General features: G+C 51.5%; 5 protein-coding genes and 1 long non-coding RNA gene across 11 annotated transcripts in view; 3 read left to right on the top strand and 3 right to left on the bottom strand.

The window, feature by feature from the left end:
- The window catches only part of NCF4 (neutrophil cytosolic factor 4), a 19,239-nt gene extending 7,654 nt beyond the window's left edge, over window positions 1-11,585 (top strand). Inside the window, exons 4-10 of one of the 2 annotated variants that reach the window (XM_036252893.1) lie at window positions 822-892; window positions 3,754-3,881; window positions 4,566-4,623; window positions 5,185-5,283; window positions 8,871-9,001; window positions 9,263-9,328; window positions 10,707-11,585. In XM_036252893.1, coding sequence (XP_036108786.1) covers window positions 822-892; window positions 3,754-3,881; window positions 4,566-4,623; window positions 5,185-5,283; window positions 8,871-9,001; window positions 9,263-9,328; window positions 10,707-10,902 — 749 coding nt within the window. In that variant the 3' untranslated portion in view covers window positions 10,903-11,585. Of the gene's footprint in view, window positions 1-821; window positions 893-3,750; window positions 3,882-4,565; window positions 4,624-5,184; window positions 5,284-8,870; window positions 9,002-9,262; window positions 9,329-10,706 lie in introns of both variants that reach the window. The other variant, XM_036252892.1, reaches the window with a different exon arrangement.
- Window positions 11,586-53,322: 41,737 nt separating this feature from the next.
- Window positions 53,323-79,064, top strand: CSF2RB (colony stimulating factor 2 receptor subunit beta). 3 transcript variants are annotated; one of them, XM_036251374.1, is made up of 14 exons: window positions 53,323-53,393; window positions 61,145-61,355; window positions 62,334-62,457; window positions 63,621-63,808; window positions 67,353-67,504; window positions 67,588-67,756; window positions 68,296-68,431; window positions 68,548-68,705; window positions 70,277-70,416; window positions 71,296-71,455; window positions 75,000-75,090; window positions 75,303-75,360; window positions 76,095-76,168; window positions 76,826-79,064. In XM_036251374.1, exons 2-14 carry the CDS (start codon window positions 61,280-61,282, stop codon window positions 77,949-77,951), a joined length of 2,652 nt encoding a protein of 883 aa, XP_036107267.1. In that variant the 5' UTR covers window positions 53,323-53,393; window positions 61,145-61,279; the 3' UTR covers window positions 77,952-79,064. The 3 variants fall into 3 exon arrangements, with proteins under 3 accessions (XP_036107267.1, XP_036107269.1, XP_036107268.1); XM_036251376.1 differs by having other exon boundaries at window positions 53,336-53,371; XM_036251375.1 differs by having other exon boundaries at window positions 53,354-53,425.
- Window positions 79,065-84,075: 5,011 nt separating this feature from the next.
- LOC118623612 lies at window positions 84,076-88,237 on the bottom strand. Its single transcript, XR_004958298.1, has 3 exons — window positions 88,137-88,237; window positions 86,813-87,148; window positions 84,076-84,228 (listed from the first exon to the last, which is right to left on the bottom strand). It is a non-coding gene; the product is annotated as an uncharacterized LOC118623612 (long non-coding RNA).
- A 17,894-nt stretch (window positions 88,238-106,131) lies between these two features.
- Window positions 106,132-115,472, bottom strand: TEX33 (testis expressed 33). The gene is made up of 5 exons (XM_036253029.1): window positions 115,451-115,472; window positions 112,149-112,582; window positions 110,439-110,580; window positions 106,392-106,502; window positions 106,132-106,229 (listed from the first exon to the last, which is right to left on the bottom strand). Exons 1-5 carry the CDS (start codon window positions 115,470-115,472, stop codon window positions 106,132-106,134), a joined length of 807 nt encoding a protein of 268 aa, XP_036108922.1.
- A 6,159-nt stretch (window positions 115,473-121,631) lies between these two features.
- TST (thiosulfate sulfurtransferase) lies at window positions 121,632-128,477 on the bottom strand. 2 transcript variants are annotated; one of them, XM_036253027.1, is made up of 3 exons: window positions 128,458-128,477; window positions 127,204-127,823; window positions 121,632-122,088 (listed from the first exon to the last, which is right to left on the bottom strand). In XM_036253027.1, exons 2-3 carry the CDS (start codon window positions 127,796-127,798, stop codon window positions 121,790-121,792), a joined length of 894 nt encoding a protein of 297 aa, XP_036108920.1. In that variant the 5' UTR covers window positions 127,799-127,823; window positions 128,458-128,477; the 3' UTR covers window positions 121,632-121,789. The 2 variants fall into 2 exon arrangements, with proteins under 2 accessions (XP_036108920.1, XP_036108921.1); XM_036253028.1 differs by lacking the exons at window positions 121,632-122,088; window positions 128,458-128,477 and adding an exon at window positions 125,317-125,968 and having other exon boundaries at window positions 127,204-128,393.
- Window positions 128,478-128,772: 295 nt separating this feature from the next.
- MPST (mercaptopyruvate sulfurtransferase) lies at window positions 128,773-137,487 on the top strand. Of its 2 annotated transcripts, none has more exons than XM_036253061.1 (3): window positions 128,773-128,830; window positions 132,374-133,010; window positions 136,904-137,487. In XM_036253061.1, exons 2-3 carry the CDS (start codon window positions 132,401-132,403, stop codon window positions 137,200-137,202), a joined length of 909 nt encoding a protein of 302 aa, XP_036108954.1. In that variant the 5' UTR covers window positions 128,773-128,830; window positions 132,374-132,400; the 3' UTR covers window positions 137,203-137,487. The 2 variants fall into 2 exon arrangements, with proteins under 2 accessions (XP_036108954.1, XP_036108953.1); XM_036253060.1 differs by lacking the exon at window positions 128,773-128,830 and adding an exon at window positions 128,878-128,928.
- The last annotated feature ends 2,311 nt before the right edge of the window (window positions 137,488-139,798 follow it).

Below are 139,798 nucleotides of genomic sequence, written 5' to 3'. Positions count from 1 at the left end.
TACAAGGGCGATGGCCTGTGGCCTGTTAACTCTGACTTTGGTGGACACGGACACATCTCAGGTCGCATTTTTATTGTTTTGCCTCCTCTTCCAGGAAGCTCTCCAAACTGCTGTGGCACCAGCATCTTCCAGTTCCCTTTCTACTTCACCAGCTGCTCCTCCAATGTCTCCTGATAGGTCCCTGGCTGCCTTCTGGGGTGGGGGTGGGAGTCTCTGGGTAGACAGTCCTACTGTGGCCCTGCCTGAGGCTCCTGGAGAGGATGTTTGTCTCTGGTCAGCCAGTGTCACCCACCCCTAAGCCCCCAGTTTTGCTTTTGAAGAGTAATTTATTCATCCACTCAACACATATTTGTTAATTTGGGTAATATTCTAGACCCATGATTCTTAATCCTGGTGGCCTATTGGAAGTCACTCAAGATTTAAAATATCCTAATGCCCAGGTCCCAGCCCCAGGGATTCTGACTCAGTTGCTTTGGGGTGAGTCAACACAAGGAGATTACTGATGCTCCTTGGGTGACTTGAATGTGCAGCCAAGGATGAGAACCACTCTCCTAGGGGATGGGAGCACAGCCCTGAGCAAAGCAAAGATCCTGTTCTCTTGGAACTAAGAATCCCGGGTGCACGCGTGTGTGGTGGGGCAGTTAGGCAACACATACACAAAACAAAGAAAGCATTCGCTGGTGACACTACAACTCAGAGAACGGAAATTGGATGGTGGGACGGTAGAGTGGCCACTTCAGCGCCGCGGGGAGATGAGGGGAGGAGCCCAGAGACCACATCCTTGGGCTGGGCTCTCAGAACAGCTCTGTGCTTTTCCTCAGCCAAAGTCTACATGGGTGTGAAGCAAGAGATTGCTGAGATGCGGATACCTGCCCTCAACGCGTACATGAAGGTACCAGTGGGGCCACGCCACCGGGCACCCGGGAGGCCAAGGGGTGGAGCCCAGGTGCCATCTCTGAACATGGCCTTGGGAACTGGGGCTGGTTCTCTGGCTGTGACGGACCACATCATTAATCCTTAAAGGCCTGGCCTTCAGGGTCCCAGGGGTGGGGCTGTAGCAAGAGCCATGGAGAAGGTGCCTGGAGCCACACTTTGAATTGACAAATGCAGTGTCCGTGCCAGGCGTTCCGATACACAGGTGAATAGGCCGGTACCTGCCTCCAAGGTCTCGCTGCCCAGTGGAATATGGTCGGGTGGGTCATGAAATCCCAAAGAAGCTTGGCCTCTGTAACAGGGGCGTAACGGACCAGGGCCCCAGCATCTCTCACACGGCGCCTTTGTGCAAACTGGAGAAAGGGCCCCTTGCCTGGGCACAGGCTGGCTATTAGTTGCGTTCACCGGCCTTGGCTGGGTGCCCTTGTTTATTCTTCAACCTGTAAATTATCTGCATCCCTGGAAGATGGGAGAGACAGAAGGAGGAGCATTTTAAAGGCAGAGACCAGGCTGGCCAGGAAAGGCCTTTCATCAAACAGAGTGAGGCTCATGTGGTAGTGAGCACCCTGTCACTAGAGGCATACAAGCCATGGCTTGATGGCAACTTTAGGAAACTGGAGAAGGAAGCCCTCCTCATAGCCCAGAGGCATGCTCACAGACAGGAGGGCTCACCCTTCTACTCTCACGGCTGAAAAGCACTGAGCCAGGAGTCTCTTCAGTCCTTGCTCTGCCGGTGACTGTCTTGGTGACTTGGGGCAAGTTGCCCATCCTCTCTGGGCCTTGGTTTACCCTTATGAAATGGGCAATACCTCCAGTTCTCTGGTCTCACAGGAGTGGTGTTGGGATCCACTGAGAAAGGACACGAAAGTGCTTTGGAAACTGTGAACCTGTTTCCAGAAGGCAAGAGATCAGGACTCCTAGTGGAACGAGGGGGTAGGAGACGTGCAGAGGAGCTGGGAGGGGGGAGTAGGTGGCCTGCCTGCCCTCTCTGGTGACTGCAGGAACCAGCAGTGGCGGCATCTACCCTCAAGGGGGCGCTGTGACAGCTGCTCCTTCAGGGTGGCTGGAAGGCCCGCCCTCCTCTGAGAGTGGGAGGGAGGGTGTGCTCTGGAGAGAGGAGAAGAGACCTCAGAGCCGGGGCTCCTCATCCCACACCTGGTCTTAACAACCAGCAGCCTGGAGGATCCCTGCTCTGCCTGCCTGTGCCCACTTTGATTCCTCGAAGCCCAGAGCTCAATCAGTGCAGGGACCTCTGCTATGGTAACCCTGTTGTGCTTGCACACCTACAGAGACAGGAAGCTCACCACCACGCTCCCCTGACCCAGGCTGCTCGTCCCATTGTTGGGTAGCTATTGGAAAAGCCTGATTCCCTCCACACACTGGCCTCACCTTTGTCCTGATGAAGGGCATGGGTCATGTGATAATGCCAACGGCCTGGAGCTTTGTGGACCACTTTGACTAGCAACAGAGAAGCATTTGGAACACATTTGGAGGAAAAATGAACAGGCTTATCTAATTCCCTCAGTAACTTGTGAGTTAGGTACTATTATCCTTATTTTAAAATGAGGCACAGAAAGGCACAGTCACTCCCTCAGTGTCACAGAGCAGTGTAGGTAGGAAGGATAGGATGGGAACTCCCATCTCTGAGATTCTAGGGTGTGCTCTTACCCACTGTGCTATGTAGTAATAAAAATAACAGTAACAATGGTGAGGTCTCATTTGGACCGGTCACTCGCTAGATGCCTGATGCAGTTCTAAGTGTCGTACACATACTCATTTATTTAATCCTTACACAATCTCACGACAGAGGTACTGTTATCATCCCCATTTTATTAATGAACCTGTGGAGGCCCAGGGTCACCAAGCCGAGTGGCAGAGCTGGGATTGGATCCCAGGGGCGGCCTGGCTCAGCGTCTGTGCGCCTAGACCTAACTCTGGGCTGCCCCCCAGCCCTCCCCTAGGACAGCTGTCTTTCTTGGGCTCTGCATTCCCAGCTCCTGGCCCCTCCCATCCTGCTGCCTCCGTGGGATTCTCTGGGGAGGTCTGGGTTCTGGGTGCCTGTGGGGCTTCAGCACGCAGAGCTGGGCACAGTGCCCCTGGGGGCCTGTGTGGTGTACGGCTGAGGGAGGGACCCATGCAGTGTGCATCTTGGAGGTGACCCTGCCACGTCTGGGTCCTCACGCCACGTGGTCTTCACCCTGCGGTGGTAGAAGCAGCCTCAGATCTAGTGAGAGTCCTGACCCCACTGTTTCCCAGCTCCCCCAACTGGGCCAGGCACTTTCCTTCTCGGAGCCTCAGTTTCCCCAATTGTGATAAGCGATAAAGTATAAGAAGTGTTGTTAACTTGGGTTATTTGGGGATTCATCCCCCACTATTGTCTCATTTTGAGCTAAGGAATGTGCTCTGGTGGCAGATGGCCCTGGATGCGCCAGCTTTGTCACTTGCTAGGCTGTGTGGCCTTGGGTAGGTCCTGTCACCTTCTGGCCCTAACTCTCGGCTTCTGGTGAGATGGAGTGAGGTCACACGGGGTGGCCCTCAGTGCACTGCCTGGACAGTCACCACCATGTCATGTTACCTGACATCACCTTTTTGGTCTTTTCCAAATGAACTTTCCTCAAGCCCGTTGGCTCGCTTCGGACCTCGAACCCGGGAGCAGAGCTGGCAAAATACCACCTTAGCCTATTGAAACTGTCAAAATACGTCTTGTTGCTGTTTCCAGCAGGGAGGAGAGGGGTCCCGCGTGGGGCTGAGGGATGGAGCGCTGGGCGAGACCTTTCTGATGACCACCCTCCCGTCCCGCCCCGTCCTCTCGCCCAGCAGAGCCTGCTCAGCCTGCCCATCTGGGTGCTGATGGACGAGGACGTCCGGATCTTCTTCTATCAGTCGCCCTACGACTCCGAGCAGGTGCCCCAGGCGCTCCGCCGGCTGCGCCCACGCACCCGGAAGGTGTAAGTGAGGGATCCCCGTCCTCCCACCCACTGAAGCCAAAGGCCACTTCCTTCCAACCGGGTGCTCTATGCCCCGTTCCCTGGAGGCAGGGAAGAAACAGAGACCAGTTTCATCCGCAGAACATCGTCACTGGAAATCCGAGCCGCTGAAACAGTTCTGGGTTCCAAAGGCGAGGTTGCTGCTGCTGCGGTTCCAGGGGTAGTGCTCCTCCCTCCGCCCTCCAGCCAGACCTCTGGTGTCCTCCGGTGCCTGCCATCTCCCTGTCACCCAGACAGGCACAGGCCGAACGCAGCCCTGCCGCATGGCCGCCCTGGGCCCCGAGCAGGGCGCGTCCCCTCGCCAAGCCTGTGTCCTCAGTTGACACATTAGAACAATGACATGACTTCAGAGGTCGGGTGTGGGGAGTAGAAGAAAGAACCAAGGTGACATGTCTGGAAAGCTAGGGCACTAAGTGGCTGTGTCCCCCTCCCCACCTCCTTTCTCAGCCTCTGTTTCCTGGTCCACAGAGGGAGCTCCGTCTCTCCTCCAGTGGCCTCCAGAATGGGGGTGCGTGTGGTGACCACAGGAGCAAGTGCACCTGCTTTTGAACATCCCCTCTCTCCCGCCCTCCCACCTCTGGCCCGGAAGCAGAGGGCTGGGCGGAGATAACCGGAGGGCTGACAGCCCCTCTTCTCTCTCCACAGCAAGAGCGAGTCCCCACAAGGTGCGGGCTTAGACCGCTTGGCAGCTCCCAGAGCAGAGGTACCCGGCGCCTGCCCTTCCCACCGCGCTGCTGGGCCGGGCTTGTGTCTAGGATGGGGCTGGGGGCTGCTGGGAGGAAGGGCCACAGCCTCAGCCATGGACACTGAGGACCTCAGCTCAGCCGAGAGGGGGACATGAGAAGTACACAGAGGCAGAAGAGAATGTGCCCACCCATCACTCATGACTCCCTGAGGACACACACATAAAAATGTGCATTGCAGAACCAGTGCGGTGAGGGCCTGGGCGGGAGGGCTAAGGGGGCAGGAGCCCATACAGGCCTGGGGGGGGGGGGTTGTGCAGGGAAGGTGCTAGATCCAAGGAGACTGGCTTCTTCCTTCCCATGCTCATCACACCTGTGTAAGGAACAACCACTCTGGAGCCAGGGAGACCTGGGTTCTAATCCGGGCTCCTTCCATAACTAGCGGAGTGGCCTTAAGCAAGTCACTCATTCTCCATGAGCCTCAGTTTCCTCTCCTGTTAAGTGGGACATCAAAGTAAGCGCTTTAGTAGGAACTCGGTGAATGTCGCCGTCCTCCTGCCTCACTCCACTCTTCGCCCCAGGCCCTGTTTGACTTCACTGGGAACAGCAAACTAGAGCTGAATTTCAAAGCTGGAGACGTGATCTTCCTTCTCAGTCGGATCAACAAAGACTGGCTGGAGGTGAGGATGGAAGTGAGGGTGGAGGTGAGATTAGAAGTGAAGATGGAGGTGAGGATGGGGGTGAGGATGGAGGTGAGGGTGGAGGTGAGGATGGAGGTGAGGATGGGGGTGAGGATGGAAGTGAGGGTGGAGGTGAGATTAGAAGTGAAGATGGAGGTGAGGATGGGGGTGAGGGTGGAGGTGAGGGTGGAGGTGAGGGTGGAGGTGAGGAGATGGAGGTGAGGATGGGGGTGAGGGTGGAGGTGAGGGTGGAGGTGAGGGTGGAGGTGAGGAGATGGAGGTGAGGATGGGGGTGAGGGTGGAGGTGAGGGTGGAGGTGAGGGTGGAGATGAGGAGATGGAGGTGAGGATGGGGGTGAGGGTGGAGGTGAGGGTGGAGGTGAGGATGGGGGTGAGGATGGGGGTGAGGGTGGAGGTGAGGGTGGAGGTGAGGATGGGGGTGAGGATGGGGGTGAGGATGGAGGTGAGGGTGGAGGTGAGGGTGGAGGTGAGGAGATGGAGGTGAGGATGGGGGTGAGGGTGGAGGTGAGGGTGGAGGTGAGGATGGGGGTGAGGATGGGGATGAGGATGGAGGTGAGGGTGGAGGTGAGGGTGGAGGTGAGGATGGAGGTGAGGGTGGAGGTGAGGGTGGAGGTGAGGATGGAGGTGAGGATGGGGGTGAGGGTGGGGGTGAGGGTGGAGGTGAGGGTGGAGGTGAGGGTGGAGGTGAGGATGGGGGTGAGGGTGGGGGTGAGGGTGGAGGTGAGGGTGGAGGTGAGGGTGGGGGTGAGGGTGGAGGTGAGGGTGGAGGTGAGGATGGGGGTGAGGGTGGAGGTGAGGGTGGAGGTGAGGATGGGGGTGAGGGTGGGGGTGAGGGTGGAGGTGAGGATGGGGGTGAGGATGGAGGTGAGGGTGGAGGTGAGGGTGGAGGTGAGGGTGGAGGTGAGGGTGGAGGTGAGGAGATGGAGGTGAGGATGGGGGTGAGGGTGGAGGTGAGGGTGGAGGTGAGGGTGGGGGTGAGGGTGGGGGTGAGGGTGGAGGTGAGGATGGAGGTGAGGGTGGAGGTGAGGGTGGAAATGAGGGTGGAGGTGATGATGGGGGTGAGGGTGGAGGTGAGGGTGGGGGTGAGGGTGGAGGTGAGGGTGGAGGTGAGAATGGAGGTGGAGGTGAAGGTGAGATGGTTTGGGGGCTGGTGAGAGGATCAGAGAAGAGGAGTCGAGGAAACCCCAGAGAAGAGACGCAATCTGAGGATAGTTCTGGAGATCTGGGCAGGGGCGTGGGGAGAGGCCAAGGGATTATAACCACCAGGGAGACAGGTGATCATGGAGCCGACACTTGCCTTAGTTCTGTCTGACTCCCAGAAATGGTTGCTCTAGGCAAGTCAGTTAACCCGCCGAGTTTAATTTTTTGGTTTATCACAGGGTTTCTTAGCTACAGCTCTATTGATGTTGAGGCCAGATAGTTCTTTGCTGCAGGCTGTCCTGTGCATTGTAGGCGCTTTAGCAACATCCTTGGTTTCTACGCACTGGATGCCAGTCGCACCCCTCCAGTTGCAACAATCAAATACGTCTGCAGATCTCTGGGAGGCAAACCCCTCCCTGAGCCACGCTGGTCTGTCACCTGGAATAACACTATGGACGCGGCAGGCAGCAAGAAAAGATAACAGCGAAGGGCTGGAGCTCTGGAGTCCGCCTGGCCGGCGTCACGTCCTTGTTGTTTTTAAGTAGCTCTGTGACCTTGCCAAACTTGCTCAACCCCGTGGTTTCCTTTTCTGTAACTTGAAGCAATGCCATAGTTTCTTCAGAGGTTCCTGGAAGAGCTCAGCGGGGCGTAGCTGCCAGGGCTTGGTCCGCGGAGAGCCTGGTGCGTGGCTCCGGCTGGTGCCATGGCTGATGAGAGCGTCAAAGGGGACTCTGGAGCCAGGGCCTGTCTCGGTCATGGCTTTGTCTCCGCACGCAGCAAGTGTGGCCCATACATGGGCTCACAGTGACTCTGCGTGGAAACAGGAGGTCACCGAGAGGGAGGCACTGACCCAGTGCCAGCCTTTTGTATTAGGTTCTGTTGTTCTTTTTCTTAAATCCTCACCCGAGGATATACTTTTCTACTTATCTTCAGACAGAGCAGGAGGGAGAGAGAGAAACATTGATGTGAGAAAGACACATCGATTGTCTGCCTCCCACACGACCCCGACCAGGGCTGGGGATCGAAATGCAACCCAGATACGTGCCCTTGTCTGGAATCGAACCCGAGACTCTTTGGTCCGCCGCTCCAACCGCTGAGCCAAAGCGGCCAGGGTGGCTCTGTTGTTCTTAAATAAGATTTCTTTCTCTCCGGCTCTGGGTGGCCGTGTCGGAAGGAGGTTGTGGACTAGGTCCCAAGGGGAACACCGAGGACAGGGGAGGGTCCCCAGCATGGAAGGCTGGAGATGAGCAAGAACCATCAGTCTCGCCGACTCGGCACTTTTGATTTTACCCCGTCCTGGAACCGTTAGGTCTTCATCAGCTCTGAGAGCTGGGTGCTGTGGGCCGTTCTCCAGAAACAGGAAATGTTGGCCGACTTCTTGTCTTCTGGAAAGTCCTTTCTGTCAGCGTGCGGGCCAACTTCTGGCCTTGGGTTGCGGGGAGAACCAGGGAGAAGCGAGGAGACTACTTTGAGCGTCAGTTCGCACATCTGTGAAACGGGACATAAACGCGATGTCTTCCGTAGGCTGGGGAAGGCTAAGGCCACGTGTGCAAACCCAGGCGTGGCAGGGTCTGGCCTGCAGTGTAGGCGAGAGGCCTGGCCGGAGAGGGGGATTTCTGGCCGGAGAGTCTAAACCAGGTGTTTGGCGGTATCTGTGGAATGAGTGAATGAATGAGTGGGAACCACCCTGCTTCTCCCTCCCCTCTTCTGTTTTCCACCTTCACACCCACCGCCCTCTGACTCATCACAAAGTGCACCCCTTTACCTGCACTTCGGCACGTCCCATTATAGCGGCAGGTCCATCAGGAGGGCGAGGACGTTCATTTGGTCTGAGTGCCCAGGGTCCGCCACATACCTGGTGCTCGAGAAATCTTTGAATAAATGAATGAATGAGTGAATGAATGAATGAGTGAATGAATGAATGAGTGAACGATTGAATGAGTGAATGAAAGATGATAGCTAAGCCCTGGCCAGTTTGGCTCAGCGGTTAGAGCGTCGGCTCACAGACCGGAGAGTCCTAGGTTCGGTTCCCACTAAGGGCACGTACCCCTTAGTGCAGTTTGTCCCCAGCCCCAGGTGGGGTTGTGTGGGTGGCAACCACTTGATGCGTCTCTCTCATGTCGATGTTTCTCTCTCTCTCTCTCCCTATCTGAAGATAAATGAAAAAAAAAAAAAAATCTTCTGGTGAGGATAAAAAAAAAAAAAAGATGATAGCTGACTTTCAGATAAATTCAGATCTCGACTGATTCTAAAATGAAACTCTTCTTGGGTGTATAGCTTGGTGACCTTGGTCACTTCTCCTCCCTCCACATAAGGGAACTCAAGCCTCGTCTACCTTTCCCGGTCATGATAAAAGAACCGGAGGTCCCGAGACGGTGGCCCTGCGGCCTTTCTTCGCGCTGACAGCAGCCCTCTTCCCCTCCCCAGGGCACCGTCCGGGGCACCACAGGCATCTTCCCACGGTCCTTCGTGAAGATCCTCAAGGACTTCCCCGAGGAAGATGACCCCACCAACTGGCTGCGCTGCTACTACTATGAGGACACCATCAGCACCATCAAGTTCGTGGCCTGTGGGAGGGCCCTGTCCACCCTCCCTGCCCATGCCCTCTCCCATCTCCATATCACATTGTGGAACACGAGGCCCACGTCAGTACTTATGCTGCCCCCCCACACACACTGAAAGCCTGCAGTGGCCCCCGCTGCCCTCCAGATAAGCCAGAGGCCCTAACAAGAGGTCAGGGTCCATCACGGCCTGGCCAGCCTCGTTCCCATGCCCCTCTTCCGGCTAATGCCCCTCACTGGTGCCTGTTGTGCCCGCAGGGACATCGCAGTGGAGGAAGACCTCAGCAGCACTCCACTGTACAAGGACCTGCTGGAGCTCATGAGGTGAGGGTTGGGTGGGAGGACGGGGGGCACGTGCCCTGGAGGCGCGATCGGAAGGAGGGGCACAGTGCATTACGACGCCACCTGCATCTGTTTTGCCTTCTCGTTTTATGCACAGCCCAGTCCTGCAGGGTGGGTGTCAGCCCCGGGTTAGAATGAGTGGGAGGCTGCAGAATGGTTAAGGGGCTTGGCTGAGGCCAGTTTGTGAGTGTGAATTTGCAGCTGGAGCTAAAGTCTCTTTAGGTAACAACCTTGGATTTGAATCCTTCACCATCAGGGAACCACCACTTCCCAAGATCCAAATTAGTTAGGGGCAATTATTTTACAGAATGTGAACAGCGTTGTTACCTTCCCGACTATAAAAGCAACACCTGTCATTGTTTTTAAAATTGTCAGAAATCACAGAAAGTTATACACAAGTGACATCGCTTCCTATTTTTACTCCTTTCATTATCTGCTGCGCTGTCAGATTTCGTCAGCGCGCACTCCACCCCACCCCTGCATGATTGTCACTTTAACTGGCTGCACCGTATCACGCTATGGGTGTTCCTGAACTAACGTGGCCGTTCCCTTTGATTGACCTTTTAAGTTGTCCTCCAGTCTTTTTATTACCATAATAATATTGTGATCACACATTGAGTGACTTGCCCAGTTATTTCCTTAGGATGATTTTCCAGAAGTGGAATTTGGGGATCAAAGTATTTGCAAGTCAGTTAGGTTTTTGACCCATTTTGTCGAATTACCCGCAGAAAGGTTAGATGGCTCTTTCCTTGGACCAGCAGTCAGACTGCCCGCCCACCTGTGCCCCACGTGGGTAGTCCCGGCCCTCCACAGCTTCACTCGGGGGCCTCTCGGGCCTGTATCCTGCACCTGGCCAAACCCACGCCTCTTCCCCAGGACAGTTCTTAAGTGTTCAACTCGTTTATACCCAAGACACATCAGGCTGTGCCACTAATTTAATGTGAAAGTCCCTTCCCCCGTGGCTCTCAGTTTCTCCATCTGAGCAGGTAATAAGTCCTATGTCAAGCTCTGACTTCTTTTTTTCTTTAAAAAATTTTTTTTATTATTCTTAGAGAGAGGAAGAGAGAGGGAGGGAGAGAGAGAACTATCGATGAGAGAGAACATTGATTGGCTGCCTCCTGCATGCCGCCCACTGGGGATCAGGCCCACAACCTGGACATGTGCCCTGACCGGGAATCAAACCGGCGACCAACTGGTGCATGGGTTGACACCCAACCACTGAGCCACACCGGCTGGGCGAGCTCTAACTTCTTTTGATTTGTAGGTCCCGGCCCTGAAACTCCCCCTGCCCCACCCTCTGCCCCTAGGCTTGGACTTAAGGCTGCTGGACCGTTCATTCACCCTGATCTTTCCCACCCAGGCGGGAGTTCCAGAGGGAGGACATCACCTTAAATTACCGGGATGCGGATGGGGACCTGGTTCGGCTGCTCTCGGATGAGGATGTGAGGCTCATGGTGAAGCAGGCCCGAACTCTGCCGTCCCGGAATCATCTCTTCCCCTGGAAGCTACACATCACCCAGAAAGATAACTACATGGTCTACAACACCGTCCCCTGAGCTGATGTGTCCCTGGGGCACTGAGGGGACACCTGAAACAACTTCCATTTAAGAAAAATTAAACAGACTTTGCCACGTCTGTTCACACAAATCCAGTTGTTTGGCTTCTAACATGTTGCCTGACCAGATTCACGGAGGGATCCAGCTGCTGCAAAGCTACTAGAGCCCAGATAGGACACTCTCTTCAAAGAGGGGTGAGCCTCACAAGAGGCACTGGGTTCTCCAATGACCTCCCTCTCTAGCCTCCCACCCATGGCCAGAGCTGGAGCTAGAATTCATTTGGCCCCATTTTGCGATTGTTCTGGAATGCAGAGGCAATGCTGTTAGAATACTGAGCCTTGGAGAGGCCGTGAGGTGGGAGGCTGGGGCTCCTGTGCAAAGTCATGACCTTGGGGCTGAGGGGTGAGGTGATTCTGAGACAGTAGCATCTCTGGGTCCAAGCAGAAGCAGAAAAGAGTCCCCCCTGGAGTAAAGTGTCCCCAGTTTAGGATGACAAGAGTCATTCAGATTAAGATCAAGCAAAAGGTTTATTGTTAAAAATCAACAAATCTCTGTGAGTGAGAATAGACAGTGACAACAAACGATGGCTTTGGAGTCCCAGGGACTATGGATTATTGAACTACATGACTAAATTGTTTAAAGAAATAAAGAATAACATCATAACAATGAACAAGCTAAAGAGAATGGTTAGGCAAATTTACAAAAGAAAGATAGAATATATATACACATATGTGTGTGTGTGTGTGAATACTTATACATATGTATAGATATATGTATGTGTGTGTAAACCTGTTGAAACAGAAAACTCAGTAGATGAGTTAGATAGTATATTACACACATGTGGAGAAAAAAACTGGTGAATTTGAAGATAAAACAAAAAAACTTACCCAAAATATAGCACAAAGAGACAAGTAGTTGGAGAATATGAAAATGAAGTTAAGAGATATGAACAACAGAATGAAAGTTCTTTTAAAATTAGAATCTTGGAATGAGAAAATATAGAGAATGAAGAAAAAGCAATATTTAAACAGATGGCAGATGCAATATTCCAAAAGAAATGAAAAACTTAAATCTATGGATACAAGAAGCACGCCCGGGTAAGCAGGACAAATAAGAAGTGACGCACAACTGGCTGCAACATTTTGAAACTACAAAACACCAAAATAGAAGAGAAGATCTTAAAAAACAGTCAGAAAAAGTTGAGATCACTACAAAATAACAATTAGAATAATAGTAAGCAGCTTTTTCAACAGCATCCATGGAAACCAATGTCAATATAATCATAGCTTCAAATGTTTTAGCCAAAATAACTTTTAATCAAGAATTATATACTTAGTAAAATCATCTTTCATTAGTGAGGGTGAGACAAAGATACCTGAACTAAAAGAATCTTTAAAGCACAATTTTCAAGAAGGAATGTGGGTATTCCTTGAAGAACAGTCTGAGATGCTAAAACAAATGATAAGTAAAGACAATGGTAAGCATTGTGGTGGATTTGTATTGTGTTCACTTAGCCTGACTGGAACTAGATTTCCAAGAATTTCCTTTCCTGTATGGATCCAGATTAGTCTGGGTGATCAGAGACATTTTGTAACAGATTTAAAAGGCAAATGTCAAGCAGCAGCCAACTTCTTTTTAGTTCAGGTAAGAGATGCCGTTTCAGCTCATGCCCATTGTTACTTGTCTGCTGGTTCACATTCTAAAACTTCAGAACACATGAGTCAAAGGGAAGATCTTCAGAGCACTCCGATGAAGTTGACATCACCACAGAAGAACAACACTTACATTGACCTCTCAGTAAAACCCTGGATGTCAGGTTCCAGCTCCTTTGGATTCTCCTTTTCCTGTTAAGCTTCAGGACAAAGGGCACCGATTTCTTCTGCAGGTCACCCTCACTGGAGCATTGGAGGTGGTGAGAGGCTGACGTGGTTCCAGCTCATACCTGCAGGTTCTAGTTTGTCTTTGCTTCTCTCACTTCATGTATGTCTTCTATTTTTGACTGCCTGCCTGGCAGACCCAACACAGATGCAACAGCATCACATAAATGTTTTAACTGGCTCCCACGATTGAGAAAGACAGAATTCCAAAGCAAATCTCTTGGTGCATCTTTCCTAGTGATTCTGCTTCTCTCGTAGAGCCCTGACTATTACCCACGCATATGAATTCAAACAGACATTCTCAATATACAGTAATAATAGTGTCTAGTTTTTCAGGTTAAAAAAAAAACAGAACTAAAATACTGGATAATAAGAAGAGTATGGGCATTGGGAGAGGCAGGTGTTTATGTTATTCATAAGCAGAGTTAAAAATTGTTAGCATTTTGTCAAATTAAATGTGTCTGCTAATATTTCAATCAAAATCATTAAAAGAATAGAAATAGATCATATGTATCTCCTAATATTTAGATCAAAATTGATAAGAAAAAATAAATAAATCTAAAAGAGGCAAGAGAACCTGGCTGGTTTGATTTCCAGTCAGGATGCATGCCCGGGTTGTGGGCTCGATCCCCAGTAGGGGGCGTGCAGGAGGCAGCTGATCGATGTTTCCCTCTCACATCGATGTTTTTATCTCTTTCCCTCTTCCTTCTTCTCTTTCTAATAAATCAATAAACACATATTTAAAAAATAAATAAATAAAACAGGCAAGAGAGAAGAAAAAAGTAGGATTCAAAAGACTATTTGGTAAAAATAAGTCCAAATATATCAGTAATTTCTATACTGTAAACATGCATGGACTCAATACATTATTTAAAAGATTGTCAGATTGCCCTGCCTGGTTTAGCTCAGTGGTTAGAGCGTTGACCCATGGACCAAAGAGTTGTGGGTTTGATTCCCAATCAAGGGCACACACCTCGGTTGCAGGTTCGATCCCAAGCCTTGGTCAGTCATGTGGAAGGCAACCAACAGATGTGTCTCTCTCACATTGATGTTTCTCTCTCTCCCCCCCCCCCCCCTCCACTCTATCTGAAATTAATGGAGAAATATCCTCAGGTGAAGATTAAAACAATAAAAGAAAAGATTGTCAGATTGGATTAAAAACCAAGTCTGTGTCATACATCTGAGAGACCCATAACCTCTAAAGACGTGGAGACATTGAAAGTAAAGGCTTAGAAAAAGATATTTCTGCCAACTACTAAGCAAAAGGCAGCATGGTAAGGGGCGGGGGAGCTTATGTTTTTGTGTAAACTTGGCACCAAAAGTCATTTAGAGGCAATTCTTGACCCTGAACTGAATAGTTATGCTTCCCAGCCACTCTGCATGCACTGTGCATCTTTTGCTGTTGTTACTTTTTGACTTTATGTATAACTGAAGTAAGACAATGTCCGCATCAGAGGTGAAAAAGATTTTGCTGATATTGAGGCTGCTGAAAATTGCATCAGTGGGTTTGCTATGATATTATCTGATGAAAACTTTGACACAATCAATCAATAGTAGGAATAAATCTGCTCCGCAGAATGGCTGATGCGGGTCCACCAATCGGTTTCACCCTGTTAACTGTTCTTGGTGTGCCAAGTGCTAGGGGTACACACAGGATACATTTGAAAGTACCTGGAACGAGTTCGCTATCTTTGAAGGGTGTTTGCAATTTCCTTTCCATTGTTACACAAACAAGACCGCATGAGTCACCAGAGAAATGCTCTCTGACCAGTTAATAGCCACTTTGTATCACTGGTGCAAACTCATTGCAGGCATTCTGCACTGGGAAAAAACACACACACACACACACACACACACACACACACACACACACACAAACAAAAAATAAGAAACCTGTTGTAAGATGTTATCATCATTCCTGGAAAATTGCTATGCGAACCTCCTTCCTGAGCTTCTAGTGAAAGGCAGGGTTTCAGCTTTCATTTCTCCCCAACAGGATATGTGTATAACAACCTGAGTACAAAGAATTGAGGGCAAGGATAAACACTTATTTTCAGATAGTATGCCTGCTACAATCACAGGGCATAGGATTCCATGACTTCCCAAAAGAGTTCAGTCTTAATAATGTCATTCACACAGTTGCCGATGTTTGAAATGATGCTGATAAATCAACCTTCTCAAAGGGTTGGCACAGATTCTGTCTACACTGATGTTTTAAAAATAAACCTGCTGCCCTGGCCGGTTTGGCTCAGCGGTTAGAGCGTCGGCCTGCGGTCCGGAGAGATCCGGGTTCGGTTCCCGCTAAGGGCATATACCTCGGTTGCAATTTGTCCCCGGCCCTGGTTGGTTGTGCGGGTGGTGACCACTCGGTGTGTCCCTTTCACATCGATGTTTCTCTCTCTCTCTCTGTTCCTCTCTCTCCCTCCCACTCTACCTGAACAAAAAAAATAAATAAATAAAAATAAAAATAAACCTGCTGTACCCGGCTGGTATGGCTCAATGGTTGACCATCAACCCATGCACCAAGAGGTCGCCGGTTCGATTCTCACAGGGCACATGCCCAGGTTGTGGGCCCGATCCCTAGTGGGGGGAATGTAGGAAGTAGCCAATCGATGCTCTCTCTCATCGATGTATCTATCTCTCCATCTCCCTTCCTCTGTCCCACTCTGTAACATCAATAAAGAAAAAAGAAAGAAAGAAAAACGAACCTGCCCATATGGGCTTTGAAATCTTATTTTGTGACTAATGACAAGATGATGATATAAAAACTTCATTCTTGCACAAAATGTTTATCAGCCAAAAGCATAAATAAGTTAGAGGAACTGATATCAGAAAAACGTTGACTTCTGTGATTCATCTATCATTCATTCTTTGCGTGATGGGGAAATTGCTAAAGTGGTGTGACGTGCAGATAAGAGCTGACTGGTAATCATGATAATAGTGATCATGTGACACAGATGAAAACATTCTCACTGATAACGTGGTGACTGTGATCAGTTTATTAGTAGCCTTGAACAATTTGCAATTAATGGTGAGTAGAAGATAATGGCAAATTAACTAATTAGAAATAGACTTCTTGGGTAGAAATCTAAGTTAATGGGATATACCCCTGGAAGAAATCATTAAAAAAAGAATCATTTGTGCCCGGCTGGTGTGGCTCAGTGGTTGAGCGTCGACCCATGCACCAAAAGATCGACGGCTTGATTCGCAGTCAGGGCACATGCCCAGGTTTTGGGCCTGATCCCCAGTGTGGGGCATGCAGGAGGCGGCCAATCGATGTTTCTCTTTCACATCGATGTTTTTATCTCTCCTCCCTTCCTCTCTCTCTCTCAAATCGATAAAGAAAAATAATTTTTAAAATCAGCCACAATGCTGCTCCTTCATTTGAGAACACTGTTGCTGACCCATAATCAAACATCCAATAGGAAAACTGGCATCCTCAAATTAGGATAATTCAAGGAGAGTTTAATAAAGGAGTTACTTACAAAATAGAAGCAGTGTTTAGGGAAAAAAAACAAAGTATAGTTCAATATTCCAGAAATCAGATTATGGACTTGTTACCTTCCTGAGTCCAAAGGAATAAAGGGAAGAAGTGTTTACAAAACCCGAGAGGAGAGGGCCACCTGGAGAGGACCAGTGGCCTTTGCTTGGTGGTCGTAGTGGACCCAAAGTAACCCTGCAGGGAGAGAACCAGAGGAATAAATATCCACCCTTCTTCCCCTTTCTGCCTCCAGTCTCTGGAGGAGGGTTTCCCCGTTGCCAGACCTAACCGGAAGCCAGAGGACTAGGCTATTATAATCTACACAGGTTGGCTTCCTAGGGCAGAGGCAATAGAGTGCAGACGAGGTAGGCATGGGCAGATGAAGCCATCCGGCACAGTCCACCCATTTTGTCCCTCACCATCCACTCTTGTCCTTCATCCATGTTCCCTGGGCAGCAAACATGGGAAGTCGCGTTAGCTACAATAACATTGCAGGACAATATCAATCCATACTCCTGACTGAAACCGAAAGGTTAGCTGTCACAGGTATTTTTTATATAAAATAGTGGGAGGGGCGATGGTTTAAATAATATACACAAGCTCTCATAGTCTCTGCATCCCAGCTGGTCACAGGTCTTCAAATGGTGGTTCAGGCTCCTTCCTCTCACCCCTCACGTCATGCTCACTTAATTTCAGCCAGTGTGTTAGACAAATGGGGTTCTTGATTTGGTGGGATGACCTAAGACTTCATTCTTATGGGATCTGAGTTTCTAGAAGTCTTGTCTTCATTGCGTTGCCTCATTGTACCATTGACCAGGACGAGTGAGTAAAGAAACACTAAGAGGCACACACACAAACCACTGCAGTTCCAGAGATTGTCTTCTTTGTGTAGCAACAACTTCATCTACCCCCATCACCCCCCAGTCAGTACAGTGACTCCTTTCTCTGCCTGCTGGCTAGTGTCCCAAGGAGCCCCAAATGGCTCTAATTTTTTAAAATGTGACTTTGCCTTAGCTCACAAGTTTTGATATGTCCCATTATCATTCTATCGTAAGTGTTCTTTAAATTTAGTTATGATCACCATAGACCTATCAAAATTTCTAAATTGGTGAGGATTAAAAACACATTTTTTTAATCTTTATTGTTGACTGTATTACAGATGTTCCCCATTTTTCCCCCATTGACACGTTCCTCCCCACTCCCACCCCCCTCCCATCTTTCCCACACTGTTGTCTGTGTCCACTGGTTATGCATATAAGTTCTTTGGTTTATTTCTTCCCACCCCCAACCCCTTTCCCTTTGAGGTTTGTCAGTCTAGCAATGAATCTGTACTTCTTAATCCCTTCACCTTTTTCACCCATTCCCCCAACCCCTTCCCATCTGGCAACCAACAACATGTTCTCTGTATCTATGAGAATGTTTCTGTTCTGCCTGTTCATTTTGTTTGTAGATTCAATTGTCGATAGATATGTATTCATTGCCATTTTGTTTGTTCATATATTTATCTTCTTCTTCAAAAAGACCCTTCATCATTTTATATAATAATGGTTTGGTAGTGATAAACTCCTTTAACTTTTTCTTGTCTGGGAAACTCTTTATATGGCCATCGATTCTAAATAACAGCTTTGCAGGATTGAGTAATCTTGGTTGTAGGTTCCTGCTTTTCGTCACTCTGAATATTTCTTGCCACTCCCTTCTGGCCTGCAAAGTTTCTTTTAACAAATCAGCTGACAGTCTGATGGGAACTCCCTTGTAGGTAACTAACTGCTTTTCTCTTGCTGCTTTTAAGATTCTTTCTTTGTCTTGAACCTTTTGCATTTTGATGATGATGGTGTGTCTTGGTGTGGGCCTCTTGGGGTTCATCTTGTTTGGGACTTTCTGTGCTTCCTGGACTTGTATGTCTGTTTCCTTGCATTTTGATGATGATGGTATGTCTTGGTGTGGGCCTCTTGGGGTTCATCTTGTTTGGGACTTTCTGTGCTTCCTGGACTTGTATGTCTGTTTCCTTCACCAAGTTAGGGAAGTCTTCTGCCATTATTGTTTCAAATAATTTTTCCATTTTTTGTTCTCTCTCTTCTCCTTCTGGCACCCCCAAGATGTGAATGTTGGCATGCCTGAAGTTGTCCCAGAGGCTCCTTACACTATCCTCATTTTTTTGGATTCTTTTTTCTTTTTGCTGTTCGGATTGGGCGTTTTTTGCTTCCTTATATTCCAAATCGATAGTTTGCTTCCTGGCTTTACCTACTCTACTATTGAATCTGTGTAAATTATTCTTTATTTCAGTTAATGCCTCCTTCATTTCTGACTGCATCCTTCATTTCTGACTGGTCCTTTTTTATGCTCTTGAGGCCCTCACTAAGTTCACTGAGGTTCTCACTAAGTTCATTGAGCATCCTTATAAGCAGTATTTTGAACTCAGCATCTGTTAGGTTGCTTATTTCGCTTAGTTCTTTTCCTGGGGTTTTGTTCTATTCTTTCATTTGGGACCTGTTTCTTTGTCTCCTCATTTTGGCTGCCTCCCTGTGTTTGTTTCTGTGTATTACTTAATGAGAGGTATGGGGCTAGCTGAGACCAGATGATGCTTGTTTGAAAGAATTTAGGAAAAACCTGAAGCAGGATCCAAGACAAGGCAATCCTATGGTTAAGCAACTGGCAACAGCTTGGGTGGGCCTGAAAGTTGGGTGGGGCGGGGCCTCGGGGAATCATCAGGGCGGGGCAACCAGTATGAGCCAGGTTGTTGGAGTCCCAGATACAGTGGCTGTCTGCCGCCCCAGGGAAGGGCTCACCCAAGGAACAAAGGCCTCTGATAGCACGTTTGTCTTGGAGAAAGCCCCCTCTCCAGCCCTTGCTACACTGCTAAACAGCTCAGTTCTTCCCTGTATGTCTCTGGCGCCCCTGTAGCTGCCTCCCCTCCAAGCTTAGAGGGAGGGAGTCGGATAAGTCCATGTGCGGGCCCTTTAAGAGGAGCTGCCTGGGGCTCCAGACGCCTCAGCTTCCCTGAGCCTCAGTTCCCGCTGGTTTTCCAGCCAGAAGTTATGGGGATTCTCTTCCTGGCACTGGAACCCTGAGCGGGGCACCTGATGTGGGACGGGGACCCCTCAGTCCTCAGGGAAGACCTTCCCAGCCGAGGTGTCCTCCTGACTTTTATCCGCCACACGTGGGTGTGAGACCAGCCTGTCCCCTCCGCCCCTCCTACCAGTCTCCATGCGGCTGCGTCTTTAATTCCGTAGTTGTAGGACTTCCGTTCAGCTCGATGTCAGGGGGCTTTGAATGACGGTTGTTCTGTAGTTTAGTTGTACCTTTGATGTGGTTGTGGGAGGATGCGATACCGCGTTTACCTACCCGCCATGTTGGCCGGAGTCTGAAAAAACAATTTTAATTGTAACATATAACAATACAAAAATTGCATAAGAGGAAAGATAGCTGGAAATGAACAAGACAAGTTTCCAAAAGCAGAAGTTAAAAAAAGAAACAATAGAATTACCTCAAAGGGAGTAAGAGTAAGTAATAATAAAGATAAGCACAGAACTCAAAGTCAACAACAAATGCAATAGAAAAAAATGAATAAAACCCAAAATGGGTTCTTTGGAAAAACTCTGGTAAGACCAATGAAGATAAAAGAGAAGGGGGAAAACCAGTATTAGGAATGAAAAGAAGCATAAATACAAATAAAACGGAGATTTAAAAGAAACTAATAGAAGTCTATCAAAAGCTGTATATCTTAAATTTTAGACAAAACAAATACTTAGAATAATGTAACTTGGTAAAAGCAAATCAAGAGAACTAGAGCCTGAATTTTCCTTCAACAGTTAAATAAATTGAAGTAGAAGTATTGGGCCTCATCAGGCAGATAGAGTTTTATTGTCAAATTCTACCAAACATTCAAGAAACAGAGCATGCTAATATGACCAAAACAAAACAAAAAACCCACACACAGCAAAACAAAACAAAAATCCTTTCCAGAAAATAAAAGACAAACTCTTCCATGTAGCCAGAATAATCATGATACCCAAAGATAGTACAAGTAGTAAAAAGTATGAGCCAATCACATATCTGTAGATATAACAGTTTAGCAAATTAAGTCCAGCAGGGTAAAAAACAAACAAACAAACAAACAAACAAAAACAAAAACCAGAAACCCAAATACCTATATTGGGTTTAAACCTGGCATACAAGGGATAATTAGCATTTCAAGATCTACAGATATTCACCATCAAGACATTAAAGGAGAAAAGCTATGTGGTCATCCCAACAGATGTAGGAAAAGAAAATTGAAAAAAAGTAGAGATCTAGAGATCTAGTTATAATTAAATTACACAGATATGCACACACACACACACACACACACACACACACACAAAACTCAGTATACTGAGAATAAAGACATTTCCTCAAACTGATATTGTCCTCAAGAAAACCTACAATAAATATTATTCTTAATAGGAAAATATTAGAACATTAATAGCAGTTCCTTTAAAATGCAGGAAGAAAGCAAGAATGTCCATTATTACCCATCTCTTCAACACTGGAGGTCCTAACAAGGTCAATGGGGCAATAAAAATAAATTAAACTATAAGAACTGGAAAGCAAAATTTTATCTGTCATTATTCATATTTGATATAATTATCTACATAGACAACCCAATAGAATGTATAGGCAAATTATTCAATGTGAGTTTAGCTAGTTAATAGAGTTTAACTATGTGACATTAATACTAGAAGCTGATTGCCTTTCCATACATCAGATATAAACAATTCAAAAAGGATTTCATAACATCAATGAAATCTTTAAGGTATTTGGGAATAAATCTAACTAAAGGTGTGCAAGACCTGTATGTATACAATTATAATATTCAACTGAAAGATTAAAGAAGACCAAAATAAATGGTAAGACAAACCATGTTCATGGATAGGAAGCTAATATATAAAGATGCCAGTTTCCCCCTATTGAACCACAGATATCTATGGGTTTAATGCAATTTTGAAAACACTCCAATGTTTTTTGTTTTGTTTTGTTTAGAGTTTTATATGCTAATTCTAAAATTTATATAGAAAAGGAAAGGACTCAGAATAGCCAACATAGTCCTGAAAAAAAAAAAGTTATGGGGCATGTCCTCCAAGTAGTAAGACTTACTATAAAGCCATGGAAGTAGTGTAAAGGGGGTCAAACATATGGTGACAGAAGAAGATTTGACTTTGGGAGGTGGGCACACAATACGATATACAGATGATGTATCATAGAATTGTTCACTTAAAATCTATATAATCTTAGTAACCAATGTCACCCCAGTATATTTAATTAAAAATAAAACTATTGTAAAGGTTTTTAAATAAAAAAACATGACTCTCTAAAAAGTACAAAAACGTAAAGCAATGGAAGTGAGAATAGTTTGCTATTGGCACAGGGACTGACAATTTTGCAAAAGAGTAGAAGAAAGAACCCAGCAATACAACATATATTTGATATTCATGATATTTGACATATGCTAGAGGTAGTTTTGCAGATCAGTGCCAAAAACTAGAAGATATTTGCAAGACATGTAACTGACAAAAGACTAGTATCCAGAATATATAAAGGGTTCTCACATATCAATAAGAAAAACACAGATAGGAAGAGATAAACCACAGAACTTATATGCATGTATGCATGAACAATGGACATGGACAACAAAGCTGGGGACAGGGCAGAAAAGGAGGGGAAGGGGGGTATCAGTGGGGGAAAAAAGAGAAACATCTGTAACAAAAATAAATAAATTAATTAAGGAAAGAAAGAAAGAAAAATACAGACAATTATATTAAAAATGGGCAAAAGACATGGGTAATTATTCCACTGAAGAAAAAAAAAATGGCCAAAATATATGAAACGATGTTTAGCAATAGTAAGAGAAATGTAAATGAATTCAATCTCTGGGAAAAAATTTGCCATTATTTTGTGAAGTTGAACATCCATGCATTTTATGACCCAACAATGAACTCTTGAGACATAAAAAGAAATATTCATAGCGGCTCTCTTTTAAATGACAGCCCACAAATACCAACAGTCAAAACATTTGTCCAGAGAACAGTAGGTTCATTCATTGATTGAAACACACATGAAAACATGAATGATTTTTAGAAACATAGTTGAACGAAAAAAATCAAGTTTTGGAAGATACGATTCTATTTTTATAAAGTTCAGAAACGATTGTCAACCAATGGTCATTGGTGCCAATTCGATGCCAATAGGAATCCCCAATTTGGAGTACAGTGAAGGAACTTTGTTTAGTGCAAAACAGCTCAATTGTGATACAGCAGGGCTGTGAGGCAGCCCTGGGGCCAGGCCCGGAAGGCGCTCTGTTCCCCGCCGTCTGCTCTGTGCTGCCCTGGTCTGCCTCCCTCTGCCGAGGCAGCGTCCGTGTTTCAGCTCAGCCAGGGAGACACAGTCTTCGCTGGAAAGAGAGAGCATGCTCTGAGCCAGAGGGGAGCTTATATGGATAGAAGTCTCCGCCTGTGGTCCCTGATTGGTCTGTCCTCATACAAATGAGGACTCCAAATTCTCTCCATTTGATTGGTCCAAAAGACACTGTTCTGATTGGTCAGAATAGAGCTGCTCTGGTTGGTCAGAGTTGTGCAGCTCTGACTGAATGGAGAAAGCATCAGTTCTATTGCTTGACATAAGATCCCCAAAACTCACCTGGCCGGTGTGGTTCAGCGGTTGAGCGTCGACCCATGCACCAAGAGGTTATCAGTTCAATTCCTGGTCAGGGCACATGCCCAGGTTATGGGCCAGTGTGGGTCATGCAGAAGACAGCCAACTGATGTTCTCTCTCATCAGTGTTTCTATCTCTTTCTCCCTCTCCCTCTGAAATCAATAAAGAAAAAAATGTTATATATAAAAAAAAAAAGATCCCAAAAACTCCTTTACAAGGGCTAGCTCAGATGGCAGGGACACAGGGCCAGCGGGAGCTCAGGGCAGGCTTCTCCCTGAACTGCAGTTTGCATGACAGGCCCCTGTGTAGACGTGGCTGCTGAGCTCTGTTTTGTGTATTTTGTTGTTGTTTTTTCTCAGCCCAGTTAGCCACCCTTCTTAGTAGGTGTCTTCTTTCTCAGGGTTTACATTATGAACAAAAAAAAGCAAACACACAATTCAAGATAGTGATTACTTCTGGGAGGGAGGGAGGAAATGCACCAGGAGGAAGACACAGCTAGATATAAATGATCGGTAATGTGTTCTAGAAGGATTTCATGGTGGGCTCACAGCTGTTTGCTATATTACACTTGGTTGCTTGCATATCTGTTACACATATGCTTTTCTATGTCTCAAATATGACATTAAAGGCCCTGGCCAGTTTGGCTCAGCGGTAGAGCGTCGACCTGCAGACCAATGAGTAGCGGGTTCCATTCAGGTCAAGGGCGCGTACCTCAGTTGCAGTTTGTCCTAGCCCTGGTCGGGGTCGTCCAGGAGGCAAGCAGTCGATGTGTCCCTCTCACATCGATGTTTCTCTCTCTCTCTCCCTTTCTCTTTCTCTCTCTCTCTTCCTCCCACTCTATCTGAAGATAAATAGAAAAATATCCTCAGGTGAGGATTAAAAAATGTTCTAAAAATCAAATATGACATTAAAGATATAATAGAGATTAAAAGTTTAAAAGTTGGATTCCACGGGAGAGCCATAGTCTCCTGTTTTCAGAACCTTGGCTTCATTTTGTGTGAATGAATTGTTTTGATTTATTCTAAGAGAGTATCTGCTCCCTCCCTGCCTTGGGTCACTTCACCTATTTCTGGACATTAGGTGACAATGGTTAGTTCTTTCTCTCCTGGCTCCGGAAGGGGCACAGCAGGAGTGAGGGGTGGCCTTTCTCGTCTTTGCAGACTGGATGATGCCCGCATTCCTGGGAGGGAGGGACTTCTGTTCTTTGCTGTGCCCGAGACTGCGACCGGCGGTCGGTGGGAGGGACCTCAGCGTGTGTCCTGCTCGAGGGGAGGTTTCCTGGAACAGGGCAGGACGAGGCTGTGGGTGGACGAGCCTGGCCTTGGGACAGGAGGCAGGGCACCACTCCAGTCTGTCGCCTGGAGGGACTTAGAGCTCTCTTCCCGGGCTGAAAACTTTGGGACTTTCCACCTTTGACATTCTGGTTAATGTTCTGTTTCCCCACGAGTAAGTATAGTAAATCCTTAAATAGACTTGTTTTGGAAGGTCGTCTGTCTTTAGGGCCAAGGAGGAATGGCACTAAAGGAAGGAAGGGCTGATGTGACTGGGCATGGGTGGGGGCGGGGGAGGTCATGCTGGAAAGGAAAGGGAGGGAGGCAGCCGCCCACAGGAGGATGCTGTGGGGAGAGGGAAGGCAGGGAGGCTGCCGGCCCCATGGGTGAGACATGGGGCCTGTCCCGTCAGCTCCTGGCTGGGTGACCTGCATACTGGGTAACCCAGTACCCTCATATGTAAAATGAGCTAATAATAGTATCACCTTCCTTTGTCATGGGGTTTTGTGAAAATAAAGAGATATATGTTGCACATTGCCCGGCACACGAAGCTGGCCCAGTAAATGCAGACGTAGGTCATTAGGCAGGGAGCAGGGGCCCGGTGAAGGCTGGGGGAGTCTGGAGGGAATCACAGACACCTCCATCATCCTGCCCCCAGCCCCCTGCCCAGCCCGTCTTGTAACAATTCCTTCGAGGAGAAAGCTGCCCCCATACACGTGGACTCTTCCAGGAACTGTGCCACGGCGGTTACCACTGTTCAGTGGACATTTACAAACTGCATGTTTTCCTCTCGTGCCTCACGAGACGTCATCGGCAGGTTTCCTGTAAGGCAGGTTGGCTTGTTCCCCCGTTTGACATTCAAACAATGTGCGCTGGACCCGAATAACGCCAGGCAGGATGTTTGGTGATTTTGGCCTGGGGTTTATGTCTTTCCTGCTTGGAAGGTGGGGCCTTTGAGTAGCAACATGAGCTGTAGAGATCCTTAAGTCTGGTACCCTCCTAAACCTGGGCAACTGGAAGCCTAGAATCCCCATGACTGAATCACAGAACCTCTGAAGTGTGTGTGCATATGTGTGCACGTGTGTGCGTATGTGTGCATGTGTGTGCACCTGTGTGCGCCCATGTGTGTATGTGTAGGAGTGTGTGTGCGTATGTGTGCGTGTGTGCATATGTGTGCGTGTGTGCACACACGTGCGTGTGCGTGTGAGTGTTGGGAGAGGGGTGTGGAGCAGAGAATGCCAAAACAACAAAACCAACATGGGATGGATGAAAGCAAAGACATCAGGTGATGGCTCGTCTGTGCTGCTACCCGTTCCTGGCCCCGGGGAAGCCAGAGGCCATGTGGTAGGTGCTATGGCTGCCAGACATCTGCCTTTCAGAGTAGGGGTGGCCCAAGGATGAAGGCCCAGGAGGCCAGATGCCCCTGCCACCTTCCTAGTCAAAGCCGTTGGGACCCAACACTTGGTCTCAGAGAGTTAATAGAAGTCATCAGGGAAGTCGATGGAACTCGGGAACTCGGAAAACATCTGCAGCTGAAAGTGTTAAACTGTGTTGCCAAAGGGGAAAAATAAAGATTGGGGGGGGGGGAATATTGTTTTTTGCTAAAGTATAAATAAAAATAAGTAAGATATTTCTAAAAGCACCCATGTCTATCGGGGGAAGGGTGCCAAGGCGAAAACGTGCTGCAGTAGCAGATGATTTGCTCGGTCTCATGGGCCGACCCTGTGGAAGAGACAACACTGCCGAGTCCCGCGGCCCAGGGTGACCACAGGGGCACGTGCTGAGCACACTGCTGCCAGGCCGGCCCCCGGCACTTCTGTGGACCACTCCCAACCTGCGTGGGAGAACCCACAGCCTCCCCAGTTTAAGTGGACCATTTATTGGCATTCATGACGGAATTCATCTTGTTATTGGATAACCCAGACCCAACCCACCGCTGGCCCACTTCCTTCTTTTCCTCCCATATGGATAACCTACCTGTGCCAGTTACCACGCTATTGTCCCTCGGTCCAAACCCAGCCTTCTGTCCTCTGCTTTGTCGTGATGCTGGGCCTGGGAACCCCCAACCCCATCTCCATGCTGTCAGCTGGCTCCCTGTGCATCTGCTAGTGGGGCGCCAGAGGGACGCTGGGGGCGGAAGGAGGGGGACAGGACTGGCTCCAGAAACGCTACTTCCTTCTGGTGGGGGCAGTTCTTTCCCGAGGCAGAATCAGCTTCACTGAGCGACACCCCCTCAGACACCAGCATCAGCTAAGCATCCCCTCCCCAGAGGTCTGATTTCCACCGCTGTGGGGGTCCCTCCTCTGAATCTCTAAATTGTTATAATTCCAAACTCTTCCCTCCCCTTGCGCCGCCGGCCTTGGGGCTGGGAGCTGCTTCCCATAGTGCTACCTTCATGACACCTTAAAGCTCTCTCTCTTTCAACTTGTAGTTACCTAGTTAACTTTATACTTAATTAGTAATTCCTTTTTTTGGTTACTCCTCACCTGAGGATATTTTTCCATTGATTTTCAGATAGAAGGGAGGAAAAGAGAGAGAGAGAGAGAGAAACATCCATGTGAGAGAGACATATTGATTGGTTGACTGGGCCCAGGGATTGAACCTGTAGCCCAGGTATGTGTCCTTGACCAGGAATAGAACCCATTACGCTTCGGTCCAAGGACCAGTGTTCTAACTACTGAGCCAAACCGGCCAGGGCTAATTAACAAGTCTTTATGTTAAGTTCTCTCTGATCAGTCCGTGGTGGGATTTCTGTCTTTGGATTAGACCCTAACTTGTACAATAAATACAACTTAATTATATATATATATCTTTGTCATTTTCTGGGACTTTCATGTTCCAGACCTGATTCGACCACTAGTTTATAAAGTAATCAAGTCGAAGATCGCTTGGCTGCTCCTCTCTCTCTGCTTCTGTCTCTTGGGATACAAAGTTCTGCCTGCTAGATTACTCTTAATTATGAGTATAATTCATATTATACTAATGTTAATACTGATACTATCATTCGTTATGAAATTATGTTCCTCATAGTTCCTTATTTGTATTTTCCCATTTAGCCTTCAAAACAACCCCATAAAGTAGATACTAGTATAATCCTGACTTCACACCCAAGGATGCTGACCCAGAGAGCTTAAAGCCTTGCCCAGGGACTCAGAGCTCTGGGTGGCAGGGCCGGGGATCAGCCCAGGTAGGCTGACTCCAGGACCCTGGGCTTTTCCTGTTGACTATGGTGCTGTGGAGAGAAACAGGCTGAGAGCCACAGCTCTGCATCGTGATATTGGAAGAGGAACCCATTTTGACCTCATTTGAACCCCAGTGACCTCATTTTATTTTATTTTTCCCTTCATTGATTTCAGAGAGAGGAAGGGAGAGGGAGAGAAAGATAGAAACCTTGATGAGAGAGGACATTGATTGGCCGCCTCCTGCACGCCCCACACTGGGGATCGGGCCCACAACCCGGGCATGTGTCTTGACCGGGAATCAAACCGGTGACCTCTTGGTGCATGGATCCATGCTCATCCCCTGAGCCACACAGTGCTGGGGGGCCAGGCCCTGGGGCAGCAGCCATGTGGGAGAGGCCCTGATGGCCTTGGCCCCCAGGACTGATGACCCCACGCGTTCAGAGTCTGCTCAGTCTCCTCCTCTGCCTCCTCGCCGAAGCCCAACCTTCCCCGTCCACAACCTGAGGTGGTCTGATGTGAGGCCCCATCCAGCCAGCTCCCCACTCCCCTCCTCATCTCCCCAAGACACATGCTCACCACTTCCTCTGTTGTACTCAAGGGAACATTATGCAACCCAGAGAGAGCAGTCTGAGATAGAGATCTGACGAAAAGAACAGCCCAGAGAGAAGCAGGGCCTGATGCGGGGGCTCAGGGAAGATACGCTTGAAACTAGGAGCAGAGACTAAGAACGTCCTAAGTCCTGGACAGGTCCTGCCCATGGTGGGGTGAGATGGCGTGGGGAGTCCCAGAATGGGGAGCAGAACCCTGTGGGCCTCAAGCTCCCTCCTATCTCTCTGTCAGCTTCTTCAAGCAGGGCCAGTGCTCCAGGTCCCCAAGACTGTGCAGGGTCCCAGCCAGCCTGCCTCTCTGAGCACTGCACCCCACATCCACATTTTCTGATTGCTCTGTCGGCACCTCTGCCTGCAGAACACCTCTGGTCAGAGGCGGCTCCATGCCTTGTTGCCTGCTCACAGAATCTGCCCAGGCCTCTCCCCAAGACGCCTCCCAGGACAGTGTTCTCAGTGACGCCCCCAGGTTCTCCTTTCCCTGTGGCTGAGCCGCTGTCCCCTCACTTCCCTGCTGGAGTCTCAGATTCGTCCTCAGCCCTGGCTCCAGCCCTGGCCCAAGACAGTAGGTATGCAGTCACAGCTGTGCCTCGGCTTTCCTTGACACTGTTCTGGGTCCAGCCTTCTTTCTGAGAGCCAGGGTCCGCTGATGCCTGACAACTGAATTCCCACATTTCTTGCCATTACAGAGTCCCTATCCTGAAAAGCTCCAGATGATCCTCAACTTGATAATGACTATCTACAAAAATGACTGTCTGTCATCATTATATTAATGATGAGGAACTTGAAGCTTTCCTGCTAAGATCGGGTGCAAGGCAAGGATGTCCCCTTTCACCACTGTTTCTCAATGTTGCACTGGATATTTTAGCTAGTGCAATAAGATAAGAAAATAAAATAATAGGTATACATATTGGGAAGGAATAAATTAAACTGCTTTTTTTTTTGTAGATGACATAATCACCTATGTAGAAAATCTGAAAGAATTGACCAAATATCTCCTGGAAATAATAAGTGATTACAGCAAGGTTGCAGGATACAAGGTTACTATACAAAAGTCAGTTCTTTCCTCTATACCAGCAATGAACAAGTAGAATTTTAAATTAAAAACACAATAACATTGCCCTGGCTGGTTTGGCTTAGCGGTAGAGCGTCGGCCTGAGGACCAGTGAGTCATGGGTTCAATTCCAGTCAAGGGCACGTATTTCAGTTGTGGTTCATCCCCAGCCCTGGTTAGGGTCATGTGGGAGGCACCAGTCAGTATATCTTTCTCACATCTATGTTTCTCTCCCTCTCCCTGTCCTTCTCCCTCCCACCCACCCACTCTATCTGAAGATAAATAGGAAAATATCCTAGGGTGAGGATTTAAAGCAAATAAACAAATACAATAACGTTTACATTAGCCCCCCCCCCAAAAAAAATGAAATATATATAAATCTAACAAAATATATGTAAGATCTATGAGAGCCCAGCCGGTGTGGCTCAGCCGTTGAGCGTTGACCCATGCACCAAGAGGTCGCCAGTTTGATTCCCGGTCAGGACACATGCCAAGGTTGTGGGCTCGGTCCCCAGTGGGGGGCATGCAGGAGGCGGCCAATTGATGTTCCTATCTCTCTTTTCCTCTCCCTTCCTCTCTCTCTAAAATCAATAAAGAAAAAAAACTTTTTTTAAATCCCAGGAAGTTATTTTGTGGATATCACCAAAATGATACTAAAGTTAATACGAAGAGACAAAGGACCAGAATAGCCAGCACAGTATTAAAGGAGAAGAACAAAGTTGGAGGGCTGATGCTACATGACTTGCACTTCCTGTAAAGCTACAGCAATTAAGACAGTGTGACATCGGTGAAAGACTAGATGGCTAGATCAATGGACCGAATCCCAGAAACAGACCTCCACAAATACAGTCAACTGAGCTTTGACAAGGGAACAAAGGCAGCCAATCCGTCTTTACGACAATGGTGCTGGAACAACTGGACATCCACATGGAGAAAAAATGAATTGAGACACTTCACAAAAATCAACTCAAAGTGAATCATAGATCTAAATATAAAATGCAAAGCTAGACCACTCCTGGAAGGTAACATAGGAGAAAACCTAGATGACTTTGGGTACGGTGATGACTTTTTGCACACAACCCCAAAGGCATGATCCATGAAAGCAAAAAGAAAATGATCATCTGACTTCATTAAATGAAAAGCCTATGCTCTGGGAAAGACAGTATCATGAAAACAAGAAGGAAGACAAGAAACAGAGTGCAGAAACATATTTGCAAAAGACATATCTGATAAAGCTCTATCATCCAAAATATTCAAAGAACTCTTAAAACATGAACAACCTGATGAAAAATTTGGCCAAAGACCTTGACACATCACCAAAGAAGACATATACAGATGGCAAATAAACATATGAAAAGATTCTCCACATCATATGTCATCAGGGAAATGCAAATCACAACAACGATGAGACACCACTACACAGTTATTAGAATGGCCAAAATCTGGGCCACTGACAACACCAAATGCTAGTGAAGATGCCAGGTGGCAGGAAATCTCACTCATTGCTGATGGGGGGCAACATGGTGCAGCCACTCAGGAAGACTGTCTGGTGGTTTCTTCCAAAGGAGCTGAAAACTTATGTCCACAAAAACACCTGCACACAGATGTGTATAGCTGCTTCATTTATAATTGCCAACAGTGGAAACAACCAAGATGTCCTTCGGTAGGTGAATGGATAAATAAACAGTAGGACATTAAGACAATAGAATATTACTTAGTGCTAAAAAGAAATGAACTATCAATCCATGAAATGACACGGAGAAACTTTACATGCATATTACTAAGAGAACAAAACCAGTCTGAAAAGGCTACTGCTGTATGATTCCAACTCCATGACATTCTGGAAAAGGCAAAACGATGCAGACAGTAAAAAGATCAGTGGTTGCAGGGGTTGTGGGGGAGGGAGGGATGAATAGGCAGAGCCCAGAGGATGTTCAGGAAAGTGAAACTATTCTCTAAGATACCATAATGGTAGATACACGTCATACATTTGTCCAAACCCATAGAATGGACACACCAAGAGTGAACCCTAATGTGATCTGTGGACCCTTGGTGGTGACAATCTGCCGGTGTGGTTTCATGAGTTGTAACAAATGTACACTCCGGTCCAGGCTGCTGACAGTGCATGTGTGGGAGTGGGGATATAGGGAAAATCTCTGTGCCTTCCTCTCAACATTGCTGTGAAGCTAAAACTGCTCTAAAAACATAAAGTCCTAAAAAAATTTTTTTTGAAGCTCAAGATGAAGGCCTGCCCTGTTTCCTGTCCCTCCCTGGCTGGCTTCTTAACCCGGCACCTGGTGCTTCTGGGCCCCAGCCCTCAGGTGTGCTGACAGCCTGCCCCTCAGAACAAACCTGTTTTCCCTGCCACTCTCATCAGCCTGGGGTGGCGACACCCCTGTCCTTGGGTGACTGCCTCCTGCCACCAGTAATTGCCTGAAGTCTCCTACGCTGACACCCCGGGAATCAGCCCCACCTCTCCACGAGGAGCAGCTTGTAGGGCGGGGTTTTCCTGTGGCTCCTCACACCAGACCACTTGTGCATCTGTCTCTGCATCGACAAAATGCTGACCACCTCTTATCTTCCTCATGACTCCGGACCACACAGTTCAGTTCCTGGTATATCTCCTTCACCACCTTGGCCCGCCCTTGAGAAACAGCAGGTGGTTTGGGGTGCCTCCTTTACAGTTCCCCATTTGGGGCTCAGAACGCCCCTACTGGTCGGAGACATGTGCTGGGTATGTTTCTGGTCTTGGAAGAGCTAGAGGCCCAAGGCGAAGTCGCTGAGCAGGTCCAGCGACGGGGCGTGGAATCCCCAGGGCTCAACACACACATTCTCCAACTGCAGGATGTCCGAGCTGCGCCCCCACCAGGGGACCCAGTTCCTTCCACAAATCCTGAAAGAACACTTCCTACGTGCAGGGCTCAGCAGCGGGCCCATAGCCGCTGTCCTTGGAGGCCTTGTCTCCCCACACCTGCCCCTGTCCTGCCTCCAACCACCCAGCTGCACACCCGGTGGCCACCCCTCCCGGCTCTGTAGGGCTACATGATAATGTCATCGCCAGATCCTGTAACCACAGGACACTTTACATATGTTTAGAATCTATTCATTCTTCTCTCTTCCTACTGTCACCACCGAAATCCCAACATCATCTTTCTTCTGGTAACTGTCCCCTGTCTTCATCTATTCGCAGAACGGCAGCCTGAAATGTGTCCCAAAAGTAAACCTGATCGCAGCACTCCTCTGCCTGAAATCCTCCCAGCTTCTCAGTGCCCGTAGGATAAAGTCCCAAATTCTTACTGTGGCCCCAAAGCCCCCCGGGGCCTGGGCGATCCCCATATCTCCCCCTCCTCACCTCCTTCACTTTCCCTCCATCTCTGGGCTCCATCCCCAGTTCCTCCCGGTTCCTCAAGGGCCTCATATTCTCTCTTCTCAGAAACACTTATCAACACTCTTCCCTCCCCACCAGTTCCTGCCCACCCTTCCAGTCTCGCCTTAAATGACCCGTCCTCTGGAATGCCTTCCTTAAACCTAGGCTAGCTGGCAGCCCTACCATTTACTTCTCATAGCAACTATGCTTTTCCTTTTACAGAGCTGTGAACGGTTCATCACCTCTTGGCTTCTTATCTCTTTCCTGATCAAACTTGGAGCTTCACGAAGGCTGGACCATAGCTGTTTGGTTCACAGCTCTGTTCTCAATGCCAGGCACGGTGCCCAGAACATAGTGGGAGCTTAATGCATTGTTCAGTGAGGGTTGCGTTTGTTTGCAATGGCTTGATTCTTTCTCACAGACTGAATCTGGAAGTGAGGGACACCGGGGCTGGTTCAGTGCCTTGGCAATGCCAGGGCCAGTGTGAGGATGGTTCCCTTGGCTGCTCCTCACTGCTGTTACCCCTGGAGCTCTGCTCCTGCCTTCAGCCCATATTCAGGAGGAGGGGGAAGAAGCGAAGGGCAAAAGGCCACAAACCTGTGTCTTTTTTAATTAGTGAAGAAGAGGTCCTTCCAGCAGACCACCATTTTTGTTTTGGTCAAAACAGGTCGGATGTTCATCCTATGCCGATCTCTGCCCAAGCAGAAGGAGGCTTCCAAAACTGCTTTAGTAAATCGTGGTCCTTCTGTTGGACTGCAGGAAAGAGCCACTGCCCTGAGCACCAGGGATCTCCCCAGACACCTGAAGAATAACGGTTCCACCCGAAGAGAAGGTGGGGGGAGAGGAATACAGAAATTGTCTATTACTTTGAATTACCGTCCAAGCTTAGCAATTTCAAACAATAAACAGTATCTCACACAGTGTTTGAGGATCAGAAATCTGGGAGCAGCTTAACTAGATGCTGCCGGTTTGAGATCTCTCGTGAGCTTTCATTCAGCCTGTTGGTTGGGGCATCCGTCATCTGAAGGCCAGAGTGGGGCTGAAGAACCCAAGGGCAAAATCATTCACGTGTTCGTTCACAAAATGCTTCAGGTCCTTGCCACAGGGCTGTTCCTGGCATGAAAGCTGGCTTTCCCAGAGGGGGGATCTGGTGGAGGGTTTGGAGGGGAGAGGCAGAGAGAGAGCCAAGATGGAAGCCACAGTGTCTTTCTATAACCGAATAGCAGAAATAACATGCTATTTTCTGCCCCGTTCGGCCGGTCACACGGACCAACCCTGGCACAGTGTGGGACGGGACTGCATCAATGTGAATTCGGGAGATGGGAATTATTGGGGGTGATTTTGGAGACAGCTCCTGAAACCTGTCGAGTGCGTGTTTGTTGACTTGACCTGAATAGAAATGAGATGAGATTACAGGTTCCTGTTTTCAGGGTGAAGAGAAGGAACAAGATAAGAAAGCTGACACTAATTTCATGCCAACGACATAGGTGATTTCACTGATCTTCCCCAACAGCACCAGAGCGAGTAGGTGGTGATGTGCCCATCATCTGAGTAAGAGCACCATGCCTTCCCTGCGGCCACCCCGCGTCCTCACGCACAGCTGGCTCTCTGTGTGTGTGCTGCTTGGGGGCTGAGTCTGTTTAATTCTCTTCTGTGAACCTGCACACAGGAGACCTGGCGAGAGAGTGAGGGTTTGTTCTGGGAACAGCAGCTGAGAGCCGCATCATGTGGACGCTGATACACCCCTGGGTGCCCCACTATTGAAGGACTGGTTACCCCAGCGGCTGGGAGCGCTGCGGGCTCAGGGAGACCCCTCCGGAGGCAGCCTCGGCTGCAGAATCCCACCTTGCCCGAGGCCACGCTCTCTCCCGGGGCAGGGAGAGAGATAAACAGAGACTAATGGGTGCAGTATAAAGGCCTGGCCGTGTTGGCCCAACTCACCACAACTCTGAAAGGACCTTCTGGCTCCCGTGGGGTCGCCCGAGCAGCTGTGGGTCTGAATCCCAGTTCAGCTTCTCCCTCTGCTCCACCCTGCTTCATCCCTTCCAAGGGCTCTCCTTAGTGAACACCCTGTGCACGAAACACTCCCAGAGTCTTCTTGGGAAACCCGGCCTGTGGTTACAGAAGCAGGTCAAGAAAGCAGGTGCGCAGACGAGGTCTGGGATCTGCCCGCTGGCAGGGGTGCCCAGCGCCGCCGTAGGCAGAGCACGACAGCGTCCAGCACAAAGTGGCATTCAATTGTTAACGCTTTCACCAGTGACAAATTGTGACAGCAGATACTGGTGTCCCTCTTAAAGATGTAAGGGTGCAGGGGTGGTGGTCTCCATCATGACTCCATTTACTTTGCCAGTGAATGGCCCCTGGAAACGACCTGCAGACCCTGGAGAATGGCAGTGGTCTACGACAAAGTCACCCAAGTGGCTGCGGCTCTTATTGCCGCTCACGTGACAGGTGTCGGCTCTCCTGTCCTCGGCAGTGACATCTGGATCGTCTGCACAGCCTGCGGAACATACACTGACCCACTGCGTCAGTGACGTCATGCTCATCATACACAGGTGAGCTAGACATGGCTAGTGCACTAACAATCTTGACATGATACCTGTTCCAGTGGGTTGGAAATAAACCCATGAAAATTCAGGGGTTTTCACTTCAATAAAATTGTAAGGGTCCAGTGGTCAAGGGAGTACTGAGCTATTCTGTCCAAAGTAAAGGACAAAGTGTCGCACGGTCACGTTCCACCCGGGAGAGAGCACCGTGCTGGGTACGCTTCTGAAGGGTGTATCCCAAACCTGGGCTCCTTCTATGACCCACATGTGGGGCCACGTAGAAGCTGCCGGATTTGAGAGGGACCGAGAGAAGGAAAGGGTCCTGCAGTAGGTTGAGCTACCCTGCCCCTTGGGCCACATGGCTCAGCAGACTGTATGCTGGAGGTGTCCCTGGAGGGCAAAGATGCCACGTGGCCAGCCCCAGCGGGAGAGTCCTAATGGGGACCCCTGGGATTCTGGGGCCAGGCTACGCGCCATCTGCAGGGCAGAACCACACCGTTTGGAAGACAATCCTTTGCATGCTATGGGGCCCTCGCGGAGCCCCAGCGTACCCCAGGAGCCCATGTCCACAGCGGGCTAGTGATTTGGAATCTATCAAACACACCAAGTCAGGACGTGGAACAGGCCCCGGCATTACGTCACCAGATGGAATCGCACGCCCGGGCTCAGGCAGGCACGGGACCAACGGCAGAAACCAAACAGCGGCAGGAACAGGCTGTCTGTCTGCACCAGTGCTTCTGGCTCGCTCACCCGCGAAGGGTGGGGCCCCCAAGGACGAGCCGACGGAGGGGGAACAGCCCAGCTTGAGTCACGTGTGGGGCGGCTGGGGATGTGGGTGCCAGCAGACGGGGACGAGCCCACGAGGAGGGGTCTTGAGAGACGGTGACAGAGAAAAGTCCTCCCGTGGGCAGAGCCGTGGGCAGGGCCTGTGGACCAAGGTTGGACTAAATCTAGAGTCGTGGGCCGAGGCTGTGGCTGGGCCTGTGTCTCAGCTCAGCTTCTGCTGCCTGTCCTGCTTCCTGTCCTCCCGTTATAGGTGTGCACCCCAACGGCACCTCTTTTTGTATTCTTATTAATATTTTATTAATAATGTAACAGCCTCACCCACCACCTCCCACCAAGCAGCAGGGGCGCAGAGAGTCATGTGCTTGAAGTACGAACAGAACTTCCGGAAGCTGGAAGTTTATCTTCAGGCTCTAAATTGAAATCCGTTCTGGGGGGCGAGTCCCGGCGTTGAGAGAAAAAGCAGACAGACCGTGGAACTGCTCCCGGGCTGGAGCCAACAGACCCTCAGGACACAGAGCTCGAGGACGTTAGAGAGTAGCCGCATTTTATAGATGAGGGACCTGAGGACCACAGCCCAGGACCGGCCATCACAGGAGCAGAAGTTAAACCCCAAAGCCCCCAAATCGGTCACTGGTTCCCTCTCCCCCGCCTTCAGCCTCCAGTACATCACTGTGTCTTCCTTGGTGACGTCTCCGTTTCCCCACATCCTCCCTTCATTCCTCCACCACCCGGCAGCCAGGGCGACTTCCGAAGCCTGTGATGCCTGGGAGAACAAAGCATCGCGGAGAGGAGAGGTTGCCTAGTCTCCAAGATGCTCTGTGAGCGGGATCCGAATGTCCCCCTCCGCTGCTCTCTTACGCAGAGTGAAGCCGGCTGATTGACTGTCATTGGTGGTTACAAGTGGCCGGGTCCTTCAAACACTCACCCCAAGGGCGCATCTTGGTAAACACCTACAACACACTAAACCCCATCTCCGTCTGCCCAACGGAAATCCCAGCCTCCGAGCTGGAGAGAAGGCAGGTGACAGACCCTGAGACAGAAGAGCCTGCGGGAGCATGAGCAGGGCAGGAAGTCGGGCTGAGGTTGCCGATGGGCAGGGAGGGAGGGATGGGGCAGAAATAGAGCAGGGCGGGCACAGTGGTAGCAGGTGCCACTGTTAAGTGGCGGACAACACAACCGTCCCTGGAGCTGTCTCAGTTCTCAGCCACCTGCAGCTCCCCAACGACGTTCTCGGTTCTGCAAAGCTTGGCTCTGTGGGCTCCCCAGGATGTCCATGATCCTACATGGGGGCAGACTGCCATTGTCAGCCAGTGATTCCTAATAAAAATATGTATACTGGACACATCATGTATTAGGTTAAACAGTGTCCTCCCCGCAAAGATATGTTCACACTTTCACCTCCAAAACATGTGGGTGTGACGTTATTTGGAAAAGGGGTCTTTGCAGGTATAATTAAGGTAAAGATCTTTTGATGAGATAATCCTAGATTATCCAAGTGGGCCCTAAATCCAGTGACAAGTATCCGTGTAGGAAAAAAGCCAAGGAGAGACGCAGGGAGGAGGAGGGCAGACCATTTGAAGACAGAGGCAGAGATGGGAGCATGCAGCCACCGCCATGGGACATGGGACGCCAGGAGCCGCCGGTACTGGGGCAGGCCCCCTGGTCCTCCAGCACCTCCAGAGGGAGCACAGCCCTACTGACTCAACTGTTTTGGACTTTGGCCTCTGAAACTGGGAAAGAGTAAATTTCTGATGTCTTAAGCCGCCATGTTTGCTCCCATCTGCTGTAGAGACAGGAGGAGCGTCCATGCCTCCATAAGGCCATGCTGACGTCCCAGGGGGGCCGTGTGGGGAAGGCCGTGTGCAACCCAGGGCGCTGTCCTTGGAGGGGGACAGCCTTTCCCTGCATATCTGGGATGACATCCAAGTAAATGGGAGGCTTTTGATGCTGGCCGTCTTGCGAAGCTCTATCCAGGTTCTCAGTCGGACATGTTAATTGATCAACAAGAAGATGCCCAGTTCCTTTCTGAGGCAGCTACTTCCCGATGACATCTTAGCTGTCTGCGCAGAACAGAAATGTCCCTTTGCTTTTCAATCGTGAGCTGCCATGTCATTGCAGCCCTTGTTACTGATCAACTCAGACGTCACACAAAATAGCTGCCGGCAGGCAAGCTTCCGACATCCCTTCGGAATTACAGAACGAACACGCGACATTGCAGGGGAAAAGTTCAAAACATCGGCGTTTTAGAGAATGGTGTCATTTGGGTGCACACTGGGCGCTTCCCACGGAGCTGTGCTGGGGCAGAGCAGACCAGGGCTGAGCTTCACATGGTGGGTGGTTTCTGAGTCTCCAACCATTTAGGTGGAAACCCCAAAATGTGGGTATGGGCACTGAGCAAAGAGAGCAATCTGTGATATGAAAAGAAGGGACCTGCTGTCATTTCACAATGCAGAAGCAAGGACAGTCATGGAAGAGGCTGGCAGCCCAGCACAGGGTGTCCCTCTGCCCCTTCGGTCAGAGCAGCACTTACAAAGAGGGTGAGTCAACAAACGCTGACAGAAGTAACCAGCAGGGTAGAGAAGGGCAGGTCTGCTGAAATCTGGGCAAAGGCCCTCACGCCCCCTGCACACCAGCTGCATGAAACCAAAAGACGTTGGGCTGAAGCAGAGAGTCCCATGCTTCATGGTGGCTTTCTGCAGTGGGTCAGGTGCTCGAGGACAGTGGGAAACCTATTATGCAGTCGGTGTGATGACCTGAACCCACGAGGGGCCCCTATGACCACCCCTAGACACTGGATAACCTTAGGCTTTAAATGCTTTGCTGGACTCTGGGAAGGGAAGACACTCTAAGGCACCCTCACTTCCCAAACATAAACCAAAAACAAAACTAAAATCAACAAAAATCATGAGCTGAAACCCGACTATTAACAAACAGGAAATGTGGTCTCAAATTTGCTCGGTGCCAATGCTGGATCAGCAGTTGTGACCTGCTGAAATGCAAACCCTGGGTTCCCAACAACATGGGCAGATTCTCACCTTGACTCTAGAAATGACGAGTATCCCCTCTGCCCGAGGAGATGTCCCTGGACCATCCCATTTCATGCTGCAACCTGCTCTCTGCTCCCCGGTCCAATTCCCTTCAAAAGCTCTACTTTTATCCAGAGCAGGTATTCCCTTCCCAATACTATATGCATTCCATTCCTTACGAAATTATTAGGTTTCTTGTAGATTGTGTATCTCCCTTGTGAGACTGTAAGTCCCAAAGGCAGAGAACCTTGTCGGTTTTGTTCACTGATACATCCTCAGTGCCTAGGACAAGGGGTTGGCACTCAGCAGGTGTTCAAACATATTGACTGGATGGATGGATGGATGGATGGATGGATAGATGGATGGATGAATGAATAGGGAGGAGAAGAATGGAGCTTGAGAAGAATGTAGGGGGAAAAGAGAGTTCTGTTTTTAAAGATGGCAGCAACCTGATATTCTTTATGGCCAAGGGAAACTCTTGGTTTAAAAACAAAGTAGAAGAAGTGGGACTTGAGGACTCAAGGTCTTAGAGAGGAGCAGCGTCGCAGCACACGGGAGAGAGCAGTCTGGCTCGGCAGTCGGGGGAGGAGACACAAAGGCGGGGAGGGTAGTTCATGGAGGGTCTTAAATAACTCTGACAGGCTCACAGTGAGTGCCCTGGGTTATGGAAATCCCAGGGCTGATAGTCTTTTTTTTTTTTTATCTTTACCCAAGGATATATTTTTATTGATTTAGAGAGAGAGAGAGAGAGAGAGGAGCCCTGGCCAGTTTGGCTCAGCAGTTCCAAAGAGTCTTGGTTTCGATTCCCGGTCAAAGGCATGTACCTCAGTTGTGGTTTTGATCCCCGGCCCCAGTCAGGGTTGTGTGGGAGGCAATCAGTCAATGTGTCTCTCTCACATCAGTGTTTCTCTCTCTTTCTCTCTTCTCCTCTCTCCCTTACACTTTCTCTAAAATAAATAAAGAAAGAGAGAGAAGAAAGGAGGGAGAGAGAAAGAGAGAGAGAAAAATCTATTGGTTTCCCCCAATATGTGCCCCAACCAGGGATCAAACCCACAACCTGCATATGTGCCCTGACCAGCAATTAAACCCGAAAGCTCCAACCAACTGCTAATAGTCTTTTTGAGCAAGGTAGCAAAGACAGACCATTTTGCTGACCACTCGTGGTCACTGTGTTGCACAGCTCAGGAGACACCATTCAGAATCCCATAGAGCACAAGGTGAACGACGCCCCCCGAGCTGTGCAACATGGCAGCCCAGTGAGGAAGGGTTGGTGCTGAGGGCGCTGCAGGGCAGCACCGTCGATGAGAAGCTCTTGGAGACATAACAAGGCCTGATGAGGGGGTGGCAGAAGGGACAGGTGGAAAGTTGCAGAAGCCTGAGTTCTTGCCAGATGAGAGTTAACACGAATTCAGGTGTGAGAGCAGGTGCGAGGGTAAGAGGGTCAGATGCACTACGTGTAAATTGTTTGTGGAAAGACCTTCAGGGCAGGGCTGGCTGTGTGGGGGAGATAATGAACTGAGGTTTTGGTAGTTGCTGTTGCTCAAGAAAGAAGAAGGAAATCCACTTAGATACTATAACATTAAAAAAATATATGATTGTAGATAAATTCTCAGACATGACCCTTAAAAGGGATTCATTACTTTTATGTGAAAAGGGACTGTTGGAAGAGTCTGTGACTTTGGAGATGATGTAGGGAGGCCACCAATATCCTACTGAGATCATCTGTGGTGCTTTACATTCCTATATGATCCAATCCCATTCTGTCCACTCCATTCAATTCAGTGACACCCTAGTCCATTCAACGGATGTTAATTGATCATCTGCAAGGCCTCAGCATCAGAGATCAAACATAAATGGTATGGTCCCTGCTCCTGACTGGTTGTTGGGCTAATAAGGGAGACAGAATGCAAGCAACTGCAACAGAACATGAAAGATGCTAAAAGGGAGGTTCTGCAGGTCGTCGAGGGAGGGCAGAGGCAGAAGAAGGCTCCTTCTCTTGCTGGGTTTGCTACGGAGATGAGGCAACGTTGAGTTTTCCTTGGCCATCTTTCTACCCAAAGTCCCAGGGACCGGACTGTGCAGGGGGAGGCAAGAAAGCTCAGGATTTTGCATTTACTCCTGGGATTGCTTACTGTGCTCAAAGTCCTAAGAGGCAGCATTGGCCTCCGCTCAGCCACTAACTGGCCATGACCTTGGGGTGCTGCTCACTGCCTGTGAGACTGGCAGTGGGAGAGTGGGCTGAGTCCTGTGCGGAGGTCCTGGCTGCCTGGTGCCTTCCTTAGCTAGCCACGCAGACACGTGACCGCCTTATCCTCAGAGATTCCAAGATCAAGCTCCGGGGGTGCCTCCTCAGGGGAGCCTCCTCTGACCTCCCAGGAGGTGAGTCTCCAGTTGGCTCACCCCTCCATCATGAGTGGGGAGTACATAGGAGGGAGAGGTTTGCACATCACCCTCCCTAGAATGTGAACTCCATGTTGTCAGGCACCGGTTTTACTCATCTTTGTGTTTCATTACGTAGCACAGAGCAGGTGCTCAAAGTTTAATGAACAGATGAGCGAATGTTACGTCGCCTTTCACTACCCAGAACTGGCAAGCTGTCCCTTGCCACCCTAGGTAGATGTCACCTCTCATCAGATGCTCTTTGAATATCTACTAGAGAAGAGGGGCTGGCAAATGTGTTCTGGAAAGGACCAGCTAGTAAACACGACTTTGCAGGCTGTACGGTTTCTGTTTCAATGACTCAAGTTTGCTGTTATAGTGCAAAAACGTAGTGTGGCCACAGACACGCCATGAGTAAATGGCATGTCTGTGAGCCAATAGAACTGTTTATGGACACTGAGATTTCAACTTCGTGTAATTTCCACATGTCACAAAATATTTGTCTTCTTTTGATTTTTTCCCCAAGAATGTAAAAAGTTTAAAACCAGTTTTAGCTCACGGACTGAACAAAAACAGGTATATTTGGCCTGCAGGCCACTGTGGACTAGCACCTGCTACAGAATTGATTAAGACCTAATTACTAATAGGCTTATTTTTGTCTCTTCTACTATGGTATAAAAAGAGTGAAATGATTAAGGACACAGCTTTTGGAGACAGATGGGCTTCTATTCAAATTCTGATTCCAGACGCCCTCCCTCCTTCCCTTCCCAAGGGGAGCGGTGCAGAGACAGGGCAGGAAGGCAACCAGGACTTGGGCCAGGACGGCGTGTTCCTGTCCTGGGCTGCCACAACACAGTACCAAAAATGGGTTGGCTCAAAACAACAGCTTATTGACTCCTGGTTCTGGAGGCTGGCAGTCCTAAATCAAGCTGTCAGCAAGCTGTGCTCGCTCTGCAAGTGAGGTCATTAGGGTAGGCCCTCACCCAATATGACAGTGGGACACAGAGACAACCACAGAGGGAGGAAGATGTGACGACACACAGAGAGAAGATGGCCCTGTGATGGAGTGATGCATCTATAAGCCAAGGAGCAGCATGGATTGCCAGCAAACACTGGGCACTGGAAGAGGTGAGGAAGGAGAGGTTAACTAGTCTCTAAGATGCTCTTGTTTCTCACAGCCAAGAAGAGAGATGCAGAGACAGTTGGGAGGAAGCTGGCATGATTCCTGGGGTGATGGAATGGAATTGGGAGTATTATGGTTTTCAAATGATGTAGAAATAAATATAACTGTACCTACATGTGTTCATCCATTCATCCATTCATGCATTTCCTGGCCCTGTCCACGGAGAGGGTCTGAGGGCAGTGGCTCCCCAGCAGTGAGCCCTAAATGCCGTTCTCCACTAAAAGGAAGCAGAGCTCCTTGGAGAAATGCCCAAGCCCAAGTCTGGGGCAGGAGAAGTCCAAGATAAGATGGGAGTATTCTATGATATCTGAACATCAGGAAGGCCTTTGGGGATGATGGGAATATGTCAAAAGGACTCAGGAGCCAACTTGAAGGAGCGCCCACTGGCCAAATCGAGGATGATTAAAACATCCAAACAACTAATGATAACCATTGATTACAACCCATTTACTAAAACAGGATTCCATGAGTTCACATCGATTAAATAAGTGAGTAAAAATATGGGGAGGGAAAAAAAGCTCTTATAGTAGAACGCCAACTCACAAATGTAGGAGGAATGATGCAATTAAAAAATTGGCAGCCATCATGACAATATTTAATTCAGTTAAGGGACATCGTTGAATACTAAACCAGTGGGTAATAGTGAGACGACAGATGGCATCTCACTATCTGTCCATAAAATATTGATTACAAAAAGGGAGGCGTAATTTTACAGCGAGGAGCTTGACCAACACCATCTTATTGAGTGATCAGAGTGACCGTCACCATTATGGGACAAATCGAAGTTGAAACCTGATAAGATGCACTGAGAAGAGTCCAGGATCAGTTTTTCTGGCCAAAAATGCATAACCTGGGTCTAATCATGAGGAAACATCAGACAAACCCAAACTGAGAGACATTCTACAAAATACTGGCCTGCAGACTGTAAGATGTCAAAGTAAACTGAGGCAACTGTTTCAGATTGAACGAGACTGGAGTTGATGTGAGAACTCCATGCAACATGTGGTCCCGGATTGGACCCTGTGCTATAAAAGACATTCCTGGGCCCTGGCTGGTTTGGCTCAGCGGTTGGAGAGTTGGCCCAAGGACCAAGGGGTCTCATGTTTGATTCTGGTCAAGGGTATGTACCTTGGTTGCGGTTCTATCCCTGGCCCTGGTTTGGGTTGTGCCGGAGGCAACCGATTGGTGTGTCTCTCTGACATCGATGTTTCTCTTTCCTTCCCTCCCACTCCGTCTGAAAATCAATGGAAAAAATGTCCTAGAGTGAGGATTAAGAAAGAAAAACAAAAGACATTACTGAGACAATTAGTGAAGCTTGAACGGGGTTTTCACTCAAAGGTGAAAGGGTATATTGGAGTTCTTTGTACTGCCCTTAACACTGTGAGTATTTTGAAATAGTTTGAATATAAAAGGGGGAAAAAATGCAGTGTTACCACAGACTGGCTATGTTGCTTTTGACAAGTTATTTCATTTTATATGCCTCAGTTTCTTCATCTGTAACTTGAAAGTAATAACAGACACCTAAAGGCTAGTGTGATGAACAGGAAAAAAAAATGTGCATAAAGGGCATGGAGTCCAGTGTCCATAATGTAAATGCTCAATCGTGGTCAATTATTACTGTTTTGTTTTTGTCAATATTTTACTGTATTTCATTGAAGCTAAGATGCCATCTATTTTAAGACACGTTGCTATTTTATATGCCTCTGGGAAGATAAAACACAGCCACCTGAACTGACAGCGTGATTCTTCTCATTCAGAATGTTTAATGTTTATCAAGGGAAATCTGAGACTTATTTAAATGTAGACTTTTAAAATCCTACGTCACTGTATTGGACATATGAAAAAGAAAGTATAAGCAAAATGACTTGGATGGAGGGTGCCTAAGACATCGTTACATTTGGATAGAGCCTGGAGCTCTGGACTCGTTTGATTCAGTCTCCATGTCTTTTCCATCCATCAGCATCCCCTGTGCCATCAAGGGCACCGGCAAGGTAGTGCCTCTTACAAGAGTGCTCCCTTGTTGTCTGTGGAATTTTCTTTCCAGCACTGCCACCCACCACCCTGCATGTATTCAGACTTGTCATATGAGAAAAACGAAGGAAGAAAGAAAAGAGAGAGGGAGGGAGTTTAGGAGAGAGAGTGACCACAAATTTTCTCTTTCTTAAACATTTATTTTATCTCCAGCATCTGATTATTCCAATATCTTTATTTCTTGAGGTCTATATCTATTGTTTGTTGTTTCTGCTTACTCTCGCTATGGCAGCTTGGTTTTCTTGTGGGTTTGGTGACTGGTGATTGTGAGCTTATAGATGAGAAATTGAGAATTCTTTCCTCCAGAGAGATTTACATCTGTTTCTTCTGGGAGGCAGGAGTACCACTTGGGATCAGTTTCAGTCCTTCCAGGGCCCTGAGTTCAAGGTGAGAATTTGCCCATGTTGTTGGGAACCCAGGGTTTTCATTTCAGCTGGTCAGAACTGCTGACCCAGCATTGGCACCGAGCAAATTCGAGACCACATTTTCTGTTTGCTCCCAATTTTTGTTGATTTTAGTTTTATTTTTGGTTTCCATTTGCAAAGTGGGGGTGACTTAGATAGCATCTTCACCTCCTACAGTCCAGCAATGCATTTAAAGACTAAGGTTATACAGGGTCTAGGGGTTTGTAATAAAGGCCCCTCATGGATTCAGGTCATCACACCTACTGGGTAATAGGTTTCCCACTGTCCTCGAGCACCTGACCCACTGCAGAAAGCTACCATGGAGCACGTTACTTTCCACGCTGGCCCAACGTCTTTTGGTTTCATGCAGCTGGTGTGCAGGGGACGTGAGGGCCTTTGCCCAGATTTCAGCAGAGCGTCTGTGTTGCCCCTGACCTGCCCTTCTCCACTTTGGTGGTTATTTCTGTCAGCGTTTGTTGACTCACCCTCTTTGTAAGTGCTGCTCTGACCGAAGGGGCAGAGGGACACCCTGTGCTGGGCTGCCAGCCTCTTCCATGACTGTCCTTGCTTCTGCATTGTGAAATGACAGCAGGTCACTTCCATGCCCTCAACTTGCTTCTGGTACTTTTGTCTGAATTGTTTAACAATTTTGTGTTCATTTTGGTTAGTACCTAAGAAATATAGTCTGTGTCTTTGCTTTCTCTCTCACTTAACCTGGAGGTCCTAAATCTGCATTTTTAACAGTGCCTCAGAAGGTGGTCTTGACCCATCATTTCAGAACCAGATAGGGGGCCATCTGCACCATAGTCAAGTTGGAATGAATAAGCAGAGCAGAGCAGGCTTGGAAGCAATGCTAGTATCAGCTAAGCCTTTGCCTGTCACTTTCATTGAAGCATTTGAGATGCTACCAAGCATAAAACAATTCCATATAGTGAAGTTCAAAAACAGGCACAGTTCATTATGGCAGTTCCTCAATAATTTAAACACGATCACCAACAAAGAAACAACACCCAAATGTAAGAAAAGGAGGAATCACCAGAAAACTACATGAAATGGAAGAAAACAATTTATCAGATAGAGAATTCAAAGCAATGATTTTAAGGTTGCTCAAACAATTTAGTGAGACCTACAAGCAACTTAATAAGAATTATGAAGAGCTAATTGGGAACTACAGTGGCTTTAAAAAAGAGGTAGAAGCTATGAATAAAAATCAAGAGGAAATAAAGAATGACATAGCTGTTATGAAAAATACCGTAGAAGGATTCAATAGTAGATTAGAAGAAGCTGAAGATCAAATCAGCAAGTAAGATGACAAGGTAGAAAAAAACACACCCAAATAGAGCAGCAAATGGGAGGGAAAAAATTAAAAAGCCAGAGGAGAGTTTAAGGGACCTTCGGGACAATACAAAACATAACAACATTCACATCATAGAGGTATCAGAAGGAGAAGACTCAGGTAAAGAAATAGAGAACCTGTTTGAAGAAATAATGACAGAAAACTTCTATAATCTGGTGAGGAAAAAGTCACACAAGTCCAGCAAACACAGAGAGTCCCAAGATGAACCCCCAAAGACCCACAGCTAGACACATCATAATTAAATAGCATGTTATTAAACAATGAATGGGTTACCAAGGAGATTAAGGAAGAAATTAAAAACTTCCTGGAAACCAATGAAAATGAACACACAACAACACAAAATCTATGGGACACAGCGAAAGCAGTCCTGAGAGGGAAGTTCATAGCACTATAGGCCTACCTTAAGAAACAAGAAGAATTCCTAATTGACTTTCTAACCCTACAACTTAAAGAACTAGAAATTAAACAGAAAGAAAAACCCAGAGCAAGTAGAAGTAAAGAAATAGTAAAGGTCAGAGCAGAAATAAACGACATAGAAACTAAAAAAAACAATTCAAAAGATCAATAAAACAGAGCTGATTTTTTGAAAAAATAAACAAGACTGATGGATCATTAGCTAGACTCACCAAGAAAAAAAGAGAGAAGACCCAAATAAACAAAATCAGAGACGAAAGAGAAGTTACAACATCACAGAAATACAAAAGATCACTAAAACATACTATGAATAATTATACACCAACAAATTGGACAATCTAGGTGAAATGGAAAAATTTCTAGAAACACACAGTCTCCCAAAACTAAACTGGGAAGAGATAGAAAACTTGAACAGACCAATAACAACTAAGGAAATTGAAGATATAATCAAGAAACTCCCCACAAACAAAAACCCAGGCCCAGACAGCTTCATGGGGGAGTTCTACCAAACATTCAAATATCTAACACCCATTTTCCTCAAACTATTCCAAAAATTCCAAGAAGACAGAAGACTTCCAAACTCATTTTATGAGGTCAGCATAATCCTAATTTCAAAACCAGATAAAGACACTACAAAGAAAAAAAAAAAAAAAAAACTACAGGCCAATATCACTGATGAACACAGATGCCAAAATCCTTAACAAAATAATAGCAAATTGGCTCCAGCAATACATCAAAAAAATTATTCATCATGACCAAGTGGGATTCATCCCAGGGATGCAAGGATGGTACAATATTTGCAAATCAATAAATGTGATACACCACATAAACAAAATAAAAGATAAAAACCATATGATCTTATCAATAGATGTGGGAAAAGCATTTGACAAAATCCAGTGCCCATTTCTTATATAAATGCTCATCAATGTGAGAATAGAGAGATCATATCTTGACATAATAAAGGCCATATATGAAAAACTTACAGCCAACATCATACTCAATGGAAAAAGCATTTCCCATAAGAACAGAAACAAGACAGGAATGCCCACTTTCGCCACTCTTATTTTACATAGTACTGGAAGTCTTAGCCACAGCCATCAGACATGAAGAAAGATGAAAAGGATCCAAATTGGGAAAGAGGAGGTGAAACTGTCATTATTTGTAGATAATATGATATTGTACATAGAAAAACCTAAAGATCTCATCAAAAATCTACTAGATTTAATAAATGAATTTGGCAAAGTAGCAGGATACAAAATTAATGTCAAGAAATCTACAGCATTCTTATACACCAACAATGAACTCACAGAGAGAAAAACTGAAAAAATAATCTCATTTACCATTGCAGCAAAAAATTTAAGATACCTAGGAATAAACTTAACCAAAGAAATCAAGGACCTCTTTACAGAAAACTACAGGTCACTGAAAAAATAAATAGAGGAAGATACAGAAAAGTGGAAGCATATACCTTGTTCGTGGATTGGAAGAATTAACATCATTAGAATGTCCATACTACCTAAAGCAATCTATAGATTCAATGTAATCCCCATCAAAAAACCAACAGCATATTTCACAGAACTAGAACAAATATTCCAAAAGTTTATATGGAACCAAAAAAGACCCCGAATAGCCACAGCAACCTTGAAAAAAAAGAACAAAGTAGGAGGGACCACAATACCAGATATCAGGTTATACTACAAAGCACTGTACTCAAAACAGCCTGATACTGGCACAAGAACAGGCAAATGGATCAATGGAACAGAACAGAGAACCTAGAAAACTGACCCAAGTCATTATGCTCAATTAATATTTGACAAAGGTGGCAAAAGCATACAGTGGAGTAAAGACAGCCTCTTCAATAAATGGTGTTGGAAAAATTGGACAGCTACATGCAAAAAAATGAAGTTAGACCACCAGCTTACACCATACACAAGAATAAACTCAAAATGGATAAAAGGCTTAAATGTGACTCATGAATTTATTAAAATCCTAGAAGAAAATGTAAGCAACAAAATTTCAGACATCACATGCAGCAGAATTTTCATTGATACAATGCTTAAGGCAAGAGAAACAAAGGAAAAAATGAAAACACATGGGACTACATCAAACTAAAAAGTTTCTGCACAGCAGAAGAAACAACCATCAAAATTAAAAGGGAACCCACAATATGGGAAAGCATAATTGCCAATAATACATCAGATAAGGGGTTAATTTCCAAAACATATAGAGTACTCACACAACTCAACAGAAGAAAGACAAAGAACCCAATTTAAAAAATGGGCAGAGGACCTAAAGAGACACCTCTCCAAACAGGACATACAAATGGCCAAGAGACATATGAAAAAATGCTCAACGTCACTAATCATCAGAGAGATGCAAATTAAAACAACAATCAGGTATCACCTCACACCTACCAGAAGAGCTGCCATCAACAAATCATCAAACAACAAGTGCTGGCCAGGGTGTGGAGAAAAGGGGACACTAGTACACTATGGTGTTACCTCAAAAAGTTAAAAATTGAACTGCCATTTGACCTATGATCCCACTTCTAGGAAGATACCCTAAGAAGCCTGAAACACCAATCAGAAAGAATATATGTACCCTTATGTTTATAGCAGCATTATTTACAATCGCTAAGATCTGGAAACAGCCCAAGTGTCCATCAATAGATAAGTGGATAAAAAAGCTGTGGTACATGTACACAATGGAACACTATGCAGCTGTAAGAAAGAGAGATCTCTTATCTTTTGAGATGACATAAAAGGACCTGGAGAGTATTATCCTAAGCGAAACAAGCCAATCAAAGAAAGACAAATATCACATAATCTCACTTATGTGTGGAATATAATGAACAAAACAAGCTGATGAACAAAATAGACCCAGAAACATAGAAGTAGGGTAAAGACTGACAAACCTCAGAAGAGGGGGTCAGGGGGGAGGGAAGAAATAAACCACAGAACTTATATGCATGTATGCATAATCATGGACATAGACAACAATGCTGGGGACAGGATAGGGGAGTGGGGTGGGATTGGGAGGAGGGTGTCAATGGGGGGAAAAGAAGAAACATCTGTAACAAAAATAAATTAACAAAAAAATTTAAAATTACCAAAAATAAAATAAAAATAAACATAAGCACCGTATGACCAGCAATTTCACCTCTAAGTATACACCCCAAAGAATGGATGGCAGTGTTCATCAGCAGCATTATTCATGACAGCCCAAAGGTGGAATCAACCCAAATGTCTAGTTATACATGAGTGGATAAGCAAAATGTGGTATATCCATGTAACGGAATATTATTCAGCTTTAAAAGAAGGAAATTCTGACACATGTTACAGTGTGGATGAACCACAAAGACATTATGAAAGTAAAAGAAGCCAGAAACAAAAAAGACAAATATAGTATAATTTTTATACGAGGTACCTAGAGGAGGAACAATCATGGAAACAGAAAGTAGAATGTGGGTGCCAAGGACTGGGGGGAGAGAGTGGGGAGTTACTGTTTAATGGGGTCAGAGTTTCAGCCGGAGATGATGAGAAGGTTCTGGAGATGGATGGTGGTGATAGTTGTACAACAATTAAAGGTGCTAATGCCACTGAAGTGGACGCTTAAAAGCAGTAGCAATGGCCCTGGCCAATGTGGCTCGGTGGGTTGGGCATCGTCCCTGCACCGAAAGGCTGCCGGTTAGTAGGGGGTGTGCAGGAGACAGCTAATCCATGTTTGTGCTCATGTTGATGTTTTTCTCTCTGTCTCTCTCTAAAAAAGTCAATGAATAAATCTTTTAAAAATGGCAAAAATGACTATTTTATGTTATGTATATTTAACCACAATTTTAAAAGCAGGCACAACTAAGTTACAGTGAGAACAACCAGAGTAGTGGTTACCTTTGAGAGACAGAGACAGAGGGCCAGCAAAGGAGGCTTCTGGAGTCTGGAATGTTCTATATTTGAGTTGGTGGTGGTTACATGGGTGTATAGATTTATAAAGATTCACTGAACTATACACTTAAGATTTGTACACTTTGGAGCATGGACATTTAAAAATATAAAAGTAGATACAATTGAAAACTTTTTCTTAAATTCCACGAGCCAAACTTCCTTGGACCCAGGCAGAGAGGAGCTGGGCTCCGTGGCTCTCGGGGCAGCTGGCCGGGAACCAGAGCCCAGAGGACAAGGCTGGGAGCGGGACCGAGTCACCCCAGCCCCACGCCCCTGCGAGATCACACACCCACATCGAAGGCGCGCTCGCGGGCACGACTAAGCTCGTCTCCTTTTATTTTGTCTCGTTTTATTTTGTCTTGACGTCTTATTGCTTTTGCTGCTCTGCTTGTTTTTATATTATTGGCAACTTTCTTTTTCAAAGTTGAACGATGCGAAATTCTGGTATTCTATTCTCAGGCCACCTCACTACTGAGTCCCTGTCACACGGGAGCCCGAAACTGAGGTGCACCTCTGCCCTCCCGGGAAAGCTGAGGCCAGCTGTCAGGAGCGCACTTAGGCTGGGAGAGGAACTGAGCGGCCAGGTGTGGGAGGAGCAGGTAAAGCCACGTGACCCAAACAGAAGGAGCTAAGCCTCGATCATATACTGCGAAGGTAGAAGCAAGAGTGTAAAACCCAAGAAAGTACCAAATCCCCCCATTTCCACTTTCCCCGTGAAAGGAAGTACCTGTGGAGGGCCAGGTGGATCCTGCCACTGCAGGGAACCAGAACAAAAGGCTCGCTGGGGTTTGGGGAGATCGAGGGGAGAGGGAGAGAGGAGGGGGAGGGGATGAGGAGGGGTGAGAGCAGAGGGGACAGGGGGAGGGGAGAGGGAGGGGATGAGCAGAGGGGACAGGGGGATGGGGAGGGGAGAAGTAGGGGGAGGGGAGGGGGAGGGGAGGGGAGGCGGCTCCATGGAGGGAGTCAGGTGTTTCTCCCTTTCTTCCCCATAAGAAGGCCTCCTTAGAAGAGGAGGTCTTGGCAAGAGAACATGTGGCAGCGGTGGCCAGGGCCCGGGTCCTCGCCAGCAAGGCCCTGGGAGACTGCCGACCCTGTGCAGGAGTCACGTGGGGGCCGTTGCTCCATGAGGCCTGCTGGGAAAGCTTTGCAATGGCCTGGGACGGGGCCTGAAAATCCCAGGAATTTAACTGGGAGCCGGACTCCTCCCAGAGGGGCTCTCTTGCCCTCTCTTGGTGGGCAGTGGTGGTTAGGCCTTCCCTGGGGACAGAGAGATAGAGCTTCCGGAGCTCCCTGGCGACCTGCAGATCCCAGCGCCCCTGCTGGTCTCTCAGTCCCCATGCTTCGTGCTTCGGGCCAGTGATGGGCCACGTGGACCACCCACCCTGAGTCTGGAAGGGCCTCTCTCCCCACAACGGGCTTCTGCAGAACAGGCTGGGTTGGCCCCTTAGGGGTGCCCAGCCCTTACCCTGCCAGCGCAGAGAAGCCGAGGGAGGGAGCCGAGCTGGGTGGGCACGCCCAGGAGGGAAGATAGGCCCTGACGTTACTTTGCCTGCCTCCTCTCCAGCCCCGGACAGACCCCTGCACAACCTCTCCAGCAAAAGTCCCGGGGCACTCGGGCCCTGTAGCCACCACGCTGCCCTCCAGCCTGGGCCAGGCTTGCCCTTCCTGGCAGAAGGGAGGCCGGACAGTGGCTTTGGACCTTCTTGCCCCTTGTCCCGTCCCTGTACCCTCCTCCCTGGGAAACATCCTCCGCTTCCCTCGCTCTGTCTCTGCCTTTGCCTCCTGCCGCAGACTCCAAGAACTACGCAGGGCACTGTTACTGAGCTTGTCTTTATTTTAAATTTCATATTTTGTTTATTGTAGATTTTTTGCATGAATTTTTGCTTTTTACAATATTGCATTAAAACATTGTGTGTCTTTATTACTGAGTGTTTGGGTGCCTTTTTAAATTTTATACCCAAGGGGATCCTCACTCAGTTTGCCCACCACCCCCCCCCCCCGCCCCGCTGTGCTCAGGAGTCTTCCATTCATTCCGCCTCCAGTCACGAAGGGCCCCTCCGTGCTAGAGCCCGTGCTGGGTGCTGGGTGCTGGGTGCTGGGTGCTGGGTGCTGGGTGCTGGGGAGAGAACCTGGGCCACACAGAAGAGTGTTGGGAAAAGACAGCCATGGACACCGAGGACTGTGGGACAGTGTGGGCATGTGCAAGACAAGAGGACATTGGGGGATCAAAATAATACCAGCTAACCCTTGGGGGTGACTGTGGCCAGGTCTGAGCTCAGGTGTTGCCATCAGCATCTCATTGGTTCTCTCAGTGGCCCTGTGATGTTTCAGATGCTTGTACGCAACAGAGAGGGGTTCTGAGACCTGGCACAGTTACATGCAGGGCGTTTGCACAAGGTCACACTGAGCAGTATGAAGGTGGGGTCCAGCCCAGGTCCACGCAGCTCTGGGCTCTCACCTGCTCTGGGTATTGCAGCTGCCTCCCCCTGCCCCCTGCTGCTTCCCCCGAGCCCCGCTGCATCCCCTGCACCCCACTGCATCCCCCTGCGCCCCGCTGCATCCCCCGTAACGTCAGGGGAGGCTGCATGGAGGAACTTGGCATTGAGCGGACAGTCAGAGCATGTGTAGAAGTTTATAGGGGGACAACATGGGGTAGAGGTTCTTCTGGCAGCGGGAACACTGGCTAAATCAATAAGGCTCAGAATGAGCACAGATGTGATGTTCACAGTTCTGAGAAGCCGGGCGATCTTGGGAAGAGCCACTTGTTCAGAAACTGGCCTGGGCATCGCTTCCTCTTTCTGCTTCTCGGTTTCCTAACAACGTCAGCATAAATAGGAAGCGGAGCGGCTCACTGCCGCCCGGAGGCTCCAGCAGAAGGTCGGTCCCTCTCCCCACAGAGGTATGGCCGGGCTTCAGGGTGCAGGTGGACAGGTGCGGCGGAGAGCAGGGGAGAGTGAGGGGACTGGGACAGAAGGGACAGGGTGAGCCTGGGGACTTGGGAAGGTTAGGGCTTGGTCTCTTGGAAAGACTTGAGCCCAGACTCCTCTGGCAGCTGGTGGGCAAGGAGTTAATGGGGCGCTGACCTGCTGGGGCGCTGTGTGAAGGGCTTGCGGGGAGGACAGGCCTCCCTGGTGGAGTCCAGCTGTCCTGGAAGCAGGGAGTTACGCCGGGGGTGGTGGAGAGCTCAGGCCTGGGAGTCACACAGTGTGTACCGTCCATCTTTGCTGTTTACTAAGGTGTCACCGGGAACATCCAGCCCTGCTCTGGGCTCTGTGTCCTCGTCTCTAGAATAGGGGGAGCCCCGACTGTGTGTGTGTGTGTGTGTGTGTGTGTGTGTGTGTGTGTGTGTATGAGAGAGAGAGAGAGAGAGAGAGAGAGGTGGGGTGAGGAGAGAGGGAACGCACAAGGTGTCCATGGGGATACGGGGGTGTGGGGAGACTGGGGGGCCCCTGGGGATGCCTGGAGCCTTGCTGTGCTCAAGCCCAGGGCCTGGTGCAGCTTGGGAAAGCTAGCCATGGGAAACGAGAGGGGGCCCTTACCCACGGACACGCTTTCGCCCTGAGACAATGCTTTGGGGGTCACACTCACCCCTCAGTGCTGTCACTTAGCTGGGTTGGGACCCCAGTGTGTGCCTTGTCCCCAAGTATGTTGTCTGGGTGGGTAGGTGGGTATCCACAGGTGTCGGCATGCATGTGCAGGTGTGTGCAGTCGCCCTGTGGATGGGTGGGCAGGGCTGTGGGTCCGCGCTGGGGTACGAGCCCACGGGCCTCGCCAAATAGCCTTTAGTGACAAGTTGCCCATATGTGATTTTTCCTCTTCCAAGACCCTGTTACATTTTGCCCAAGTAGATTCTAATTTGCTCTACCTATCATCCTTCCTCCTGTCTAACAGTTTTTTGTTTTTTTTTTATTCTCACCCGAGGACATTTTTGCATTTATCTTCAGAAAGAGTGGGAGGGAGAGAGAGAGGAAGAGAGAGAGAAACATTGATGTGAGAGAGACACATCAACTGGCCGCCACCCACACGACCCCAACCAGGACTGGGGACAAAATGCAACCGAGGTACATGCCCTTAGCGGGAACTGAACCCGAGACTCTCTGGTCCGCGGGCCGACGCTCCAGCCGCTGATCCGAACTGGCCAGGGCTGTCTAACAGTTTTATAAGGAGTAAAACCTTTCCTGGTAGCTTCAGGTCACTCCTTTTCATTCATCAGCTTTGCTACCTGGTGCCGCATTCAAGTACAGTTCATGAGTTAATGGCGCATTTCATATCAGACAGTAAATGCATGGACATCTGCTCTATGCAAAGTCAGAATAATCCAGAACTATGCGGCATCAGAGGCAGTGTCAACCCTAGTCTCGCACCCCTAGTCCCGCACCCCACCCTCTTCACCACGATATCCTCAGACACTTTCTAAACGTAGTGTACACATAGTTTTTCTTTGTACACACATGGGATCATCACATATGTCTTGTTCTGAATTATTTTCTCACTTGATGTTATGTTTTAGCAACTTTCCACAATGCTCCATATAGACTGAACTCATGTATTAACCCTAAAAAGTAGGTGGCATTTATTAGTATGGACACGCCACCATCTCCCCAGTCCCTCATTGATGGACATGTAGGTGGCTTCCAGTTTTCCCACACAGGTACCCTGATGGCTGGAAGCAGAATTGCTGGGCAAGAGACGGCATGTTTTAAAATGGATATAGATATTTCCAAGTCATCCTCAAAGTAGCAGAATTAACAGGGACCCACACAGTCGTGCATTGAAAAGGCTAACTTCTCTGTAAGGAAGGAATTTTATCATTGGTTCCAACGTAATGGATGACACTCATCTGGTTCTCACTTGGATTTATTTTCTCTGAATGTGGGTGAAATTATGTGTCTTCACCGAATGACCTCCCTTGATGATATACATGGAATGTCTTTTGTCCATTTTCTTTTCTTTTTTTTATCCTCACCCAAGGACATTTTTCCATTTTTTTGTTCAGATAGAGTGGGAAGGAGAGAGAGGAAGACAGAGAGAAACATCGACGTGAAAGGGACACATCGAGTGGCTGCCACCCGCACAACCGACCAGAGCCAGGGACAAACTGCAACCTAGGTACGCGCCCTTAGCGGGAACCGAACCCGGGTCTCTCAGGACCACAGGCCGACGCTCTAACCGCTGAGCCAAACTGGCCAGGGCAAACTTTTTTTTTTTTTTTATCCTCACCCGAGGATGTCATTATATTTTAATACTTTCTGGATTTGATGCCTTGTTCGATCCTTAGGATTAAGAAAATATTTGTGATGCTTTTATCATTTTAGTTGTGATTTTTAGATCTTTAATCCACCCAGAAGTTAGCAGGACGAGTAATATGTAAAGGAATAATCTAACTTCAAAAATGATCAGCTATGCCCTGGCCGGTTTGGCTCAGCGGTTGGAGCGTCGGCCTGCGGTCCAGAGAGACCCGGGTTCGGTTCCCGCTAAGGGCACGTACCTCGGTTGCAGTTTGTCCCCGGCCCTGGTTGGTCGTGCTGGTGGCAGCCACTCGATGTGTCTCTTCACATCGATGTTTCTCTCTCTCTCTCTTCCTCTCTCTCCCTCCCGCTCTATCTGAACAAAAAATGGAAAAATGTCCTCAGGTGAGGATAAAAAAAAAAAAAATGATCAGCTAATTGTGGCAGTATCACTAATTACATGTGTGTGGATGAGCCCATCCTTGCTCGGGGGCTGTCATGCCATGAGCACTTCCCAAATCCCTACTTGCTTATTGCCCTTGCCCTGTTCTGTGCCATCTGTCTATTATTACATTCCTTGTTATTTTTCTAGCGAACAGACCAAGTCTCTCATCTTTGGTTTGTTATAATTTTGCATCACTTTGTCAAATCCACTAAAAATCCTTTTGAAACTTTTTTGAAATTTTGATTGAGATTGAACTGAATTTAGAGATCATTTGGGACAGGACAGGTGATCGTGGGCAGCCTTTTTTACGCCTCTGACAGGGTGGGGGGCACTAACGTTCTCTGCTGCTGATGTTGCCACAGTTTTCTAATAGTCACCAGAAATGCCAGCCTCTCCTTCATCCCCTCCTTTGCTGAGGTTTGTTGATTTGTTTGTTTAATCAAGAATGGCTTTTGGGCTATTAAATATTTAGATGCATCTGTCAAAATAAACTTGCCCTTTTTTCCTCCTTTAATCTGTTCCTCTGTTTCTTTTAGAATTTTTTTTCTTTCTTTATTTTTTATTGATTTTAGAAAGAGGAAGGAAGAGGGAGAGAGATAGAGACATTGATAAGAGAGAACGTCAATTGTCTGCCTCCTGCACGCCCCCCTCTGGGGATCGAGCCCACAACCTGGGCACATGTCCTGACTGGGAATCGAAAACGACTTCTTGGTGCATGGGTCGACGCTAACCACTGAGCCACCGGCCAGGCCCTCTGTTTTTTTAATCACGGGTAGATTTCTTAATGGTTCTCGGTCTATTTCTGGAATAATCCCTACGTGGCCATGACACATTCTTTCTTTAAAAGCCTTTGTCCGATTGTCCTCTGCAATTGTTTTTGTCTCCAGTGAATTGTTTTTTTCTTTTTTTTCTTTTTCATTTCCAGTTTTTATGTCTGCCATTACATGTCTTCAGGAGTTCGGGAATTTTGGTGTGCATGTTTATTCTGCGTGAGAAGATATTTGGTTTTTCTCTTCTGTTTTTCCCTCTCCCTTCTTCTCCTTTCCCTCTCTGCCGTCTTCTAACCCCTGTGGCTGCCGCTCACTCCTGGTGATGTTTAACCCTCATGTTTTTAGCAAAATATTTAACCTCTATCTTCCATCAGAAGTTGGGTTTAACTAACAAACAGAGGCTCTTGCAAAGTAAGACAAGCTCCTTAGCAAGTTTCACTTCTTGTCTGCAGTCCCCTTCAGCTTCGCAGCCAACTCCCACATCCAACCACGTGCTTTTCGAATGTAATACTGGGACCTTGTATTTATTCTCACTCTGTACAGGAGCATTCGTCTTCCTGGTTTATTTTCTCGCCCTGATCCAGTATCACGTGTTTCTTTCTTAGATTTTTCTTTTCTAAAATATATCCTAGAGTAATTTTTTTCAGAGAAGACCTAAAATGCTTTTCTTGTCCTTACATTTCCCAAATGTGGTGGTGTTTTGCCCTTGAACTTCAAAATATACTTGATTTTTTTTTTTTTAATGATTCTAGGTTTAAACATATTTTCTCTCCATATTTTCAGGACATCACTGTGTAGTTGAAGGTCAGGGTCACTAACTTCTTGAGACAAATATTGCCAACCTGACTCGCTGTGTTAAAAATAACCTGTCTGTTTCTTTTATTCTGGAAGCTGCCAGGATTACCCTTTTATTCTGGCTGAAGGAAGTTCACCAGTATGTGACTGAGGACGGCAGTATTCCAAATTAATTTTGCTCTTCACAGAGTCAATTCTTGTCACTCTCAAAGCCCTGTAAAGTTTTCTTCTAATTGTATTTGTGTGCATACGGAAAATCCCCAAACAACAATGGTTTAACAATGCAGGAGTTTAATTTTTTTCTCACATAAAAGATGTCTAGAAGTAAGCAGTCTCAGGCTGGTATAGTGGCCCCACAGTGGAAAGAGGAATCCAGGTTTCTTTTTTTCTGTTGTTTATGGCTTTCATCCTTATGGTAACCTTATGGTCCAAAATGGCTGCTGGAGCTCCAGCCATCACTTCCAAGTTGCAGAATGGAAAAGGGAAGAAAGATAGGAAGACAGAAATAGACCTCTTCCACCTGAGCCAACTCCCTTTAAACAGCCTTTTTGGATATCACATCCATTGTTTCCATTCATATCTCCTTGAATAACATTTAGTCATATGACCACAACTAATCGTAGGAAACTGTAGGAAATGTCTTTTATCCTGTGCAGCAAAAAGCCCCAGTAAAACCTGAACTTCTGCCCTGTCCAGTTTGGCTCAGCAGTTAGAGTGTCAGCCCATGAACCAAATAGTTGTGGGTTCAATTCCCCATCAAGGGCATGTACCTCAGTTGCAGGTTTGATTCCTGGCCCTGGTGGGGGTCTTTCCGGAGGCAGCCAATAGATGTGTCTCTCTCACATTGCTTTCTCTCTTCCCCCCTCCTACTCTATCTAGAAATCAATGGAAAAATATCCTCAGGTGAGGATTTTTTAAAAAACCTGAACTTCTGTTACCAAAAATAAAATATACTTGGGTGAGGATTAAAAAACATAACAACAACAACAAAAAATAAAAACCTGAATTTCTGTTACCAAAAATATGCTTGGGTGAGGATTAAAACAAAACAAAACCCTGAACTTCGGTTACCAAGGAGGAAAGGGACAGAGAATTGGGGGACGCTGTCTGCCATACCCCCTCAATTCCGTCTGTCCTCTGCTTCTAGATGTTGGAACTGCTGGGTTTTCTTCCCAGGTCTCAACTTTTCTCTAAGCCTGTCCCTGCTCCTTGCCATTCGCTCTGTCTGCAACATGCACCATAGTAACATGATTGTTTGTAGTGTTCATTCTGTAATTTGGCCCATTCCTGAGTTTTTTTAAATTATGGATTTTTTAAAAATATGTTTTTATTGATTTTTTTTAGAGAGACAGGATGGGAGAGAGAATAGAAACATTGATGTGAGAGAGATACATAGATCAGCTGCCTCCTGCACGCCCCCCACCAGGGATCAAGCCCGAAAGCCGGGCATGTGCCCTGACCGGGAATCGGACCCGGACCTCTCAGTCCGTGGGACGATGCTCAATCCACTGAGCCACACCAGCTGGGCTAACTATAGATTTTTTTTTTTTACCATAAAATGCTAAGATCTGTTTGTTTATTCTTTGCATAGCAGTCTGTTCTTTTATGGCCATGATTGCTCAAATCTCCCTGCAGACGCTAAGATGTTTTAAAGTTTTGTTTTGGCCCTGGCCAGGTGACTCGGTTGGTTGGAGTGTCATCGGGTATACCAAAAAGTTGTGCGTTTGATTCCCAATCAGGGTACATACCTAGGTTGCAGGTTGGATCCTCAGTCAGGGCATATACAGGAGACGACCAGTTGATGTTCCTCTCTCTCCCTTCCTCTCTCTAAACATATCCTAGAGTGAGGAATAATTAAAAAGAAAAGTTTTGTTTGGGCTGTATTTATGCACATCTGCAGAAATGTCTTTTGGATCCGTACACATCTCAATAGCCACGTATGAGACCACTGACTGGGAAATACAACCGCTATCGGTGTGGTGGTGAAGAGCACAAACTAGCGCCCACTAGTGGCTTCGGTCACAGTCTGCCCTTGACTAGCTGTGTGATTGTGGACCGTCTACCTGTTTGCTCATCCACAGAGTGGGGATTCTCGTAGTAACCTGCACTTCCGTGTGCTGATATCTGGAAAGGCTTGGAACCTGCCTGGCTCTCGGTCAGCGTTTTGTCATTCTTGGCCACGAATACGCATTTCCTGCGTGTATGCGGATTTGAGGCTTGTGTCCTCTGATGACAGTAATTTGTTTTAACCATTTACAATGTAGAGATAGTAAACTGTTCCTCATCATTTTGCTGCCAACATTTCTTTTCTGCATTTTGTCCTTTGCTTATGGTCTGGTTCTTTTCATAAACTATAGAAGATTTTGCTTTTAGGTACTTGTATCTGTCAGTCTCCGTCGCCCTGGTTCTTCCACAGCTTGAACGCTTGAAGAGTGTAAGGTGTTTGCTTCTCTGGTTTGCAAGTGTGATATGCTTACTTCTTCCACGGATAGTTTAAAGTAGCCTGATATTTGGGGAATGGTGTGAGACAGGGATTTATCTGATAGGTTTTATGTGGTTATTCAGTTATCTCAGCACGTTTTCTTATTCCATCGTCGCATGTTGATTCATGATTCCTCCGCCCTATAGCACATCCTTGGCTAAAATAGTGTTCGTCGGGTCTGTGTCCGTTGATCGTGTGTGTGTGTGTGTGTGTCTGAGTGTGTGTGTGTCTGAGTGTGTGTGTGTGGCTGTGTGTGTGTCTGAGTGTGTGTGTGTCTGAGTGTGTGTGTCTGAGTGTGTATGTGGCTGTGTGTGTGTCTGAGAGTGTGTGTGTGTCTGGGTGTGTGTGTGTCTGAGTGTGTGTGTGTCTGAGTGTGTGTGTGTGTGTCTGTGTGTCTGAGTGTGTGTGTGTCTGAGTGTGTGTGTGGCTGTGTGTGTGTGGCTGTGTGTGTGTGTGTCTGAGTGTGTGTGTGTCTGAGTGTGTGTGTGTGTCTGAGTGTGTGTGTGTCTGAGTGTGTGTGTGTGTCTGAGTGTGTGTGTGTCTGAGTGTGTGTGTGTGTGTGTTTCTGCAACCCACGTGAAATTTCAGGCTGTCTTCCTCGGGATGGAAAGAGGAAATCCCCGTGTCCTGCTGAGAAAAGGGAACTGACACTCAGAGGGGTGGGAGGAATGCCAGGAACCGGGCAGAGGTGGGGAGAGCACCGGGCCTCAGCGAGTGCGTGTGCACGTGACCACACCCAGGGGAGAGTGCGTCCCCAACACCCAGGGACTGAGGCTAAGGGGAAGGGACTGCCCAAGGTGCCAGGCTGAGGCAGCAGTGGGGGCTAGGGCCCATGTATCAGGGCCACCCTTGGGTTCGCCCCAAAAGTGGGCCAAGACCCCGGGGATGCAGGCCTGGGAGGGGCAGCTCCGGATGACTTTTCCTCCACAGGCCCAGAGAAGGCAGAGTCCTGGAGGGAAGATTCACAAGAGCAGATGACATGGGTCTGGCCCTGCCCCCACCTGGGGAGGGACACAAGATCCCAGGCCAGTGAGGACCCAGACCCTGCGCAGAGCTGACCCAGAGATGGAGCAGACCGGGTGGCTGCTCCCCCTCGTCCTGCTGGCTCTGAGCCAGGAGCCCGCCGGGGCCGGGGCGGAAGGTGAGCCCCACTGCGCTTCCCTTTCCTCCTCTTCCCAGGCCCCTCCTCATTGCGGGGGGGGGGGGGGGGGAGGGGGCTTGGGGGAAGCTGTCCCCTACAGGTCCCCCTGTAAGCCCCCAGTGGCTTTGGCCTTCCTTCCCTCGGTTCCCTGGTTCCCTCGTGTCCTCTCTCCCTCACCTCCCCGGGGCCCCTCGCTCCTCCCACACTTCTGCTCATTGTTCCTTTAGTGACCTTTCTCTGCCCACATTTCTCAGTGTGGCATTCAAGGCTTTGACCTCCAGGCCGCCCCCCAGCCTTTTCTCTGCCCCTTCTCTGCCCCGCCCCCAGCTCTGCTGGGACAGTGGCCTGGACTGACCCCCACTTCCCTGGGGCCCTCAGCCTGGGGCTCTCCCAGCTTTGGCTCCAGCAACTGGGCTCCTGGTGCTCGGAGGCCCAGCTGGGCTCCGCCTGCGGGGCACGAACCCCGCCCCCGAGGACTCCCAGAGAACTTGGCGTCTCTGATAACCCTGGGACCCTCATTCCCTTTTCCCCCGATCAGGCCTGGCAGCTGACGAAGGACACGGGCAGGAGGTCCCAGAGTAGGGCTCTGCCCGCTGCCTCTTGGGGGTGGGTTTGTGCTTTTTCTTCTGGGATGCCCTGAAGGCTCGTGGAGCAGGACCTGTGCCTGACGCAGGTCCCTGTCCTGGGTGGCAGGGACCCTGTTCCAGGAGAAGGCCGTGGAGATGTGCTGTGAATCAACTAGAATACTGGATTTCTCTCCAGATAGGAGGGTTCACAACCAGCACCCTCACACCTGCAGAGCCCCGGCCCTGCCCGGCCCAGGGCCCCAGGGGACATCTGTCTGGCAGCCAGGAGCCTCTACAGGATGCTGGGAGACCCTTCCCCAGTACTGGGTGCCCAGGAGGGGCTGGGAGGGATGGTAACAAGGAGCACCTGGACGGGAAAGGTGTGACCCCCTTCTCGCCTCTCCCGGCTCAGGGACCATCCCGCTGCAGACCCTGAGCTGCTATAACGACTATACCAGCCGCATCATCTGCAGGTGGGCGGACACTCGGGGTGCACAGCAGTTCATCAACGTGACCCTCTACCACAGGCTGAACTCGTGAGTGACAGCAGGGCTCAGGGGCTGGAGGGCAGGGAGGGGCTGCTGTGTGGGGCTGTGCCAGGGGCAGGCTGGGCAGAGGACAGAGGAGGGAGGCCCTGCCCTGGAGCTCCGGCTCCCTCCGGTGGCCGCCAGGCCCAGGTGCTGGCGTCTGATACCAGGGTTTGTGGGAAGAGCATCTGTGTTAATATTGCTGCTGCTGCTGGTGATAATTCTATTATTTCATCTCAATTTAACAAAATCTCCTGCACATGTTCCGTTTGGGGGCGGCATGGTGGGGTAGGATGCCCACCCAGGCACAGATGAGGAAACTGAGGCTGTGGAGCGGAGGTCCTTCACCCCACCCCATGATGGCCAACATCTGTGTGTGGCCTGTGGGGGGCTCCATGTAACCCCAAGGCCCTGAAACCTCCAGATTGAGGAGTTTGTCCTTTCCCGTCACACGGTCTCTGGGGCACATGCCATTTGGGGAGAAACCTCGCGCCACGCCGGGTGTGGGACAGAGTCTAACTCACAGTAATAGAAGTCATTAGACAGCCAGCTCATGGGGTTCAAGGAGCCGTCCCCCGCCCTGGGAGGAGCCCACTGTCGCACCCACAGCTGGCCCATTCAGCGCTCTCTCCTGCTCTCCCGGGACCCTCTGTGTCTCTCTGCACTCTCCTCTGCCCCTGCCCCCTCCCCACCCCGGCCCACCTGCTTCCTCCTGCACGGACACAGCAGGCTCCACGGCAGAGCCCCACACCTGCCGCCCCCGGGGTCCCATCCGATGCGACCCTCACGGTCATCGCTGCCACCACGGTCCCCACTCTCCTGTGCCTCCTCTGGGGTCATTCACAACCCCACCTGCTGATGCCAAGAAGGGGCGCGGCCCGGGCGCCTCCCCACCCCATCTCCTCGGCTCCCTTGGTTGTTGCTGTTGTTTTCTGTATTGATTTTTACAGAGAGGGAGGGAGAGGGAGAGAGAGAAACGTCGAGAGAGAACATCGACTGGCACCCAGCGTATTTCATCCAGCAGGGTGCGGGCTCAGCAGCCAGGGATTTCGGTGTGCTGTTCACTGACAGACCCGCTGGCCCGGCAAAGCGTCGAACAAGGGAACCACCCAGAAGCGCTGCGAGTGGGTGATTCTTCCTCACTCTAGACCAACTTATGTCCTTCCTGCCAGGAACACCCCGCAGCCGGTGTCCTGTGAGCTCAGTGAGGACATGCCCTGGTCAAACTGCACGTCTTCCTGTGTGCCCAGGAAATGTGTCATTCCCTACAACCAGTTCATCTTGGCCGACTACGACTACTTCTCGTTCCAACCAGACAGGCCTCTGGGCACCCAGCTCACCGTTATCCTGACCCAGCATGGTGAGGCTTGGGGTCCCTGGCCGGGGTGACCCCCAGTGTGGACAGTGGGTCTCAGGGCTGGCCCGACTGCAGAGGGTGGGCCAGAGTCGTCAAGGGATGGAGACACTGGCCTGGAGTTGGATTTGGTCTCTTGAAGGAAGGGGATATGGTGTCCTTATGATGGAGGTGTTGGAGCAGTTACAACGTGAGGACCCCTGGCCAAAGCGACCCCCGCCCCGCCCCGCTGCTCCACCACCGGCCACGGCTTCCCTTCTGGAAGAGCCAGTCCTGTGATGCACATAAAGATTCATCCTTCGATAGGACTCTCATCTGGGTTGTCTCAATGTCTGCAACAACCCATCTTACAGATGAGGCACTTGAGACCAGAGAGGTTCCGTAACTTTTCCAAGTGCCACCACTCGGCAGAAGTGACAATTATGACTCAGGCTTGCCCAGTGCTTCCCGCACATCAGAGGGATCCCACCAGCGTTCTGTCCTCCCAGAGGGGCGCCCAGCGTCCCAAGAAGGTCTCTGGTCCTGGTGATAACTCCACAGAAATAGTGAGGCTTCCTTTGACTGTACATTACACAGAAATATAACCAGAACCTCAACCTCATTAATTCAATAATTCAATAATTTTGTGCTCAGAATGAGACTAAAAGAAAGGTGGGGGGTCATTATTTATTTATTTATTTATTTATTTATTTATTTATAATTGTTTAAAATCTTTATTGATTTTAGAGAGAGGGGAAGGGAGTGGGAGAGAGAGAGAGAGAGAAACATCCATGAGAGAGAACATTGATTGGCCGCCTCCTACATGCCCTTCACTGGGGATCGGGCACACAACCTGGGCATGTGCCCTGACTGGGAATCGAACCAGCGACCTCTTGGTGCATGGGTCGATGCTCAATCACTGAGCCACATCGGCTGGGCGATGGGGGTCATTTTTAAACGTTAACGTTCACATGGCAAGAATCCTGCAGATGGCTGGTTTTGAGGGAACATTACCCAGTATTATTTAATAATTACAATAACATATGGTGTTGAGCATGGCATTTTTTACCCCAATTCACTGATGATGAAACTGAAGCTGAGAGAGCAAGGAACTCGCCCCGGGTTATTCAGACCCTGGGTCCCAGACTCTGGGCCACACTGTGGTGCATCTCACAAGTGTCAGGTGGGAGGGGCTCGGCCCTTGCTTCCTGCCTCTTTGTATCAGGGCGGCAAGCTGTTGTCTGGAGGAGGGGGTGGGTCAGGCCACGCTGAGTTCCTGTCAAACAGTGTCTCAAAGCATGTGTTCGGTGGATGAGAAAGAGTCCTGTCCCAGGGAGCTCAGAGTGTACAGGCTGGAGAGGGAACAGCAGGGATTGTCTGGGTGAACTTACTGAAGGCAGGTGCGTGCCACGTGCCGAGGGGCAGTGGGCAAGGGGGCCCTGGGAGGTCAGGACAGGATCCCAGAGGAAAGAGCTTCGCAGAGACCTGAAGGGTGCGCGGAGGAGAGAGCAGGCAGAGCAGAGGAGACCACGTGCAAAGCCTGGGAGACGCGGGAGGGCGAGCAGGTTAGAAAGTCCGCTAGTGATTGTGTCCTGAGAGCATCGGCTTCGAGAGGGCTGGACAGCGGCAGGCAGGACGGGGCAGCGACGGCAGGGGCCTGACCTGGAGAGCCTTCTGTGCCCTGCGAAGGAATGTATAGGGCAACGTCTGGGCAACGGGAAGCCATTGAAAGGCCATGACACGCTCCGATGTGTGTGAGGATACCGGAGGGGTGAAGCCTGGGTAGATGGCAGAGGATAGAAAGTGGCTGGAGCCCTGGCCGGTTTGGCTCAGCGGTTAGAGCGTCGGCCTGCGGTCCTAAGAGACCCGCTAAGGGCACGTACCTCGGTTGCAGTTTGTCCCCGGTCCCGGTTGGTCATGCGGGTGGGTGGCAGCCACTCGATGTGTTCCTTTCACATCCATGTTTCTCTCTCTCTCTCTCTGTTCCTCTCTCCCCCTCCCACTCTGCCTGAACAAAAAATGGAAAAATGTCCTCGGGTGAGGATAAAAAAGAAAAAAAAGAAAAAGAAAGTGGCTGGAGACTGGAGCCCACAAGGTGCCCTAAGGCCTTAATTCCATAGAGAAATGATGAGGGTTGGAGTGGGATGTGGCAGGGGACGGGGAGATGGACAATACGAATCCAAGGTAGGACGTACATGCGATTCATTTACTGATTTGTTCCCTCGTGAGCGCTGCGTACGGCAGAAAGCAGCGAATGAGCCCGGTCCTTACGAAGCTTGTGGTCTGGTAGCAGGGAAGGTGTCCAGTGCATAAGGGGACACCATAAAAATGGGGAGGCGAGGGGGACATTTGTTAGGAAATCAGTTCCACCCCAACTATTATGACGATGGTTCAGGGAGTCCGTGAGATCCTGGGGAGGGGCCAGGTGGGCCTCTGGTCTGCCCAAGGCTCCCACATGTGGAGCTCTGCGTGTTTTATCTCCTCCATCAGTTTTTCCATCTGTGAAATGGGCTAGTGTACTAACATCTCTCAGGCTGGATGAATAGGTTTTCTGTTGGGTTCCCCGTTGGTTCAGCTTCCTAGAGCCCGATGCTGAGGAACCTCACTCCACAAAGCCTCAGGGGCTGGGAGTGATGCCTGGCGTGACTGTGGGCGGGACAGAGGTGCCCTCTGCCATTCTGGGCTGCAGAGGTCCCGAAGGCTCAGCTCTGCCATGCTCTAACACGCCGTGTTCCGTGTGCAGCACAGAACACTTGCATCCTGTTTGCTGTCACTGAATTCTCTGTGTTTGAATGTCATCCTGGGCATCAGACACAGACGCCCCAGGAGGGCAGGGGCCATGCCATGCATTAACGAATCTGCTCGCCCAGCCCGGGAGGTCCCGGCAGAGGCATGCTCACTGTTGGTTGATGGAATGATGTCATGAAAAGTCTCTGAAGGTTGCCTACATGTCTCCATTCACTTTGTCCCCCAACTCACTGAACCACGACATCTCAGGCCCTGGGGAGAGGGAGAGGGACCAAGACCCAAACTCTGCCCCCCTACAAGCTCCTTGGCCACTTTGGGAGGCAGAGGTGGGAACACATAACCCGCCAGGGTAAGGAGCGCACAGCTGCCTCAGTGGGACTGGAAAAGGAGCCAAGACTCTGCCGGGGGAATGGAATCCAAGAAGGCCCTAGAGGAAGCGCTGAGAGGGGCAGGACATGGGCGGATGGAAGGGGAAGGAGGGTGGACAGCACAGAGGGAGTAAGGTGAGCCACAGTGCCCTCTGCAGGGCTGGGGACGCTACACAGGCCACAGGCTGGGCTGCCCTAGAGCATAGCCCCGCGCCTTGCATGGAGCAGATGTTAGGAATGCACAGCTATCCGCACAGCCCTCGGTCACAGTGAACCCCATGGTTTGGCAGGTGAGGGCCTGAAGCCCTCAGAGGACAGGGGTGCTGTCCAAGGGCAGTCAGCTGGTGGGGGTAGTGCTCCTCCTGGAACCCCAGGCTGTCCCCCTGGGGACACGCAGGCCGCCCCCCCCCCCCCCCAGCCGGCAGCCCTCACAGGCCCTTGCCTCTCTCCCTCAGTGCAGCCGCCCGCGCCCAGGGACCTCAACGTCAGTGCAGCCGGGGACCGGTTCCTGCTGACCTGGAGTGTGGCCCTCGGGGGTTCCCAGAGCCAGTGGCTGTCAAACCTGGAGTTTGAGGTGGCCTACAGGCGGCTTGAGGACTCCTGGGAGGTAGGGACCTTGGCCAACGCTGCCCACGGCCCACAGGGACCTGGCCCAGCAGCACTGCTCCAACAGCCCCTCTCTCCCGACAGGATGCCTCCACCCTCTACTCCACCTCCCCGCAGGCTGACCTGGGGCCAGGACACCTCGTGCCCAGCAGCACCTACGTGGCCCGGGTACGCACCCGGCTGGGCCAGGGCTCTGCTCTCTCCGGACGGCCCAGCCAGTGGAGCCCGGAGGTTCGCTGGGACTCCCAGCCAGGTGAGGGAGTGGAGAGGTGACGGTGCCCCTCTGTGAGGAGGGGGCTCGTTACAGCTCCCAGGCAGAAGGAGTCTGGGGTCCACGCTGCAGATTCCCCCAGCCTCTGTGCCCGGTGCTTAGAGCTGCCTCCCTGCGCCCACCGGCCCATGTGAGCCTGCAGGGGCGCCCAGCGTCTGGCTCCTGTGGGCCACACTGTCTGCAGGTGATCACCAGACGGTAGTCACCTGGGTGCTCTGAGCAGCAGTGTTTCCATGAGAGCTGCACCATGAACAGACAAAGCACCGTTCCTGTGTTAAATCTCTCAGCCCTGAAACTAGACGCTGTCCCCATTTCCAAAGGGGGCATGAAGGTTCCCAGATTTCACTCCATGTAGGTGCTGCTGGGTCACACAGTTGGCAGGTTCAGGCTCAAATTTAACCCCTGGTCCTTTGGACCCCAAAACCCAGAGTCTCTCAGTGATGAGTTTCATGGTGGGCAGCCACTGAGAGCGAGGGAATGAATGAATGAGGGAGCAGGTGATGGACTGTACCCCTTCCCAGGGGATGAGGCCCAGCCCCAGAATCTCCAGTGCTTCTTTGACGGGGGCACCGTGCTCAGCTGCTCCTGGGAAGTGAGGTCCGAGGTGACCGACTCTGTCTCCTTCACCCTCTTCTACAAGTCCAGCCCTGATGCAGGGTGAGTGTCCCCTCCCTCTGTTCCCTCCCCTCCTCCAGGCCTTGCCCTCTGCAGGCCTCCCTCCGCCTCTGGGTGGTCCCTGCCCCCTCCTGCCCTCACCCTGCCGTGACCCTCAGGGAGAAGGAATGCTCCCCCGTGCTGAAGGAGGAGACCCGCGGCCACAACCTCCGGCACCGGTGCCAGGTTCCCGTGGTGGACCCCCAGAACCACCGCCAGTACCTCGTCTCTGTTCGGCCAAAGAAGAAAGAGAAGTTTATAAAGAGCTCAGAAAACAGTGAGTTTGCCCCTGCCTTCTTGGGAGAGGGGGGGCACTGTGTTTCATCGTGTGAACCATGTCCCTCAGGGTTCCCCATGTTCCTGTCTTCACGTTTGTAACTTTCAACAAACGCAGTGAACAAAGTGAACGCACGTAATTAGAATCTGCCCTGACGTTCTCAGGAAGCAGTAACCCAACAATGACAATGGCAAGTAGCACGCAGGAGATTCCGTGACAGTCCCGGGAACACATCTTCCACCCATTCCTCCGGCTCCTCCAGCCCCCACTCCAGCTCCTCCAGGCCCCCTCCAGCTCCTCCAGCTCCCCCACTCCAGCTCCTCCAGGCCCCCTCCAGCTCCTCCAGGCCCCCTCCAGCTCCTCCAGCCCCCCACTCCAGCTCCTCCAGGCCCCCTCCAGCTCCTCCAGCCCCCCCTCCAGCTCCTCCAGGCCCCCTCCAGCGCCTCCAGCCCCCCCACTCCAGCTCCTCCAGGCCCCCTCCAGCTCCTCCAGGCCCCCTCCAGCTCCTCCAGCCCCCACTCCAGCTCCTCCAGGCCCCCTCCAGCTCCTCCAGCCCCCCCACTCCAGCTCCTCCAGGCCCCCTCCAGTGCCTCCAGCCCCCCCACTCCAGCTCCTCCAGGCCCCCTCCAGCTCCTCCAGGCCCCCTCCAGCTCCTCCAGCTCCCCCACCTCTCCAGCTCCTCCAAGTCCTCCATTCCCCCCACCCCCCGCCTCTCCAGCTCCTCCAGCGCCCCCCCCCCCATGTCTCCAGCTGCGCTGCATTTCCCGCTCAGCCCTGCCTCCTGGTCCTCCCCCCAAACTTTCCTGTTCGTTCCTTGATTGGGTTTTCTGCTTTCAGGTTTCCAAAGCCCTTGCGGATGGATCTTTTCAGTCTTCAAAATAATTGACCTATGATTTACTTCTTCAGTCGGGGGCTGGGGTGTGGGCAAGGAAGCCAAAGCTCCGGGCAGGTTAATATCCCTGGATCCTGATATGTAGCAAGGGCCCGTGCAAAGGAACCCCCACATTATTTCCGGGTGACCAGGTTCTTCCTCTCTGTCTTCCCTTCCTCAGTGTGTCACAGGCAGCAGCCAATTTGTGTTAAGCACCTGGGTTAGAATCCACCACTTACTCTCCTGACATCAGCCAACCTTGGTCTCTACCCCCGGCTAGCTACCTGACCTGGACTAGGGACTCATTGATCTGGGGCTCAGTTTCTCTGTCTGGAAAATAGGACAAGTGGATGGTACTTACCCCAGAGGGTTGTTGCTAGAACTGAGTGAAATAATTCATGCAGAATGAGCGTGTCTAACAGTCACGGCTCGAGAATACACCCAATAAAAGTGATCTTACTTAAATGCGATGAGTCACCATGCTTGGGGTCACCTCACTACAAAACAAGTAAAACTCAACGTCCCCAAGAACAGGGCTGCTCAGGTCAAGACAGATGGCATGGTGAAGTAGGGGTGCAGAGACCCCGAGCTAGGCAGCACCTGGGGTCCTGGGGCCAGTGAAGACAGCACCTGGGACACACGGAATGTTCCGTGGGAGGAATGTTAGGAACGCTGTCCCCTAAAAGTTTCCTCCCTCCAGTCCAGATGGCTCCCCCGACTCTCAATGTGACCAAGGGCAGAGATGGCTACGTTTTGCGCTGGCAAATAGAGAAAATGGCCTACGAACACATACAGCACACCTTCGAGGTCCAGTACAAGAAGGACGCAGCCTCGTGGGAGGTGAGGGCCTGTGCCCTGGAGGGGCCTGGTGGGGAGGCATGTGAGACAGCCCGAGAAGATGCCACCTGCTGGAGGCCTGGCTCCAGCAGGCAGCCAGTCAGAAAAGCCGCTGGGACTTGGTGATCAAGCCCTGGTGGTCAGCAGGTCCCTGCTCCATCCCTCGGTGAAGGAACCGAGGCTCAGAGGGATGAGGGGACTTGGCCACAATGAACACATGTGACACTGAATATCAAAGACGTCAGGTCAAGGAGGGCTGCCTGATGTTCGATGAGGGGTTTTCACAAGTGATAAAGGGACACTTCTGCAGAGGAGTCCCATCTGGACACAGATGTGCAGCGGCTCAGGCCCCCAGCCCAGGCAGCCCTCGGTCCACGTGCAGAATCTAGGGCTCCACAGAGGCCAGACCCGAAACCTCGGAGCCAGCCCCTGAAGACCTTCAGGATGGAAATGGAGAAACTGAGGCCAGGAGGGGTGGGTCAGTGGTGGATCTGGGATTCAGTCCCGAGCACCTGAACCCATCTCAGAGTGCAGAGTCCAGTCACCCTGATGCATTCCTGAGAAGGCCATAATTGGGGTCCAGGCTACCCCCGAGGAGCTGGGAGGTCGCGGGGTCTCAAGATGAGGATGGGACAGTCACCCTTAGGGTCTCTGGGCCTTGGTGTTGTCATATATCACAGGGGTGCATTGCAAGAGGGGTGCAGTCCGTCCAGAGGCTCTCTCTCTGCAGGCCTGCAGACCTGAGGGTGCAGCCACAGTGGGGGTGGGACCAGTGGCTGCCGGGTAGCGGAGACCTGGGCTCGGGTGTTTGTAGCTCTGCCCACGTGATCTCCGAAAGTGACCTCAGCCTCAGCACACCTGCTGACACACCTGCACCCACAGGAGGGCAAGACAGAGAGCCTCAGGGACACCCACCTCCTGTTGATGCCGCCTCTGGAGCCATCCAGCAGGTACCGGGCCAGGGTGAGAGTCAAGCACCACAGCGGCTACGGCGGGCCCTGGAGCGACTGGAGCAAGGAGAGCTCGTGGGACACGGAGTGGAGTATGTCTTCCCGCCCTCACCCCCTCCTGCTCTAGCCCAGCCGGGGTGACGGCCGGGGGTGTAGACACGGAGATGTGACTGCACCCCACCCGAGCAGCCTCGCCTTAAGCGACACCCGCTGTGTGACAGACTACATGTGAGGTCTCGAGAGAGCAGTGGAGAGAGGGTCTCACCATCACACCTCCCTCAGACTCGACCTTAGTCCTCTATTAACACGACCCATGGCTTCATTAGCCTCTGTGTGGGCCACTACCCAGTGACCACGCAGCCTGAGATTGCAGTTACCATAAGCAAACATCAGGGCCCGCAGACAGGTCTGAGATAGGAAGGCTTTGATCCGATTCCTTATGTTCCCACTTCCCTGCCTTTGCTACTTTCAGACGAGATCGGGCGCGTTCAGGGTGGTATGGCCGTAGACGCCTTTGCTACTTTCACTTGTTCCTCACTGTTTTCTTTCTCTTTTTTTTTTTTTGTTAATCCTCACCTGAGGATATTTTCCACTGATTTTTAGATAGAGGAAGGGAGGGAGGTAGGGGGAGAGAGAAACATCAATGTGAAAGAGACACATCGATTGGCTGCCCCCCGCACGACCCCCATCAGGGCTGGGGATCAAACCCAAAACCCAGGTACGTGCCCTTGACCAGGTATCGAACCTGCGACCCCTTGGTCTGCAGGCCGACGCTCTAACTGCTGAGCCAAACCAGCCAGGGCGTGTCCCTCGGTTTTTACCGTAATGGTCGCCAGGAGACGAACACGTGACTCTCAGGGGTGGGAGAAGGGGCTGTCCTGGAGGGGCTGGAGGCTGCCCAGCAGGAGCCCCTGAGGGCCTTTGCACCTGCTGATTCTCTCGGAGTGCAGTTGTGCCCACCTGTGCCTCCCCTGTCCTCCCTGTCCGCAAGGTGCGCTTACGGGCATGCCTCCCGTCCACACTTCTCCGCGCTGCGCCTTGTGGGTGTTCTGTTTCTGTCACCACTGAGGCAGGCCCTCCACCGGCAAGAACAATTCCACCTGCTGAGGTGATGGTTAACAATATCTAGCAATGGAATATTTTTTTAGTTGAAGTATTGACATTGTTTTTATTTTTTTAATTTGCTTTTATGGATTTTTTAAAGAGAGAGGAAGGGAGAGATAGAAACATCAGTGTGAGAAACATCAATCGGCTACCTCCTGCACGCCCCCTACTGGGGATCAAGCCTGTAACCTGGGCAAATGCCCTGACCAGGAATGGAACTGGGACCTCTCAGTCCATAGGACGATGCTCAGTCCACTGAGCCACACCAGCTGGGCTGTTTTAAATTTTTTTAAAATTTACTTTTCAATCACTGTTTACATTCAATATCATTTTGTATTAATTTCAGGTGTACGGTGTAGTGATTAGATAGTCAGATACTTTGCAAAGAGATCTCCCTGATATTTCCGGTACCCACCTGGACCCACACATAGTTATTACAATATTAGTAACTATATTCCCTAGGCTGTATTTACATCCCCGGGACTGCTCTGTAACTGCCCGTTTGTACTTCTTAACCCTTCACCTTTTCCACCCAGCCCCCCAGTCCCCTTCCCTCTGACAGCCCTCAGTCTGTTCTCTGTATCTATGAGTCTGCTTCTGTTTTGCTGTTCATTTTTGTTCTTTAAATTCCACCTCTAAGGAAAACCATATGGTATCTGTCTTCCTCTGTCTAACTTATTTCACTTAGCATAATACACTCTAGGTCCATCTGTGCCCTCACACGTGGTAAGATTTCATTCTTTTTAAAGCTGAGTAATATTCCATTGTATATATCTACCATTTCTTCTTTATCCATTTGTTTATCGATGGGCACTTAGGTTGCTTCCATATCTTGTCTATTGTAAATAACACTGCAATGAACATAGGGGTGCATCTATCCTTTCGAATTCGTGTTTGGGCTTTCTTTGGATATATATACCCAGAGTGGATATATGGCTGGGTCATAAGGCAGTTCCTTTTTTTATTTTTTGAGGGAACTCCACACTATTTTCCAAGTGGCTGCACTAATCTTTATTCTCAACAACAGTGCACAAGGGTACACTTTCTCCACATCCTCGCCAACACTTGTTTGCTGACTTATTAATGACAGCCATTCTAACAGGTGTGAGGTGATAGCTCACTGGAGTTTTAATATGCATTTCTCTGATTATTAGTGACATTGAGCATCTTTTCATGTGTGTATTGACCATCTGTATATCCTCTTTGGAGAAGTGTTTATTCAGGTCCTCTGTCCACTTTTTAATTGCATTGTTTGTATTTTTGGTGTTGAGTTCTTTATAAATTTTGGATAGTAACCTCTTGTGGGATGTATCATTAGTGAATATCTTCTTCCATTCAGTGTCTTTTCATTTTGTTGATGGTTTTCTTTGCTGCGCAAAAACGTTTTTGTCTGACATAGTCCCATTTGTTTTTTTTTTCTTTTGATTCCCTTGTCTGTGGAGATATATCAGAAAAAAAAAATTGCCAAGAGAAATGTCAGAGATTTACTACCTATATTTTCTTCTAGGAGTTTTAGTTTCAAGTCTTTAATCCATTTTGAGTTTATTCTTGTTTATGGTGTAAGTTGGTGGTCTAGTTTTTGTTTTTGTTTTTTTGCATGTATTTGTCCAATTTTCCCATCACTGTTAAATGGACTGTCTTCACCCCACTGTGTGTTCTTGCCTCCTTTCTCAGATATTACTTGAGGATATAGGCATGGGTTTATTTCTGGGCTCTCTTTTATGTTTCATGAATCTATGTCCATTTTTATGCCAGTACCATGTTGTTTTGATTGCTATAGCTTTGTAGTATAGTTTGATGTCAGGTAGGGTGATACCTCCAACTTTGTTCTCCTTTCCCAAGATTGTTGTGGCTTTTCGGGGTCTTTCATGGTTCTGTGAAAAATGCCATCGGCATGTTGATAGGAATTGCATCGAATCTATCGGTTGCTTTAGGTAGTATGGACATTTTAACAATGTTATTTTTTTCTATTCATGAGCACAGTATATGCTCCTATTTATTTGTATCTTCTTCTATTTCTTTCTTTAATGTCTTATAGTTTTCAAGTGCAGAGCTTTTAAACTTTTACCTTCTTGGTTAAATTTATTCCCAGGTATTTTATTTTTGTACATTTTTTAGACTAAATGCTGTTGCACACATAATAGACTACAGTATAATGTAAACATAACATTTCTATGTCCTAACTTTATTGCAAAATTTGCTTTATTGCAATGGTCTGAAACCAAATCTGTCATACCTCCGAGGTATGCCTATATACTGCCTTCTTCAGGAAGTCCCCTGTGGTTGCCATGGGCAATTGCCACTGCTCGCCTCCCAGGCACCTCCTGCTACCGGACAGAATGTATCCCTCTGTGTCCTCTCCAGTCCTCCAGCATCTTCTTAGCCTGTATCTGCCCACCCCTCCCCCCAGGACAATGAGCCTCTGGAGCACTGCACCTGGGCTCACCTGGGCCCCCTGCCCCACCGCCTGAGCTTGCAGCCTTCCCTCCCCCAGATGCTAATGCTCCTCTTTCTTTCCTGGTTGCCCGGTAGTGCTGCCCACGTGGGGCCTGGCTCTCGTCCTCGTCTTCACCACCCTCGTCTTGCTCCTGGCACTGCGCTTCTGTGGAGTGTATGGATACAGGTGAGGAGGCTCCGTGATGGACGAGAGTGGGGATACTTTACCACCCCAGCGGCCCCCGCAGCTGACCCTCCCTCCCCTGCACTGCCGCTCACTCCCTGGGGTTCTTGGACAACTCTCGCCCTCTCCCTGGGCCTCCGTTTCTCCTCCGTGTATGAGCACGGGCAGCTGCCCTGAGGTCTGGGGTCGTCGTCACCTCCCTGCTGTCTTTCCAGGCTGAACCAGAAATGGAAGGAGAAAATCCCCAGCCCCAGTAAGAGCCGACTGTTCCAGGTAGGGTCTGGCTGGCAGGGCCCCGGGGTGGTCAAGGCTCCTCTGCGCCCATGCCCACGTCCTCTTTCCCTTCCTGGGGCCTGGGGGGGACATAGGTGGCCAGGGAAGGCACTGGGAAACTCTGAGAGCAAGCCCATCCCTGAAGACCCCTGGGCCCCACAGATGCACAAGGGGCCCACGTGGAGCAGGACGGCTAGGTGTGGGGGTGCCAGGAGTGCAGAGGGGCTCAGGAAGGGGTTGGTTCACGAGGGCGAGTGGGGTGGCGGGAAGCCCGGATGGCAGAGCTGAGCGTTGAGGCGTCTGCGAGGTGCCAGGTGGGAAAGGTCGCTGAAGGCAGAGGCATGTGGGTGCTGAGACCGGACCACGTCACGAAAGACTGGGAGGGTGGGTGAGGAGGCCGGGGCACATCACGGGAGGCAGAGCCCACCGGGCAGCAGGGCCAGCTCTGTGCGGAGGGTCTCAAGGCCAGTGTGGGAAGACGGGGTGAACACGGAGGCGGCGACACCGCAGATAAGCAGAGTCCCCGCAGCAGGGTCCTCGCCTTTCCATCTGGGGTGGGGGACCCCAGGGAAGTCCCGGCCCCTCTCTGGCCTCCCGTGCTGGTGTCAGAGGCCATGTCAGTCCTGCCCATGCTGACGCTCCTCCCATTTCTGGGGGCTCACTGAAGTCCCTGTCAGCCCATAGCCCTCCCCACTAACCCCATCTCGAGGGCCCACAGCCATGGTCTCTTCCAGAGCACGGCGGCCCTCGCCAGCAGGAGCCCTTCGGGCAGAGCGCCCTGGAGCAGCCGCCCGCCTGGGCCCGAGGGGTGAGTGTCCGGGCCCCGGGCCCCTAGGAGGTGGGCAGGTGGCCCCACCGTGCGCATTGCGGCTCAGAGGAGGTGGCCTCTGGCCTGTGGCTCTCTGTGAAGAGGTCCAAGGAGGTGGCTTGCCCTAACGCAAGGGGTGCCCCCGTGGATGACTGGGAGAACTTCCCGGTTCCCCCTTAGCAAGAGCCGTAGCTCAGGTTTGACAGGCACCTGTGTCCTGCTGCCTGGGCCTCATGGGGGCGCCAAGGAGCTGCAGACCCTCATGGTCAGCCCCTGAGCACCGGCTCCCGCGGACACCAGGAGGCAGCACTGCACGCAGGGGCTCGAGGAAGGAGGGAATGATTGAGCACGCACAGCTGGGTGTCGCCGGGCCCTGAGCTGGGCACGTCCAGGAGCAGAGGGGGAGGGGACGCACCTGGGAGAGGAGGCCCTTGAGCAAGAGCGTGGAGGCTAGGGCCAGGTCCACAGGGAGATGAAGGAAGGTCTGATTTCTCGCACTGGGGTCCCCCCCACCCACCTTGCCTCGCCCTGCTCTGTGCTCCCTGTGAGCCCTGCGGGTCCCAGGCCTTCCAGAGTCCCGTCCCCCGCAGCCCCTCCCACCTGAGCCGGGTTGTCTGTCCAGGGTGGTCCCAACATTCTGCACCTGTTCTCCCACAGGGTGTCCCCTATAGACAGCGTGTACAGCGAGGTGTCACCTCTCACCATAGAGGACCCTAAAAAGGCCCATGACTCACCATCTGAGCCTGTCACGACTCCGGATGCCTCGGACCTGACCACGGAGCTGCCCACAAGTCCCCTGCCCTGCCTGTCCGACCCCTCGGGCACGCTTGAGCGCCAGGCTTCCAGCTACGACTTCAATGGCCCCTACCTGGGGCCCCCACACAGCCTCTCCCTGCCTGACCTCGTGGGCCAGGAGGTGCTCCCACCGCTGGGCGTAAGCCACACGCCACTGCCACCAGCGTCCCTGGAGTACCTGTGCCTGCCTGAAGGGGAGCAGGTGCAGCTGGTCCCGCTGGCCCAGGTGCTGGCACAGGGCCAGGCCAGCGGTGCGGAGAAGAGACCCTGCCCGGACGCTGAGGGGCGCCCCTCCCCGGGGTCAGGGGCGGGCCCTGTCCCTCCTGCGCCTGGGCTGACGGTGGGTGGTCAGAGCACGAAGGACAGCTCCGAAGCTCTGTCTGCTGTGTCTGGGGGCCCCGAGGACAGCATCATGGCCTCTGGTTATGTCAGCACTGCAGACCTGGCCCTCGCCTTATGCACAGAGGCACCGTCTGCCTCCCGAGCTCCTCCTCTGGGAATCCCCTCAGCCCAGAACCACAGCCTCTGTCTTGGACCGGCCCGGGGGCCCCCTGAAGCCCCAGCCCCCGGGAAGTCAGTGTTTGACAGCTACGTGGAGCTCCCTCCCACCATGGGCCAGTCCCCTACGGCCCCTCTGGGCAGCCCTGCCCCTCCTGTGGCCAACGGCCACATCCTGAGCCCAAGGGAGTCCCGGGTGGATGTGGCCCCAGCCTCTCCACACCCCGAGGGGCTCCTGGTCCTGCAGCAGGTGGGTGATTATTGCTTCCTCCCTGGCGTGGGGTCTGGCCCTCTCTCGCCCCAGAGTAAGCCCTCTTCCCCTGGACCCTGTCCTGAGATCAAAGACCTGGACCAGGAGTTCCAGGCCAAGAAGCCCTCGTGCCAGGCCATTCCCCAGGTGCCAGCCATCCAGCTCTTCAAAGCCCTGAAGCAGCAGGACTACCTGTCGCTGCCTCCCTGGGAGCTCAGCAGGCCGGGGGAGGTGTGCTGAGCCCCGCAGACCCTGGGGGAGCACGTGGAGGGAGATGCCTCCCCTCCCATGCTGCCTTTCTCCCACCAACCTCTTTCCCACACTCATTGCTACAAGGCCAAGGAGGGGAGACCAGGACAATGAGTGACCATCTATCTTCTCCCTTGACCTTTACAAGGTCACGCTTTTCTCCTGTCTCTCTCTCTCCATCCCCCGCCCCCAGCTCGCAGACACACACCCACACCTTTCTTTCAAGTTTACGTAGTTTTAGGTTCTGAATTGTTAGGACGTTCCGTACGTCCTCCTTCCGTCGACCTCCTTTCTCTTGACCAGGTTCCCTGCTTTGGCTCTTTTCTTCTGTCTCTTCCCCGGGTGTGTGATTGGAGTGAGTCTGAGGCCCAAGCTCAGCGTGTTCTGAGACCTCAGTCAGGGCCTGTCCCGACGCCGGGACGTCCGGTCGTGTGGAGGACCTGCGTCCCCAGCCTGTGCCCAGCAGTCACCATCTCAAAGTCCCAGCCCGGGTGCGGAAGGCCGGGGCCTGGAGCGTGGGCCTTGGGGGTGGGAAGCTTGGAAAAGCAGCACAGTCTGGACCTGCCTTCATCCGGTGCTGCAGCCCCAGCTGTGGCGACAACACACCGGTCTCAACTGTCACTCCCAGAAATGGGCGTGATAAGGGGGTGTGCAGGGGAAGAACTGTTCTGAGCTCACCAAGGTGACGGGGGCATGTCAGGGCACAGGGCCTGCGTCATGGATGGGCCCTGACCCGAGCGAGGGGTGTGGGGTGCTGGCTCCTGGCGGAACTCCTTCCTACACCCAGGCTGGGGGGGCCTGGAAAATTCAGGAGGAGAGGAGAGTCCAGAACCCAAGGCTACTGTGGAAAGGTTGGACACAACAGCTCAACAAAGGAAAATGATGGAAGCCCTGTCTGCCCTTTTTCCAGAAAGACCTACAACCCCAGCTGCCACCAGCCAAGTCTGAGGGGCTTTTGGCCTATGTCTGGGACTACGAGGGGATTATGGTTCTTTTTAATCTTTGCCTTCCTGATCGGCAACAAGAATAGCATTAAATTGTTTTCATTTGTATCACTGGATAACTTTCAAGTTTGTACTTTTTTTTTTTTTTGGTAAAAATGTTTTTATTGATTTTAGAGAAAAAAGAAGGGAGAGGGAGAGAGAAACACTGTGAGAGAGAAACGTGGATCTGCTGCCTCCTGCACGCCCCCCACTGGGATTCGGTGACCCCCTGGTGCATGGACGACGCTCAAGCCACTGAGCCACACTGGCCAGCTGCACGTACTTTTCTACTCCGTGGGCCTTGGTAACTTTTCACTGAGCTAAGCCCAGCAAAGGCTTGGTTCTACCAGGTGTTCACCATTTCTGATGAGCTTTTAAACGTGATTTATCTGTGGTCTTTCACGCATGGCGCCAATTTTCCCCCGGTTTGTGGTTTGTCCTTTAACGGTGTGGAGGAGGCTCGTGGGTGTCACACAGACCTCCCCTGAGCCCCAACCTGGCTCCGGTGCAGGGGTCAACTTTCCAAAGGCCTTCCCCACTTCAAAGCACATGTGTCCTAATTAATTTATTTGGTTTCCAGTTCTTTTTGTGTTTCAAGCTTTGCATGTAGAATGTGAATGACTTTGGAAGGCACGCGTGTGAGATGGAGAGCTGGCCTTGTGCCCCGCGAGTGGCCCAGGTGTTTCTGTATCATCTGCTGATTCACCTGTTCTTTGTCCATGGATCCGAAATGCCACGTTCCTGATCCAGAAAGGCCCCGTATGTACTTAGTTTCTAGGCTTTCAATTTTATGGTCATGTTCTCTCAACAGCGCCCCGCCGTTTCAATGGTTCTTTCTCGTTTTACAAAACGTTTTAATACACCTCAGAGCAAATGTTCTCGTTGCTTTTTTTTTTCACAAATCCCTGTCCCTTGCAGCAATGTTGGTGGTGGATGAAAATGATAAACAACTTAAACGGTCACCGATAGTGAAATTACATTCTAAAGTAGAACCTGTGTTAAAAATGAATGAGATGGACCTATCGGTATTAGAAGGAAATCCAAGCTATTAATTCCAAGGTGTTCGGGTGCTGTTAACTGAAAAACAAAAATTGCAATAAAATATTTCTTATTGTAAAGCCAAACCAAACCGGAAGCGTGTAGACGTGTCGGGGTGGGTGGGGATGGGTGCGGGTTGAAACTCAGCGGCATTCAGAAGGACAGTTCTGTGCAACGAAGGATCTTGGGTCTTTGCGGCACCACAGGGAGTCTGAGGACAGTGTGGCCGAGCACAGAAATGCTGTCCCTAGCCCTGGTCGGTTTGGCTCAGCGGTTAGAGCATCCGCCTGCGGTCCGGAGAGACCCAGGTTCGGTTCCCGCTAAGGGCATGTACCTCGGTTGCAGTTTGTCCCCGGCCCTGGTTGGTCGTGCGGGTGGCAGCCACTCGATGTGTCCCTTTCACATCGATGTTTCCCTCTCTCTCTCTCTTCCTCTCTCTCCCTCCCACTCTATCTGTGCAAAAAATGGAAAAAAGAAATGCTGTCCCTAACAGGCTGAGAAGCAGGTGGAGTTCCTGGCACCAGCCGGGGGGCTGAGGGAAGAAGACTAAAGGGGTGGAGGTGGGGTATAAAGGACAAACTCACGCTAAAAAAATTATTCATTGTGTTCCGACATTCAAATTTCACTGGGTGTCCTGTACCTGGTCTCTAATGAGAGGGACGAACTAAGTTACAAGACTGAGTTCCCCATAAAAATAGCTGAGAATTGCCCAGCCAGTGCGGCTCAGTGGTTGAGCGTTGACCCAGGCACCAGGAGGTCGCCAGTTCGATTCCCAGTCAGGGCACATGCCCAGGTTGTGGGCCCGATCCCCAGTGGCGGGCATGTGGGAGGTGGCCAATCTATGTTCTCTCTCATTGATGTTTCTATCTCTCTTCCTCTCTCTCTAAAATCAATAAAGAAAAAATATTTTTTAAGAAATAGCTGAGAATTATTGGGAGCTTATTTCTGGCCGGTGCTGCCCCATTGATTTAGTGGGATCAGCTCATTTAATCTCCACAACCTTCTGAGGCAGACACTACCTTTATCCTCTCCTTTTTGTAAGTGAGGGAACTAAGGCACAGAGAAGTTCCATGACCTGACCCAGGTCAACGAGCCGGGAGGTGGCTGGGTCAGGATTTGAACCCTGGCCTTGTGGTTCAGAGCCTGCAAGATATCTCTACGCACATAGATGCCAGGTGGTTCACGTTGCTTGGTGAGGCTGAAACATCCATAAACCAAGCTGATTTGGTGGATGGGGGAGGTTGAGACAGAGGTGACCATGAAAAATGTTTGTATTTCTCTGGGAGCTAAATGTAACGGTGCAAGTCCTCACTCACTGAAGTCCCGAGAGACCTGGCGTGTAGGACACATCTCCCTCGTCTGTCCGCCCCGGAGAACCCAGCCCAGAGCGGTGCACGCAGCAGGTGGCAATTATGGAACCGTCACGGCTGGAGACCTCCAGGGAGCTGTCCCTCAGAGGGAGGGACACATGCAAAGCATGTGCTGGGGGTGAAAGGAGAGGGGACAGCGGATCCGGGCTGGAGAGGCCATCAGACCGTCTAGGCCTGGGGAGATATCCGGCAGCCCTCGGAGAACTCCGGCCAAACACTGCCGGTTAGAAGGCCCCGTGGGGCAGAAATGGCCGGGCCTGGGGTCCTCGCGTGCCAGTCATTGCTCAGGGAGCCCTGGGAGGAGGGCGGCGCGTGGGGAGCTGAGCGGTGCTGAGCCCGGCACATCCATTCGCCCCCTGAAGGACACCTTGCTTCCATGTCTGGGCAATATGAATAAAGCTGCTATGAACATCTGCGTGCCGGGTTTTGTGTGGGCGTGCTTTCAACTCTTGTGGGTAAATACCAAGGAGCATGAATTCTGGGTCGTATGGTAGGAGTGTGTTTAGTTTGTAAGAACTGCCAAACTCTCTTCCAAAGTGGCTGCACCATCTCTCAAGCTGGAGGGGAGGCAATACTCACCCACCTGCTGTGGGACCAGGAGCTTTCGGGATGCGGAGAGGCTGGGGCCTCATCCGCCCCGGACTCCCTTGGGCTCAGGACATGGCCGCTGGCCACGGGAGGGGCAGGGATGCCCAGAGGGACTTAGGGGCCTGGGTCATGGTCAAAGGATCCACATAGCTTTGAGGTCTCATCTGTGACAAGTGGCTAACAGACGACATTTGCCAGCCTATGCCCCAAACCCAGCCCCTGCAGGCCTGGAGGGCCCCTGCTGGCCAATACCCCCAGCAGCAGAGCCCTGGGCCCTGAGGAACCAGAGTTAACCATCCACGTCCTCAAACAAGCTTCCAGGATCCAATAATAAATCTGAAACATTATCCATCAGGAGCAGAATATTACTGCAACTTTATTATTATAAATGCGAGTCTCCCAACTTAAATGCTGACATTTTCCTGCGTAATAATAACAAGATCTCAGCCCTGTCGGTGTAGGTCGCTCCCAGGTGTCCTCTCCTGCTCTCCCGTGAAGCTTGGCAAACTCCTATTCAGCCAGCACATCAGACATACCCCTAATCTCAGCGCACAGTGGAAGACCGTTCTGGTCAAAGTTGTGGGCAGTAAGTTTCTAGAAGGAACTCTGTACTCAGGGTCAATGGCTCAGGCAGATCCCCAAAGCCTTCACCTTCAACTTCTGAAAATGATTGGCAGTCGACAGCAGTCACTTCTGCAAGCATTTTGTTTAACTGTTAGCCTCCAAAGGCTCAACACTATGAGGCACGGTCTTCCTAAGGCATCCTGGTACAGTCTGATGTTTTGAGGTTTGAATAATAAGAACAAAATGCGTTTGGGGTACCCTGTTTATCTGTAAAACTGTCTCCTCTCTTAATTCTCTTTATCATTTTCATCACGTCTGCCTCAAAAAATAATTGATCATGGATCTTGAACTAATTTTGAGCACTTTTCTCTTTGTGAAAGTTGGATGTGGCAGGGTTGACATTTTGCTTCTGATGTATTCTCACAAGATGTGAACAATTCTCCAACGAGACAGTTTTCCTGTAGGATCTATGCCCTAAAATGATTTAAACCTCTAAAAAATGAAATAGAGCCCGGCCGGTGTGGTTCAGTGGTTGAGCATTGACCCGTGCACCAAGAGGTCGCCAGTTCGATTTCTGGTCAGGGCACATGCTCAGGTTGTGGGGCCGATCCCCAGTGGAGGGCATGCAGGAGGTAGCCAGTCGATGTCCTCTCTCATCGATGTTTCTATCTGTCTCTCCCTCTCTCTAAAAAATCAATGAAGAAAAAAAAAATTTTAATGAAATAGAATACTTAAAGGGATTCTGTTCCATGTGAGAAATGCTGGTACTCTAAATCTATGGAGATTAGATAATATAACTAAATCTATTTTCTGCCTTTTATTGTTATTTAAATTTAATAAGTTCAGATGTACTATGTTCTTCCTGAAATTATCAGCAAATACACTCTCTTACTATTTATATTAACCATCAACTTCCCAATTCAACTGTTTAAAGCTCAATTATTGTTTTATTTCATAAAATTAATAGCCTTCATTATCATTAATTAGTGCAATGTTTTACTCTTGAAATAATAAATAGTGTTTATACTGCAACGGACTGATTCAATTTCAGCATAAAAGGTACATAAACACATTGGAGGATAGAAAGCAGCAGAGAGGTACCTCTAGTCTAGGTTTTTCTAAAAAGGCAAAACTATGGTGTCATGTTCAGAGAGGCACACTGGATGATAAAGCAATAAATAAAAGTGAACAAGTGATGAGTGCTGCCGTAGAAGTCAGGATACTGGTTTTGGGAGCCTCCGGCTTGGACTGGGAGCGTGTGGAGGGCTCTGGCTGGCTGGCCAGGCTCTGGCTCCTCTGAGCAAGCAGTTACAAGGATGTTCACCTTGCAACTTAAGCTAAACACGTTCTGTGTGATTTGGGGTACTTGTATTGTAGTTAACAATACACGTATTTTTTTAAAAGAATAAAATTCCAATCTGGAAGAAAAACAAACACCTGGACTGTGATAAATACCATCAAAGGCCCTTCTTTTATCAATTTCTTTCCACCTGTCTCCCTGCTGGTGTCCCTTCTCACTGGGGTACCCAGGGCTCCCCACATCCTCTGCTGTAGCTCCTCCCGCAATTACCTGAAACTCTCTTTCCATCCGACTCTCTCTTGTCCCACTGGGAGCGGCCTGAGCACACGGGCCAGCTCCCCGAGATGGACTGTAGACAGCCAATAAATTAGGGTCAAACGTTACATCCCTCTGTTCCAGTGATGCCTCAGGTTCCACTTCACCATCTTCAGTTGTTATTCATGGAAGGCAAATATCACTTTTAAGAATTTTAATCACTCTAGAGAGAAGATGGCGGGTAGGTAAACGCGGCATCGCGTCCTCCCACAACCACATCAAAGTTACAACTAAACTACAGAACAACCATCATTCAAAACCACCTGAAATCATCCTAAATGGCAGTCCTACAGCTATGGAATTAAATCAGCAGCCGCATCCAGACTGGGAGGAGGGCGGAGGGGACGGGCTGGTCCCACACCCACGTGTGGTGGATAAAAATCAGGAGGACACCTCGGCTGGGAAGGTCCTCTCTGAGGACTGAGGGGTCCCCGTCCCACACCAGGTGCCCAGCTCAGGGTTCCAGTGCCAGGAAGAGAATCCCCGTAACTTCTGGCTGGAAAACCAGCGGGAACTGAGGCTCAGGGAGGCTGAGGCGGCTGGAGCCCCAGGCAGCTCCTTAAAGGGCCCGCACACGGACTTATCGGACTCACTCCCTCTAAGCTTGGAGGGGAGGCAGCTGGAGGGGCACCAGAGACATACAGGGAAGAACTGAGCTGTTTGGCATTGGAGCGAGGGCTGGAGAGGGGGCTTTCTCCGGGACAAACGTGCTGTCAGAGGCCTTTGTTCCTTTGGTGAGCCCTTCCCGGGGACAGCAGACAGTCTCCATATCTGGGACTCCAGCAACCTGGCTCACACTGGTAGCCCCGCCCTGGTGACTCCCTGAGGCCCCGCCCTGCCCCACCCAACTTTCAGGCCCACCCAAGCTGTTGCCAGTTGCTTAACCATAGGATTGGCCTGTCTTGGATCCTGCTTCAGGTTTTTCCTAAATTCTTTCAAACGAGCCGCATCTGGTCGCAGCTAACCCCATACCTCTCGTTAAGTAATACACTGAAACAAACACAGGGAGGCAGCCAAAATGAGGAGACAAAGAAACAGGTCCCAAATGAAAGATCAGAACAAAAACCCAAGAAAAGAACTAAGCGAAATGGAGATAAGCAACCTAACAGATGCTGAGTTCAAAATACTGCTTATAAGGATGCTCAATGAACTTAGTGAGAACCTCAGTGAACTTAGGGAGGGCCTCAAGAGCATAAAAAAGGACCAGTCAGAAATTATGAATGCACAGTCAGAATTGAAGGAGGCATTAACTGAAATAAAGAATAATTTACACAGCTTCAATAGTAGAGTACGTAAATCCAAGAAGCAAACCATCGATTTGGAATATAAGGAAGCAAAAAATGCCCAATCAGAATAGCAAAAAGAAAAAATAATCCAAAAAAATGAGGATAGTGTAAGGAGCCTCTGGAACAACTTCAAGTGTGCCAACATTCACATCTTGGGGGTGCCAGAAGGAGAAGAGCGAGAACAAGAAATCGAAAATCTGTTTGAAACAATAATGGCAGAAAACTTTCCTAACTTGGTGAAGGAAACAGACATACAAGTCCAGGAAGCACAGAGAGCCCCAACAAGATGAACCCCAAGAGGCCCACACCAAGACACATCATCATCAAAATGCAAAAGGTTCAAGACAAAGAGAATCTTAAAAGCAGCAAGAGAAAGGCAGCTAGTTACCTACAAGGAAGTTCCCATAAGGCTGTCAGCTTATTTCTCAAAAGAAACTTTGCAGGCCAGAAGGGAGTGGCAAGAAATATTCAGAGTGATAAGAAGCAAGAAACTACAACCAAGATTACTCTATCCTGCAAAGCTGTCATTTAGAATCGATGGCCATATAAAGAGTTTCCCAGACAAGAAAAAGTTAAAGGAGTTCATCACCACCAAATCGTTATTATATGAAATGATGCAGGGTCTTTTTGAAGAAAAAGATAAAATATATGAACAAACAAAATGGCAATGAATACATATCTATCGACAATGAAATCTACAAACAAAATGAACAGGTAGAACAGAAACATCCTCATAGATACAGAGAACATTTTGTTGGTTGCCAGATGGGAGGGGGGTTGAGGGAATGGGTGAAAAAGGTGAAGAGATTAAGAAGTACAAATTCATTGCTAGACTGACAAACCTCAAAGGGAAGGGGGTTGGGGGGTGGGAAGAAATAAACCAAAGAACTTATATGCATAACCAATGGACACAGACAGTAGTGTGGGAAAAGGCGGGAAGGGGGCGGGAGTGGGGAGGAGGGAGTCAATGGGGGGAAAATGTGGAACATCTGTAATACATTTTACATTCCACAATAAAGATTAAAAAAAAAGAAAGAAAGAATTTTAATTATGCCCAGCCGGTGTGACTCAGTGGTTGAGCTTCGACCCATGTACCAGGAGGTCACCAGTTCAATTCCCGGTCAGGGCACATGCCCAGGTTGTGGGCCAAATCCCCAGTGGGGTCATGAAGGAGGTGTCCAATCAATGTTCTCTCTCACTGATGTTTCTATCTCTCTCTCCCTCTCCCTTCCTCTCTCTTAAATCAATAAAGAAAAAAAAATTTTTCTTTAAACAAAGAATTTTAATCATCAGAAAAGGGATTTCTGGCTGATGGTGTTACGGGGAAGGGAAGTTCAAGTGACTTTCATTTCCCCTTCTGGTGAAACATTTTCATACAGGATATTTCCCTGCAAATTGTATCTCATACCTCAGCTGCTTGCCTGTGTTAGAAGATGAGTGTTCAGTTATCACACTGGCTTCTGAAACGGGCTGTGGTCACTTGTTTCCAAAGATGGCCCATCGGGGCCTCCCCCGCACAGGCCCTTCTGTGCTGACAAGTGGAATCCATTTCTCCTCCCCTCGGAGCTGAGCCATCTGGGACCTATGTCAGCCGGACGTGGGGAAATGCAGTGGGAGAGCAGCTGTGTGGCCTCGGGGACCAGGCCTTCGCAGGTCTTTCCGTTCCTTGGGCTCTCTCAGAAGGCAGCCAGTGGAGAAGTAGCCCAGGTTCTCCAGCCGCAGGGGCCTCGTGGAGAGAAAAGGTCTGGAGGATGAGAGTGGAGAGTGAGATGATCCGGCGACGCCTGTGAGCCAAGCTCCCAGCTAAATGCTGCCGCGTGGATGACCCTCCTACTTCAAGGAGCAGAAGAGCCACCCAGCTGAGCCCAGCCAACCGCAGCCGGTGACACCTAGTGAGTACTTGCTGTCTCCAGCCACCAGGTACGGACTGGTTTGTCACAGCTTGTTCTCCAGGCAGACACTGGCTTTCTGCTTAGACTCCGTGTAATTCTGAGGTCACAGGGCTGGCCACACAGACGCAATGCCAGAGATGTCTGAAGGCAGACTCGTGGCCACTGGGCCTTTCCAGGCCCCACTTTTCCCGTCTCTTCTCCCCCATTCCTATACTGTGCCAGGTATGAGCAGGAGTCCACCCTCCCATGTCCCTCACCCCATCTATCGATCCCCTCTTGCTCTTGTATCTCATATATTTGGGGTACAGTCCTCAGACCTGAAGACACAATCAACTCTCTTTCTTCTTTAAAACAATGTCCTGGTGCCTCCCCACAATCGAGTATGAATTCTCTGGGTACAGAGAAGGAGCATGAAGATTCCCCCCTTCCCCTTCCCTTCCCCCTCCTTTTCTGCATTCTTTAGTTGTGAGGAGAGAGGTATCAACCATTGGCTCTCACGTGTCCTTGGGGAAGGTAAGGGCTCGTTATTTACAAGCTGGTTGTAAGCTGCCCAAACTGTTCGGCCTTGTTTCACTTTTCTTGCCTCAGTTTCCCTATTTCTCCTGCCCTGACATTTTCCTAGCTTCTCATTATCCTGTAACAAGAACTCTTAGCCAAGAAACTCAGGACTGGATTTGCTTTGCGATCACTCAGACATTGGAACCTGCTCCGGCACTAAGTTGTGTGACCCCGAACGGGACCCTTGATCTTTCTGAAAAGAGTAACAGATAAAGACAGCCCGTGAGAGAAAGTGGGAGCCAGGCTGTGGCACATCTGGCTTGTGAATAATGAGTGTAGTACCGTTTATTCTTGCCCCTGGTGGCTGGAAACTTGACATCAGCTTTAACGAGAGACTTTAAAATTCCTCTTTGAGTCTTTTTTCTTCTTCTTCTATTTATCTGCAGATAGAGTGGGAGGGAAATAGAGGGAGAAAGGGACAGAGAAACACCGATGTGAGAGGGACACATTGACTGGTTGCCTCCCACACGACCCGAACCAGGGCTGTGGACGAACCGCAACTGAGATACGTGCCCTTGGCCGGAAGCGAACCTGTGACTCACTGGTCCGCGGGCCAACACTCTAACCACTGAGCCAAACCGGCCATGGCTCCTCTTTGAGTCTTAAGGAAGTTTGGAATAAGCAAAAAAGATGACTGGTTGTCCCAAAATGAAAATTACACCTTGTTAGGCCAAACCTGCCTGGGGGGAGGGGAGAGGCAATTCTAGCCTCTTAGTGCCTTTGAGCTATTTCTCAACTCTGTAAATTGTACAAGACTGATAGAAATGCAAAACCATCTTTGTCCAAAGGCACGCAAATCCATTCTGTTCAGTGGAGGAACAACCGCGCCCCAACACGCACGCACAGACCATTTCAATATTCCTAATCAGTCCGTGGAAACCTGTCCTCAGGACTCTCCTTTGAACTGGAGACAGCATCTGCTTGGTTCCTCACTAACGAGGAATGAAATGCCATCTCTAAAGTGCGTTTATTCGACATCCGCATGGTTTTTATCCTCTCTTCAGGTCTATCATCATCCAGTGGAAGAGCGGCGTGCCGTGTGGCATCGAGGCAGAGCTGGCCGTGCCGGGGACGTGGCTTTCCCACCACCGCTGTCTGTTCTCTCCAGCTCGGGGCTCCACGTCCCTTCCCCGGAAAGTTGCTCATCTCTACTAGGAAGGACTTACGCGTGGCTGCAAGTTCTTTGTTCAGAGTTGTCTTCTCAAAATTTTGTTTTTAAAAAAACCCTCAGTGGTTGGAATTCTGCTTGCTTGCTGTTCATATGTGTACATGGTTCTCTTTAAAAAATTAAGTTAATGGCATGATAACCCCAAGTGAGATGACAGAAACTTGTGATTGGATGTCACATGGGCCCTGGTAACTGCTCTATCTGGCTGTCACGAGGGGGTCTCTTGGGCCAGGGATAAATCCACTGGTGTGGCCACATCCGCAGGAGAACTGGTACAGAGCTGGACCCTAAGACTGCGCAGAGGTAGAGGAACCCCACCTTCAAGCAGAGGACTGGAGACAGTGCCAGGCTATGCCTGACTTACAACAACGTTACTTGTCTCCTGGCCTATGGGTCTGACCAGATGTGCTCAGCCGGACCCTCCTGCTCCAGGTGCCCACTGGAGCCACAGTCATCTCAAAGTTCAAAGACCCAGGATTCGCTCACTCAGCGATTGCTGGTGGGATTCAGTTCCTCGTGGTCTGTTGGACTCAGAGCCTCAGTTTCTTCCCGACTACTGGCCGGAGCCCAACACCGTCCGTTTCTTAACGCAGGAGTCATTCCATCGGGCAGCTCACGGCCTGGCAGCTGGCTGCACAGCGTTGGCCAGTGGAGGGAACAGAGTGACAGCAGGAGAGAGTCACACCCTTGTAGAACGTAATCTCGAAGGGACAGCCGTCACTTGTACTCTGCGGTGAGCACGTCACTGGTTCCAGCTCACACTCCAGGCAGAGTGTTGCACGGGGCAGGGCACCAGGAGGCAGGGGTCGCTGGGAACCGCTTTAGAAGCTCACTACCCGAAGAGTCTGAAATAAAGCCAGATATATGTGGGAATTTACTGTGCGACAATAATGCCAGTTCAAATCATGGTGAAGGATGGATTACACAGGCACACACATGAAAGACTGCAATAATTAGCTTTCATTTGGAAATTAGGATCAAAATTAGGATCCCTACCTCACACCATTTACAAAAATAATTTCCAAACTGGCTAAATATTTATTTATTTATTTAATCCTCACCCGAGGACACTTTTCCATATTTTGTTCAGATAGAGTGGAAGGAAGAGAGAGAGAGAGAGAGAGAGAAACATTGACGTGAAAGGGACACATCAAGTGGTTGCCACTTGCATGACCCAACCAGGGCCGGGGACAAACCGAAACAGAGGTACATGCCCTTAGTGGGAACCGAACCCGGGTCTCTCTGGACCGCAGGCCGACGCTCTAACCACTGAGCAAAACAGCCAGGGCCAAACTGGCTAAAACTATGAAGACAAAACAATATAATACCATGAAAATACTCAAAAGAAAAACACAGGCAATTGTTTTCACGATCTCCAGATGGGACTGTCTTTCTGAGCATGATAGAGACCTAGACAGTTCGGGAGAGAAGGGACCTGTCTGGCTTTGTTATTATGTTGCGGTCCCAGAGCTAGAGACTGTATCTGGCATGTTATAGATGTTTAAGAACTTTTTTTTTTTTTTTATCCTCACACAGGACATCCTTTGATATTTTGTTCAGATAGAGTAGGAGGGAGAGAGAGAGAGAGAGAAACATCAACGTGAAAGGGACACATCGAGTGGTTGCCACCCACACGACCCAACCAGGGCCGGGGACAAACCACAACCAAGGTACGTGCCCTTAGCGGGAACCGAACCCGGCTCTCTCTGGACCGCAGGCCGACGCTCTAACAGCTGAGCCAAACCGGCCAGGGCAAGAACTATTTGTTGAGTAATGACTGAAGGAATGAAACCCAAAAATCCTAACAGGAAATGCTGACCGATAGGAAGACAGGAAGGAGGAAGAGTGTCCGCTGTGACTGACTTTAGGTGGCCCGAAGGAAGTTCAGTTGGTTAGAGCATCGGCTGCTATACACCAGAGTTTCGGGTTTGATCCTCAATGTTTCTCTCTCTCTCTCTACCTCTAAAATCAATAAATTAATTTTTTTTTTTTTTTTTGCTCGTGGGCCAGTAGGAAAGGCCAGTCTGAGTCCCAGCCCTGTTCCTGGGCAGTAACCTTCACAGAGTCTGATCCTTCTTCCTCTGCAGGCACAGTCCCTCTGGAGAACGGGGGGCGGGGGAGCACTGACCACATCCATGTCTGGCGGTGTCGCTCGGTCCTTCCTTAGGGGACCTACTCTCTCCTCAGTGAAGGGGCTCAGGGTCTGGGAGCTGGCTTCTTTCTGGGACTTGGATAAGGGGGCCGAACTCCAGAGTGAGGTGACTCATGTCACATCTCTGTTCACTAGGAGTTTCTTCACTTGCTCGAAGTGAGACTTCAATCGGCCGCCAGCCTGCCAGACCCACCGACTTCTGCACAGGCCTCCTCTGCTCTGACCGCGGCGTCCCTGCTTCCCGGCGCTGACCGCGTCCGCCTCTGGCGTTCTTTCTCCGGGCCTCGGCTCTGCCTGGACCCCATCATGCTGCTCTGAATTTAGGGGGCCATTTCAAAGGTGGCATCTCCCACTGTGAAGCATCCCTCGTCTGCAAAGAACACCCACTACAGAGCCTTTCAAGGAGGTGGTGTCCCCTCCCCCCAGAAGCAGAACGATCCCATTTCCAAAGGTCTCTGTGGCAGGTGGTTTATCTGATAGAAAATGATGCATGTGGCTCAGTTGGTTGGGCGTGTCCCAGGCATCCAGGGGTTGCCGGTTCGATTCCTGGTCAGGGCATATGTTGGCGTTGTGGGCTCAGTCCCCAGCAGGGGGTGTGCAGGCCATTGATGTGTCGCTCACATCAATGTTTCTCTCTCTCTCTCTCTCAAAATCAATTTTAAAAAATCTAAAAATAAAGAGAGAGAGAGAAAGAAAAAGATACATGTAAACCAAAGAGAATAAGGAGTTACGGTGACGGCCCCTCAGTCAAGTGTTCTGTTTCTCTTATCTTCCCACAGTAAATTAGACCTTCCCCTCCTTCCTACCGAGGTAGCAGGGGTGGAGAGATCACACCTGAGAGATCCGTCATCACACATCACGTCCTCGAATGAACTTGTTCTAGCATCGGTTTGCTCTGAGCATCTCGTCTCGGGCGGCTGCCGTCTGAACCAGTCTGGACCCTCGGCCCCGGACGCTGATGGAGCCAGGCTTCTCCATCTCGGTGGGCCTCTCATGTCTCATCACACCAAGTCATTTGTATTTTTCCCAGCTTTATTGAGGTATGGTTGGCAAATGAAAATAGTACGTGTTTGGGCTGCATGATCTTCTTAAGGTATGCAATGTAATGATTTAATATAAGCTCACTGTGCAATGATCACCGCTATCACGTTAATCGGCACACCCGTCACCTCACAGGGTTACTCTTTTTCACGTGGGGAGAGCACTGGAGATCTAGTCTCGTAGCAAATTTCAAGTACACAGTAGAGTGCTAGTCACCATCTGTACATTAATTCCCAGAACTTGTTCATCTTATAACTGAAAGTTTGTGCCCTTTGACCAGCATCTCCCCGTCCCTCCCCCCACAGCAACCACCATTCTACTCTCTGTTTCCGAGTCTGAATTTTTCAGATTCCACACACCAGTGAGATCATACAATATTTGTCTTTCTGTGTGTGGCTTCTTCCACTTAGCCCAATGTCCTCCGGGTTCATCCATGTTGTCACAAATGTCAGGATTTCCTTCTTCCTGCGGCTTCTGTTTTAGACATAATTTTCTTTGTCCATTCTTCCATCAGTGCGTACTTAGGTTGTTTCTGTGTCTTTGCTGTTGTGAATAATGCCGCAATGATATGGGAGGGCAATGATCTCGGAGATACTAGTTTCATTTCCTTCCAATATATGCCCAGAAGTGGGATTGTTGGACCATTTAGTAGTTCTACTTTTTACTTTTTTGAGGTACCTTCATACTGTTACCATGGTGGCTGCACCAATTCACATTCCTACCAACAGCGCATGAGGGTCCCCCTTTCTCCATCCACATCCTCAGCAACATGTGTCAGCTCTCATCTCCTTAACAACAGGCATTCTAACAAGTGTGAGGGGACAGTGTCACTTCCTTCACATTTCCTCCGAGATTAGCAGCGTTGAGAATCTCTTCAGGTACTAGTTGGCCTCCTGTGTATCTTCTTCGGAAAAAATGTTTATTCAAGTCTTTGCCCACTTTTTTAATCAAGCTATTTATTTTAGTTACTTTTTGCTATTGAGCTATAAGAGTTCATGTGTAGTCTGTCTATTAGCCCCATCGGATACGCGGTTTGCTTTGTTTTGTTGTTTTTTTTATCCTCACCCGAGGACATTTTTCGATATTTTGTTCAGATAGAGTGGGAGGAAGAGAGAGGGAGAGAGAGAGAGAGAGAAACATCGACGTGAAAGCGACACATCGAGTGGTTGCCACCCACACGACCCAACCAGGGCCGGGGACAAACTGCAACCAAGGCACGTGCCCTTAGCGGGAACCGAACCCGGGTCTCTCTGGACCGCAGGCCGACGCTCTAACCGCTGAGCCAAACCGGCCAGGGCGTGGTTTGCAAACATGCTCTTGCACTTGTGGGAGCTCTCGTTTGGTGGACGGTTTCCTTCGCTGTGCGGAAGCTGTTGGTGTGACAGATTCCTGCTCGTTTCTGCTTCCGTCTCTCGTGCTGTGGCGTCATACTCAAGAAATCAGTGCCAAGAAAGACGTCAAGGAGCTTTCTCCGTATGATTTCTTCAAGGAGTTGTACAGTTTCAGGTCTTCCATTCAAGTCTTTAATTCATTTCAAGTTAGTTTTGCATGTGGCATAAGATAAGGATCCAGTTTCTTCCAGATTTAGACAGTGAGGCATTCAGGCAGGAAGCACCAGCAATGGCGGTCAGATGCCTTCTCTGGGCTCTGCACCCCAAATCATCTATACGCCCTCTGCCCCCCTTCCCTCCACTCCAGAGGCCTGGAAAGAAGAGAAGACGGTTAGACCTAGAAGGTGTTACGCTGAGTGAAATAAGCCAGTCAGAGAAAGACAAATCCCAAATTATTCCTCTTATATGTGGAATCTAAAGATTAAAATAAACAAAAATTAAAACAGGCTCATAAACACAGAGGGAGAACTGTGGTTGCCAGAACCGTGGTTGGGGAGCTGGGATTTTGAAAGATGGGGGGGGGTTGGCAGGGTGCGTGAAAAAGGTAAAGGCTTTAAGAAGTACAGTTGATAGGGATGTAAAGTACAGCATAAGGAATACCGGTAATTACTATGCATGGTGTCAGTGGGTACCAGATTTATCGGGGTGATCACTTAGTAAGTTATATGATGTCAACACTGGGCTGGCTATACACCTGAAACTAATACGGTACTGTATGTCGACTGTAACTGAACACGTATGTCTGGAGACTTCAGAGAGGTGAGCGCTTGGCCAGGCAGGAAAGCTGGGCTCTCCTCCTCCTTCCCGTGGGGGGGGTGGCTGCCCTCCGCCACCACCCCGGCCAGGGCAGGTGCCTCCAGGACTCTCTGCAGGAAGGAGACTATTTCCCAGCTAGGTGCCTGCCTGCAGAGGGCTTGCTGCTCCCCCTTCCGAACCTCTGACCAAGGAGGAGAGAGAATTGGAGAGAGATGATGGGTGGAGGGGCGGGGGAAGGGGTTGCCTATGCTCCCCCCATCTGTTGGCACAAACATGAGGGATCTTGCCAAAGTCCACATATGCCTGAAGGTAACAAGGCTTGAGTGGCCACAGGAGCCCATCCAGGGGGGCAGGCCACTGGGTAAGGACACCCCAGCAGGCAGGGGCTATGGGTGTTCCATGAGGAGGGCAGGAGCCGAGCTGGGGTGGGAGCAGCTGAGCCCCTTGCTCCTCCCTCAACAGGACGCTGTGCAGCAGAACTGACCCAGGAGCATGTGCCTCCCCCGACCCCACCCCATCAAAGCCGACCAGAGAAGCAGCAACAATAACGCAGGCACCAGAACAGGGGTACACCCTCCCCTGCCCTCCTGTCCTAACACATCATCAGAGCGGGGTGAAGGGGTGAAAAGGACCAAGTATCCATGACTCTCCCCTCTGGTTTCCTCAGCCACAGATCAAGCCTTAGGGGCAGGAAGAATGAGATTGAACGGGGTGAACCTTTCACCTACTGGCCGTGGTCAGAACACTGCAACTTACCTGCAATGTCACGGAGGGACGTGGAGGGGGGAGTGTCCATAGCCCCAGGAAGGTGCCACAGGGCAGAAGGTGCCCGTTGAGGGCAGACTGCTCCGTGAACTGGCTGCCGAGGCTGTGCCAAAGCCAGACTTGGGAAAGTTAGATCCAGAGCGTTGAAAAGCTGAGGCAGACCTATCCACACCGGCTGGAAGACGTGACTAGGCCATAGTAAGTGAGAACGTAAGTTGATGGCTGTGTGTAGAATAGGAGTCTGTTTGGGGAGGAAATCACGCTTTTCTTTTTTTTTTTTTTTTTTATCCTCACCCGAGGACATTTTTCCATTTTTTGTTCAGGTAGAGTGGGAGGGAGAGAGAGGAACAGAGAGAGAGAAACATCGATGTGAAAGGAACACATCGAGTGGCTGCCACCCGCACGACCAACCAGGGCCGGGGACAAACTGCAACCGAGGTACGTGCCCTTAGCGGGAACCGAACCCGGGTCTCTCCAGACCGCAGGCTGACGCTCTAACCGCTGAGCCAAACCGGCCAGGGCGGAAATCACGCTTTTCTAGTGCCCAAGAAGGAAAGATGTCTGGCAGGGTATGTGCAAAGCCCTTGGAGGAGAGGGGATGCTGTCATTTCCTTTTACAGGTTTTTAAAAAAATGTCAGGTTGTGGATGATTTTAAAAATTTTTGTGTCCTATTTTCCATAATAAAATGTGTTGTATTGGTAATCAGAAAAAATTAAGAAAAAGAAAAATATTAAAAATGAATTGGATGAAAATATAGGCAGAGAAGAATGGATTCGCTAACCCCCGGGAGAATGCGTCTCCGTGCTTTCGGGAGAAGGGTGCGTTCCAGGAATGACTCCGTGGCACCCTTGCACCCATTTCCTCCCCCACCACCCGTCCCTTCCGTCCTCCGCCCAGGCTTGGCTCGGCCTGGTGCTGCCACCTAGCGGCCAGCCGCAGACATGACCTCACTCCCTATCTGGAGGGGCAGCCCTTCCAGCTGCAGTTTTCAGTTTTCATCTTCAGCCATTGGTTTGAGGCTGAGGGTGGAGCTTCCTGGGAACACGCAGTGTGAAGACAAGAGCGAGACCTAATGAGGTGGAGAACAACTGTGCGTGTGCCTCTGTTCAAAAACTCTTGAGCATTTCAAAACCACTGCAGTGGAGCAGTAAACCAAGGGCGGGGCCCTTCCGAGCGGGAGGCTTGTGCAAGGGTATAGGTTACACACCCGGGAAGCTGTCCCTGCTTTGCGCTCTTGTACTTGGATGTGTGCATGTTAGCGATGCTTTTGTATGCCATGCATGTGTGTGTGTACTAACACGTATGTCTGTGAGGATGCGTACCTGTCTATGCCTGTGTGAATACACCTTTGCTTAGCTGACTATGTGTATGTCCCTCTACAGTATGTTTGTGTGTGTGTGTGTGTGTGTGTGTGTGATAGAGAGAGCAGGTCCCCAGGGGAAATGGCAAAACTGTTGGCTCCCCAACACAACCTGTTACAGTGCTGGCCCTGACCACTGAAACTTTGGACTCTGGGCACATACTCTGTCCACTCCCACCCTCCAGTCCCCGGTAAGACACTTGATCAAACTGTGGGGCAGGGCTTCTAGCAGCATAAGGCTGTGTTCCTAGGGTGACCCAGGCCCCCACCGAAATGCCAGCCTGAGACAGTGTGAGCTGCCAGGACAATTTTCCTTTGTTTGGCCACCACGTGACGATGGGTCCCTGCCCTCCCTCCACAGAGCAGCCACTAAGAAGGGAGTGTTTTCCTCAAGGACCTGAGTAAAAGCCATTCCTTTGAAATGACATCATCAGGAGGGACAGGCCTCTGTCCCCCGACCCCCAGTCGCTGTGGGAGGACAGAATCCCAACTTCCATAGCAGACCGCCGGCCTCATCATCATCACTGACCGCTGCTCTGCAAGTTGTCCCTCAAACCCCCTTTCTCCTCGCACCCTCGTGGGCCCGGCCCCTCCCCCGCCATCAGAGTTACCGAATGCAATGTCTTCACTACTTGAACTGTTTACCTTTGTCACCACGCCCCTGCCACCTGTGAAGTTCCAGGGCGTGGACCAGCTTCCACCGCCAGCCTGCACAGCCTCCCGGGCAGGGACACGCTCGGGCGGCTGGAGCAGGGCCTGCCCAGAGCGACGACTGCCAGGGCGTGGGCACCCCAGGAGCAGCCCTCACCCCACTCCCCTGGGGGATCACTCTGAGGCCTGGGGCCCACACTGCTTCCAGCGTCCCTTGGGGGAATCAAGTTCCTCCCAGTTGTCCCAGTGGTACTTTTCCTAACAATGTACATTTTATTGGCTCTCCCTTCTCCACTCCCCAATTCTCATCTCCACCAAGGGCTCCCAAGTAAATCCTCGCGAGATCCTTGCCAGGTCTGCCTGGAGGGACCCCCACTCTGAGGCTGCCCTCTGAGGGCCCCCAGGGCCTGCCTGGAGGTGTTATTGTTAAATGTCTCTCCTCTCAGCCAGCTGACCTTGGTAATGTGTTTGTCTGTCCCCTGCCAGCAAAGCCTTGCACAGTCTCCGAGAGGAGGCGCCCTGGGGTCTGGTTCCTATGGATGTCCTCCATCTCCCCTCTCAGCTTTTTCGCTTCCCCAACTACGAGGGTTTCTTCCCTTTTTTCCTTCTTTGCATCTTTCTAAGTGATTTCTGGGGAGCAAGAGCGCATGGACTACAGTAAGGCCGCAGAGCATCTAAGCACCCCTCTGTGCCAGGCACTGCTGGGGACTTAGGACCCTCACGGTGACCTCAGCCTCCTCCAAGCTTCTCTGTTCTCCAACTGGCTCCGGCTGGGTCCCCGCCCCCACCGGGATCTCACAGCTGATTGGCAGCTGAGCCCCATCCAGAGGGAGAATCCTGAGACCTGAATGTCTACTCTGCCCACCGGGGGCTGAGTGAGAGGTTGCCGAGCCCATACCACTTCACTCTCGGCCCCGTGCCTTAGTTTCCCCATTTGTTAACAAGGGGATTCGGGGGTCTCTAAAGACTCCAGCCTTTACCTTCACGTTCCCCTTTAGGGAGGGAGCGCGGCCGATGACCTCAGGTCCACAGTCCCAGCTGTCCTGCACGCATGGCCGCCTGTCCACATTACCCGGGTTAGTTTTCCTTGCGGACCTTGCCTGGCTCTGACCCAGATCAGATGCTCTGCAGCTTGTCCTCCTTCACGGGCGTTAAAGCTCACGGGCATTTCATTACCAGGAAGAGTTCAAGGACTCTGCATTCTAGAAGCCTCACCCCTCCCACACTCATTCCTGAGAGAACCGTGCACGCCCTCAGGGCAGTGTAACCTACTGGGTAAGGGCACTGGCTTCAGAATTAGTCCATGAAGTTCAAATCCCAGCTCTGGCCCTTACCGGCTGTGTGACTTTGAGCAAGTCAGTGGGCCTCTCTGTGCTTCACTGTCTGGGTGTGTAAAATGGGGACCATAGGGGCACTTACCTCTCAGGGGTGTTGTGATTGAGTTAATGCACCCAGGGCCAGACCACGAGACCTCGGTTCTTGTCTTCTTGAAGGAAAGATTTCAATCAAGAGACAAAGTAGCAAAGTGCTTTATTGCCTGCAGCAAAAACACACTTAGGACAGTGAACTGAGGAAGGGCAGGGAAGAAGCTTTGGCTCACTGGGCAGTCAGAGAAAAGGGCCCTGGAGACGGGTTCAGGGAGTTAGATGCTGCCCACTGCTACCCTGGTTGCCAGTCTCGTGGGGTCCCTCGGAGAAAAGAAGGGGGGAGGGAATGGCGCTGGGTCCTTATTCCTGAGCCTTTTATCTGGATCTTGCAGGTGGAAATCTTAGGGGGGTCTCAGGGGAGGGTCTTAGTAGAATATTCATGAGCTTTCCAGGTGTGCTCTTTCAGGTCATGGCGTCCTCTGATAGGTCAGTGCCAGGGCAGGGGCCGCTAGTCCACGCAGCTGGTCCTGAGGCAGCTGCAGTGTCACTTGTCTGGTTCTGTTGCTTTTCTGGGCCTGGAGCTGAACTATGGGTGAGGCCTCGATGTTATCTTCAGGGAGGAAAGGTCAGGGGGTCAAACTGCATGACCAGTGACATGCTAGGGGAGGAAAGGTGGCCCTGGGGGGAGGTTCTTGTTTTCCCAGTTTTGCCCCTTGCCAGGCAGCCGGGGCTTTCTGGCTGGTCACCTTCTGTACCTGGCCCGTGTCCTGGCTCTGCTCTAAGTGCTGAGAACACGTGTACCGCTCTGCCTCCGCAGCTAGTCTTCCTGATGGGGTCGCCCTGGTCCGCGTCCCTTAGGTCTGGGGAATTACAGTCTCTCTACAGTGACTCAGCTTTTCCCTGGTCAACATTTTCCCTGGTCAACATTCCCCGGAGAGTGGGCAGTTACCCTGACCGAAAGCAATGCCGAGCCCAGGAAAAATCCCTTAGGAGGCAGGGCGAAGATGAATCGAAGGAAGAACCTCTCCCCGAGAGGGTTTGGAGCTGAGGGGCAGCCTGTGGGAAGCGCTGGAGGGCCGGCTGGAGAGCAGCGCAGGGGTGGGGCTGACCTCCAAGAGGCCAGGAGTCGCAAATGTCCTTGCCTCGGGTCCAGAATGTTCTACTTCACCAGTCTGCACCAGGACCCTGACCTGCTCCAGGGCTCCTGCAATGTTCACCCCGAATCCCATGCAGTTTGATCCCCTCCCTAGAGGCCCAGCCCCCTGAACAAACACACACCCCCCCTCCTCCCCTCCTTTTCCTGGCCCTGCTGTCATGAAGAAGCGGGCATTTACAGGTGAGGGGCATTTACAAGGAAGGCAGCCTTCGCACGGAGCTGAGCCCAGCTACGGAGTCGGGCTGCAGTCTCTTGCTGCCTCCTGGCCACAACCCTGCCTTTGGATTTTCCTCTGCACTTGCTGTAGCTCCCACTTGCTCCTGGTAACCACAGAAACCGTGACACCCTGCACCATCCCTGACAGTCTGGATTTGCAAAGCTGGCCAACAAGGACTGTTTACTTCCAGATTAAACCTAAATCGAACTGGGCCTCAGCTTCCTCATCTACAAAATGGAGCTACGGGTGGGGACAGGAAAGGTATGGTTAGAAAGATGTAACTAAACTGTCTCTAGGTTCCCTCAGCATGGATTTATGAGACCTAAGTACTCGGCCTGCAATGTAGAGACTCTGCCATCAGGGGGCGAGCTAGAGTATAATCACTTGGTGCCGGTCAACTGAGGAACGCCCCCTCCAGAGGCACTTGGATGTAACAGAAATTTCGAAGCTGGTTCTGTTACCGGCAAGATGAGATCTCGGTTCTTGTCTTCTCGTAGGAAAGAGTTCAAGAGACAGAGTGTAGAAAAGCAGGCAAGGATTTGTTGCCCACAGCAAACACACACTCTGAGGATAGTGAAACCAGGAAGGACACAGAAGCAGCAGCAGGAGAGCCTGGGCGGGGCTGCTTTGGCTCACTGGGCAGTCAGGGAAAAGCGCCTTGGAGACAAGCTGGGGGCGGCGGGGGGGGGGGGGGGTTTGCCCGGGATGAACGGCTGCTGCCCCGGCTGCAAGCCTCGTGGGGTCCCCTGGAGGTTAGGAGATGCACGCCTGTGGGGGAAGAAGGGACGGGGCAGAGACCCAGGCGTGACCCTGGGAAGGAGAGAGAGATACCTGGGTCTTTTGTTTTCAGAGGTTTTAAAGGCTGGGCGTTTAGGGGAGAACCAATAAAATACTCATCAGCTTTATGCCGACGTACCAAAATGATATTCTCTTAATTTGTCTATCCTTGGGTGTGGTTGGCAAATGGCCCTATTTGGGTTTCTGTTACCTGTCTCTTTGAGTAGTGTGCTTTAAGCTACGTGCCCTCCGATTGGGAAGGAGAAGTGTGGACCATCTACCCTTGAGTGTCCCCGGTTTAGGGAAGGTAGGATTTCCTAGGTGGCTGCAAACTGCTGTCTAACTGGCTGCCTCAGTTTCCCTATCCCGCTTGTCCTGGAATTTTCCTAGCTTCTTACTATCTTATAACAGTTCTGAATCACTGAGCAAAAGAGAGCCTGCATGAACTGAAGGGTGCATAACTTCTCCACTATGTGAATTCGTGCTACTCAAGACCTGGTCCCTGCGCCTCCTTGAAACTTAAGAATCCACCATCTAGGGACCCCAGGGGCATGACGAACAAGGAACACTGTTAGAAACAGCATCAGTGAGATCAAGACCTTATTTAAGTTTTTAAAATCTATGCATGTTTTATTTTGCCAAGATTACAGCTTCTCTCTCTCCAAAATATTCAATGTTTAATTTAAAAGGGTTGCTCTTAGTGTTCTGAGATGAAATCTTTAACCCGGGCGAAGAGATGAATGTTGCATCATTTCTTCACTTAGGTCAACATTAACATTGCTCCACTCCCCAGCCTCCGGGTACTCGGCCGCTCCTTCCGGCACTGGTGTTCTCCTGGAGAGCATGTTGGTGGCCCTCTCTTGCAGTTATAGAAATAAAAGTTATGTCTGAAAAGGGCAAAACTCAGTGTAATGTGAAGTTGAATTTCTGTAGCATCTGTCCAACCCACCTCCCATACTCTCATAGCTGTATCCATGAGCAACGGAGTGGCTGTGTGCGTGCCTCTGGAAGGGTGTGCAAATGGTCCGTTGCACACCACGGGGCTCATTCTGCAGACTGCAATCTCGCTCCCGGCGATCTATTGTGGGACTGTTCTGTGCTGGTGTGTGGACGGGTCCCTGCTTCCCACGGCTGTGCTTCAGCCCCTTTGTCCATTCCCCTGCTCAGACACGTGCATTGTTCTGCAATTACAAAGCTACAGTGAATCTCTCTGTGCGGGGCTCCTGGTGTGTATGTTTGAATTTCTCTAGGCTACATAGAAATGGAGTTTTCAGTTATAAGGTATCATTTTAATTTTGTTAAACTCTTCCTTGCTGTTCTGCGCTCAGGATTCATGGAGTGTAGGAGAGTTTCCATTTTCTCCCTCCTCACCTACGCTTCCATTTTAATGTTTGCCAACCCAATGAGTCTTTTGTTTTAATCTGCATCTCTCTGACTATTAGGGATATTGAGCATCTTTTCAACTCTTCTGTGTGGCTTCTTCGAGCATTGTTAACCCTTTACGTTCCAGTCAGACTGTAAGCTCCTGGGGGAGGGGCTGGGTCTCACATCTAAGACCCTCAAGGGCACACACAGCCCCATCCAAGCATAGATTCTCTTTCTACTTTTCCCACCTGACCCGGGTGCCCACCTTGCAGTCCTACTCTCCAGGCTTAGCACGCTGCCACCCCCGCAGCTCCCCAAATACGCCATGCCGGGATGTGTTCACACGGCGCCCTCTGCCTGCAATGCTGTGCCTTCCCAGTCCGTCCGAAGTACCTGCTCCTGTCCCAGGACTCAGCTCAAGAGCCACCTCCTCCACCAGGCCTTCTGTGACTCCTGGCCCGTGTCCCCCGTCCCAGGGTCTCTTTTGTGCTTCCACTGGCCCCTCGTGAACTTCTCGCTGCGTGTGTAAAACTTCCGGGCGTCTATTTACTGACTTATCTCCCCACCAGACTCTGGACACACAGAGAACAGGTGCCGTGTCGGATTCGTCTCTAACGCCCAGAGCACCGGTCAGGGCTGGGCAGAGAGGGTGGGTGCACAGAGCATGTCGTCAGATGGACGGACGAGCCTCGCGGCCAGCTTCTCCCACGTCACTCTTCTGCGGACGGTGGAGACCTTGAGGACAAGGCTGCAGTAGATTCGCATCGCTGCCCCCACGGTGCCTAACAGGGCCAAGTGTGTGTGGCACTCGATATGTACTTATTGACATGACTGTATGATTGTCTGGTAGCGTAGAAAATGGCTTTGCTCAGAAATTTCTGGATTTTCGATCCCAGCTTCCTATTGGTATTATCTTGGGCAATTTGCATGGCCTCTCCCAGCCTCCGTTTGCTCGTCTTCATGGAGAGGCTGGTAATAGCTTTGAGGGCTGGTGTCAGGGTTGAGGAAAGGCTGCATGTGTGAAGCATTCGGCACATCATCTATGCATCTGGGATATTTTAAGGTTATGACCAAGCCGTGTAGGGTTTGCTTTGGCTACAATACTGCGGGTGGCTCTTCTTTTTCAGTTGCCGTAGTGATGAGCCAATAGTAGCTGCTCAATAAAGCCTGCTTTTTCCAGCACAAGAACAGAATGATGTCTTCCAGAAATTAGGTTCTCAGTAAGGACGCTGAGCTGAACTCAGCACCCTGCACAGAAGTAGGTATTCGATAAATATTAAATGAAGCCAAACTCACCTCCCCGATACTGCACCCTGCTCCAATCCTACCTTAAAGAAGCCATTCCAGCCCGGCCAGTGTGGCTCAGCAGTTGGGCATTTTCCTGTGCACCAAGAGGTCACTGGTTTGATTCCTGGTCAGGGTACAGGCCCAGATTGCTGGCTTGATCCCCAGTACAGGGTGCGTGGGAGGCGGCCAATCGATGTTGATGCTACTCTCTATCACTGATGTTGCTATCTCTCGCTCCTTCTTCCTTCCTCTCTAAAATATCAATAAACAGCCCAGCCGGTGTGGCTCAGTGGTTGAGTGTCGACCCCTGCACCAAGAGGTCACCAATTCGATTCCCGGTCAGGGCACATGCGCAGGTTGCGGGCCCAATCCCCAGTGGGGGGCATGCAGGAGGCGGAAATCAATGTTCTCTCTCATCAAGGTTTCTATCTCTCTCTCCCTCTCCCTTCCTCTCTCTCTAAAATCAATAAAGAAAAAATTTTTTAAAAAAATGAATAAACACATTTTTTAAAAGAAGTCATTTTGTGTGTGGGAAGAGGGGCAGCCCCCCTTCTCCCGGCAGTGATCACATTTGATTTTCCAAGGCAGATGATCGCCGTGGCAGACTGTTGTGGTGGTGGTCCCCAGTGAGCCAAACCCGCCCACAGGAGTGCTCCGGGGCAGGCTCCTCCCACCATGAGTCTGGGCTTGACCACATGGCCTTTAGACCACAGGGACATTAACAAGCCGGTGCAGGGCATGATAAGCTCTTGCACATAGACTCTTGTCCCCTTGGAAGGCGCCTTCTTGGAACCCAGTCACCATGCCAGGAAGAAGCCCCAGCTGGCCAGAAGGAGACAGCGGTACCTAGGCAGCCCCCGAGGTACCTAGCCAGCCCCCGAGGTACCTAGCCAGCCCCCAGCCGTACCTGGCCAGCCCCAGGGGTACCTAGCCAGCCCCCAGGGGTACCTAGCCAGCCCCAGGGGTACCTAGCCAGCCCCCAGGGGTACCTAGCCAGCCCCCAGCGGTACCTAGCCAGCCCCCAGGGGTACCTAGCCAGCCCCAGGGGTACCTAGCCAGCCCCCAGCGGTACCTAGCCAGCCCCAGCGGTACCTAGCCAGCCCCAGGGGTACCTAGCCAGCCCCAGGGGTACCTAGCCAGCCCCAGCGATACCTAGCCAGCCCCAGCCGTACCTAGCCAGCCCCAGCCGTACCTAGCCAGCCCCCAGAGGTACCTAGCCAGCCCCCAGGGGTACCTAGCCAGCCCCCAGAGGTACCTAGCCAGCCCCCAGAGGTACCTAGCCAGCCCCAGGGATACCTAGCCAGCCCCAGGGGTACCTAGCCAGCCCTAGCGGTACCTAGCCAGCCCCAGCGGTACCTAGCCAGCCCCAGAGGTACCTAGCCAGCCCCCAGAGGTACCTAGCCAGCCCCCAGAGGTACCTAGCCAGCCCCCAGAGGTACCTAGCCAGCCCCAGAGGTACCTAGCCAGCCCCAGGGGTACCTAGCCAGCCCCAGGGATACTTAGCCAGCCCCAGGGATACCTAGCCAGCCCCTGCGGTACCTAGCCAGCCCCTGCGGTACCTAACCAGCCCCAGCGGTAGAACTCGTCCCAGCTGAAGCCCCTGGTCTGTAGGGAAAGAGCCATCTCATAGCAGAGCCCACGTGGAGCAGAGATTCGCTGCACCTCCCGAGCGCTGCCCAAACTGCACAGTCACGGGCAGATGAATGGTTGCTGTTCTTTTACGACGCCAGGCTTTGGGGTGGTTTGCAACACCGCAAATAACTCATGAGTGGAGCATATTCTGAGAGAGCGAGTCAGGGATCTGGGGGTCAGGTGTGTGGCTGGCTTGGAGACCCAGCAGGTAATACGCTTCAGGTAGACATGACTGTCTAACCCAGAACCGCTTCTTTGGGGTCCTCTTCCCTGGGCCCCAATTCCCAGGTCCCTACCCTGTTGTTACCAGGGACCCTTTGTCAGTTAAAGGTTAAGGCTAGCTCTCTAAACAGATGCCCAGGCTCACACTGTAAGAAGTCCAGAGGTACAGGAGGCTTCTGGCCAGGTAAGAGCAGCTCTGTGAGGTCCCTGGAGGACCCCAATTGCATAGGACCCAGATTGTGTCTGCCAGGAGCGGTCTGGGCTGTATGTTCCTCACTCAGTACAACAGGAGAGAGTGATGCTTCCAGCTCTCCTAGCAAAGAATCTCCCAGAAGGCCACACACACACACACACACACACACACACACACACACTCCTTTGCATCTCATTGGCCAAATTGAGTCACATGCCCATTTCTGAACCAATCATTTTGTGTGTGTTGGGGGAGGGGTCAGAATTTCTGAGAGACCAATCGAAATGACCCCTGGATAGGAGTGGGATGTGGCCAATTCCTCCCAAGTCCTTGGGTTCATAGGGAAGGAATGGGAGGAATGGATGTCTGGAAATAACTGGGGTTCTGTTAGGGAGGGCATGCAAGGTAATGCCCAGCGGTGTTTGCCACCTCCACACAGGGCATGAGCGAGAAGCCTGGCACACGGGACTTGAGTTCTCATGTCCTTTCCTAGAATTATGGGGGAAGGGGTGTGTGTGTGTGTGTGAGTGTGTGAGTGTGTGTGTGTGTGTGTGTGTGTCTGTCTAGGGGGCAGGTCTGGGGAAGAGTTGGGGCTCTCAGGGCTTCTGTGCCCCCTCAGTTGGTTTCTCTAGCATCACACATCAGTACCCCCACTTCCGCAACATGAGGAGAGTCACCAGCAGGGGGAGAGGATTTCGCTTTGTGCCTTTCTCTTCCTTTATTGTTACTTTATCACGGGCACTGTCTGAGTCGAGGGCACCGCGTCTGGCTCGTATCTAGTACTTCAAGTTCTTGCTTTTGCTCTTTTCTCCATACTTCTCTTCCAGTGCTTTCTGCAAGTTCATGTTCATAGCGTTTTTCTGGTGCCACCGTCCTGCAGAGCAGGGCAGCCAGCACAGATCACCCAGAGGACCTCCGGAGCACCCAGTGGTGACCCATACCTCGTCCCGGCCCCCCACCACACCCGGGTCTCTCTCTGCCGCTCTGGCTTCTATCTGGACCTGGGGCCAACATACCCTGCCCAGCTCCCACATACCCAGATCATCCGTCTTCCTGCCATGCCAGTGCTCCGTGTCCCTCACTGACTTCTCAATCACCTCTGGGGTGTAGGAGGCCTTCATGAGGCTCTTCATCTCCTCGGTGGCCCCTGTGGAAACCCAGGCAGACCCCAGAAGCCTCAAGTCAATGGAGGTCAAGTTCATACCTGGCTGTTAGTGTCCCCTATGGAGGGTGCATTGCGGGAAGGTGGGGGTCAAGGCAGAGGACAGCAGGCCAGGCTCAAGCCCCAGCTCCATCATTTATGGACAGTGTGGCCTCAGACAAGTTTTTAACCTGTCAGAACTTTGGTCTCTTCATCTAGTCAAAGGAAGAAAATGATCTTGCCTGGGGAAGGTCACATTATTGGAAATTCACAATCATATGGCATGAGGCAATTAACACCTGTATTTTCACAATTATCCATTTGTGTAAAGCTAAAACATACATGAGGAAATAAGTTACCATGTTAAAGAGTCAGCAGAAACATCAGAGGACCAAATCCCAAAAGATAGCAAGGATTGGAATAATCAGCTACACAATATAAAATAAGTATACTTAATATTTGGAGTCATGAAAGAGACTAAAAGTTCAAGCAAAGAATAAAAAAGTACCCAGAAAGAACAAATTAGTAAAAGAAGCACACGGAGTCTCAGAAATGAAACATACAAGAATTGAAAATTCAATGCATAATCAGAGGCCTGGGGTTTGTTTTGAAATAATCTGGGGCGGGGTGATCATATAAAAACTGTCATAGAAATAGTTCATATAACCCAACACCCACTCATAGTTTTTAAATTAATGTGCAAACTAGAAATAAAGGGGACCCTCCTTAATCTGATACACATTTCAAAATGTTATACTTCACGGTAAAATGTCAGGATCAGGGAGATAAGGACACATGCTCCCCTACTTACGGGCACCGTTGTCCTGGACACGTCACCCAGCACAGAGGCACAAGGCGGGGAGGCCTGGTGGTCAGATTGGAAACTCTGGTCCCAGGCCACCAGGGTCCAAACCCCGAATGTGACCATTGCAGCTCTGTGGCCTTAAGCCAGTCATTTAATCTCTTCACGCCTCTTTTTTATTGTATCCGGAAAACGAGAGCGTGGAGGAATTACAGCACTTACCTTATGCAACATAAGGTTCTTGTGAAAATTAAAACGTATTTAAAGCAGTGCCCAGCACATGCCACATGGTGTATGCACAAATGTTGCCGTTATTATTGCTGAAAAGAAGCCCCAAAGAATCTATAAACAAATGACTAGAACTAATAGGTGAGCCAAGCGAGGCTTCTGAGTATAAGATTAATGTACAAAAATTTAAAATTGCCTCTGGGTATATAAGCAGGGAGGTTACAAAATGTAACTTTCAGAAAGATCCCATTTGCAATAAACAGCAAAAAAAAAAAAAAGAGGTTCTTCTAAATAAATCTAACAAATAAAACTGCATAATCTTTATAGAAAAAAATTAGAAAATGTTATTGACAGATATTGAAGGAAGATTTAAGTTAATGGAGCTGAATACTATATTCATGGATTGGAACATTCATTATCATGAAACTGACGTCTGCCCCTAAATTGAGCTGTAGATCAATGTATTTCCAATCAAAATCTCAACGGAGCTTGTCATGGAAACAGACACGCTTTTCTAGAATGTGTAGGGAAGAGTAAAGGACCTAGAATAGACAAGACATTATTAGCGGCTGTGGTGGGTGTGGTGGTGGGAGGGAGGATTACCCCAGCAGATACCAGACTGCTTATAATACCTTGGTGATTAAAAGTGTAATATGAGACCAGTGGGCAGAACAGAGAGCCTGGAAGCGGATCGGTGTCTTAGGAACCCTGATGGAAACAGCTGTGCAGGCAGGTCACTGAGGGGGGAGGGGACTGTTCAATGAAAGGGCCTGAGGCAATGGGAATCCACATAAAGGAGGAATTAAACAGGACTTCCTGCTTCACTACAAACAGAAATCAGCTCCAGGTGGATTAAAGGCTTGCATGGGAAAAGCAAAAGTAAATATTTTTAGAAGACTACAGAAAAGACTATGACTCAGCATGGGGCCGAGTTCTTCAGCCCACCCTTCCTGGAACTTTCTCCATCTCAGCAAGCAGGATCCCACCCTCCCAGTTATTCAGGTCAAAAACCTTGACGTCACCCTTAACTCTTCTCTCACACACCCCAAACCCACTCATCCACCTCCTCTGTCCACTCTGCCTCCAACGCCAATGCCCAGCATCCTGGAGGTGGCATCAGACACTTCACCATGACTTCCTGTCACAATGGTGCCCTCCAGGGCACCAGCCTCGCTCCCCAGACCAAGCCAGCACCGACGGTCCCCCCCAGACTTTAGTCACCCCCCGCATCTGTCCTCAGCACAGCAGCGGGAGCAATCCTTTCCCCAAGTCAGACCATGCCGCTCCCGCCTACAGGCCCTCCCTGCCTCCATCTGGCTCAGAGAGTCGCAGGGCATTCTCCACCTAGCTCCTGCGTTTCCTCCCTCACTCCTGGCCAGCCGTGGGAGCCGCACCCACCCAAAACCAACTCAGAGGCCAGCCTGGGGGGGTGGAAAGGGAGAGGATGCCCGGGGAGGGCACGCTGACTGCAGTGTCCTAAAGATGACGTTCTAGCACGGTTCAGACGGACAAACCTCAGAGGAGGGGCAGGGGAGGGGCAAGATGAACCGAAGAACATGTATGCACGTATGTGTAACCAATGGACATAGACAACAATGCTGGGGTGGGGGGCGGGGTCAGGAGGAGGGTGTCTGGGGGAGGAGAAACATATGTAACAAAAATATTAATAAAAATTGAAAAAAAAAATAATAACATAAAGGTGATGTCCTAATTTGCAGCACTTGCCAATTTCTGGAGTATATATACATCCTACCGTGGCCAAGGTAACACAGCACTGTGCTACCAATCAATCAGTCCAGGAGAACTTGACCATGGATTCTTGCGAGCTGTCGCAAGCCCATACGTCGCTACATGGGGCTGTGTGTAAGCAGTCCTGGGTCATGCTTGTTAAAGGGACACGCAGAAGGCCGATTGCTGAGCCCAGAACACAGGACAATCTGAGCTTATTCTCTCTTCCCTCCCCCAGCCCCACCCCTTCTCTGCTCAAAGAAAACCCAGAAAGTTCCAGTGGCTGTCTAGTTCCTCGGGTACTGGGGATCGGAGCCAGGAGGAGGTTTGCCAGGCCCCTGGGGACACTGGAGAGGGCCTGGAGGGAGGGAGAGGACCAGAAAAACTTGACTTTTTGCAATGAATGAGGCAGAACTGGGTCGTGGGGGCAGACAAGCCCCTGCATGCTGGCCACGGGCCTCCATCTGAGCAATTCATTTACCGCTTGGGAACAGGGACGTCCTGGCTAGGGAGCTGGCCCGGCGCCCAGGGAAGATTCTGGGGCTCAGAGGCGGGAGGGAAACCTGGATTGGAGCTTCAGATCCAGCTCCCCCCGCTGAGAGGCCCTGGGCAGCTACTTCTGACCTGTCTGAGAAAGGGGGTGACAGCAGTCCCCGGGAGCGAGCGGGACCACGGCTGACCCGCAGGACACTGTCACGGTCAGCGTCCCCAACCACGCTGCCCGCAGGCAGTGCCACCCCCAGGCACTGGGAAGGGAAATGCCCGCTGCCAGCTACTGAGCTCTCTGCCCGTCACAGGCCAAGAGCCTGCCAACGGCCCAGCGAGGGCCACGCTGTCGTACGGTCCCCATCGCGACTGAGGCTCAGAGAGGTTAAGGGTCCTAGGTGGGGCCACACCCAGAGAGTGGCCGAGCTGAGCTTCGAACCAGAAACCTGATGTCGCTGTGACCAAAGGTGCCCAGGCCAGGGGTGCCCGGTCTTGGCAGATTAGGACGCCAGGGTGTTTGGGGAGGGGAGCGGATGGCCAGCTGGGATGGGCGGTCTGCGGTGAGGACAGACTCGCCAGGGGACTGGAAAGGCAAGCCGCAGGCCTTTGGTGGCCATGAAACGAGGATCCCTGGGATGTCTCCCTGTCCCTTGGGGACCCTGGGTGTTCACAGCCCCAACCTTGCCCTTTGACCTGACCTTGAAACAGGTTGGACCGCATGTTGTAGCCCAGATCGTAGTAGTCGGAGAAGATGGAGGCCATTTCCACGGGGCTCTGGGTCCTGCTGGGCCACGAGCTCGCCCTCCTCTGGCCCTCGAAGACCTCCACGGCCCTTCGAGCCTGGGCAGGGAGGGACGGAGAACAGACAGGGGCAGAGAAGCAGAGTCAAGCCTTCTAGTTCCCCTCACCTCCCCTGACCCTCACCCCCTACCCCACGCCCAGCCTGCAGCCCTCGGCTGAAGGCCCCTCCCCCTCTCATCCCACCACCTTCCTCCCCACCCCGCCCCCGACCCCTGGCCAGGACATCAGAGATGATGTGATCATAAACCACCTCTTGCATTGAGCACCTGCTGTGTACCTCATGGGGAGAGGTCGTTATAAGGTGATAGTTGTCCTGCCATTTTGTCAGTGAGGAGAGCTGGGCTCAGGGCGGGGACTCAGTGTCCACACAGCTGGGGAACCACAGAGCCCAGCCGGCCTCCGGGAACCAGGCCCCACACTGGTCAGCCCCAAGCGGCTCCTCTGATGGCATGGACCAATGTGGAAACTGAGGCCCAGAACGGATGAGCCCAGGCCCAGGAGTCAGTAAACCCAGGTTTGAGTCCCAATTCTGCCACATACAGCTGCTGACCTTGGGCAAGTCTCTAATCCTCTCTGGGCCAATCAGAAGAGAGAAATGACACCTTCCGAAGGCCAAGAGAGGCCGTGAAACAGAGCAACCATCCCAAACTGGGACAAGATCTCCAAGTGAAGCACAACATTTGGGGTTGTGACCCCACCTTAGCCGGCGGGCAGGCTCACTGCACCTTAAGATGACCGGTGAATCTGGACCTTCCCCTAGCTCAGCATGGCCCGAAGCACAGGGAAGCCCTCTCTGGGCCTTGGCTGCACGTTACAAAGGAAGCAATAGCTCGTGCCCAGCCTACCACACGGCGGAGAAGCTGAGTGTTGAGAAGGTCGCTTTGGAAATGCGTCTCGGAACACCAGAGCAGGGACAGCCCTCAGCACTTGGCCAGAAACGGCAGGTGCATTTTATCTCAATTTTCGGTTGGTCAGTGATACCTCGCTGAAATAGCGTATAAAGGCGGGGAAAGGTGCCGGCACTGATTAGCGGCGTCTGCCATGGACGCCGACGAGGGGCGCTGTGGTTTGCATGCCGGGTATTGCCAGCGGGGTCTAGTCCAGCGGCCTCACTTCACAGATGTCGCGACCACAAAGTCGCCCTGCCCTTGGGGCAGAGTCAGGACTCCAACCCAAGTCTTCTGGTTCCCAACCAGTGCTGTCTGGTGCTGTCTCCTCCAGACTGTGTGAGTTAGAAGCATCTAATTCAAACACAAGACTTGTAACTGCAAAGTCGTTAGGGGCCAGGGCTCCAGGATCTCCTGGCCCCGTTTGGGTCCTCATGCCGTGCAGCTGGGTACGTTTGATCAACTCCCTTAACCCTTCCTAAGCCGTGGGCTCCTTCCCCTTAAGAGGAGGATAATAATACCTTTCTGGTTGGAAGGTGAAATGAAATGTGAAGAGTTTAAACGGTGCACAGTGCCCGGCATATAGTAAGTGCTCAGTAAACACTACTTTCTGGTGGTATTATTACAGGGACTCTGTTCTCCAGAGCGGGTTCCATGGGGTCTCACGGTGAGTCCCACGCAGCACCCTCCCGCCCCTTGGCCTCCCGCCGGGGCAGACACCTGCTCCTCGGAGACCAGCTGGTCCACCACGCTGCTCCCAAACTTGTGGCGAATGTTGTGAGGAATGACGCTGTTCCTCTGGCCCTCGGCCCCCGAGTTGGGGCCTTCCTTCAGCCCCTGGCACAGCTGAGCCCCGTCTTGGAAAATGGCCCTGCTCTCCCTCGAGGAGGGTCTGTCACCCCCCTTCTTCACTGAGCCAGGCCGCGAGTCCATCCCAGAGGTGGCCCTGCTGGCAGCTGAGGGGGGCGGAGGCCAGATCCCCTCCATGTGGGCCTGCCCCAGGGGGCTTTCTCCCTGGTGCAGGGGCGGCTGCGGGGGGACGGGGGCCTGGTACTGGAACTTGGAGGTGTCCAGGGGGCTGTGGGCAGTTCTCCTGGGGTCCGTGTCCTGCTGGCCTTCCTTGTTCAGATGGGCCCTGGTCAAAGCGGTTGAACCTGAACAGAGGGGAGAGAGGGAGGGAGAGGGAGGAGGAGACAGACAGACAAAGCAGAGTGGAGGTCAGGAAGGGAGACCATGGTGGGGGTGGGGAGGGGGAACAGAAGACACAGAGCCCCAGAGATCCAGAGCAGAAAGGGGGTGGGAACAGAGATAAGTCACAGAGCCAAAAGCATGGGTGAGAAATGTGGAAAGAAAACAGAGAAAGTGGTTCAGCTGCCAAAGCTCCCATGGGCCAGGGTCATTCCAGGTGGTTTGACAATGAGGGCTGAGCCTGGGAGCTGGCACGGGGCAGACTGGCCTTGGCCAGGTCACACAGCTGAAAAGGGCCAGAGCTGGACCGGGCCCCCGGCTTTGTTCCCCACTCTGAGCTGTTCCCCGTCCCCGTCACTTCCCCCCTCTATTCTCCGGGCTCACCCGGGGGTGCGTGGTGTGGTGTCTCCCCAACCTGGTCCCATCTGCACACCTCACCCCTCCTCTCCCGCCCCTCCCACTCCCACTCACCCCGGCTCACAGCCCCAGGGGTCACCTGCTCCCAACCTGATGTCTCTGTCCTCTTCACCTCCTCCCCTCCCCACTACCCCCTGCATGTCCCGTCTCCCCGGCACTTCCCAGGCTGGTCTGCCGCCTAGAAGGTCACCCCCTCCTCCTCCCTAAACCAAATGCTACCCCTCCTTTCAGTGTGACCTCACCAAGGAGTCCTTCTCGACACCCACCCCGTGCTGTGGGGCCAGCCCCCTCTGCTCAGCTCCACAGCTCTGTCCCCGTCCTGCCTCACGAGTCTCCCCGGTTGTCATCCCTGGGTTTTCCCTTCCCCCACCCGGTGAGCTACAGACCGCCTTGTTTCCCCTGGGGGGGCGGGGCCGTTCAGGTGGGGCCCACGGCCGGCCAGTCTGGGGCCTGCCACCCACCAGAGAGCCCTGTGCGTGGGAGGGGAGGTGACATCCACCATGGTCAGGGTGCGGGCAGGTGGCTCTGAGGGCATCACTCCCGGAGTGACGCTACACTCAGACAGCCTCCCTCCCTTTGCCCTGGCTCTGCCACAACCAGCAGCTGGGCAAAGGGGTGCCTCCAGGGAAAACCAAGGCTTCAGGGTGGAGGCAACGAGCTTGAGGAGCACTCAGCACCCACCTGAGCGGCCGCGGCCCCTCCCCTGCTCGCGGGGAGACTGAGGCCTGGCAGGATGGACTCCTCCAGAGGTCCCCCAGCATTCAGAGCCCGGGGCTCGGGGCTCCAGGGCAGGGCTCCCCACTTCTCCCAGGCCGTGCTCCTGCCTGCCCCTCTGCCCGCCCTTGGGGCTATGAGCGCTGTAGTGGCCAAGGCTGAGTGCGTGTCCCCGGCTCAGAGAGCCAGCACAGCCCCCAAACCGGGCGTGGCGGGTGCTGTGCCAGGCACCAGGGACCCCGTGAGTGAGCTACGGCCAGCCCCTGGCCCCGGAGTTAAATGTTTGCTGAACGAACGAGGTCTGCAGCTGGCACTGCAGGAGTCTCGCTGCAACCTGACCCTCCCTCCACTCCTTCCGTCCTGCGAAGCAGGCAGAGAGCATCTTCGCTCACTTGCTAGAGTGAGGACCACGTGATCTGGCCCAGGACCTGGCCTGGCCTCTCCCACCTCGCTCTCCAGCCTTCAGGACATAGTTTCCTTCAGAGCACCAGCCGTCTCTCACCTCCAGATCTTTGTCCACACTGCTGCGGTGCCACACTCTCTCCCCCCCCCGGGCCACACACCTGCCCGGGCCTGGGTCACTCATGACCTACATGTGCCTCCCACCCACAGAGCCCAGACCTGTCTGTGCCCCTCCCCCTTCTAATAGTGACCACCCTTTCAGACCGACCCCTCTTTTGTTTTGTTTTTTAATCCTCACCCAAGGACATTTTTTTTTTTTGCATTTATCTTCAAATAAAGCACGAGGGAGAGAGGGAGGAAGAGAGAGAGAGAGAAACATCAATGTGAGAGAGACACATTGAGTGGCTGCCACCCACATAACCCCAACCCGGGCCAGGGACAAAATGCAACCGAGTTTCGTGCCCTTAGCGGGAACTGAACCCGGGACTCTCTGATCCATGGGCCAACACTCTAACCGCTGGGCCAAACCGGCCAGGACAGACCCGCCCATTCTAATAGTGACCACCCTTTCAGCTCTCTCCTTCTAAGATGTAACCACCCGCGCCCGGCCAGAGTGGCTCAGTGGATTGAGCGTCATCCCATGGACTGAGAGGTCCAGGTTCGATTCCCGGTCAGGGCGCATGCCTGGGTTGTGGGCCCATCCCCTGATCGATGTTTCTCTCTCACATCAATGTTTCTATCTATCTTTCCCTTCCTCTCTCTCTAAAAAAACTCAATAAAAACATATTTTTAAGATGTAACTATCCTCAAGAGAGCAGATAATCTCAACTAACCTGCAGCCAGCCCCAGCCTGCTCCCCCACCCCAGCAGCCTTCCTTACGTCCCTCCTTACTCTCAAATGCGTAACAGAAATTTTTTCTCCAGAGCAAATGACATCTTGACCCCAGGCATATGCTATCAGTTCGGCTCAAATAAACTCCTAAAAATTCTCTACAGGTTCAGACATTTCTTATGTCAACATGGTGCCCACAGGGGCTGCTGTCTCCCCCTGAGCCCCGAGGACGGCACGGTGGCGGGGCCGGAACCCCAGGCTGGGCAGACGGGCTCCACAATACTCCTTCCCCTCCCTTTTCCTTCTGTTCCCCACGGAACACCCCAAAGAAGTCAGGGCCACCCGGAGGGTCTGAAAGCCACAGCAAGCCTGAGGGGAAGGGTTAGTCCTGCTGCCCCCGGGAGTCCCCCCCAAAGCCTTAGCTACGCACTGAGTGTCCTTGCTGAGTGCTCCCTGAGGGCGATCCTACCTGCTCGGTGGCCCAGCTCCATGGACTCTCGTTCCAAGCTCAGTCCTGTAGACAAAGCAGTAGACCGTCGTCTCAGGTGTCACAGAGGCTCTGTGAATGGGGCACGCTGAGAGCGGAGCCAGGAGACCTGTGGCCACCTGCCCAGGCCCGGCCAGAGGTCCTTCTGCGCCTCTGCCTTCGGGGCGCTCGGGCGCTCGAGGTCTTCCGGCCCCGTCCCCCATCACCCCTGGCACTGGGTCTGCCTCCTGGACCCCTGCAGGCCCTGCCCTTTCTGGAAAGCCCTGGTCACCCCCACGGTAAGTGTCCTAAAGGCCTTTCTCAACCAGCCTGCGGCCTGGGCTCCTCCTCCTGCTCCTCTTCCCCCATCTGCACCACCCGACACTCCCCTGGCTGCGGGGTTTTGCCCCAGGTTTCCCATCCTGTCACTATTTGCCTCCCTGAAAATAGGGTTTTGTCCATTTTACCAGCTGGTCACTCAGGCTCAAGCGAAGGGAACCAACTTCGCCTCCATGGAGGAGGGCTGAGAACAGGATCCCACTCTGGTGTAACCTGTCTTTCCTCCAGAGATACGTCACAGGGCCAAATTTAGGGGTCCGGGGTCCCACTCTGGTGTAACCTGTCTTTCCTCCAAAGATACACCTTTGGGCTAAATTTAAGTCTTTGTTCTGGCGTCTTCAAAAGCTTCTGCACCTTTAGCATTGTGCTTCTTTTTCCTTGGTGATTTTTTTCTTATTCATATTACCTTATTTTATCACATTTTTTAAAGTTTTTTTTTTTTTTTTAAATTTTGAAATGACATAAAACAATTTATTGTATAATGGATGTGTAGTCCATCGAAGGGATCTTTGAGATAAGATAATCCAACCAATTCATTTTATTGATCAACTGTGGCCCAGAGGAGTGTGATTTGCCTTAGGTCACCCAGCAAGTTGATCTGCTGGTCAGCTCGGAATAGTTTAAGAACTGGGTTCATTTTATCATCTTGAAAAAATACCATATTAAGTTTTTACTTAATTGTTTGGTGACAGTGTAGCTTCTGATCCCTACCCCACTGGTACTCACACACTGTGCAAAACGGCCCCGTTGGATGTGGACTAGACCTAGCAACTTGCTTCAGATCAAAAGGATGTGACGAAAGTGAGAGGGTGGCACTTCCACATTAGCTCAGTGACTTCTGTCCGGCTCACTCTGAGGGGAGCCGCTGCCATGTTTTGAGCTGCCCTATGGAGAGGCTCAGGAGTCAGGAACAGAAGGGGCCTCTGGCCAGCAGGCTCTGCTGCTAGACACCCTTAGTGTAACAGGGTTCGATAAGTAACTCAATGAATCCTGCCACCTGAATGAGCCTTCCCCAGTTGAGCCTTGATATGAGAACACAGCCCAACTGGCACATTAATTACAGCCTGTGGGAGACCCTGAGCCAGAGGACCCAGCCAAGCCACACCCAGGATCCTGACCCTTAGAAATTGTGAGACAGAGAACGTGTCCCTTTCTTAAGCACTTGATTTTACACTGCTGAGCTTTGTGGTGATTTGTTATGCAACAATAGCTAATATATACCTAAGTACCAAGAATGGGGCCCTGCTGTAATAGATACCTAAAATGTGGGGGTGACTTAGGAACCAAGCAGTGAGTAGAGTCTGGAAGGATTTTGAGGAACATAACAGAAAAGGTCTAAATGGCCTCACAGAGACTGATCGTAGGAATGTGGACTTGGAGGGCTCTGCCACTGAAGGCAGGAAACGAAGTGAGGGATGTTCTAGGACCCAGAGAAGAAGTGTCCCTGTTAGGTAGGGACAGAAACTTAGTCCTCGGCAGTTGTGTGGAAAGCAGAGCATGTCCGATGAACTGGGTGATGTAGCAACGAGCTTTCCAAACACCGTCCTGGCGGCGCCTGAGGTCCCTGCTCTTGCAGTGCAGAGTGGAGGACAGAGGGCTGGAGGGGGAGCTCTTAAGGAAAGAGGAAGGAGGATTTAATAGCTTTGAACATTCTTATCCTCTCCAGATGCCAAAAGAGGCTAAAATTAAGAGAGGGCTTCAGAGCATTGTCAGGAAAATGTAGCCAAGGATGCGACTGTACAGACCTTTTGTTACAATCTTAGAACGATGAAAGAATCAGTGTTATTCAGTCACCAGTGGGCCCTTAAGAGAGAGAAAGCTGTTCCTCACGATCCTCTTAGTGGAATAGCAGGGCCTCGAGGAAGCTTAGGGTGCTTTCCCTCAGCAGCAGCACCAACTGAGGGGTGCAGAGGTGCGGTTCTGGGGGAAACGATACCACCAGCCTGGCGTGAAAGGGACAGAGATAGTTCAAAAGGAAGAGAGACCAGTGGACTTCCAAATCCTACTGACAGAAAATAGTCTGAAAAAACCACCCAGCTGCAAGCAAATACTACCTTTTATTTATTTATTTTATTATTATTAATTTTAATCCTCACCTGAGGATATTTTTTTCCATTTATCTTCAGATAAAGTGGGGGGTAGGAGGGGAGACATCAATATGAGAGAGACACACTGATTACTGATTGGTTGCCTCCTGTATGAATGCCCTTGACAAGAATCAAACCTGTGACTCTTTGGTCCACAGGCTGGTGCTCTAATTGCTGAGCCAAACTGGCCAGGACTTATTTATTTTTTTAAAGGATAAATTAGAGACTGGGAACAAAGGTCTATAGGGCAGAGCTGAGAGTTATGGAGAATTCTTTCCATGCCTTGAAACCTAATAAGGAAAGTCCAACATTTGCCTGACTGAATTTCAGAATTGCTATGGACCAGTGATTCCATGTTTCCATTTTCTTCATATTTGAATAGGAATGTCAGCAGCTCTTATCCTACACCTGCTGCACCACTGTATGTCAGGTGTGTTCAGGGCAGATAGCTCAGTTTCCCAGATCTACTGATGGAGGCCTGAACTCAAGAACAACACCTGAAGAGCCTCATCCACACCTGGGCCTGATTTATAGAACCCGATTCTCGATTTTAAGGAGATGCTGTAATGAGGTGAGATGTTTGGAGATCTTTGAAGGTGAAGAATGTATATTACATGAGGGAGGGACATACATTATTGAGGGTGAGATGGGGGCAGTTGACATGGGTCATTCCACTACCCACGCCAGCTGTGGGCTGGACTTATTGACTTGCTTCTAACAAATAGAATATGACAAAAGTGATGGGATGCCACTTCCAAAATGAGATTATGAAAGACTGCAACCGTCTTGTTCACACTCTCTGGCTTTTGTCTTAGTCACTCTGATGAAAGCAGCTTCCATGTTAGGAGCTGCCCTCTGGAGAGGCCCATGGGGCAAGAAATAGGGTGGCCTCTGGCCAACAAGTCATGAAGAACTGGGGCTCTCAGTTCAGCAATTCTACCATATGAGGTGCTTTGGAAGGGGGTCCTTCTTTAGTTGAGCCTTGAGATGAGACTAGCTGAGCCCCAGCCAATAGCTCAATCACAGTCTGTGAGATGACCTGAGAGAGAGGACCCATTGAAGCTGCATCTGTATTCCTGACCCACGGAAACTGTGAGGTAATCTTGTTGGCTTAAGCCACTAGGTGTTGGGTGATTTGTTATGCAATCTGGTAGCTTAGTCTATCTTCACAAGGACTCGGTGGAATGCTCAGAGCAAGTTAACTCACCCTCTTTCACAGATGAAGAAACTGAGGCTCAGGGAAGAAATGGGCCTCTCCAAGGTGGTGTTGAAACCAAGCCCCACATCTTCTGTCTCCGAGTTTTCTGCTCCTGACGCCATTCCCCATTCCCAGCCACCCAGCTAAAGTGACCACAGTGGCTTCCCATCTGCCCAAATGGCACGCCCAGGGCACAGATCTGGGGACTCACTGCAGTTTCTGACCTGGAGAGAAGTCCCAAGGGCGCTGATCAAGCAGGGAGGAAGAGGAGGTCCAATGCAGTCTGGGGACTCTTCACTCACAAGCAACTCTGAATGGGGAGAAGGAAGATGAAATCTGGGTCCTGACAGACCCCTGGCCCACCTTGCAAGTCTCTGCCTGACCTCTCCACTCTCTTATAATGTCAGAAAACACATGAGCTGCTCTGGTATGTGTTGAAGCCCAGGAGTACTGATCTGCACTGTACAACTGCTGGTGAAGACCAATGGGTGGTTGCTAGGAAGCAGCCCTCCCCCACTGTTCCTTGGAGTCTCCATGGTGATCACTATACACAAGGCTCTGTTACCTCAGAGAGCAGGTAAGCCAACCCCAGGGAACAGAGGCTATAGAAAGCCAGTACTGAGGGGCAAAATATCCCGAGCACCTACCATGTGCCAGGCACAGAGGGCTCAGGCACCATCAAGTGGGAAGGAAGTTCCAGGGATTACAGAGGATTAAGTAGAGAGGGATTCGTTCTATCTAGGGAAAGAAGACAGGGCTCACAGAAGGGCCCTTTGAGCTGGATTTTGAAGGATGCATTGGAGCTCAACAGTTTCGAATTGACTCACATATTAAAGGCATGGACAGCCCTGGCCGGTTTGGCTCAGCGGTTAGAGCGTCAGCCCACGCACCAGAGAGTCCCAGGTTCCTGCTAAGATCACTACCTCGGTTGCAGTTTGTCCCTGGCCCCAGTTGGGGTCGTGTGGGAGGCAGCCACTCAATGTGTCCCTTTCACATGGATCTCTCTCTCTCTCTCTCTCTCCTCTCTCTCTCCCCCTCCCACTCTACCCAAACTAAATGGAAAAATGTCCTTGGGTGAGGATAAAAAATAAAATAAAATAAAAATAATAAAATAAAATAAAATAAAGGCATGGATATGTTCACGAGCATAAATATAGGTCAAGGGGAGTGGGGAGGTGAGGGACGATGGACCTGAGCTGCCTGGGCCGCACACGAAGGGACCAGGAACCAAGGAGTAAGATGACAGCGGGGGTGGGACAGTGAGGCTCCCCTCTCCTCTCGACACATAAAGCTTCAGAAGATTTGGAAGGCGGTGACTTCCTGCGGTTGGTGCCAGCAGCTCGTCCTGCCTGCTGCTGCTCAGCAGGGGTGGGGGTCCAGGGAAGGCCTGTCGCCTAGAACACTGCCTGGCAGAGAGACGTCACCTGTGACTCTAAGCTAACCCCATAAGCGGTCCATCAACAAGTCCTTCAAACTACTCCGGCCTCAGACCCCTTCCCCACCTCATCTTCCCCTTGACCCCGGTCCAAACTGCACCACCCCTTGCCTGGGTTCACACACTTGCCTCCTCACTGGTTTCCACAGAACAGCACAGGCAAACCCGAGAGATCGTGGGCTGAGTTCCACACCACCGGAATAAAGCAAGTATCACAATAAAGCAAGTCACAGAAATCTTTGCTTCCCTGGCGCATAGAAAATTATGATTACGCTACAGTCTAAACCAATGTACACACCTTGATTTAAAATACGGTATTGCCCCAAAATGCTGACCATCATCTGAGCCTTTAGCAAGTCATGATCTTTTTGCTGGTGGAGGGTCTAGCTGGTGGTGACCGCTAAGGGCTGGGCGGCCATGGCCGTGTCTCGACGTTAGGCAACAATGAAGTCTGCCACATTGATGGACTCTTCCTTTCACGAACAATTTCTCTGTAGCTTGTGACGCTGTTTGATAGCATTTTACCCGCAATAGAACTTCTTTCCAAATTGGACAGTGGGCCACAGGAAACCCCTAATAGGAGGGGCCTGGAATCACCTTATTGGCCCAAAGGAGGGTTAAGAGAGCCTGTTTCTAGAAAACTGAGATCCAGCCACCGGAGTCCAGTCTGCTAGGTGACTTTCTTCTACGGTAGCTTCGGACTGAGGCTGCTTTTCCAGCCCCTCCCCCACCTACCCCCGAGGGTCTTATTCTGAGCCAGGAAGGTGACCTAAGGTGGTGGCCACTTTCCTGTGGCTTGCTTTCCTGAGGCCCCAGGGCCGTGCTGTGCGACAGTCCTGTGGACAGTCCTCTGGGAGGCCAGCTGCTCGCCCCCACACACCCAGAGGGCTGGGCCTTCGCCTCTTGGCTCGGGGTGCCCCTTCCAGGTAGGTCCCAGCCTGCTCCGCCGGCCGAGGGGCAACGGCGGCTGCCTCGGCCAGAACTAGACAATGAAGTGGCTTCCCCAGCTGGCAGTGCTACAAAGGTCACTTTCCTCGGAGGGACTAAGGAACTGCAGGAGTTGGGATACGGGGCGGGCGGGCAAGGATGGAAGCCAGGCAGAGCAGGCAGACACAGCGACGCAGTAAAAGCCATTTATTCCAGTGTCGTTGGGGGAAGGAGAGCTTTACCCAGCAATTCTAAACCTTGTCGATCTTGGAGAACGGGTATGGGCCAGCTACAGGTCACGCCGGCCAGTCACTAACCCGGCTGAGTTGTGGGTGAGTGGAGGAGACGCTGTCTGCTCAGGCCTTCCCGTCCTTCCACTGGGACACGCGGGTCTCTGGGGGGGCCCGGTGGAACCATTCAAACCAGGAGCCATCGTAGACGGCCACGTCAGGCTTGCCGCAGAGGTAGGCGGCCAGAGCAACGTGGCAGGCGGTGACACCCTTGCGGCACGTGGCAATGAGGGGCTTTGCGAGGTCCACCTTCTTGGCCTCGAACATAGCTCGGAGCATCTCTGGGCTCTTCTCGAAGCCATCCTCGGTCAGGAAGTCCATGAACGGCATGTTGAGCGCACCTCGGATGTGGCCCGGATTCAGTCCTGGGCAGGGACAGAGGACAAAGGGAAGAACAGGGTTAGAAAGACATGGGGTTGGGGGCAAGTGGGGCCTGGAGGCCGCCACCAGCCGAGGCCATGAGGATAGGGTGCTTTGCAAATAAAAATAACGTCTTTGCCCTCCCTGTTGTCAGTCTATGCCCTGCTCTACCTACATTCAGTACTCATGACTTAGGACAAAATGCCCTCTCCCCAAACCTGCCTTGATGTAGGAATGTCCAAAATATACCTGCCTGAAAGCACAGGGATATGTCTCAGCTCTGCCATTTACAAACCTTTACCTTGGGCAAATCAGGCCACTTCTCTGAATCTCAGTTTTCTCATCTGTAAAATGGGCTCAGTGGTACAGACCCATCTCAGGGTTATTGAAAAGAGCAGATGAGATGGTTAATGTGACTATTCCATGCTATGTCAATGGCTGGGGACACAGTCTCTCTGAGAGTAGTCTAGCAAGGAAGATGTTAAACAGATACCTTCAGAATTAATTAAACGTGACTCCATTTTACAGATGAATACACTGAGGTTGGCAAAATAAAATGGCTTCCCTAAGGCCACAGAGGGAGGTAAACGCAGACCCAGGATTGCACCAAGTCACTGGTTTTCCTGTTACTGTGGAAGAAGCATATGACCTGGTGTTAGATAGAAGTTCAAATCCCAGCTCTGCCACTTACCAGCAGGGGGACCGTAAGCAAGTCACGTCACTTCTCTGAGCCTCAGCTCCCCAGGGGTAAATGGGGATGAGCAAGGGACGTGTGTTGTGGAGTGAAGCGCTGACCACTGGGCTGGCCCACCCACCCTCAGCCGTGCCTCTCCCACTTCACCACCCACCCCAGGGGTCAGGTGAGACTGGGGGCAATGTGATCTCTCTTCAGGCTCCCCTGGCAACTGTGAGAGGCTTGGATACAAGTAGAATGGGGGTCTAGGCTGGCTTTGGGGTCCATTCCAGAACTGTCTCTGTACCCAGTGAGTCCCCTCTGTCAAATATGACTTCAGAAAAGCCAGCAAGTTGGGCGAAGCGGACTGGGCCACAGCCAGAGCTGGTGCCACCCACAGGCCCCGGCCCCGGTGCATCCCCCGCACGCCCAGGTTGCTCCTTTCTTCCTCAAGCACCCTACACCCTGGCAGACTGGGGGCTGGGATTGGGGCCCAAGACATGCCTGAGTGTCTCTCTGAGCCCCCAGGGTAGGAGCAGGACCAGAGTGGGCAGCAGTGGGGTAGTGCGCAGCCAGGCAGGCCCTGCACCTCCAAGGCTGTCCCCAGCTGTGAAATGGGGAGATAACCCCCCTGCCTCGCAGGCTGTGGGAGTCAGCTACTGCCGGTAAAACCCCTAATGCCCCTGGGCACACAGTAGGGGTGCAATCGCGCCAGCAACACCTCGTTCCTCTCACTCAAGGTCAAAGAACTCCGACACTTGCTGGCCTGACTCAAGGGTTCTTTTGATTAAATAGATGTCCAACTTATAAAATGATAGCCATTTCCTCCTGTGGTGATTTTCTCTTTTGGTCTGGAAACTCTCATCTGATCGGATGGGTGCTGACCCTACCAATGAAAAACCATTCATCTGTTGGCTTCAAAGGTGTTCTTCGCCAAGAAACCCAACTTGAAAGTGTGCAGCATCCACGCAGTGGGCTGAACTGAGCGCATTTAAAAGCACATGTGTTGGCTCTGCTCTGCATGCTGTTCTTCCTTCCCCGGTCCTGGATGAAACTGCTTCATTGTTTCCTTTGATTCCACCACGGGAGTGAAGAAGCCGGGGGATTTCTGCAGACCTCCAGCCTCGAGGCGAGGGTTCCTTTTCACCTCTGCCAGCCAGCAAGGGCTCAGGCGTGTCTGAGGAATTTCAATGAGCAGCGCTGCCCGCCTGCGAGCGTGTGTGCATGTGTGCATGTGTGTGCGCGCGCCGTGGGGGATGAACCCCGCCCAGAGCACCCTGGAGAGGGGCCAACTGGGGGAAAGGCCTGATGGTCCCAGAAGCTCCTGCTGCTCTTCTGAGGCCAACGCCAGCTGCAGGCTCAGCAGGCACGCCCATGCGCATAACCTCTGGCATCAGGCCCCGAAACAATGGTTATCTCAAGGACTTGATCCTCTTGGCACTAAAGGGGAGCCCTGGCTCAGAGAGGTGAGGTAACTTACCCCAGGCCACACAGCACAGGTGTGTGTTGCAAAGCCAGGTCTGTCTGACCCCAAAGCCTTCCTGGAAGAGAGGGCTGAGATGGAGGAATGGATGAGATGATCCCTCATTTTCCTCAGCTGCTCAGAGGTCTGGGACTTGGTGTTCTAGCTTTGGCCAAGAAGATGCCAGTCAAGTTGGTGAGGCTACTGATAGGTGTGGACTTTCAAGGCCAGGAAAACCTATTTGGCTCTTTCTTGCTTTCTTCCTAAAGACACTAAGGAATTCAGTGCAAGTAGCTCCCACGGGTAGCCCCTGACCCTGGTCACTGGGAGGCATCTTGGTACCCTCCTGAAACCCTGACTCCAGCCCCAGTCCTTCGAGGGAGAGACGGAGGCAGAGGGGCCACACCATCCCATGGCGACACTGCAGAGCTGGGACCTTTCTTCCCAGCCCGCGTGTTTGCATAGCTCAGTAGTCCCGGGAAACAGCCCACCTGGTGCCGGCAGACTGAGGCCCAGTCCTGGCCACCCTGCCTCGTCAGAGGTCTCTGCTCCCTTCCCCCACCTGCAAGGTGAAGCCAGTTCTCCCCCACCTGCCTCCCGTGCAGGGCTGCGGGTGTCGAGGAGAGTACACAAAGGGCTCTACAGGTACAAGTGTTCATTAGGGTCAGTATTCTCCCTCTTCAGGTCTACCCCTCCCCCCACTAGGGGGAAGGACACAGAAGGGGTTCATGAAGACATGCAGCTGGATCAATTCCCACCGGTTTTCTCCCTTCCCCGGGCTCCTTCCTATGAGGTGAGCGGTGTTCCTTTCACAAAGGTTCAAAGGTGAAGGGACTTACTCCTGGCCACCCCGGACATACTCAGGTGTGGGTGCTCCCCTTACAAACAGGACCCAAGGCCCTGGGAGCACAAAGCTGAGGCCAGAGAGAGGAGGCTGCCTGCCCAGGTTCTTCGGGAAGTGGCTGGTGGGTTTCTGAGGCTCTGCTTCCGGCCCCTCAGGGGGACACTCCTAGGAAAGCCCACGCCCGGCACCCACATTCCCCTGGGTGGTACATCTGGGCTGCCTCCCTGATCCCACCCCAAGTTGGTGGCCATGCATTCAGCACAGCCTCGTGTGCCTGCGTCCCTAGGTCTTGTAGGGGCCAGCACAGCCTCTTAGAAAACGAGGGAGGAAGCGCCACACCCTCCATGCCTTTGCCCAGTTCGTCACCCTTCTCCAAACATCCAGCCACTGCTGCACTTGAATGGATACACCCCCAGGTGGGTAGGGCTGACGTTACTCTTCTCGTTTCATAATAAAGGAACCCAGAGAAGCTGGGCACCTGGACTGAGGTCCCCCCTCAAAGGAGGCGCTGACCTCAACTAGGATCCCCAGGGCTCCAGATAGGAACTGCAGGCGGTGGGAGTAGGGCCACGGGGCAGGAGGCAGGGCATGCAGCAGGCTGTTCCCCTCCCTGAGCCTCAGTCTCCTCATCTCTAAAATGGAAGTGAGGACGCTGGGTCTGGCATCTCTAAACTCTCCCTGCACTTACTCTCAGAGCTTCGGGGCAGTTTGGACCGCAGCTAGAGGAACAAGTCCACAATCCTCCCCCAGTGGCAGCTTAAGTCCCAAGGAGAGAAGGCATCTTGAACCAAGGCCATGAGGGGGATGCAGGAGTTCCACACCAGGAGTCTCTAGAAGGTGCCAAAGGAACTCGAATCTTCAACTCTGGACCTTCAGAGAGCAAGCCGGGCAAGGGAAGCACGGGGCCTGGGAAAAAACCGCAGTGGGGATGGCGGATGCATTTTCCTGGCGCGTCCACTAACTAGCCTTGTGGTCTTGACCCCTCCCCTTCTCTGTGTACCTGTCTCCTTTCTGTCCCATGAGGTGACCTATCAGGCCCTCCAGCTCAAAGAGTGTTGGAAACAACTTTCAGAGTTCTAGTCCTTGGAGGCACAGACAGGAAGAGAGATTTTCCAACAAGTTAGGCAAAATGTTGCACAGGAGTTAGATTCTGCAGACTGAGGACAGAGGCACTGCCCCAGGAGCTGCCAGCCACCCTGAGGGCCCAGGCCAGCCTGGGCTATGAGAGGCCCCAAGAGCATTGAGGTCCCAGCCTGTAGAGGTGCCTCACCCAGCAGGGGTGATGGCAAGACCTCTGAGGTCTGTTAGGAGGTTCTAGAACTCTCTGCATTTCCTCTCCTGAGACTATGCCCACCCTCAGCAGTGTAGAAGCCTCCACAGGAGAGGGAGAACTTGAGTGCCATCTCCCCGCTAGGGAGGAGTCTCCCTCCTGGCCCTGCAAGGCGGGTGTGTGCAAAATGGCACTGCATCCTGGTTTAGATCGCTGGTTTGAAACCAGGCAGCACTGAATTCAAATCTTGTCTCTGCCACTTAACTAAGCGAGTAAGTTACTATCCTAGCATCTCAGTTTCCTCCCCTCTAAAATGGGGATACTAAGCCCGTGGGGTGAGATAATGCGATGTCAGTGCTTAGCATGAAATGGCAGGTGCCGTCACAGCTCCGCGGACAGGCTGCAGCTGTTCGAGAAGGTCAGAGGACCTGGGAGAGCTGGGGCGGGTGGTGCTGGCGGAAGGACACTGCTGATGTCTACCAGGGTTTCTGGGGAACAGAGAGGCCCTGAGAACCTAGGTGTCCTTGAGAGGCCTCTAGTGATTCATGTGTTGGCTCATGGATATACCTTTGGGCGTGTGGGGAGCTAGTGTCTGGTGTGGATATGTCACCAGTCACCTCTGCTGATGCCACCCCATAAGATGCTAGGTGCCTGGCAGCACATAACTGTGGGACCACATACGGAGGTCCTCGTGCATCAGAGCTGAAAAAGCCTCTAGATTTGGCTCTATCCTCTCATTTTACAGATCGAAAAACAGGCCTACGTAGGGGGTGCTGAGGGCAAAACCTGAAGAGGGTCCCAGACATCGTATTCCCCATCCTTCCATCGGGCTTTACTCCCCAAGGACCATCCCATCCACTGGGAAACCTACCTACAGCATCTGGCTCCGGCTCGGTGCCCAGGTACCGCCCTTGGGACCGTGAATCCACCAGCTGGAACCTCTTAGATTCAAGGTTCTCCAGCACCTGCTCGTAGGTCTTGAGCAGGGAGCGGTCAAGTGTGGCTTTGAAGACTGCAGGCTCTGGGTGTGAGGGCTCAGATGTCACTGGGTGGCCCTCCTTCAGCCAGTTTCGGAAGCCACCATTGAGCACCGACACTGTGCGATGGCCAAACACCCGGAACATCCACCAAACCCGAGGTGCATAGAAGCTGCCCAGGTTGTCACCATCATACACCACCACGTGTGTGTCATTGCTGATGCCCAGGCTGCCCACGTAGTTGGAGAAGCCAGCCTCACTAGGCAGCATCATTTCGTAGGGTGACGACTTGTCCTTGCACTCCTCTATATCAAAGAAGGAGGCGCCCGGCACATGGCACTCTAGGTACTCCTTGCGGGCATCCCGGGTGCCAGGCGAGTACCAGGACGCGTCCAGTACCCGCAGACCAGGCCCCAGCTTTCCACCCCGGACCGACTCCGCCAGCCACTTGGTGGAGACCAGCGCCCGGTAGAGCACCTGTTGAACCATGGTCTCAGCTCTGCGCTTCACCTGGCTCGGATGGGAACCGGGAAAGAGACGGGCATGAGGACCCTGCGTTCAGCGCGGTGGGGCCTGGGAGGAGCTTTTTTCCCACCGAACCCTTCAGGGTGGCGAGTTTATAACAACCCAACGGGCTGGGGGCGTGTAGTGGGATAGGGCAGCAGATCTCCTAAGGAAAGCTCTCTGCCCCCCCCTGGGTCCCCCTCACGGAAGGTTGTGGGGCGAGAGCTTCTGCGGGCTCCAGAGGGGAGCTGGCCCTAGAAGCTACAATACTGGCCGTCGGGACCTCGCCAGAAAAGAACGGCGAAAAGATGCCCAGGATGGGGGAAGATGGCATCTTGGGCTTAGAGCCCCCGTTCCTGGGAGGGCAGGGCAGTGGGAGCGTGGGAGGGGGTCCGCTGGAGTCCGGCACTGCCCACCCCGCCCCGCTGCGCCTCTCGTCTCGCAAACCTCTTGCGGTTTCTTGGCTGCCGGGGCTAACCCGCCCCCAGGATGCCCGAGTCCAGCCCCGGTTCGGTGCCCTCCGCCCCAATCGGGTCAGGGGATCCAGGGGGCATGGCGCCCGCCCTCGCCGCGGGGACCCAACAGGCTGCTCAATCCCGAGCGGCCCGAGCGCCGGCCGCTGCCCCCACCCCCGCCGCACTTACTCGCCCTCGCCGCTGCCCTGGCTCCCGCCCCTGCCCGCTGGAGAAGTTGGCGGTTCAAACCCTTAGCCGGCAACTCCCCAGCCGGCCTGCACCATCGCGCCGCCGCCCACGGAGGGGGGGACGCGCGCCCCGGATCCGGCCCCGCGTTGCCTGCCCCCCAGGCGCGCCCGCCCCGGGCCCCACCTCTCGCGTGGCGCCTCACAGATCCCCGGAGATCCACTCGGGACGCTGGGCTCCACCGGGGCGGCGCGGGGCGAAACTCCACGGCGCGGGCGTCCCCCAGGCCCGGCCAGTGGAAGGCGCGGGCTTAGGCGGCTCCGAGTGGCCACCGCGGAGGGCTGTGCCCTAGTCTCCTCCCTTTGGCTGGCCTCAGGTTGGTGTCGGGAGGAGGGGTCAGCTGCGGGCGCGGGGAGGGGGCACCTTGCGGCGGGGGCTATGGCAGAACCCGGAATCCGAGAGCCCGAGACCCGGGTAACTGCTGTAGCGTCGCGCTTGCTTTCTTTGCGGGGGGCGGGGGCGCGATCGTTGGGACGCACAGCGCGGGGCTCCCTGCGGGGCACGTGCGGAGGAGGGGGCTGCAGTCTTGGAGGGAAGGCGCACCCTTGTGTTTACCCTAAGAATGACTGTCCGCAGCGGCTTGGGGCGCCCTGCAGGGTGGGGTCGGGGTGAGTGGCGGGTGGGGAGCCGTGGATGGGGGAGGGGAGACACCTGGTGCCACCAGAAACGACAGGAGGGAAGAAGGAGGGACTAATAAAGCCTGACAGATAAGCTAGGGACAGGCCAACTGACTCAAAGGTACCAGCAGGAGAAACTAGCAAGGAACTCGCTGGAGTGAAATGAAACTAGCTTGTGCGAGGCCTGCGCGGTGGGGCACTTTTCTCCCAGGGTGCTACTTAGTTCCACAACCTGCTTGGAAGGCCAGGAACGTATTTAAAGACGAGAGAGAAGGTGGGCTGGTTGCCCTGGGCACTCGGTGTTGAGGCCAGGCTGTGTTAGACCTGAAGCCCACGTGGCACCGCTGCCTTTGTTTACCTTGCCAATCTCTAGGCCTCATACTTTTAAAAATAATTGCCTTTTTAAAAATGTAATTGTAAGTTTATATATACTTTCATTTTTAACAACAGCTGTGTGTAACAACCAGTTGGCATAATTCCTGAAGATCTAACAACCAGTGGGCCCACACCGCCCTCCTTAGCTTCTGCATATGCTGTTACATGGGTCTGGAAGACTTTTCTCATCCCCCTTTAAAAGCATGTTTCATTCTGAAAACATTATATCCCCACAGGAAGTTGCAAAAAGCCATACTTTGATGAGCATCTATCCAGTGAATCCTCTGAGCTCTGTGCTTTGCAGTGGGGTCAGAGGGGGTCCAGGAAGGACAAGGCTGGAGAAGGCCCTGGGGAATGCCCCGTCTGATTAGAGCCCTGCTCTTCCAGGGCCCACCCGCATGGCAGCCTGGGGCTCACACTTCCCCTGTGTGGGTGTTGACACTCCTGAGATGGGCCTGGGGCTGTCCTGTATGTCCTGGAGTCCTTTGCTGCCGAGCACCCCCCACTGCACTGGGTCAGGCCTGCCAAGCACACAGGAACCTGATCCCTGCCCTTCTGTGACACATAGAGCCTACCTCCCAGTCTTCCCTGAGAACTGCCAATCTAGCAGGAAGGGTGGGGCAATTTTAGGTTGTGGCTGTCTGTTCAATGGCCACCTATGAGAGTAATCTTGAAGAATGAATGAGATTTTTGTTAAACTGCTTTGAATGATTATTAACGCCAGCCATATACTTGCATCATCCCGGTCCTCTACATTCATGATTTAATCTTTGCTAAAAGGTGAGGCTTGGAAGTCCCTTTATAAGAAGCAAACAGGCAGTGAGCCTAACGTGGCCACCCTCACTTAACCTGTTAAGCTGTAGAGTGAAATTTGCATTGGCTTTGAGATGGGGGTGAGGGCTGCTGGGACTCCCAACCCGTGATTCTTTTCACTCTAAATGTATCCTTGGGGGAAAAAAACAAGGAGCCCCAAGAATGGTGGGGGACTGGAGCTGTGGTGGTTCACACATGGGTTCTTCAAGAGGGGGCCCAAAACATCCCTCAACATCATCCAGCTATGGTGTAAACCACAGTTTCTGGGGTGACCCCTTAACCAAAGTCCCCCTGACAGCCTCCTCATTCCAAAGGTCAAGCTTCCCGGGCCCCTGAAAAGATCAAATCAGTTTGGAAGTCCCCCTCCTCCGGGAAGCCTTCCTACAGCTCCTACTCTATCCCAGGCTGAGCCAGTGGCCCCTCTGTTCCCCCACTGAACTCCAGCCTTCCCTTAATTATACTGTCTCTCAAACAGGCCTGTGGCCTGTCTGTACCCCAAGGGCCTGGCAAAGACAAGAGTTTCTCAGTATCCAGCACAGGGCCTGGCCCTGTGGACAAAATGGTTCCTGAAAGTCCACCTGCTGTGAGACTGTGGGAGGGGACTGGGCAAAGGTAGCATACTGTCACTCCTTAGGCCTAGGGCTGGGGAAGAAGTCCAGCCTCAGGAGTTGAAATCTGGCTGCAATCCTAAGGCTGCCCTGACTTGCTGCTGTGCTTAGCTTCTAGCCTGGCCCAGAGGGCCCTCCTCCAAACGCTTTTTCTCTACCCACCCTCTTCCCCTCGGTGGCAGGGCTGCCTGGTGTGGATGCAAAGGCTGTGCCCTACACGGGCTGCACAGCTGAAGGGCTTCACCTGGAGGCTCTGCCTCCATCTTTCTCTAACCTGCGCAAAGGCACCTAGCGAACTCGGGGCGGCTTGCACGGGGGGGCCCAGCGCATCGGCTTTGGGAGACTGTGGGCTGATAAGACACTGGGCTGCTGGGAAGTGAAGAAGAGAGGGAGTGAGGGGCTAAGTCACTGGTGCTGCCTCAAGAAGACCCAGAGAGAAAGCTGAGGCTCATGGGGCATAACTGACTGTGCTGGACTCCGGGAGCCCACTCAGTGTGTGTCAGGGAGGTCTGGCTTCCCGTGTCCGGCTGCCCAGTGTGCAGCCTGGGTCACTCTCCTCAGCTACTGACCTTGGTCAAGTTAGTGCACTTCCGTGAGCCTCAGCGGTCCCCTCTGTGAAAGAGAATAATACTAAATCTCTTGAGGGCGCTCACTCAACAAACCCTCTAGATTCTAGAGCCTACTGGATGCCCTGCCTTGTTCTAAGGTGTCGTGAGGATTAAATGGTACACAGAGCAAGGACCCAGTGAATTCCAGCTACTCTCCCTATTAGGCTGCTTATGTAAATGTTGATGAATGAGTTCCACCAGGGACCTTCCTTGGTTTGCTAGTGTAGCTAGGAGCACCTTGGGGAGGAGCCAGGGCTTGCTTTACAGTGCCAGCAGCGCCCGCCGGTGTGGCTCAGTGGTTGAGCGTTGACCCATGCACCAGGGGGTCGCAGGTTTGATTCCTGGTCAGGGCATATGCCCAGGTTGTGGGCCAAATCCCCAGAGGGGGGCATGCAGGAGGCAGCCAAAGCATGTTCTCTCTCATGGATGTTTCTATCTCTGTCTCCTTCGCCCTAACTCTCTCTCTAAAATCAATTAAGAAAAAAAATTTTAAATAATAAGAAAGTGCCAGCAGGGCCTTCCCCTGCTTAGGCCCTCTCCCTACCTGCCCCCAGCAAGCAGCAGTGAGCGGCCCTCCTGGCCCTCTAGGGGTCATGGTCATCACTCTCCTGGGTATATATCCTGGCGGGAGGGGAGGGGGGGAGGGGAGGGCCGGTGACCTGGGTTCACTATGGCTGGTTTTCTGCATTCCCTGGACTCTGCCCTCCCCTGGCTCCACCTCCCCCGCAGGCCCAGCCCCAGCCCCTACCCCAGTCCCAGGCCCAGTAGCACGGGGCGTTTCCTGCCCTCCGGCTAGCTTCTTCCTAGATTCCCTCCTGACATCCTCCCTGTCCCCCAGGCCTGCAACTCTGGTGTCGCCACCGCCATGGCCCCACAGCAGCTCTTCCGCGCGCTGGTGTCTGCGCAGTGGGTGGCAGAGGCGCTGAAGACCATGCGCGCCGGGCAGTCCCTGCAGAAGCAGCCCCTACAGTTGCTGGACGCCTCCTGGTATCTGCCCAAGCTGGGCCGCGATGCGCGCCGCGAGTTCGAGGAGCGGCACATCCCGGGCGCCAACTTTTTTGACATCGACCACTGCAGCGACCAAACGTCGCCCTATGACCACATGCTGCCCAGCGCAGCGCACTTCGCGGAGTACGTGGGCCACCTGGGCGTGGGCGCCGACACCCACGTGGTGATTTACGATGCCAGCGACCAGGGCCTGTACTCGGCGCCCCGTGTCTGGTGGATGTTCCGCATCTTCGGCCACCCCACGGTGTCATTGCTGGACGGCGGCCTCCGCAACTGGCTGCGCCAGGGTCTCCCGCTGAGCTCAGGCAAGAGCCGCCCGGTCTCCACCGAGTTCCGAGCCACACTGGACCCCGCCTTTGTCAAGACGTATGAGGACATCAAGGAGAACATCGAATCCCGGCGCTTCCAGGTGGTGGACGCCCGCGCCGCCGGCCGGTTCCAGGGCACCGAGCCCGAGCCCCGAGATGGTAACAGCGTTGGCCAAAGGGGCTGGGAGGTCCCCCTGGTGTGGGTTCGGTGCCCTCTGGGCACCGCCCTTTATAGGACAAGGCATGGGGTGGGGGCCCAAGATTTGGTTTCTAGTCATCCTACTCTCTGAGCACCACTGACTTTATTCCTCAAGGGGGGGGCAATGATACTTGCCCCCCCCAACTTGGGAACCCAGGGTGCCCTGTATATGTGTGAGAAGCCAAGCAGCCTCACCCCAGTACTGTGAGTGTAGCGGTCACTGCAGAATAGGAGGGGTGGACAGGCCCAGTTTGGGAGAAGCCCCAAAGAAATGGGGCCTGGTCAGGTCTGTGCCATCCATGAGGGTGATGGAGGTGGGGAGACAAGGCTGAGGCAGCAGAGAGGGCACTAGGTAGAGGTTGCTGCCCAGGTTGGAGCAGGACCCTCTGCTGGGGCTGGATTCTTCAGGCAGTGATCCGGCAGGGGAGCCCTGTAGGAGGCAGGAGGGGTGTCCACGAAGCAGGTGAGTCAGCAGCGGGACTTGGTGTGTTTCTTTTGTTGTTAACCCTCACCGGAGGATATTTCTCCACGATTTTTAGGTAAGAGTGGAAGGGAGGGTGGGAGGGAGGGAGGGGGAGAGAGAGAAACAAACATCCATGTGAGAGAGACATCGATTGGTTGCCTCCCACAGGATCCCAGACCTGCAACCCAGGTACATGCCCTTGACAAGGAATTGAACACTCGACCCGCCATTCTGTGGGTGTTTTTAAAATCAGAAATCACAGAAAGGTATACACAAGTGACATCGCTTCCTATTTTTACTCCTTTTATTATTCGCTGCGCTATCAGATTTCGTCAGCGCGCACTCCACCCCACCCCTGCATGATTGTCACTTTAACTGGCTGCACCCTATCACGCTATGGGTGTTCCTGAACTAACGTGGCCGTTCCCTTTGATTGACCTTTTAAGTTGTCCTCCAGTTTTTTATTACCATAATAATGTTGTGATCACACATTGAGTGACTTGCCCAGTTATTTCCTTAGGATGATTTTCCAGAAGTGGAATTTGGGGATCAAAGTATTTGTAAGTCAGTTAGGTTTTTGACCCATTTTGTCGAATTACCCGCAGAAAGGTTAGAGGGCTCTTTCCTTGGACCAGCAGTAAGACTGCCCGCCCACCTGTGCCCCACGTCAGTGGTCCCGGCCCTCCACAGCTTCACTCGGGGGCCTCTCAGGCCTGTATCCTGCACCTGGCCAAACCCACGCCTCTTCCCCAGGACAGTTCTTAAGTGTTCAACTCGTTTATACCCAAGACACGTCAGGCTGTGCCACTAATTTAATGTGGAAGTCCCTTCCCCGTGGCTCTCAGTTTCTCCATCTGAGCAGGTAATAAGGCCTGTGTCAAGCTCTGACTTCTTTTTTCTTTAAAAAGACATTTTTTTTATTGATTTTTTTTTTCTTAGATAGAGAGGAAGGGAGAGGGAGAGAGAGATAGAAATATCGATGAGAAAGAACATCGATTGGCTGCCTCCTGCATGCCCCCCACTGGGGATCGGGCCCACAACCTGGGCATGTGCCCTGACCGGGAATCATACCGGCGACCAGTTGGTGCATGGGTTGACACCCAACCTCTGAGCCACACTGGCCAGGCAAGTGTGAGCTTTTTAATGATCCCTCAAGTTGCTTGCTGTCACCACACAGGGGAGGAGGAAATGGAACCTTACAATGGCGACCTTGCCATAGGTGCCAGGAAGCAGCCCAGCCAGGAGCTGAACTCCTGGAGCCCGTACATTTAATGTCACTGAGTGGCCAGTAATTCCCCAGCCATTTCTCTTGTGCCTACTTCAGGGAGGGTGCCAGGAACTCGCCACTTCCTCTGGGAAGCGCTCCCTGAGTGGACCCCACACCCCCAAGTCAGGGTTGGAGTTTCTCTGTGCTGGCAGAACAGCTTGGGCTCGCCCTCTGCTAACCTGTTTGGGATGGCCTGAGGGCACAGGTGTCCTGGTTCCCCGTGCAGCCCAAAGCTCACCCAGCAGCCGCCGGCACAGGGTCGATGCCTCCCAGAGGTTTGGTAAATTCAGAAGGTGCCTGCCACGTAGAACCCTGCAGAGCAATGTCGACATTAGGTCAAACCCTGTGAAACCGCTGCTATCCAACCATTTTTAAACTACATAGGTGGCAGTTTCATGCAGTCCGGCCGAATGATGCCACCTTGAACCTGCTGGGTCCTTCAGCTCAGCCCCTGGGGAGTGGAGGGGTGGGGTTGAGAAGTGAAGCAACCCAGGACAGTGAGCCGGAGCCAGACCTGGGTCAGGGTCCTGCCCCAGACTGCACTGGCGGTGACACCTGGCAGGTCACCCAATCTCTGAACCGTAAAGTGGCAGCAGAACGCGGAACTTCGAGGATACAGTCAGGGTCAAATGGCAAATGTCGGCACACACAGGATGCCCTCAAGAAAGGGGAAGTGATATGATCAACACGTGCTTCTCTGGTGGTGGCTCCTGACTGGGGTGCGTCCTGCTAACCTCAGCCACGCTGGCTTGTCTGTGAAATGGGAGATGAGGAGACACGCCTGGCAGGCCTGCTGTCAAGGTGGGCCGGCTGATGTGTGTCGAGACGAGATCTAAACCAGTCCAGAGCAGCACTCCTCTCGTCTTTCCCACTCCGCGGCCCGAGACCTGGCCAAGTGCGCCGAGAATTTGTCACATCGTTCCGGCAGGGAGGGGAAGCCAACTTTGCTCCATGGGGTTCAAGGCGTGGGGACAGCCCTGCTCCGACAGTAGCCAACCTGGGTTGAGAGCTTGTTCTGCGTCCTTGCTCTGGGCTAGTCTCTCCATACTGTCTCTGACTGAGCCCAACTTCTGCATCTGTTAAGCAGAGATGCGTGGTGCATCCCAGCCTCACTGTGGGCTTTGGTGCTGGCCATACAGGAAGTCCTAAGAAGAGATAGTGACATGGGCCAGCAGCTCTCTGTAGGAGTGTCACTCCCGTGCAAGGGGAACCTAAGGCAGAGCCCCCCTAGAGTCCAAGTAGCTGAGATTTGAGCCATTACCTGTTCGGTTTATTTTGTTGCAAATCTCAGTCCTTGGTGTGAAAATGGGATTAGTGACACCTGCCTAACGGGGTGGTGACCAGTGGTAAAAGTGACAGCAGTGTTGTCTGATTTCCCCTGGGGTCATGTCAGAGCTCTAAGGCTTAATCCAGGCCTGCTAAGATGCTCCCACCTGACTCAGTTTCCCCTTGGGCCTCAGCCTCCCCACTGTCTGGGCTTTTGCCATGATGACTAACCCCTCTAAGCCTATGCTGGTCCCTGTCCCCTAGGAGCCCCTGTCCCTGAGATGTTCTCTGCCACCATGGCCCAGATCCCTCTGCCTAACAGAATCCTACTTACCCTTCCGGGCCTTCTCAGAGAAGCTTTCCTTACCACCCCAGGCAGTGCCGCCTGATGGTTAGACACAGGCTCTGGGGATTCCCTGCCCCTACTAACTTGGGCAAGTCCGTCTGTGTGCCTCAGTCTCCTCGTCTGTACAAAAGAGAGGTAGTACTTTGTTTCGCGTAGTTTTGGAGAGGGTTTAAGGAGAAGACACGGCCGAGGGGCCCAGAACAGTGCCAGGCACAAAGTGAGCACTCAGTGACATCAGCTGGGTCATATCATGGGCCCCACACAGGAGGGCACGCGTGGGCTGAGTCTTGGGTTCAGATCCAGCCAGCGGTTTGCTAGAGGCACGACCGCGGGCAGTCCTGAACCTCAGCGTCTCCATCTGGGAAATGGGAATGCCTGCTCATCCAGCCTGGTTCCCCGCCGCGAGGCTGCGGAATGTGCGCCCAGAGGGGTTTGGCGCAGCGGCCGCGTGTGCCGCCTGGGCCCGTTCATACCACCCCTGTGTCTGTTCCCTCCCGCTCTCCTGCTGCAGGCATTGAACCCGGCCACATCCCCGGCACTGTGAATATCCCCTTCACGGACTTCATGACCAGCGAGGGCCTGGAGAAGAGCCCCGAGGAGATCCGCCGCCTGTTCCAGGACCAGAAGGTGGACCTGTCCCAGCCGCTGGTGGCCACTTGTGGCTCCGGTGTCACAGCCTGTCATGTGGCATTGGGGGCCTACCTCTGCGGCAAGCCTGACGTGGCCATCTACGACGGCTCCTGGGTGGAGTGGTACATGCGTGCCCAGCCCGAGGATGTCATCTCTAAGGGCCGGGGGAAGACCCGCTGAGGCTGGGCAGGACACCACACGGGACGCTCCGGCGACGCCAGCCAGCCGCTGTGCCCGGCCTGGTGGTTCTGATGCTGTTTTCACCAGAAAAGCATTTCTTCCTCAAACTTGGGTGGCACATGGGGCAACACCCCAGAGGCCAGGAGTTCTGTTGACTTGTGGGCTCTCCGTGGAGGCAGGAGAGAAGGCGGCAGTGGGCACAGGGGAAAGGAGCCACCCACATGATGCCGAGCTAGGCCCCACCTCCCTCTGTTTTGCTGGTGAGGAAATAAAACAGCCAAGTGCTAACTGCTTCTAGCTCTGGGGCTGCCTCCGTTTCCTGAGGAGCCAGGGATTCCAGCACGCCCAGCAGAGGGAGCTCCGTGGAGCCTGGGGTCCTGGGAACCTGTCCCTGCCTCTGAGCAGTGCGGGAGGGGGGGGGGGGGGGGGGGGGGGGGGGTGCCGAACCTTTTCGTTCCTGGAACCAAATGCCCCCAACAAACCATCCTCCACCCCCTAATGCTGGGGCTCTCCCTCTGGCGCCTGAGCTATTTAAGGTGAATCTTGCCACTTGTCTGGAGTCCCACCCGAGCCCCCCAGTGGGTAAGCAGTGCATCTCTTTCCAGATAGAGGGGGGTCCAAAGCTCTGGGAGCCCACACTCAGAGGCTAGCCTCTGGAGCCGGCGGGGGGAGGCAGACCAGGGGGCCATCCCTTCTGCTCCAGGAGAACCTTTCCCAAGGCCTCCCTAGGGCAGGGACTATTCTCCTCCCTCTGTCTTTGTCTTGTGCAGAGGGGGACAGAGGTCTTGAGAAGGCCCCAAATGCTCCTGTCAGAACCTGGCTCACCCGTCCCCATCTTCAAGCCCCCGAGGTCACCTGATGGGTTCACGACAGAGCCGTGACCAGACTCCTTTCCTGACTCTGAGTTTACTCTTCCCCTGCAGCCCCCATCGCATGTCCTCTGGTGATGCTGGGTCACCTCCCAAGTCCACAGGGGTGGGGGGAGCTCCCAGGTTAAGTCCCCACCTCACTGAGCCTCAGCGTCCTCGTCTGTGAAATGGGAATGATGTGTACTTCAGAAGAAGGGGCTTCGGACGAGGGCCAAGCCAGGAGCCGGCAGCAGAGTCCTGTCTCTGTAGCTCCGGGTTCTCAGCCTCCGCACCCTGACACTTGGGGCTGGTGGCTCTTGGTTTGGGGGCTGTCCTGTGCCCTGTAGGGTGTTTGGCAATATTTCTGGCCTCTATCCACTAGATGTCAGTGGACCCACTCAGCTGTGACAACCCAAACCATCTCCAGACAGGACCAAATACCCCTGGGGGGCAAAATCACTCCCAGTTGCTGTAGGAGCAAACAGCACAGCGGACCGCAGCAGTCAGGAACAAGACAGACAGGGACCTCCGAGTAGGGAGCCCAGAAGATGGGAGTAATACCTTCCTTCAGCAAAACGGGGATGGAGGGAGAGGATCCATGCAAACTTTAACTTGGTGCCAGGCACAGAGTAAACATCAACAGTTATTATTTTTTTGATACGTGCCCTTGACAGGCAATCGGACCCGAGACATTTGGTGTGAGGGCTGATGTTCTGTCTGTTCCTGGAAAGGGGGCCTGGCCGGGAGCGGGTGTGCCTACGGCCATCCAGCAGTGTGTGGGTTCTTGACTTGGTGCAGAAGTTGCGCAGCGTGAGTCCAGGGAATTTTAGAGGCTGTTTAGTAAGCTGGGGCCAGCGAAGCCAGGCAGGGCCGGGAAACCAGCTTCGGCTCACTGAGTCCTAGGGAGGGGGCCCTGGGGACAGGTTCGGGGGGTTGCCCGGGATGCGCTGCCACTGCCCATCGCTGCCCCGGTTGCAAGTCTAGTGGGTCCCTCAGAGCCTAGGAGGTGCCTGCCAGGGGGGGAAGGGACGTGGGGGAGTCGAAGGCCAGCTGGCCTAGGCCTTGTTTGGAGGGTTTAAAGGCTGGGAGTTTAGGAGAGGATATCAATAGAATATCGATCATCTTTATGCTGATGTAACGAAATGAAATTTATTCTCTTAACTTCATCTGTCCCTGGGTGTGGTTGGCAAACGGCACTAATTGGATTTCCACCCTGTCTCCCTGAGGAGGGTGATTGAAGCTGTGCACCCTCTGGCTGGCGAGGAGTGTAGAGCAGCTACATTCCAGGGCCCCTGGTTTGGGGCGGAGAGGGGGCTGCACGCTGCTGACTAACTGTCTGTCTGGTTCCCCATCCCGCGTGTCTCCTACCCACGAAGCACATGGCCTCGGCTCTACAGTTGTTGTCGTTACTATTGTTGTTATTTTGTTAATCCTCACCTGAGGATATTTTCCCATTGATTTTTAGATAGAGTGGGAGGGAGGGAGAGAAAGAAAAAGAAACAACAAAAGAGAGACACACCTATTGGTTGCCTCCCACAGGACCCCAACCCTTAGGTCTATGGGCCAACACTCTAATTGCTGAGCCAAACCAGTCAGGGCCAGTTAATATTTTTTAAAGGACTCTCGCTCATTCAGCATGCTGAGTGCCTCCTGCACGGAGGGCACCGGGGGAGAGGGGGCAAGGCGCGTGAGAGCTGTGTTCCTGCGCTCCAGAAGCTTCCCAGCCAGGGAGGGAAACAGCCCATCCT

The sequence above is a fragment of the Molossus molossus genome, unplaced genomic scaffold (assembly GCF_014108415.1).
Source record: "Molossus molossus isolate mMolMol1 unplaced genomic scaffold, mMolMol1.p scaffold_m16_p_10, whole genome shotgun sequence".
Classification (NCBI taxonomy): Eukaryota; Metazoa; Chordata; class Mammalia; order Chiroptera; family Molossidae; genus Molossus; species Molossus molossus.
Note: the sequence above shows the minus strand (reverse complement) of the source record. Positions and strands in the feature narration are given on the sequence as shown.

Bases quoted from the DNA above. Each gene is read 5' to 3' on its own strand.
- CSF2RB (XM_036251374.1), top strand. From the start codon at position 61,280: ATGGAGCAGACCGGGTGGCTGCTCCCCCTCGTCCTGCTGGCTCTGAGC. The intron at 70,417-71,295 runs GTGAGGGCCTGT...CTGCACCCACAG, and splicing joins AGGACGCAGCCTCGTGGGAG to GAGGGCAAGACAGAGAGCCT. The intron at 75,091-75,302 runs GTGAGGAGGCTC...CTGTCTTTCCAG, and splicing joins TGTGGAGTGTATGGATACAG to GCTGAACCAGAAATGGAAGG.
- TEX33 (XM_036253029.1), bottom strand. From the start codon at position 115,472: ATGGAGCTGGGCCACCGAGCAG. The intron at 112,583-115,450 runs GTAGGATCGCCC...CCCTCTGTTCAG, and splicing joins GGAGCTGGGCCACCGAGCAG to GTTCAACCGCTTTGACCAGG. The intron at 110,581-112,148 runs GTGTCTGCCCCG...CTCCCTGCCCAG, and splicing joins AGCTGGTCTCCGAGGAGCAG to GCTCGAAGGGCCGTGGAGGT.
- TST (XM_036253027.1), bottom strand. From the start codon at position 127,798: ATGGTTCAACAGGTGCTCTACCGGGCGCTGGTCTCCACCAAGTGGCTG. The intron at 122,089-127,203 runs GTAGGTTTCCCA...GTCCCTGCCCAG, and splicing joins GCCGGAGCCAGATGCTGTAG to GACTGAATCCGGGCCACATC.
- MPST (XM_036253060.1), top strand. From the start codon at position 128,893: ATGGCAGAACCCGGAATCCGAGAGCCCGAGACCCGG. The intron at 128,929-132,373 runs GTAACTGCTGTA...CCTGTCCCCCAG, and splicing joins TCCGAGAGCCCGAGACCCGG to GCCTGCAACTCTGGTGTCGC. The intron at 133,011-136,903 runs GTAACAGCGTTG...CTCCTGCTGCAG, and splicing joins CGAGCCCGAGCCCCGAGATG to GCATTGAACCCGGCCACATC.